This window comes from Anser cygnoides, chromosome 1, assembly GCF_040182565.1.
Source record: "Anser cygnoides isolate HZ-2024a breed goose chromosome 1, Taihu_goose_T2T_genome, whole genome shotgun sequence".
Taxonomy (NCBI): domain Eukaryota; kingdom Metazoa; phylum Chordata; class Aves; order Anseriformes; family Anatidae; genus Anser; species Anser cygnoides.
In genome coordinates this window covers 4,114,715-4,258,893 of record NC_089873.1, presented here as the reverse complement: position 1 = coordinate 4,258,893, position 144,179 = coordinate 4,114,715, and the positions used below count along the sequence as shown (strand labels likewise).

The 144,179-nt window shown below is 43.0% G+C and overlaps 1 protein-coding gene across 5 annotated transcripts; it reads left to right on the top strand.

Moving 5' to 3' along the window:
• The first annotated feature begins 53,536 nt into the window (after nt 1-53,536).
• PRKCQ (protein kinase C theta) lies at nt 53,537-114,411 on the top strand. Of its 5 annotated transcripts, none has more exons than XM_013185484.3 (21): nt 53,537-53,675; nt 55,859-56,069; nt 71,992-72,146; nt 72,240-72,393; nt 73,534-73,659; nt 78,915-79,114; nt 80,832-80,892; nt 82,642-82,804; nt 83,300-83,331; nt 83,471-83,556; nt 84,611-84,740; nt 85,407-85,516; nt 87,440-87,563; nt 89,416-89,594; nt 92,068-92,241; nt 101,436-101,527; nt 103,846-103,908; nt 107,462-107,600; nt 110,789-110,977; nt 111,445-111,573; nt 112,412-114,411. In XM_013185484.3, the coding sequence occupies exons 5-21, from the start codon at nt 73,542-73,544 to the stop codon at nt 112,565-112,567; spliced, it is 2,145 nt and encodes a 714-aa protein (XP_013040938.1). In that variant the 5' UTR covers nt 53,537-53,675; nt 55,859-56,069; nt 71,992-72,146; nt 72,240-72,393; nt 73,534-73,541; the 3' UTR covers nt 112,568-114,411. The 5 variants fall into 5 exon arrangements, with proteins under 5 accessions (XP_013040938.1, XP_013040940.1, XP_013040937.1 ...); XM_013185483.3 differs by having other exon boundaries at nt 53,567-53,717; XM_013185486.3 differs by lacking the exon at nt 55,859-56,069 and having other exon boundaries at nt 53,547-53,675.
• The last annotated feature ends 29,768 nt before the right edge of the window (nt 114,412-144,179 follow it).

Sequence of the window (144,179 nt, the reverse complement as noted above, 5' to 3'; positions counted from 1 at the left end):
GAATAAACAACTTTTATACTGCTTTGGATGACTCTAGCACAGATTAGCCCAGGTGGGATGTCACCCTCTGCACATCACAATCAGAGAAGGACAGAAACCCCATACACCTGGAGACTAATGCAGGTTTCAGTGCTCTGTCTTTCAGTTTGAAGGTCAGGCTTTATCACCTTGTTTTTAATCTGATTTTTCACCTATTCGTATAGAAGGGCCCTTGTTTGGAGTTCCAAAAAGAGTGTTCTGCTTTAATGCGGTGGTTGTAGGGAGAGAAGTGATGGAACACTAATGCCTTCTAGTGCAACATTGAAGGTCGCAATTTGAGCATCTATGAAATGTTTTGGCCTTGTCAGCAGTTTTTGCTCATGCACCTTTATGGGTGACTTTAAAACCGTGTCTCCAACCATAAAGTTCTTCCAGTCTTTAATCATATCGACTGTTTTCTTGAATGTTATAGCCAAGATCACTTGACTAATTCAGCTTACAAAGTACTACTGGGAAAGACTATTTATGATAGTCCCAGCAAGGACAACCAAATTAGCTGTAGCAAGCAGCCAGCCTGAAGAAGAAATAAAACAAGGGAGTGAGATAATTTGGAGCAAAATGTAAAAGAAGCACAAATCATTTAATAAAGGTTTTCCCTGGAGGAAACTTTCCAAGCAGCTGAACATCAGGACATCTGAAGGGATTGAGGTCAATTGTGTTTAGACGCAATATGCATGTTTTTTTTTTTTTTTTTTTTATGATAATCATTTGTCAAACTTTATGGTCCAGATTCTCTCTCCAGTTTAACTGATATTAGAATTTAACTCATTAAAATAAAATTTTGTCTTTAATAGACAGGAAGGTGGAGAGAGCGATTTATTTCAAGGAAACTCTGAAACATTTTCCAAAGTGGAATGATAGTGTCTAGGGGCTGGGAAATGAAATGGAGTATAACTACGAAGCAGAATAGACTAGATTTGCTTTACCATGAAGTATGGCAAACAAACAACAAATACCCGAAATTCTATAGCTGGGTTAGATAGCTCTGTTGCACAGAGGTTCAGCATTACATACTTAGTATACTTCTAAATGCATTCATAAATCTATGTACAGAAACACAACATACTTGCAATATGGGAATCCAGATGACACAAAGCAAGGGGAGCAAATACTGTCCTCATTCTCAGAAAAAAACAGCCCTTTCCTCCCCTGCTTCATACTTCAGATTAAAACTTTATGGTCACATCTAAGTACAAAAAGAGATGTCCTCCAATTTCCATCAGACTTTTGCTCCCCATCTGCCATGGAAAGGGAATAAGGTCTTTTCCAACCTTAATGATTCTATGATTCTATCTGTTTGCAGGTCCACTGCTAGCCCAATGCCATGAGGAATGAAGCTTGACAGAGAGTAGGTAGATCCTAGGTCTGCGCTGCTGCTGGTGAGGTTGTCTCAACCCCTTAGCCAATTACCTCTGTGTGCTGGGGTCATGTTCATGCACACATATATTTGGCCAGTAGAAACTTGAGAAGTTTATGAGGTAGATATAAGGATAGACTGTACCCCACAACTCCTGACAGAAGGGTCAGGACATGCAGAATGTAACCCACCCTTCCCAGCAGTGGCCCCTCCTTGCACGAGTAGAAACATTTCCGCAAGGAAGCCCTCATGTCCAAGGAAAATTTTCAGCAGAGAGAAGGGCTATGAAATGCTCAATGCACATGCCAAGGTTTAGCAGTAACTCATCTGATGCAAATTTATTTATTTATTTATCTTTTTCCTGGGCTACCAGGAAGCAGCTAGTGAGCGTCAATGATTGCGATTAGTTCAAGAAAGCTTAGCTGGCCATAAGTCACATGGCTGTTCATGGGAAGTAGCGAAATCCCTAAGCAACATTGGCTTCTCCTCTCTCCTCCTGGAGTTGCATAGCTAAAGTGGCATTGGAGGTGAGTTTCTGATGGTGATAAGAAAGACAAACTCCTCACTGGAAATCCTGGGTTTGCTGAGAAGAGGGCAAAGCAAGCAGTATCAATACAAAGGCAGATCCTCCTGTTATCCTCTTGCCTGCTGCCTTGTTGAACATATTCTGTTTGTGTTTTCTCTTTGAGGCCAATTTTTATTTCATGTCACAAAGACATGTTTCTTGGAGAGAGCAGGAATCCTTTGAACATTTAATTAGTGATGAGGGGGGTACTCTCTCCTTTTCCCTCTGCCCACAGACGCTCAATTCACATCTGGGTGTGCCAGCTTCCCCTGCACTTTTGGGGAATAAAGATGCCCTTGAGATTGTGAAATGAAAGCAAAGCAATCTATGCAGCCTCAGATCTGAACCCACACCAAGTTGCTGAGAAACTGCAGTTTAGCTATGCTGATATTTTCTTTTTAATTGACAAAGCCCTCCATCCTTTGATCTTTGAAGGGCATGTTTATCCAACATTGTTCTTTGCAGCTATACTGCTTCTGGTTACAAATTGTGAGAGTCATGTTCTGTTTCAATGAAACAATAGGATTTAATTATTAGCAGTCTTCAAAGACAAGCGCAGGGCTCACAGTCTTCTCTGATTACAAGGTCAGAGCAGCAGATCAGTAGCTGAGAAGCAAGAGAGTTGAACAATCTTGTTTACATTATTCTGGGGGAAAAAAGTGTGTACTTCTTAATTTTAAATTCATTTTTTCTTCAAATTTTCTGTATTTGTATATAAAAAAGCAATCAGCATATAAATCAGGAGCTTGATTGGATTTCACTTGGATTTCAACCTTATTCAAGGTTGGTTGTCCTTATGAAATGCATGTATTATGTTTGAACGTTACATTGCCTGGAGAAGAGGAGGCTCAGGGGTGACCTTATCGCTCTCTATAGGTACCTTAAAGGAGGCTGTAGCGAGGTAGGGGTTGGTCTATTCTCCCACGTGCCTGGTGACAGGACGAGGGGGAATGGGCAAAAGTTGTGCCAGGGGAGGTTTAGGTTGGATGTTAGGAAGAACTTCTTTACTGAAAGGGTTGTTAGGCATTGGAATGGGCTGCCCAGGGAAGTGGTTGAGTCACCATCCCTGGAGGTCTTTAAGAGACATTTAGATGTTGCACTTAGTGATATGGTTTAGTGTAGGACTTGTTAGTGTTAGGTCAGAGGTTGGACTAGGTGATCTTGGAGGTCTCTTCCAACGTAGACAATTCTGTGATTCTGTGATTCAGGAATAGGTGGATGTAATTCTATGGGTGGCTATTGTTAGGAGATCAAACAAAGTGATCAAAATTGCTCGTTCTGGGCTTAAAAGATGGAAAATCATTATCTACATCTGTTAAAAACATAACAAATTCTGCTAAAACCAGAAAGTACTAAGATAATCTACTCAGAAGAGTAACAGTACAAGATGATGATAGGCATAGCATTGTCACTCACTTGGGGGATGGATTCTCCATTACTGGGGTTTTTAAGAATAGTTAGACAAATAACTTTCAAGGGTAGTTTTGGAAGAGACCTTGTTTCTGCTGTGAATATGTGGGTACAGATTTCTACAGCAAAATGTGACTCAAGATTGCCTAGCATAAAATGGTGTTACATGTCATCATAACCCAAGGAATATCAACTTCCACTACTAATAACTGTAGTTCCTAGTCAGTCATTTAGGCATATGTGTCACTTCAAGCTCAGCATATGTCCCAGTGAGACCATTCAGTTAATGAAAAATCGTCTTACATACCAGTTCTCTGGAGAGGTCTGTATTTTTTCTCTCCGTCTCTGTCTCTGTCTCTGTCTCTGTCTCTGTCTCTGTCTCTGTCTCTGTCTCTGTCTCTGTCTCTGTCTTTGTCTCTGTCTCTATGTCTACGTCTACATTTACGTCTACGTCTACGTCTACGTCTAGGTCTAGGTCTAGGTCCGTGTCTACTACCATGTATATTATACAGGTAGTCTAGTCTAAAGGCCTAACTCTTACACAAATAAAGTGAGAAGAATCTGACACAACCTACAAATTGGTGAGCTTTTTCAACTCATTCTTAACCCTAACTTTTCACAGATAATCTGCTGATTCTCTTTCATTTCTTTTCCTTTTTCTCTTATCTCTTAGAGAAACGAGAGTTGGAGAAAACAAAAAATGAAGAGCATAGAATACAAGATAACACCCAAACAAAAGAACGAGAACAGCAAAAGACCTTTATCTGAAAAATGGGGCTATTTTAGATCAATATTTCATTTGAATTGGGGCCATCTCTATGTAGTTACAGCTTTGATATTGAGCGACAAGTGGAAATTCCTTTGGCCATCCTGCTGCAGTAATAACACAGAGTGAGGAGACCTTAGATGATGATGGTTTTATCATCCTCACCAGGATTTTGGCAAGGATTTTGGCCCCTGGTTCTGAGACCTCATTCTAACCTGATTTTTACCACTGTGTAGTGCACAATGCTTCTCCTCAAAAGAAAAATGAAGAACAAGGCCAGATAAACATGCATAAACATGTTTTTTTCCCTGGATAAACACAGTGCAGAGCATAATCCAACTGAAGCCCATAAAATAAAATAAAATAAAACAAAACAAAACAAAATAAAAACAAGCAGAGCTATGCAAATCATTTCAAAGGAGTTGCACCAAGAGCAAGCATCACTCTCTGGGACTGGTGCCACCTGCCAAGGTGTAAAGATCAGCAAGCGTCAGATAGCAGAAAGAGCTAAAGCTTTGGAGCATAAGCAGTCAATCCAAGTGCTGGCCTTACCAAGCTTGACTTCCCATGCATCTACTGATGTACATCAGTAGGCACATGCCTTTCCTCTGCTCAGTGATGGAGAGATCTTGATCTACAACATTTTTGGCTTCCAGCTGAGAGAAATAGGAAATTGTAATACTTGCTATACATCACAGAGAGGTGTTTAGGGCAAGGGTGGTGAGTTGTGCTGATGCTGAAGGCCTCTGAAGTCAGGTAAGATGCTTCCTTCGCTTCACTGGGGCAGTATTTTGCTGGTGCAAGAACTGATGCATTGCCAGGCTTTCAGGCTGATAAGTGATTAGCAAAGGATTATTTCTAGATCATTATACTAGGCATAGGCATCTAATTTCCACTGAAATTTTCACCTTTTTCCACTTCCTTTTACACCTTTAGAAATCCTTGGACATGTTTAAAGATCTCACATAGCGTACTGTCTTTTTCTGAAATTAGTCTCAGTGACCTAGTGGGTTAGAGGAAATGTTAAAGGAAATCAGGTAATTAAGACCCCAATCCGCTGAGGATTATTTACTCATTAGCTGTCCAAAGCCTAATGTAGCATTTAACATCATATTCCCAATGTCAGTTTGAGTAAACCATGCCAGATATTTTAAAATACTAACACTGTTCGTGTATTCTGGCACCCCCGGACTCCATATTTTTGTTACAGGAGGTGAACTCCCCAAATCAGAATTCATAGCTTTGGGCTGAAATTGTGTGACAAAAGGCAGGATAAAACTTCCAGATAAGCAAAATCCCCAATCATATTTGTTGCTGTGAAATCACAGCTGGACAATGTTTGGGTTTTGCTTGGTCAGGCTTTCTCTTTTTGTATGTTTTGTCTTAGTAGATTCCTGTGATATAAGACAGCCTCATTCCACACGGTATCTCTCATAATCCCAGTCCCTAAAGACATTATCGTATTAAAGATTACAGCAATAGGCAGAGTGAATATTTCATACAATTTCAGTCATTTTCCCACAATGGATTCTGACACATTTTGTTTTTGATGGGATTGCTCTGTGTTTGTAAGGATGTTAAATCTCATAGAGTGAATGATTACTCTTAGTGGATTTAACCAGGATGCAGAATTATCATCACGAGTTTATTGATATGACCTTGGGCAGTTTGTTTGACTCTGTTTTTCTTTTAAGCACAGAAATTCCCAAATACCATTCATTTCAGTGTCCCAAAGCCACAAAAAAAAAAATCGGACTTTTGGGGGTTGGATTACTCTAATTTTAATTTTAAGTGCTTACTTGAAGGTGTGGTTTCCTGAGATTCCTCTCTATTTCTGAAGAACACGGCTATTTTCAGCGGGCAGTGCAAACTACTCAAGAGCTCAGTCTCCTTGCCCTGTGGAGGTGCTTTGTACCCCAGACTTTGACCTTCAGTCTGGTGTACAAAATTAAAAGGAAATAAAATGGGTCTTTGTGCCTGTATTCATCTAGTGTAATTTTAGATGTCTGCAATTAGGATGTATGAGAGTGGCTAGTCGCCCTTGGCTCCCCTTATAGGCAGTGAGGAGACTCTGGAAGGTAGCTCATCTGACCTTAGACACCTATGCTGGACTCCTTTTGGACATCTGAAGGGAATTCAACTACATGGCAATTAACATTATAATTAGAATCAGACAAAGCAAATTTGTAGGCAAAATATATTGATATACCCGGAAGTCTTCAGCCTGAGTGGGTATCAATATAAACATACAAAATTGCTTGCGCCAGACAATGGGCAAATTTACCAAGAAGCCAAAGTCAAAGCAATGAATGTAGTGGGGCAGAGAGCAGGAACGAGGCAGTGGATGTATTTGCAGGCTAAAGAAAATTGCTTTAATTGTACCCACTTAAAAAATAATGAGAAGTGTGTCTGAGAAACACTCTCTTGCAGGCCTTTATTTTCAAAACCCAAATAATGATTTTCATATTCATTTACAAGCTTCATTTGCTGGAACTACAGCATATTTTTAACACATTCCCATCTTCCCCCACCCCCAATATACTCTCCATCAGGAAACAAGGAAAGCAAACACATGTGAATAGCCTGTGTCAGCACTTTGATGGGAAGAATACAAGTGTAATTTCCCTGGAGAATGAACAACACTGCAAAATTTACACAAACAATAGCAAACACCCTATAAAACTGAAGCAGGGAGAAGAAAGGACTATCCAGAGACAATCTGTTGGAGTGTGAACTTAGCCCAACAACAGGAGAAAAGCTAAGACAATCTAAATGTGTCTAATTACGATCAGTTGTATTATTGTTATTGTTGGTGGTGGTTGTTGTTTGTTGTTGTTGTTGTTGTTGTTGTTATTATTATTATTATGTTATTTAGTGAGCATCCACTCGTGATGCTGGACAGTTTACGTTATCCTAACACCATCTATTTATGGCAAGGGTTAGAGAGAGAAAGAGATGCGGTGCCAACGCTGAGTAAATGTTTGCTGCCCTCCTGTGTACAACTGCAAAAAGACACGTGCAACGATGCAAGAGCCCTGGATTTGCTGCTCAAGACTTTCGGCTCCTGGGGCTGTGGCTGGCGTGGAGCGCCTGCTATGTATTTACCCTGGATTTGCGTTGGTGAATCATTCGCGAGTTGATCCAGATTTCTGCTAATGGCTCTGGGCCCTTGTTCTCCCACCATCTGCTTGTTGTATCCATCGCTTGTCATATATTTAGATACCATTTGTTGCTCCATGTGTGCAGTGGGGAAAAGGGCTGCGGGTGGGAGGCTCTTCTTTGATTGCGCTCTGTGAGAGCAGCCACAAGGCTACGGGTTTGGGGCCAGCACCGGCAGCCTTCACGTTGGCCAGACAGTTGGCTGCGTTGTGGCTCACTCCCTGTGTGTAACACTGACGGAGTAGTTAGTAATTTCAAACAGGAGAGTGATACACCAAAGAAACCACCTGCCCAAGGGAGTCGTGGTCTCTCCGTCACTGGAGGTGCTTTCTAAAAATAACTTAAGTACCTATTTTCAGGAACAGCTTAAGTGGAGTTCCTCCTCCCTAGGGGCAGAAGATTCACTGACTCACAACCTTATTCCTTGAGGTTCTTCTGTGATTTTGTTTGCAACATATTTGAATGAAAACCAAACATTTCCCATGTTCTTTTCTGACTGTGAATTATTACACAAAGTTACATGCTTGCCTAAGTACAAATCAAAGGGTAGGGATGGCATTTTTACGGTAATCATTCGGCATATTTGTCTTAGCACTGCTTGGCAGTGAGAAGATAACATGTCATCCAGAAACACTATGCCAGGTAAAATGCCAAACCTAACCTTATGCACACCTTTTAGACTTTATGTAATTTACAATCCCTGTTCACTTTCTGTATTTCTTCATCACATTAGTTATTACATTTAAATGTCATTCTGAGCGGCTATGCAAGTTTCTTTTATGAAACATATCTGTTCTTCATGTGCTAAGGTAATATTAAAAACAAATTTCTTGATACACACACACAAAATCAAGCCAAATCAAAAAAAATAAAATAAACTAAAATAAAACAAAATAAAACAAACAACAACAAAAAATAATCAAAGCAGAAGATATTGGAGCACACTAGCAAAAAGTCATTAAAAACTTTCTAGTTAATAAATGAACTTTTCTTTATTGGTGAACTTGTAACTCAGTGCAAGCAAATTTCCTAAGTCTAAATTCCCGTGCTTACATTCTGCCAAAATGGGAACAGGAGAGTAAACACAAAAAATATGTTCCAGTACGGCATGCAAAGAAAATCTCTTCAGCCCATGCTTTGTAGAGAATGAATCCTCCCCCTTTTGTTTACTGAACATGTGGAGAATTTATTTTATTCAAGCCAGCTCCTTTCTGCATGGTTTCAACTTTGGAAAGTGAGCAAATTTTGAAGTGCTAGTTCACAAAGTCCTATCTGGGGAACATAAGCCCAAATCCTGTTCTCAACTGTGCCATCCTCCTTGGCTCCAGATTTCTGATTTCAGTAGGAAATCCAGTCATACAGGTGTAATAAGGGTAAAAGAATAGCCCAGTCCAAAGATTCAAAAGTCCCCAAATTACCTTAACAAGAATGATTGTTAAAAAATCACTGTATCTGGGGGCTGGGTTTTCCTGCTTGTTTCTGCATGGTTAAGCTCAATGTGAGTGCTTTACCACAAATTTACCTAAAATAAAATAAAAATAAAAATAGAGCCAAACCTGTATGTGCGTTTGTTTTTCCACTGGTTTCCAAAGCCCTGGGGCTGAGGGCTTTCTTTTTCAAAACAATCACTCGTATGGCAGAGCTCTGCAAAGCAGCAAAATCTGGCAGTCTGACCTGGGAATTTCCTTAGCCAAAAAACCACTCTGTGGAATTATCTCAGGACAGAGCAACATGATGTTTCACAACTGTTGTGCAGAGTTAAATAAACAATCAGGGATCTGAACGACATTTCTCAGATAGGAGTAAGCTATAACGGCCCTGGCTGTTTTCACATCGGGGTTTTTATGAGTTGCTGGGTGGAGAACCCAGCTGACAAGGAGATGTTTCCAGCTCCATCACATTTCCTATTCAGCTGCTTTGGCTGGGAAAGTTTGCGGGGCTCTGCTGGGGCAGAGTTATGCAGTTGACACTTTCTTGGCTGTGTGTCCCTGCAGAGGGAAATAAAAAGAGAGTAGGATTCTTATGCCAAGCCTGTCACATCGTACTGGCACCTCTGCAGAAGAGACACTGAGGGTGGCAGGGTGAACAGAGGGACCAAGGGAAGGCATGGTGCTAAACTCTTCCTCTAAGACCTCCATGTCCGTGCTGGGAGGTGAGGATGTGCTGTGAAGAAGCCTGTTGTGAAACCTTCCCTGCCAGCTTCTCAGCTTCTCATCCCTCAATCCCTAGCATATGCCCAAAAGGCACAGTGCCACCTTGGTGGGTTCAGGGTTTGCCTCCATGTGAGGAGCCCTCTGCCCCATGGAATGGGCTTTAAGGAGCCCGGGGGGCTGGCCAACAAGGGAACAAACAGCCAAATCCCTACAGCTAATTTAAAGCTCCTTGGGAAATGTGTTCAATGTGTAATTAAGGGACTGAAGGCTTCAGGAAAACTGAAGCCACAGTAAAATTGTCACCATCCTGAGATGGTTCTAGCTCTGCAAGACCAAGCCTGGAGTCCTAGAAGGCTTCTTCAAGGGATTACCATGTCACCTGCACTCCCCTGAGCCCCAGTGCCCTTCTGATATCAGCTTCTCCCCTTACCTTGTCACCCCCCTCCCCCAGACACCGTGCGTGGTAGACCAGGGAGCTGGAATCTGCAAGGGTTGAAGAAGGGGGACCAGTTTCTGCCTTCAGCCACAGCTCCATCTCCTTCTGTGCAGCCCAAAAACTCTGCTCTGACCTGCCAGCACTTCGTTGGTGCATCTCTGGACACGAGGTTGGTCTCACATACTCATGGATGAGGTAAATGGAGGAACCTTTGGCTGCACGCCTTTCAGCTCTCAAGATGATGCTTGTCACAGTCCTCCGTGGCACAGGTCTTAGTTTCAAGGTTAATAAGGTCTTAAATTAGATCTTATTTGCATGTTGGGCAGCTGTCTTCACGTAAAAATCCCCTTCCTTCACTTTTCTGGAGAAGACTGAGCAAAACTGCCCTGATGTGCAGTAGTTCACTGCTGGCTGCCAACCAGCCCTGTGAGCAGCATCTCTTGGAAAAAAAAATCAGCACCAACTGCCAGCCTGTGGACTGCCTTTGCTACAAGATGAACCCAGCTGGTAGTGTTGTTCTAGTCGAGCTTTTGTTTGTAGCATGGACAGAAGATGATCACAGCACAGGCACACAAACAATGTAAACGAGCCCTTTGCTGTAGCAGCCAGCAGAACAATACCCATCGAGAGGCTGTGTGTCCTCAGAGGGCTCGTTTCATTTCGGACTTGGAGTTGCCTGCAGGTTGAAAGGACCTTTTTGGAGACAGTCAGCAGACAGGGAGGGGAAAGGGATGTGTCTGTGCTGCTGTCTTCTCTTAATGGTCGCAGTCCTTCAGAAACTCCTATTTCACAACCCTTTATCTGAATTCCCAATTCTTTGTTCTCTTATATGTCAGGGTCACAGCTCTGTTCCCACTGTTGCTGCCCATGTAGGGAATAACTTGGGATCTCCACCCCTCATTTGGGAATCTTCATGGTGATATGTGCTTTGACAGGTGATGTCATTTGGCATAAATGTGGGTTGCTGCTGAAAAGGGCCAAGCCACCCCTTGCTGCCCCTAATTCCATCACTGCACAAAGGCATGGAAAATGGGAAAAGTGGGGCTAAAAGAGGTGAGATTCCAGTGGTTATCTGCCTGTAGCCACAATCCACGTACAGAGAGATGGATGTGAGCTTGACCCCACCATTCCCTTTCTAGGTGATCTTGGGCAAGCTACATCACTTTGTCAGGCTTTTCCCATCTCTTCTGTTGTCTCTTCATTGAACAGCCACAGAGATAGAGAGAAGCTTTCCCATGGCTATGAAATGCTGGGAGAAGAACAACTTCAGCACCCACCCCTCTTAAAGAAATCTGTGTCAGTCTGAGCAGGAAACATAAAAGAACATTCGGAGTGGTGGGAATAGTAAAAATTGAACTCGATCCCAACCATAGGGAGAACTCAAATTACAGCCATGAGAGGTGCAAGCCATCCAGATGGATTTTCCGCTTGTGTCTACAAAAAAGAAATGCATCGGCAAAATTTTATTGGATGTTTCTCTCCGCTTTTGCTAAGCTGTTTACATAAAACTGCTCACCACGTTTTCTCCCTGCTTTGTGGAGTGCTTTCCCCATGGCTTTTTCTCCAAGGCACCAGTGTTTCCATTCCTCTCTTCATAGGCGCTCAGCATCTTTGCAAACAGTTGTAAATATCTTTCCAGCAGAAACCTGCTTGTATTGAACAATGCAACAGAGTGAGGCAGGCTTGAAATTTCCAATTTGTTTTTATGTGCAGCAGTGCTCAGATTGCAATTCTGCTTCGAGGGAACCTGTCCTTCTATAGGACAAATGCTCCGTACCGGGCGTGCAGACTTGTACAAGGGAGGAATTAAAGCACTGCTTTTCTTTATCTCAAGTAGGGCAAAAAATCCATGGGAAGCCTTCTTCCCTGGGAAATATCAGCAAATGAACTCCAGGGAATAAAACACTGTCTTCAGCGTGCCAGAGCATGCAATGGAAACCAGGGGGTTCATCAAGACGTTAGTACTGGTGATAGTACTTAAGTCCTGTTCTCCATTTGTCATCAAATTTGGGATAACTGTGAATGAGAATGAGGGGAGTCGCATCAGGAATTTGTTAAATGACACGAAATTGTACACAGCTACGGAAATAAGGAAGTTAGTTGGACATCAGAGGTATTAAATTTTTTCTCTTTCTCTTCTGCCTACCCAGGAAGGAAACATTCCAGTTCTGTCACCCTCCCTTGCTTGTTCTGATGGTCCACACTTTGCTTCTCTCTCTATATTGTTTTTGGTTTTGGTTCGTTGGTTGGTTTTGGTTTTGTTTGGTTCATTTTGTGGGGTGTAATTTAGCACCCACTGCGTAAGGGACCTCAATCTTTTTCTTTAAAATTGATTTTCAACCACGGCAAAGACACTCCTTAACCGTTGGAAACTGTGGTGTTTCCCAGCACAGCAGGTAGAGGTTTACCACCTGGAGAGTGATGGAGCAAGGGGTGAGCAACTCATGGAAGGAGGAAGAGAGAAAAGCAGTGATAAAAAGCTGGGACAAGCTTTGAAGAAATGGGTGATGGGCACAACATTTTGAAGAAATGGGTGATGGTGCTGCTGGGGGTAGCCACACTTTGGCAATGGACACGAGCCCAAAGATCCTGGCCCTGCATTCATCACTGGCTGCTTTCCTTCTTTCTTTGCCCTATAAAAAATAAAAAAAATAAAATTAAAAAAAAGTCCTCTTAACATTTGTTATTTCTGGCTCCCTTTAATTTTGATAGAGCTGGAAGAAGGTGTATGGGACTCTCTGATATCCACTGTTTGGATGCTTTGTGTGTAGGCTGTAGCTGGAGGTAATTCAGATAAGGCCAGGGTCTGTAGATGGCCCAGTCACTTGGAAACAATTCTACACATATATTTTCTTAGGCTATCTCCTGCCTTTTTTATCTGTACTCTGGGCTGAATGAGAGAAAAAAAACAACAACAACTAAAAAACATCTGAACAAGAGCCATAGGGGGGTGATATACCCCACAACTGATGGAAAGCAATTCTAGCATCTTCCCAACAAATGCTTTTTCCTACACACACAGCTCTTTCTTCCAACAACCAGTTGCAAATAGGCTTTATTGCCCAATGGCCAGATCAAGTAGACATTTAACAGGCTTTAATTCTTCATCAAGCTTCAGATTTTCCACCCAGGAAATCTTCCGCCTTTTCACCCTCCCTCTTTTCTTTTCCTTTGTTAAAGGCAGGACATGACAGCCTGCAGGGTGATGTCTATTGTTATAAGTTGAAAGATCTAGCACACTCCGGAGTCTGAGAGCAGGAATGAATTATTAACATCCTTCCCCACTGTTCCTGGTAATGTATGCAACACTTGAAAAGGCTTTTCTTTTAGCTTAAAGAAGCATAGATATTAGTGGCTATTCAAAACAGCTTGACAGACACTGTATTAATATTGCTTAGCCAGGGCTTGACGGGGCTGAACTTTGGATCTTCCTGGTTGAACGGGAGTAAGGATGTAGTCCGGGAACAGGGACAGCAGCTTTACAGCAGCAACTAACCAGCTTGTCCCAACAGCCACGGTAATTTGGTTCGGAGGAGGAACGCTACTCAGTTTTCAACCAGAAAGGTGTGCCTTCTGCTATCTAGCTTTTTTTTCATATAACCAAGGAAGGTAACTTGTAAACAGTCACCTGCAGATCACTCTGTGGCCAAAAGGGGTTAGAAACAGATCCCCAAAAGTGCTTTAAATGATTTTTCTGTAGTGCTTGCCTCATCCTCTGAGTGTACGGAGCATCACTGTCCCAGTCTGTCTCCTCCTTTGCGGCATTTTCCTGCATCACATCCCCAGATACCTGAGGATGCTGTGCCCCAGCTGTGGAGTTGTCCCTTGTGGTACTCCTCTGCCAAACAGCCCTGCCTGTGGTGATGCTGATTCTGGAGCCTGAGCTGGAAATCCTTTCTGTTAGTAGTGTTGTGAAGGCTATCAAGCTCATTCATATGGGCACTTTTGCAAGGCTGCCACGTCTTGCTTGCTGGGGACAGAGCTAAGAGGATCGAGCCTTTCTGACCTCAGGCAGGTTTTACCTCTGCCCCGTCTTCTCTCTGGCCTTGTGGCCAGGCACAGCCAGTGCTACACATAGCAGGAGGGATTGTCAAACATTGGGACCCACAGTCACAGACCCCCAGTCCCAATCTTCAGACCAACAGAAGAAGCTCTTAAAGCCAGTGGGACCACTTAGCACTATGGATGAGCTTTATCCAACACACCGAGAGCATCTTCTGACTCATATTTTGATATTTTGAGTTCACCACATGACAACTTTCTCATATATTTAAAAAAAAAAAAAAAAGTGGAGGTTGAGAAGGGATGGGCAATATTTCTAATCTGTTCCTAGCTAAAGAAAGTGTCATGAGAGAAAAAATCTCATGGGTTCTTATTTGTTCCTGAGTTACTATGCAAACATGAAAAACAACAGAGTGGCAATCAGGATCCATTCAGTGCTAATTATTCTGGTCAATGAAGTCTGATGCCTTATGATTTTGTGTCATCAGCCTCCCACATACACCCCATCTTTCTGCCCAACCCTCTGTAAGCCTCACATCACAGAAGTATTTTGCCCACCCTACTTTCAGTTTCCTCTTAAGTCACGACATCCTTGCCTTGAAATATCTCAGCTACCTTCTCTGCATCCAGCTGTGAATGTCTGTGGGTAAACTTCTGATGCTGCAATCCCAGCGTTAAGCTTCAGCTCACCTTGCTGGTGGGCTCAGATGTTAGCAGGGGAGGATGGACAGCAGATCAGTACTCAGACCAGCAGGATGTGCTCTCAACCGTATTTCCATCAGAAATCAGACAAATAACTAAAGGGAGTGGAATTCCTCTGATTTGTGCCTTTGCAAAAGACAGCGATAGCTGAGCTGCTGGGCCATAAAGTTTCATTCTTCAGATCTTCAGCATTTCAGCTGGCTACCTGGTGGGAAAAGCTTCTGCTCCCCAAGCTTTCCTTGTACATGGGAAACATTTCAACAGTTTGTCAAAAGAAGTGGCTGTGAGGAGGAAAGGAAGCAATAACAACCTAGAAACATTTACATTTTTTTTCCTGGGCAATTTTTCATGCTGAAAACAAAAGTGACTCAGCAAGGCTGGGCTCCTGCTCTCATTTCTGTACTTTCAAAAGCAGACAGCTTCCACAGCACAGGCAGGAAAACCCTTTGCTAAAGCAGCTGAGTGTCAGCGTGCAGGTGTTTTTACCTCAATTTCACCTTAAGCATTGAATTTTTCAAGGCCCCATGAGGGCAATGCATCAGATTTCAGCTATTGTGGCAGCAGAAGGAGCATGATGCTGGACAACAGCCGAGTGGGGAATTTCTAGAAGGTTTCTTATGTCCACAGCTTCATATACCACAGTTTTGAAGTGCAATGCATGGACATATCTCCAATGGCATGAGTAATTTTTTATTAGTGATTTCTTTTGCCAGATGCATCCAGTGCACTTGGCTGGAGACACATGGGTCAGGACGAGCCTTGGTGCCAGGCACAGGAGATCACAAAGGAGAGCAGTGAGGTTTCCCTAAGAGCCAGGCATCTGCCTGTGAGTCATGCCCCATGCCTACAAAATGCTTCCCATGCCTGCAGCTCGTTAGAGATTCCCTCAGCAGAAAAAAAAAAAAAAAAAAAAAAAAAACAACGAGCTCTCCTGGGCTCAGTCATGGCCAAGCAGGGGATCCCAATCCAGCTATGCTTAAGCAGAGACAAAGTGACTCCTGTCCTCTTCAACATCCCTGAAACCCATCTCCTTTGTGCTGAAGCAGAACAACACTAGGTGGCACTGACTTCATTACGTGGAAGAGGCCAAAGCCACAAAGCTGGACAGAGCTGAAAGGGGGAACCTCATAAACCCCACTTTGGAGGGTCTTCAGCCATGTGGGGACTTCTGCACCTTGTGGACATTTGGATTCCCATCCTCATGGTATAGTTACAGCAGTGCCAAGAGAAGCTCAGTAGACAGTAGACAGCACTGCCACAAGAAGTTATGAGCTTCCTCCTCTTCCTAAAGAGGACAGAAAAAAATTAAGAGAAATTAGAGCTTTTGTTTTTCAGACATGCTCATTCTTAAATGCTTGGCACAGTCCCACAAATGCCCCTCCTACGTGCCCTGTGTCATTAAAGCTAATAACATACAAGTACATTGTGAATCAATGCCTTGCCCTGGCTACAAAAGGAGACAGGTTTCCTGAAGTCACAGAATCCCAGAATCCCAGACTGGTTTGGGTTGGAAGGGACCTCAAAGCCCATCTCATTCCAGTCCCTGCCATGGCAGGGACACCTCCCAGCAGCCCAGGCTGCCCCCAGCCCCATCCAGCCTGGCCTTGGGCACTGCCAAGGATGGGGCAGCCACAGCTCCTCTGGGCAGCCTGGGACAGGGCCTCACCGCCCTCAAAATGAAGAATTTCCTCCTAATATCTTATCTAAATCTACTTTTTTTTTTTTTTTAGTTTAAAACCATCACCCCTTGTCTTATCCCTACATCCCCAGCAAAGGGTCCCTCCCCAGCTCTCCTGCAGCCCCTTCAGGCCCTGACAGACTGCTGTAAGGCCTCCCTGGAGCCTTCTCTTCTCCAGGCTGAACAACCCCAGCTCCCTCAGCCTGTCTTCATAGGAGAGATGCTCCAGCCTCTTGATAATCTTCATGGCCCTCCTCTGGACTTGTTCTAGTCCTTTGGGGTTTTGCATCAGGAACTTTGATATTGTCTCCTAGATGCAACCTTCTTCCATAGCATCAGATGAAATGGTTGTGAAAGGGCATAGCCAGTGCTGCTGCAGGTCAGGGTAAACCACTTGGTGGACACCACTGCGTCAAGAGGACTCCTTCAGAGTGCATAAGCATCATCTGCACTCAGGTGCTGTGGGTATAGACTATATGTCATGAAGTAGCATGAAGCTGAATGAGGTCAAAGTAGAAGTCTGTTTAATCAAGCTTTGTCACCAGAAATGAGTGGGATTCCACTCCAGATAATCAAATCTAAGTGCCTGAATCTGGAGCTGAATATGTCCCAGACTGTAGAGATGTCCTCACATACATTTGGTAGTTAAGCTTATTTTGTAGATAAGAGTGATGAAGTGATCTTAATGCAGAGGCAACAAATTCTTTAGGTTATCTTATTGCTGGGGTCACCGTGTTTAGGTAACTCGGTTGAGACAATATACTCAGTGGTGACCAGCTGACCATGCATTGGGATACAAGTTAATTGCCTAAATGAAGGCATCTTGGGCATCTGAGATACCCTGAGTTATCCAAGATGTCAGCACAGGGCTGATAGATATAGTATAGGACTTAGAGGAGACCAGTAACCATCCAGACCGATAGCTGGAGACCAAATGGGATGTGTCTAAAATGGTATTGGCCTTGTGTGACCTTTGTCATCTGCTTCAGGATGATGTTGAGTTGTTCTTTAGGCTCTGCTTGCTACCTGCACTAAATCTCAATGGACTGTAGTGGATGCTGAGCATCCATCAAACTGATAGGTCGGTACTTGTGCTCTAGATCACTTAAGTTGAACGTACACTAGGGTACCAAAAAGATAGATAGGTATTATCTCTTTTTTTTCTCGGTATTACATTTGTTTGTTTTTCCAGCCCAGGTGGTTTGATCTTATTTCAAGACTTCTACGGGAAAAAAAAGAAAAAAAAAAACAGCCTTCCCTGAAGCAAGAGAACCTCCCTCCAAGACACAGACACGTCTCAGTGCTGATGTGTTTTATGTCAAGCAGTAAAATTCTCATGTGTCACTGTTTACACATTAATGTGAAGTACAGGATTAGGCTATAAAATGAACGTGCTGATTTCAGTTCATTTGTCAACAGGGATAAATTACACCATATGTCAAGTAGTGGTAGAGACTCAGTGTAGAGCATTAATGGAACTATCTTTTAATAGCTAGGTACCACAGCCAAAAGAGAATAAACATTTGTTTCCTGATCGTAGTGCATGCTTCTCAAAAAGCAACAGCTGGAAATTAGCAGAATTAATAGCACTCAGAGTAAGAAATGTTAAAGGAAACCAAAGAGGCAAGATTCAGACTGAGATTTTAATGGTAATCTCAGCTAATTTTTTATTTTTATTTATATTTTTACTGTAGGAAATGCAATCGAGAACCAATCCAAGCTGGACTTGACATCAATCCTTCTCTAAGCTGGCCTTGAGCCACTGTCTCTTATCCACAGTCATATATACACACTCTAGACTAGTTCTCACACAGTTCTGGTTAGGAGTGGATAAGTCCCTTTGAATACAAGAGCTTTTCAACAACACTGAGCTACAATGGGAAAAATAGACATACTATTCTGAGAAGTGGGGTAAATTTACTAGGGTAAAATACTACCACAAATTTACTATGGATGGCCATAGGATAAAAACATGTGCACTTACTGTGAATCAGTTTACAAGAGCTAACTTATTATTCACAGCCTCCAGCTCCAAATGGACAGAACCATGAGGCCAAATTCTCCCTTCACTGTGCACCATTGTGAATGTGACAATACCTACACAACTGAAAGTTTAATGAAGCTGACTTGGCTAGATTGTGGTCTTACCTTCATCAATACGCAGGTCCAACATGTGGGTTTGGTTCCAGCATCATGGACTTTCTATTACAAAATTGTCCTTTTCCATCCTAACGAAACTTTAAGTCCACGTCTCAGACTTATTTCCACTATTTTTTGGCTGCCTAACAGCTATTTCATTTCTTCCTGGAAATCTGAGAATAATGCTGGGATAATGTTAGGGGGGTTCATTCACCCAAGTGAAGATGAAGGTAATAGACCAAAGGATATAAAGGTGTATAAAAAATGAAATTAAGTGTTCCTATTTGCTACTAGGAAAATCAGTCTTTAAGGGAAAGCAAATCACACATACTATTAGTATTCAATTAGAGAAAAAGTAAAGCTAGCATATATTTAAGAAAATAAGGCAGCATTTAGGAAGAAAGTACTCTTTTTTTCCAGTCTGAAGAGGTAACTTCAGATTTTGATGGTAGAATTTTTCGACTTATGAAGCACAGTGTATCAGACTTGTCATACAACTTTCTCAACAAAGCTCTCATTTCATGTGATGATCTCTAATATTCCATAATGTTGTTCATATTATAATTAAATACATATCAATGCTAGGGGCACAACAACTTTAAAGTTATCACAGGCCTAACCTGAAGCCTACGGACCTCTAGTTCGTACTTTTGCTTCTACTTATATAAGAAAACATGACAGTACACAAAGAAATTTAGCTATGATGTCTTGCCATGGCATCTGTATTGTTGTTGTTATTGTTGTTGTTGTTGTTGTTATTATTATTATTATTATTATTTTCTGCAACAGTGGGTTTATGCAACAGAATTGAACAGATGGAGAAAAATCAAGGAGGTCAGCTTAAGTTAAGAAACAACTGTTATGGGAAACAAACTCTTCTTGCTAACACTTAAATTAGTTCCAGACTCAATTTTGCACTCTGAACCTCTTTTATTTCAGGGAGCATCACTCAGCAACATTGCAAATACCACCATAGACAGAACAAAGATAATCTATGTGAGGACAAAAGATGCCTTTCACTGAATGATGTTATAAAAAAAATGGAATCTTCTACCTTGAAGATCACAGGTGGTGACTGAGGCCATCAGCACCCCAACTGCAGACCCGGATCCTCCACAAGTCCCTTTGGTCTGAGGCTGGAGCTGCTATTCCTGTGCACACACTGCACCAGGTGATCCACATTCAACTCGAATAACAGCTGAAGCCAGGCAGCCCCTGGGGCCAAAAGTACTTCAGGTAAATCAAGTCCTGATGTTGCTTTCCTTTGCTCTTCTCTTTCTGTTCTCTCTGTAGCATCTTTAAGAATTCAAATGCTTCTATTTGACATGATCCTTTCATCTTTTAGCGGGTAAGGCCCTGCTATTACAATCCTCTGCATGTTGTATAATTATTGTAACAGCTCCCTTAGGGCTCAAGTCATTATAACTGTCATTTGATTAGCTTTTTGTCACTGGTTCTTTTAAAGAATAACTGCACCCTTCACACATAACATATGTTAATTTATTTCCGTAAACATCCAAGTGTCTCTGCTCAGCTTCACAGTGACTTGATAAGAGTTTGTTTCTTTTGCACATACTCCCTTCTAACTGACTGATGGTGACCAGATGGAAACCATGATCCCATGTCTGATCACATTTTTATTTATAATTCGGGCTTATCAGCAATCTAACACACACACATTTAACCTACACATCTTAATCAGCATTGGTTCTTCAGGCATCTGTATATCATAAGGTTATCATTTAACAATTAACAGTTTTCCTATAAATTTTTGCTTTGGAGGACAAAGAAACTCCTCTTGCTCATTCTAAGCCACTTCAATGGCCTTTTGCAGGTTGCTTGTTAAACTTTCCATCAACTTCAGGAAGGGTCAGCTGTGTCTGCCAGCTCTGGTGGAGCCAGACCGAGAACATCTGTAAGCAAAGCATGCTCCACAAGGCTTCCTCGTGGTGATATTGCAGTGGTCTGTGGTTCCATCTGGGCTTGGTGACATACTGACATGTCCAATGTGCTTGCACTTAACAGTCCCATATGCTTCAGATGGGTCTGAGCCCAGGCTTGCAGGCTCAGAATGCACACACAAGGACAAGAAGAAGGAGTTTATCACTATAAGTTATAATATAAATTATTATCTAAGTTATCATTAGCCAACGGTGGAGATTCAGCCCTAGGAAAGGACCCAGAACCCATATAACCAATAGTTTAGGGTAGTGGTTCACCAAGCCATCTAGAATAGGATGCATTTTTATTAGAGTGAGATGCTTCTTCCACCACCCTGAAAAGAAATACCGACAGCTCCCATCTTGCAACAAAGCATCTGTGCAGAATTGTTTTTCACCAGATTCTTTTCTTCATGGATGGCACCTGCCATGAAAAAGAGACAGTGTCTTGTGATATTAAAAGAAGTCAGCATTTTTAGTTCACCAGACGTGGCCAACTGTAGAAATACCTGCTGGGTACAAGCCCAGAAACTATTCCTACATCTATTATGGATGGTTTTGAAGAGATTCATATGTTTGAGAAATGCAGATTTCTCTTATTTTGTATTGGTAATGGTTAATCTACTCCACTCTGAAAGCAATATTAGTCACTTAAAGGATGTGTAATATTCCTTTATCCCTGTCTGATCCTACTTGTTAAGCTAGGACCAGCCAGCCCATCGCAGATTTGGTTGCTCTAGGCTGTTGTCAAAAGATCTTTCAAGGCAGTTCATATTCATATTTGCTCTTCATATATTATTGTCTGATAAAGGTCAGAAGAACATCTCAGATGGACCCAGAATTAGCATCCCAAACTTCCCAAGAGACCACAGAAACGGTTCAACTCTCAGCCCCGGGGTGCTGGATTGGAATCTCTTTGCACCCCACATCAGCAGTGCCATGCTGAGCCGTGCTGTGTGATACACACATCCAGGCTGGGCTGAGCCTGGAAATCCCTGCATGGTGACCCACTTCCTTCCCTACAAACAGAAGTGATTGACCTGTGGGAAACAATTGCCAGGTCTGGCCTGAGCAATTGCAGTCACTCAATTTTATATAACATTTTCTATTTGAGCAGCTGTTACCAAAGAACAATCTAGATTAGTTCTCTGATAGAGAATAATAATAACAATAAAAGAAACAGCACTAACGTTCTCCAGTTGTCACTGCTCAGCTTTGCAGCCTATGTCCCACACCATAAGGTTGTGACAATCGCAGTTTGGTAGAAAGATGATGTGAAACTAGCCAGATGTTTTGGAAGTCTCACCAAATGTGAATAAGACTCCTTAGAGCTCTCAAGTGACTCAGTGATTTGGGGAGTCATAGAATCATTCAGGTTGGAAATGACCTACAAGACCATCTGGTCCAACCATCCCCCTACCACCAATGTCACCCACAAACCATGTCCCCAAGCACCACGTCCAACCTTTCCTTGAACACCCCTAGGGACGGTGACTCCACCACCTCCCTGGGCAACCTGTTCCAATGCCTGACCACTCTTTCTGAGAAGAAATGTCTCATAATTTCCAACCTAAACCTCCCCTGGTGCAACTTCAGGCCATTCCCTCTTGTCCCATCGCTAGTTATCTGCGGGAAGAGGCTGACCCCCAGCTCCCCACACCTTCCTTTCAGGTAGTTGTAAAGAGCAATAAGGTCTCCCCTGAGCCTTCTCTTCTCAGTAACTGTCCAGCCACTAAAACGTTGGTGTTTCCCTCACAAACGACTAGAATACATATGCTGCTTTTCTATGTCCCATGATGCCAATGCCAAAACCCCCAACATCCAAAAATACTCGCTTCTCAGGTGCATTTGATATTGGCTCCACTGTGTGCAAGCACACTGCATCAGAAAGGGGGAGATGCAACAGAGACTTACAAAATGGTCCACGATGAATTTTCTAGCCCCCAAAAAGCTGAAGAAAATGGTTCCTTTAGCTTTGCTCACTGACGCGGATGAGTGAGGCGGCAGTGGGGAGGGCTTTTGTGATCTGTTCAGCTACAGAACAAAAATTGTGGCTGTTTCCTGTAAAGGAACCATCTGCTGAGGCAAAATGTGATGATTCGTGCCCACTTCAAACATTGTGCGCTCTGTCCTCCAGTTTTTGTTTCAGTGGCAACGGTAAGTCTGGGTGGAAATAATTTTTTTCTGAAAGTGTCAATTTTATTCTCATCAACACATTTAGGAGCAAACCTTGTCTGTGCATTAGACATCTCAACCAGTAACCACCCTGTGCTGTCTAAAGCAAACTTTGGGGCTAAAAACATTATTTCCCTGTGTGTCCTGGATCACGTAGAGCCCCAGTAATGGAAACAAGTACAAGGAATGACCTAAAAGAGGCCCTAGAAAGACAAGAAGACATGCAAAGCTATGCCGGTAGGAGTCAGTTAAATGGGTCAGGACATTTCCTCTGTCCCCATGCCCTTTGCCATAGCCCGCCTATGTCTGAGGCAAGAAATACACACACAGACATACCAACACAATTCTTGTGTGCTAGGTCAGCATGGAAAAGGTGCTTTTGGGACAGTGCATAGGTCTATGCAGAGGTGGAGGTTAGGGACTCTTGTCGGAAGGATGCTTTTCTAGTCCAAGTGTAGAAATAAATGTGAAGAGTACCTGTGGAAAACGGTCATAGAATGAAACATACTTATTTATCAGCACAGAGCAAATGAACTTTACATACATTCATCAAAGAGTTGAATTTCACCCATGAACAAAGAGAAAAAAAAAAAAAGAAAAAAAAAGGAAAAAAAAAGACTGAACATTCATTTTTCTTAGAAAGAAAGAAAGAAAGAAAGAAAGAAAGAAAGAAAGAAAGAAAGAAAGAAAGAAAGAAAGAAGGAAGGAAGGAAAGAGAAAAAAAAGAAAAAAGAAGAAAAAAAGAAAAAAAAAGTCTAATTTTCAGGCAGTTGCTTTGGTCCTCTTGTCTATCTTTCTCCTCTGGAGCCACAGGCCACGCTGTAAGAAAGGCTGATGCTCAGCCTCTGCTCTGCTCTGACCGAGGAGAGACCCCTGAAACCCTTGAGACAGAAAAACTTGTAAGTCTCTCTGTCTGCACGGAACAAAGAGCTGCATTTGGGTGTCACATTTTTCCACCTCAAACCAGTCTTTGGTGGGCCCAGCAGATAAAGCACTGCCGCAAGCTGTGATACAGCTCGTATGACAATTTGTTTCTTCCGAGGACTTGAACACAAGCGTTTGACACGTGTCTGGTTTTCTAACCACAGAGACAATATCTTCTTCCTCTGGGCTCCATGGGGAGGCAGAGGCTGGAGGGTTTCTCACTCTTCCTTCACCTCCCCTGACTCATTCACCATCAGAGATTCGTGGGCAACAGGAAGATACATCAGAGTAGAAACCTCACGAGCAGTTAGCCTGTGGTCTCCCAGCCTGTCCCATCTATTTCTTGGGGCTCTTGTCCATGGGGGTCTGCAATTTTCCCAGGCACAGCTGCTCCAAGTCCTGCTGAATCCACAGCTGGCCTCTAGCCACCACTTCCCATTTTCCCTTCCCTGCCTTCACCCCAGAGAAAAAAAAAAAAAACACAGATCAGGGGAAGCTATTGGGGTCTGACAGGTGCTACTGAATCATCAAAACCAGGGTAAAAGAAAAACAATAAAAATATGTACCCGTACATCTTTTTTTTTTTTTTCTGACTTGCCACAGGAAATAGGCATCAAAAGGCTGTTCTGAGGCACCCAGAGTGAAAGGTGAAACAGAACTGCTCTCATAACCAACGTACTGCATGATTCATGATCTTTTGCTTTTCCTAGAAGGAAAATTGAAGATTATGGTACTTGTTTATGAGGAGGATAAAGAGGAACTACCCTAGTGGAAGCCTGATCGGAGGATTTCAAATTGGTGGAAAACTTTGTGATTCAGAGCCTCCTCGAGACCTGGGGAGATCTAAATCCATTGCTTCAGAGATACAGGAGAGGGACTGGCCTGTCAGGCTAAATCAACATAGGGGAAGAGGGTCAGGATGCTTTCCTGACCCCACAGCACAGTAGCAGCACAGCATCTCATCTCTAACTCTTCAATGGAGAGCAGCAGTAGCTTAAACCCCCTCTGGCTAGCAAAGCAGCCCAGAGCATTTATAGCCTGCGAGGTCTCACCAACCATTAAGCTGTTATGCCCAAATCAGCTATCACATAACCAGCTCCTGCAGACTCCTTGCAAAAAGATGTCAGATATTTAATTTGACCAAAGGGAGATATTTTCATTGCTCCCAGATATTTTAATTGCTCCCAAGGGGGTGTGCAGAGTAAAAATGAGAAGTCATCATCATGGTAGGGATGCTGTCTCCGAACCTCAGACCGAGGTCTTTCCAGATCTTTGCAGCCACCATCCCAGGTGGTGCTGGTTCAGTTAAATGTGGGGTTAGGATGAGAAATGGTGAGCGAGAGTGGTGGGGTGGGTAGACAGAAGACAGAGGTACTCTGTCTGATAATTGGAAGTTTGCAAGGCAGAGAATGACAGGAAAATTGAGATGGACAGAAGTACTCAGCAACTTGGGCAGAATTCAACAAAGAAACTCACTGAAAATAGAGAGAAAAAAGTTAGGACGCTATATTTCTGATTCCAAAATGACCCAGCAGTACTTCAAGCAGCCTGTTTCTTCTGAAAAGTGGAGCTAGCTGTGAGACTAACAAACAGGGGGTTAAACACAGGGGAAATAAAAGAAACCACTGAACCTGAGTTGGAAGAAAACAATTCAGTCTGACTTAAAGTGACCTCCTTCCGGTTACTTTGTTAATTTCCAGAGAATACCCCTCAACATCTTCCTCCTCCAAAATCTTCTCTCATTCGCACATTTTTTTTTTCTTCTTTTCAGCCACCAAGCCTAGAAACTAACGACTGCCCCAGCTCTGTCCACGCATTTTCTCAGCTTGAGCTCCTGCTCCTCGCTGATGGGGAGGCAGGAGAGCAGCCGAGAGGTTGCACCTGCAACCAAGCCTCAGTTCTCAGAGAGCACAGGGGGGGAACAGCCCCCCAGCACTTGTTTGGGTGGAGGGATGGGTGGTGGTGGTTCATGGTTTCATTCGGTGGGGCGTAGGGCACAGCATCCTGCTCCTCAGTGCTGCACCACATCGCCACGAGCTGTGCGATGTGGAGATGCTTTGGAGGGTGTCAGTTAGCCCAGGATACTTCGGCAAAAGTAATAACTTTGGAAATCGATTGCTGAAACCAAAAGGAACCAGGGGCATGACATCTCTGAGAGGTCCCTTTGTTCAGTAGTGACTCAGAGCTAAGTAATCCAGCAAAGGTCTACATACTTCAAGTCCTGGTTTCATCTACAGTCCTGGGTCCACCAGGCTTGTAAAAAAAAAACCTCTTACAAATACAGTTCTGCACGTATTCTTTTGGCAGACCCCCATGTCTGTAATAACCACAGTAGAGTGATAACAGTAACAACAGTCAACATTAACAGAAAGCCAAGCTCAAACAATGAGAAGCAAGCACTAACTATCAAGGTTTGGTTAAACAGTTCAGTGAGATTCCTGAGTCAGTGGCTTTTCAGATCTCCCATGCGATAATCACATTGTCGGTGGTGATGCTAGAAAGTAGATTAATTGCATTAGGCCAAAGCAGTCATTCTCATTGTGGGATGCAGTGAATATGGAAAGGTCACTGGTATTCAAATAAGCAACCAAATAAATTGGTGAAAGAATAACCCATGAAAGAGTATTAAATATAAAGCTACAACTACAGGAAGTCTCCGAACACCATCTGTTGCTCTGACCTAGTACTGGTTTGAGTTGAATTCTTATTCTCATGCATCTTCTTGGAAGTGTTTATGGGCGTCTTAGCCCATACTTCTTGACAGGTAATACTGGACCTCTGTGATGAGCCTTTCCATTTTCTGAAAAGTTTTGCAAAGGCTTGCGTCCCATCTTGGTTAGACGCTGCTACAGAGTGACACTCCAGTTGGTTGTTCCAGTTGTCAGATCGTGTTCATGGAGACATTCTGGATGTGGCCTCAAGAATGAGGTGATGGACAGCTGTTCCACAGGATTTATGTAGGCATGTGTTATACTCTTGAGATCGAATAGCTTTCTGCATAAACCTGGCGGTGCCCATGCACAGGCTGCTTCTACGTCGTACCTGCCTGTGCAGACAGCCTGAAACTGCAGGCAGGGACGGAAACATGGGTTACCACCAGTGCTGATGGTGCTAGAAACCCCTCACTACATCCTCAGCTGCACATGGGGTTTAATGATGTCAAGTAGTTCAGGTGCAAATTCAGCCCTAGCTGTTCTCTGAGAGAACCTTCTCCCACTTTTTGCTTACTGAATCCTAACTGTGGTCAAGGGTAAATTCTTAATCTGCCAATACTTTCTGACTTTTTAGTTTCTGATTACCATCACACTCTGATCTCCTATCAAGGTATCTAGGTTCCCACAAAGCAAGAATTTCTCTTCAATCTCAGATTGGTCATAAAGTCTTCTGTGTTTCCAGCTTCTTTTGATAATAGTTGTTTTAAAACATCGCTCTCATACGCCTCGTCTTGATGTGGAGTTCTGTACTCCTTCCATTCCTGCTGCACACTTTCATAGTTAACTTCCTCTGCCTGAGTTAGCTGAAAAACCTTAAAAGCATAAAGCATTTTACAGCCAGCTGCTGTCAGAAACAGCAACTTTCTGACTGTCTTCCTTTTAGTGCCATGCTTAACGTGGTGATACAAAATGAGGCAGTGGCTCTCCTCTCTCCCTGATGTTCTCTTAGGGTTTATAACCAGGTTTGTCTTCCAGGCAGTATATCGCTACTTTTTATTAGTTCAGTTTACTCCTCATACCATGAAATGTTCATTAATCACTCCCAAGGGATGTGGCAGGGTCCTGTTTTCTTCAGGGTTTGAGTCTCAATTATTTTGCGTTGTATAATCAAGGTGCTTGCACACATGAAACATACTGTTTAGTAGAATAGTGTTATCATAACACTAGCTGTTCCTGAGCTTCTGTGTTTCTTTTTTTTTTTACTTCATGGCAGCTTGCCATGAATGCAAAGCTCTTTGTTCCCTGTACTTAGGGGTAAGCTAACTGAAGCTACCCGACATGTCATGCTCTTGGCTGGTGGTTTTCAGTAAATGTCATGTTGTTATATCTCTGTGTTCATCCTAGGATACAAAGAATATTTTTCTCCAAAATAATGGCTTCCATTGTTTCTGAAAAAATATATTCAGATCACTTGACATATTGATTGGCTCTTTACTATTTTGTGAAATGAGATACATGACCTGATTTTTGCTCCTATCTACAATACACATGTATGTAAGATTGCCACAAGAATAATGTTTAAGCTGCCTGCCAGCCTTGTCAGTCAATAAATCAAAGCCTGAAAGTTTCTAAGGAGGAGAGAGTTTCATTCCTTAAAACATTTTCCAGTTACTCAATCCCTGCAAAATTAATGTTCACAAGGATTCACCTCCATCACATTGCCTCAGTGATTTGGGAAGCTTCCCTTTAGGGTACTCAGCACAGGAATTTTAATAAAACATCACTTTCAGGGGATGACATTCAGTCTTTTTTTAAATATTTCACTATAAGGAACTTTTCACAAGGGCATAACAGTCCATCGGCAGCTCCAAAGGGTTTCTGGAAGCCTCGTCCAAAGAGGACTGCTTGAATTTCCTTCTTCTTGGCTTGAATTTCTAGGGTTTGAACTCTGGTTCTCCAGACATGTTCAGCATGAATTATTTTGACTTCAAGTAAACATATCTCTGACATTTCATGGCTTATCTATTTCAAAGTCAATTTAAATATGACCTCAGTGTTGGCGATCATGTCTATTAAATGTTGCTATTTCCTCTTTAGTGCCCACTTTTCTGAAACAGAAAAACACCCACAACATTAAGATCAAAAAGGAGAAACTCTTTCCTATCATCAGGAAGGAAACCTTATAAAGTTCAACATGTAAATCAGTAGTCCGCATGCTTAAAGGGATTTTTCATGCAGTGCCCCATTACACTGTTGTAAATGCACATTTTAACTAGTCTTAGGAATTTAAACTCAGGAATGACTGCTTACAAGCTAACAGCAAAGTTTTGCTAAGCTAGCCATAATTAAAACCTTTTTTCTACAACATCCAAATGTACAGACAGTCCTCTAATACCTTTTGTTTTCTATGGCGTTGTTTGGTCTGTGACTCAGATGCGTAATTTCCATTAAATACAATGTGGGCTGAAACCCTGCGTAGTCCATTGAAATGCACTGTGCTTCTCATCTACGGTAATTGCTCTTATTTGTGCCGTACAAAAATATTTACAGAAAAAAAAAAAATAGGCTAGATTTATAGGTGATGTAGGTCCAGGTTCGGAGAAATCATAAAGTCACAGTAAAATACGATCTCAAGAGGGTATCTCCTCCACCATCTGTCCCAGGGTACGATCAGCTCTACGTGTTTCAGTTCTCTGTATTAGTTTGCTTAATTCCTCATTAAAAATGTCCACAACTTTTTGTACACATGTAAATTTGCCCAAGGTTCTTAAAACCTCCCATGATGGAGCCTCTGCAACACACCTGCAGAAAGTTGTTCAGGGCTTCTCATCACAGCTGATGAAACATTATCCCCAATATCTGTTCTAATTTCCCCTACTTGTGATCTAATCCCATTATTGCCAGTCCTATTCCTACCAACAGAGCCACTGAACACACAACACAGCAAACACTCTTTGGAGTTTTAGGGTTATAATTGCCTAGAGTGTAAATCCTTTTTTACAAAGGAAGTATATATAAAATAATAAGGCACCACTTTTTCCCCATAAGTGCTTATTATCAAATAGGAAATGGAAGGAGAAAGACACATAAGAAGTGCTAGAACATTAAAAGAGAACAAGGTAGTTTACTATAGCATAGCCCATACTACTTCTTATTTTATTAATAGCTCCATCCTTCAAACACTTGAAAAAATTTATTCCAGTAAGCTTGTGGACATATAAATATTGGCAACGTTCATTCATAGAAACATCTTTCTTCCCATTTAAAGATTATCAGATGTTCAAGGGCTTTGGCCATGATTTATAAGCCCAAACATCTGCAGCCTGAATTGATCCTCACACTTCAGTAGAAATTCATGGTAAAACAGCCTTTCCTTGAATTATTGCATAAAAATAGAAGAATATCTGCATTCATTCAAAAACCTACATGAGTAATAGGTTACCAGAATGTGTCGTTGTCTAGTGAATTTTAGAAATTGCATCATCAGTTTTGTTTCAGCATATCATGTTGTCAAGCAATCTTTAGAAATTTCACATGTGAGATTTGCTTCGAACACCATTTCTCTTCAAGCAGTGCATTTCAGGATCCCGTCCAAAAAAACAGCATCCAATATGTTCAGGTGAAATTCAAAAGAACGTACACATAACTATACATGTATACACTCACATACACACACACACATAATTTTTACTGTTTGAAAGCCAGGTTAAACCATTAAAACTCTATTTATTATTTTTTTTTCTGTAATGGAAATTATGCGTCAATCATTAACCCAGTGCTTGGGCCTGAGCCTCCCCTCCCCAACCCTGGCACAATACTGGAATAACCCCAGTGAATTATTTGGAATTACACCAGCATGAAACATGCAACTGGGGGAAGAATAAGTCTCCTCTGTGCATGAAACTGAAGAGGCTTATTTTAGTTTTATTTATTCCCAGGCTTTTCAGCTGGGAACATTATTTTTTTAACTTCATATGGTGCAACATGAGGCTGCTATAAAAACTCCCTTATTCTTTTGAAAGTCAGGCTTCCTTCTGCTTTGTAGCACCCGTAACCCTTGACTGTCTCACAGAAAATGCATTCCTCAAAGACTTCTTGCAAGGGTGATTGATTTGAGGTTGGTTTTTAACTTCATCGTATAATACGTAATGGGGAATATAAACATTGACCTAAACTTTTCACCTGAGGCACAAAACATCACATAAATTAAAGTGAATGATTTGCATTTGCTGCAAGCATCCACGATTGATTTTGAGGACTCATTGGGCCCATATCCTGCAGAATCTGGGAGTTATATCTATACGGTGTCTGCATAAACCCAGCTCTGATTTATCCAACCTGTTTGGATTCAATGCAGCCAGACTGTGGCAGCTCAGTCTACCAGCAGATATTCAGACCTCAACTCAACCTGAGCACTGTGCATTAGCAATCCCAAAAATGGTCATTTTCACCTTCCTCCAATTTCATCCCTACATCATTCAATGCTTTTCTAGCGGGGTTGAGGAATACCTACTGTGTGGACCATATCTAGCACCACATAGGGGTGATTCAGGGAGGACAGGTATCATACAAATATTTGCTGTGCACCTTTAGCACTCATATCATGTAGGATTTATTGGTGTCATGATGACTTTATCATATTTAACTCTACTGTCTATTCCCCATCACAGTCCATTAATGATCCCCATCGATCTCATCATCTCAACATACATGGACCAGCTGATAACGGTTGCAAAATCAAAGAAGAAAAAAAAAAAAAAAGCTGGGAGGTGACCTAAGCACATCCAGAACTGTAAGTCATTTTAACTGGTGGACAAAATTCAAGCCTTGTGATTCATACATGTGGCAGTTGTGAAGCCAGAGGTTGGTTGTCCTTGGGAGCTCACTCCCAGGACAAGTGTCTGGCCTGAGCCAAGGAGATAGAGATGCTGGGACTGGCCAGCTGCAGCCCTTCCACCTCATTTCAGTTCAGACACATATAGCAGACACAGGAAATTGCTACTCATGAACACAAACCAAAATAAGCACTGATCTTTAGTTTCATTTTAGCCAAAAGGCACATGATTCTCATTAAAAGTGTGATATCTGAAAGGCTGAAAAGATGAAGGCACAATTGCAGGAGACTGAGCTGGCAGGAGCCCTATAAATCATCTTCTCTAACCATCTTTCACAAGGCAAGATCAGCCCTACTCAACACCTTCTCAGTAAAAGTTTTGTGTAAATTATTTTGAAAATAAAAAGAAATAAAGGAGTTTCCATTTATTTTCCATTAAACCAATTCCAACACATCACCAGTCCTACCATTAAAAAGCTTTTTCAACATTTAAACCAACAATTCAAGATGAAAAGCTCAATATGATTTCTCAGTCACAAATGCTACAGATGTTTCTCTGTAAACATGCTCACCAAAATATCATTTTTACTATCATTATTATTATCACATTGTTAGGATTATTTCACTTGCAGTGCAATCTACATATCTCAGGACAAAACTGAACAAAGACATCAGGTCGAACCATTGGTCAAAGTTATCAGTCTACCACAGGCAAATCTGGGCTTCCTGGAATACCTTACACAACTAAAAGCAAGAGGAGACAGGGAGGCTACTGGCACCATTTGCAAGCTGGGGACTTCTTTTCTAAAGATCAGTGATTCAGAGGGGTATTAGAAAGTACATCCAAACGTCGAACCCATACAGTCCTGCAATTTCAGGCCAAGATGTTCTCAGCAGACTTGGAGAAAAGATACACCTTTTCTTTGTCACTATTATTGGCATATTTGAAAGCTGTTGGTGTATCCTGCTTTGCTGCTTGTTTTTCTGGATCTCGACATCCCCATTTGCTTCCATCCTTTGCCATAGCCATGTTATCTACACCCTTATCCTTGTTACCATCTTCTGGTCTCCTTCTCAAGAAACCTCAGAGCTCATCAGGCACACACTGCTGCTAAAGAGATGACATCTAGGTGGTCAGGCCTTTCAATACAAGTTTCCCAGGCTGCACTCAAACAGCAAACTCTCAATTTTCATGGACCTTGTGTGTTCAATGGGACTTATCCATTACATCCAGTCTGGCTGTATTTTTACTGTTTAAACAACAAAGGAAATTTCAGTTGAAAGTATGAAAGTATTTCCTTGGTTTCTTCTTCAGTTCCTGTTCCCCTGGTTTTGTTCCTTTGCTTTGGTTGTTTTGGTTTGGTTTGGTTTGGTTTGGTTTTATTTTGTTTTTAATGTAACATCTCAGGATAATTCAGAAACTCACAGGAACCCAAGGGGACTGCAGCCACCAGGATTTATTTCCTTCAGCACCCCTGTAATAAGGACAAAGGATCAAGCTATGTGCAGTGCTGTGTTTCAGATGTTGTTATCTCTTCCTGCCCCTTTCCACCAGATATTCCCAGCCCTGGAGCAGAGGTGGCAAAACAAATGGCCAGTCCTGTTCCTCTTCCTGTAAAATCTCTCTTCTGTACTGCTTTCAACTATTCTAGGAAACTCTGTAGTGAAAGCCACTGGTCAGCTGTGGGAGGGGGTGGTAAAACCACGAGTATTAACTTGTAAATTATTTACAGTTCAGACACACAGGCCTAAACTTTGTCAACATGAGGAAACCACTATTATATTGTTGAAGGTGTGAAGTGAAATTCAAGCAGCAAAGTAAATATAAATCTTCAAATGGACACTTATTTTGATGCAGGTAATTAATCTTCTCTTGTAGAGTAAGTTCAGGGAAACAGATTAAAGGCAAACCAAAACATATCAGTCTGTCAATGAAAGAAATGCATCTTCCCAGCAACTTGTATTGACAGAACTGTATTGGAATAATTAGCTTGGTAGTCAACAGCAATGCACATCTTTTAACCTTTCCATTGAGCTTCTCAGATATGTTTCTTTCTCTCTTAAAAAATAGAAAAAGCAAAGTTGAGAAAAGATGTTAAATCTTGTATGACTCCAGATAGCAGCTGGAAAATAGATAAGTTCATACTTATGAAAAACCACCTTTCTCTAAAACAAACAAACCTTTTAAACTTGGCTTTTATGCCCATAACTTGGTCTGTTTTTTTAATTTTTTTTTCTTCCCTAAATTTAACCATTGCTTAAATATAAACATTACCTCTTTCTATAAACCTTGTGTTACTTATATCCTCAGGACATCAGGGCTACAGCAACTCTCTATTAAAAAGTCAGATGAATAATACATTACAAAGAATTTCTCTGTAAACATGTCTTTCATGTCTTGTGTTTACTTGTAAAAATAACATGAAAGAGAAAGCTTTGCTTTACAGCTCAAAAGAAAAGTGTAGAGAAGGATGACAGGGATGATCAAAAAGTGTGGAACAGCAACCCGAGGAGTAACAATTAAATAACCTCGGACTCATTTCCAGGCTGAAGAGGTGGCTGAGAGAGCACGAGAAAGGTTTATCACATTCTTGTCTCTCTTCAGAACGGTTTTCAGTTGTTTGACATCAAACTGGCAGACTGCAAGGAGCATTCCCATAGTGGTTCTCCCATCTCTGCATATGTTGTAAAATGAAAGAAGGACCAGGAATAAGCTCAAAGGGTGGGCTGCTGCCTTCAGGCTTCGTGACGCATCTTAAGGTATAAAATATTAGCCTTCAGGTTCCTGCTATGGAACATCACTCTAGCAGCCTCCTCTGCAGCATTATTTTTGTGACCTTGACCTGAAAACAAAATAATAAAGTATGCAGATAATAAAGATAATGCAGATAACAAATCTGTCTCAGGACCATGGGAAGACAAGACATGGCATGCAGAAGACCTAGGGCCAAGTGCAATGAAATGTGGACATAGCCTGGAACCATCCCCAAGTCACTTCTATTTTTCAGATGTTATTCTCCTGTGTTTCTAGACACATTTGACTATGTGAAAACACTGTCTGTGCAAACATTTCGGTGCTTCAAGGAAGGTCAGTGTGTTAGGATATGTGGAGTGTGATCCTGTTTATTCTTTGAAGGAAAATTGTCTGACTAAGGGATTCACAGACACAAAATAAAAATTAAAAATAAAATAAAATAAAATAAAATAAAATAAAATATCAGAAAACAAAGTAGGAGGGGGGAAAACCAAACATTTACAGGCAGAGAACCTGATCCATTGGTGGAAACAAAGGCAATGACCAGGTATAGTTGTACTATTTAATAAGAGACAAAATGCATTATTGTTTATTCCAGCAAGGTTGCCTGAACACGGACTTCTAAATCACGATAAGAAGAGAAAACAAAGGAGGACCAACAAGCAAAACGCTGAGACACAGACCTAACAAAGCAAAACGGGAGACAATGACAAGAAACAAACCTCCCAGCCACACCAACTGATGAGCTATCAAAGTACTGGTGCCACTTGTAGGAAGATCAACCTGGACTGTGCAACTGGTAAGACTGTGAACCAGCAGCAGGAATGAAGGAGAGGGGTGCCTGGACTGGGAAGGGTGCAGGAAACTGCAGAGCTCAGCAAACCCATGGAGGGTAGATGTGCAGGGGGATGTGGGAGCTGCAGGAGGAATGAAGAGGAGCTAAGTAAAAAGGGAGTATAAAAAGGGACAATCACGTGTTAAATAGCACTGGTCAGTACCCTTGTCTGGCTAAGCCCTGTGCCCGATCCTCACAGTCTGTCCTATCTCATGTTTTTTCATTAAATCTTTTCCTAACTCTCTGTGTATTAACAATTTCTCTCCCTTGTGTATGTGTCTTGCAAGGACTACATGCCAGCTACTGGCAAGAGCTGTGTGTGGGAGAGTGAAACTGGTGCCAGCTACTGTAGTAAGGCCAGGGGAGCGGGCAGCCCTGGCCTGTGGTGCCAGCTACTGGAGCGAGCGCTGCATGGCTTCTCTGCCAGTCACTGCTGAGACCTGTGTGTGTGTGTGAGTGCAACTGGTGCCAGCTGGGAGTCAATCACAGAATTCCCTCGGGTCCTGTCGCTGTCCCCAGAGAGCAGAGCTCAGCGCCTGCCCCTCCGCTCCCCTCGTGAGGGAGCTGCAGGCCGCCATGAGGCCTCCCCTCCTCCTGCTCTGCTCTGGGCTGAACACACCGAGGGCCCTCAGCTGCTCCTCATACATCTTGCCCTCCAGACCCTTCATCATCTTTATAGCCCTCCTTTGGGCACTCTATAATAGTTTTATGTCCTTCTTATATTGTGGCACCCAAAACCACGCACAGTACTCAAAGTGAGGCAGCACCGGCGCAGAGCAACACAGTCACTCCCTCACCCAGCTGGCCATGCTATGCCTGAGGCACCCCAGGATGCAGCTAGCCCTCCTGGCACCCAGGGCACTCTGTTGACTCATATTCAACTTGGTGTCAACCATAGCCCCCCCGATCCCTTCCTGTGGGGCTGCTCTCCAGTCTCTCATCCCCCAGTCTGTACCCATAGCCAGCAAGAGCAGTCCTAGGCCAGAACAGCTGGAGGAGGCAGCCATGTTCCTCACCACAATGGACCTGCCTAGCTGATTTTTCTTTCAGGACCAAGCACACTGTGCCCAGTGCCAAAAAGGGACCTATAACCCTGCAGCAATGGGAACAATTTATTCTACTAATTAGATCAGTGTTTCTTTTCTCAGTGTGGTCTTATTCTGCCAGCCTCTTGGCCTAGAGGCCACCTCTGGGATTTACTGCAGTGCTGCACATTACTGAAGGCAGTATCTTTGCTTTCTTCCAGTTATACAAGGCAATACTTTCTCTGGAGGACATGCTGAGTGCCGTGTCTCAACCTCGGTTCACATAGCAATACTGCTTATGGAGCCAGAACCTATGTCTGCCCCTTGTCCCATACCTTTTGGACAGCTTCAGGGGGGGCAGACTGAGGGCTCTGAGCATTTCACATTTCACTGAAGGAGACGGGAGGGAGAAAAAGGAGACCTGTCACCTGCCTGCAAAGCCAGCAGTGAAAACATAACCTTTGTTAGACCTTGAAGAATCTACCCAGGAGAAACCCCTTTGTTGCTGCTCAAGTCCTGCAAGTGGGTGAAAGAAGCCAGTCCTCTGCAGCAAATCCACAGGAAATTCATCGAATTATTTCTTTCTTCTTTAAACTATGAGCCTGGAAATGGCCCACCACAGCACTGCATTCTCCTGTGGGAAAGAGGGAAACTAAAACAGGGAATTTTCTCTGTGCTGTTGAAGGGAAGAAGACCCCCAGTTTTCCTGAGCTAGGTGCTTTATCACCCACGCTATGCTACCATGCAACAATTTAAAGCCACACAAGTGCCAGCTCTGGTTTCATGGGACAAGTAGATGCAGGGGACAGTTAAGAGAAGGAGACCCAAAATCCACCTCAGAAGCTCTTGTATATTCTGCTAGCATTTGGACAGCCTACGGTTTCCCCAGTCTAAAATGATTCCCCCACCAACACCAAATAATTTCATTTCCTTGATGAGGAGGAGGCCAGTCAATGTGAGGAGAGGAAGAAACCAGTGTACTTGACTGGAACGTGGGAGGTGGATAATCATGAAAAACCATGATAGAAATCATCGTATTTAAGAACATTTTTCGGATGGCAGAGAATGGGTCGGTGAAATTTTTGCCTTCCAGGAAAATTGTGCTGCAGGATTTCAGTTTCTGTCTGAGAAAGCAATTTTATTTCTACCTACAAGTTTAAGATTTGAAAGTGGGAGAGACATATGAACCGAAGCCATATCCTGTATTTTCAGTGAGCACCAGACAGCCTTCAGTGGGGGAATTCCCTTACCATAGCATGTTAACTCTGAAAACTAGTGGTGAAACAGGTACCATAGGCTAGAGGCCAAAAGTGTAAAGAAACACCTGGAGATGAGCATTTCAGTGAAGAGCACAGTACATGTTTTTATTGCCTTATTTATTTCTGTATTTCAATGGAATGCTCCAACATAAGCAATTAATCAATCGAATTTCCGTGGAAAAAAAACTGGGGCTTGTTTCACTTACCCATGCATAGATACAAGGTGCCATCTGAGATACCCAGTGTACCTGAGACATTCAGATAAAGCTGGCTTTATCTGGACCCATTCCTTTCCAGACCTGTGTCTAGAGGGCGAGTGTGATAACATGATACCCAGGCACATCTAAAATGCCACTGGATACCTACAACAGAGCAACTGTATGGCACCTCCAGGTCCAGGCACTCTGCTACGAAATCAGTTCAATTTTCTGCAGCAAATGTGACATTTAAGTGCAATCCAGCAAGTGAGAAGCCAGCAAATGCTGAGAAAAGTTAAAGAGCAGTCTGGCACTTCACAGCCAACCGGCTAGTCCCATGCTACCATATTTTACTAACTTTCATTTTAAGCTTTTCTTTAACAAATGTGGCATGTCTGAATACAAATTATCACAAAGATCAAGATGTTCAGATCTGAAAATACCTCACGACAACTGTCTGCTTTAACCTTTGCATATTTTACATATTTTTTTCCTTATAATCACATTCCACCCACTACAGGATTTCAGAAGCACTGGAAGGCAAAGCTTCTATAGGGGGTATTTGTTAGATTATAATATCTGCCATAAAACGTAGCTGGGAATTATTAGAAAGCATCCTGAAATAAATGTTCTTCATTAGACCTATGCTAATTTAGAGGATCGTATCATTTTGAAGCAAGAAAGTATATGCAAATAACATCTGTCTCATAAGTAGGAAATGGCCCCAAGCCTAAAGGTTTGAGTCTGGCTCTGGATCTTACATCTTGCAAAGTGTCAGGAGCTCCAGGCTTGTGAACTTGCTGAATAAAACATCAGAAACAAATTAGAAATAAGACTAACAGCAGCACAGGGAGGTCTCAGCACCCAGGGTCACTCACAATCCCAACAGGCAAGGCAGGTGTGAAGACACAGGCACCAGCTAAATTCAGGCATCAGGAGATAGAGATCATACAGTAAGTCTCTAGTAGATTCAAGAAATAAATGTGGGTGTCCTATAACCATGCACTGGGCCTTTAACAACGTATAACAGGCATTTCTCTCCCAGCTGCTCAGAATACCAGCCACATTTACCAGGGACATGGCAGTACATAGTGAGAACGACTACAGGTGGATAGCCACATCTTCAAAGGAATGGATTTATCCAGAAAGTTCAAAGGACTTTAAATCCTTCCCTTTCTTTACCCTATGAGCATGCTGGCAGAACAGATGTTCTTATATCACATAGATTTGCATACCATAGATTTACACCAGCACACATCTGTTTGTAAGAGATATTTATACTCAAAGGAAACAGCATTTTGGGGAGTAGAAATGACAGCAGTGATTGGGGGAAAAAAACAAAAAAAAAGGAAAAAAAAGAGAGAGAAATAAAAATGAGTTAAATATTTTGTATTTGGTGTCAGCTTGGTACCTGTGGAGGATGTGGTTCACTCTGGAGCCTACTATTCAGGAAAAGTGTGGAACAGAAAAGGGTGGCAAGAAAGACCCCAGAGACTGAGAAAACATCATCTACAGGGAAACAATGGACTAAACTGGAGTAATTTAGTACTAAGACAAGACAAACAATGCAGACAAGCAGGTGCCCAGTTTCTGAGATTTGCTAACAACAAATGACTAATGAAAAGCATAATAGGCCAAACATACAGCAATACTTCCTGCAATATTCCCATCCTTCACCAATTTGTGTTTCCAGGGTTTCATAAGCCAGAAAGGGTCTATTGGAATGTAATAATCTTCAAGGGATTTTTATCCATATATTTGTCTAGGTGCTTTTTGAACACACCTAAGCTTTCAGTGGCTGCAACATCCTCCAGTAAGATGTTCCTTAGTTTAATTACAGATCTTGCACATTGCATGAAGAACTACATCCACATGTTTACTTGAACCTACTTTTTTCTTTTGATTTGATGCTGGATTGTTCTTGAAAAAGACTGGGCAGTTCTCTCTTACATGTTGTCTCCGTGTCATTCATGATTTTATCGGACTCTGTCATATCACGGGATAAGAAATCAAGGGCTTCAGCTGCATTGTGAGGGATTTGAGTTGGATATAAAGGAAAAAAAAAATCTTTCTACTGGTAAACCCAATGAGATGTGAGATGTTGAAATAGCTTACATGTTAAGAAAAACGAGCTTGATTAAGATGTGTAAGGAAGGCAAGCAATCGATGCTGTTCATGGTGCAGTTCATCCTACTCTGAAGTAGGTGTCCACATTCAGTTAACTAAATTGCATTTTGAACTTACTGACTATTGACTAAATCTCCAATGACAACCATGGAGCCTCAGCAGCCTCCTTACGGGAGAGTAACTGAAGTTAGAGAAGAATTCCACTCATCTGAGTCAAACAAGGCAAAGCAGAGCTTCCATCCTTAGCAAAACTAGCAATCGTTAGCAATCAATCTATTGGTATGCTGCGACAATGGTTTGAGCTTTTGCCTTCAAATACTTGCTTTTCCAATGCGTTCTTTGATGCCAAGCACACATAACACCAGTTCAATTTCCATATATTCTTCTGACTATGCAAACAGTGTAACAAAGCTGCAGTCAGTGCCTGTGCTGTGCAAAACCATGGAGTAGAAATGAAGACAAGACATTGCACTGTGGTAGGAAAGGAACTCAGGAGCATCACCCGAGTTCCCCTGTGCTCAGTAGAGCCCTGTAACAGATGCTTTTCCCATCAATATCTAACGCTGCTGCTCTGCTCACCAGGATGCTCCCTCCTGTCCCAAGCTTATAAGAACTCGAAGGATCCACAGCAGGCTTCCTCCTTGCCCTTCAGCACCCTTTCTGTCTGAGTATTGTCCTTCAGACCTCGTTTAGGCCCTGACCCTAAGCAAGCCCTTGTTGTCCGTGAAGGGACATCTACTGACTTGGGGGGGCCTGGCTCACCTGAAATAACTTCCATGGTGGCGATGACTAAAAAATGGACCTTGATTTTGACAGACCTCACCAACTCAGTTAAGACACAACCATCCTCAGCACCAAGCATCTACCCAGATTCCACAGCCCACATCCACAGAAGTATTCAGGCTCCTAAATCCTACGTCAGTATCCATTAAAAGCAGTAGGAAGATGAAACCTCAACAGGAGTTCAGTGTCCAAGATCCCTTGCGGAGCTGACTCTTCAGTTGGTGCAACCACTATGGCTAATTCCATGTCAGATGGCTAATTCACCACTTCTCCATTCCTTCCAGGTAACTTTCATTATTCCTACCTCTAATGAGCTAGGAAGGCTAAAATAAAATTCATTGTGAATAATAGTTCCTCTTAAATGTATGTACCATAATAATAATGGCAATTAATGTGAACAGGCCATTTAAAAGCTATTGTATTGAGCTCAGCACAAGCCCAATTGACATGCAAAAGCCTTTTATAACTTGGTACTCTTTGTACTATAATCAATTATCTCCTAATTAAACAACAAAGTTCCCTTGCAATGCCCCAGTTAGACATCATTACTAAACATTTTGCCATCACTTACCGGATTAATGTGACTAATTAAAGAACTTGTTGCATGGAGTCAGGACCATGTCATGACACTTGAAATGAGGTGTGCAAATCTCCCTATAAATTGTTGAAGTCAAAACATGCTTGGATTTTATTGACAGAAGGGATTACTTTAAATGTCAATAACTTTCTTCTATTATGTTTTTTTTTGTTTGTTTGTTTTATTTGTTTGTTTTCTGTCCTGAGGGAATAAAAACCAAAAACTGCCCACAGATTTCAGTGACAAGTTGCACTGGAAATGTTGGCTTTTCCATGCTCAAAGAAGAGACTGCTCATTTGCTCAAAGTTTGCAGGGGGTTGGTAGGTGAGGGTTTCAAAACAAGGGTGTGATCAGAAATCCCCCAATAGGTTTTTCATCAGTGATTAAACACGAATCCTTCAGCTTCACCTATGCATCCACTGGGATGACCTTTCTCCATATTGGAGCTCTATTTCAGCTATAACTGGGAACTCCTGCTGGAAATGTTCGTATCCCACTAAATCCAGTAGAAGGAGTTTAGCTGGGGTTAGGTGTGTGACATTCATATGGAAAAAAATCAGAAAGAGAAGTTTCTTACAGATCACAGCACCAGGAACACAGGGTTTCTAATCCACGATGAGGAGCACATCGGTAATGAAATTCTAATAATCTTTAAAGAAAGAGCCTCACCCAGCATGGTAAAGTATTGCTATATTCTATCTACAACAGCTTAGAGTGTGGCCTCTAGGTTTGTTCTTAAGTGTAAAAGCTCTTTTAGGATGTTTAGGATTCCTCACTGGAGTTGCACCAGGAGCAGTTTTTGTGTCCCGTGACCATGATGGCTATGTAAATGCTCAAATCCATGACAGCAAACAGTAAACTCAAATCGCTGTGTTTCAACCCTAGGAAGTAGTAAGCCAACAACCTTTCAGTGAAAAAAATATCTTAGAAAAACATGATTTGGTGGTACAGCAGTAAACAGCTCGCTAGATATTTTCATGTCCTAAGTGATGTCTAACAGTGTGTGCAGTGTTCAGATTTGTATCCAGATAAGGCAATCACAGTGAAACTGAAACTCTCTGCATGATATCTAGTTTTTACAAATGTCAAGGATGTTGCCTGAATTATTTTAAAATCTGAGGAACCTAGCAGAAGCAAACATGCCCAATAACATGTTGTCCAGTGGCACTCCAAAAATACCCATGAAAGAGTTGGCTTATGCACTGTCCACCAGGAGGCAGTCATTAAATCAGTTTTCATTTGCAAGTGAAGCCCTTGGTTTTTCATTTCATCTGCCGGGCTGTGCTGAGCAGTAGTTGCTTTACTCTTCTCTTTCTGTCAAATTGAACACGGAAGGATTCAAAGCGAAAACCACACACACACCCCTATGAAAATGAACCCTTTAGCTTTTCTGTCTTCTACAGTTTGATCGCTGAGCTGCCTAGAAAGACGGATTGACACTTGTCTGGGTCTCTGGCAGGTCAGATGGGGCTGTTTGCCCATTTCTATTCTGCTTTGGCATTCAGTGTGCTCACCACACTAGGATGTCACTGCCTGACCCCAGACTAACACAGTCAGATGTCACATGAATTAGAATAAAACCTACTCATGTAAGAATGAGCACTTCCTGCCTTCTTTTCAGCCTCACATGTGTCATCACCCTCTGCTTATTATAGTGCCCAGTGCCCAGCCACAAGTGATCGCTTCCCCTTTCTCCCTTGGTCTTGCTGAACATTGCACAAATGCAGAAAACCAACCCCTGCCCAAACCGATCACATCTGAACAAAGTGGTTGCAGAGGTTATTTGACCAGGGGATGCAAACGGTTGTTAATGGGCTCAGCAGAGCAGCCTGAGGAAGAACAGGCAAATAGATGTGCAATTATAAAAGTGACACCTCAAAACTTAGGCAGCAGGAGGAAGGTCAGATCCAGATCATGGTTAGTGAGTGGACTGGCAGCGTAAGTTAGTACAACTCCTACAGCAGATTGGTGGCAGCCCTCTTCTTGGTCACCCGGGGAGCTAGTGTCATCTCTGCTGGAACCTGGAGAACAAGATGTGATGTTTGGGGACACCTGGCCATGTTAGGCAGGAACAGCTCTCTTGTCCACAGCCTCACAGTCCTCATCAGGAAAACAATAAAATAAAATTGCATCAGATTTTTATATGACAAGCACATGGTTGTGCAACATCAGCCTGGGCCAGTGCTGTAGGTCCCAAGCGTCTCCCACTCCTGCTCCATTTATTCCAGACTGACGCCCCAAATACAGATGTGCATCCTCTGAAAGCTCACCTACACTGACTCTACCTGTGAGTGTCTGTGACCATCTTTGCAATTTTTCTCAGTTTCCCTTGTGTCCATACATCTCTGCTGAGAGACTGGTGGCAACTCAGACACTGCACTGAGGCACTGAAGCATGGATTAAAGGTTCAAGCATGGAAGAGTCAGTCTGTCTACGTCCATACATTAGAGAGAGAAAATGGTATAATGGCCTGACACGGCTTCCCTGGCTCAGTCACATTATTGTTATTGCAAATATGTCCCCTCTATTCTCCACAAATGCTCTTATTTCTCACACCTTCCAACATCTGGACATGTGCAGTAAGAATATTTGCAAAAATGATGGCGAGACTGGTGGAGAATGCAAATATACTCAAGTATAAATAGTCACATTGGCAGATGGGACACAAGACTGTTCTACTACTGCAGCATTTTTTTGTCGTCTGGGCATCTCTTTTTATATCTCTAAGCTGCTGCCACCTCCTGCTTGCCCTGCTGCTACAGACAGCAAGATCCTCTTCTTGGATGCAGATGCAGACACCTATGGATGTATCCTGGGGTGTCTACGGTTGTTCTTTATATATACAGGCTCTTTTGGTATCCTACGTAGGCAATGCCCTTGCTGCAACCCTACATTTAGACGTTTCTGCAGGTTACACGTGGATATGTATGCATGGGGGTTTGAAAGCATGAACAGAATTGCTTTTGTTGTTTATATGCCTTCAGATTATTGCACTGCTCTTTCACTTTTCACAGGTTACTGGCTGTTAAAAAGCATGTTTTTCCTCTTAAACTAATCTCTCAGCCCGCATCTCGCATTAGACTCCTGGCAAACCCCAACACAAACCAGTTCTTCATTTAACTTCTGGTTCCCACCACTCTTTCTCCTAAAATCACACTCCTCTCCCTAGAGGCTCAGAAGTGACAAGTCATTTCACTGACACTGAACTAAAATCATGGGAGCGTTTCTATTGATCCAACTGCTTAAAATGACTGGAGGTGTGCTTACCATGGAGCTGTCACTTTGACTTTACCATCTTGACAAGTTGTCTGTGAATTGGACTGGCAGTTTTTCATTAAAGTCAAAGTCGACACGAATTTCAGAAGCCAAGGGTATAAGGTTAAAAGGAATATATACTGCCTTATGATCACAGTTATTATTTAGCATTCATCTTTCACTAGCATCTTGACACGTGCCAAGGTGAAAAGATATCATGCTAGAACTTGTCCAGACCTGTAGAAGTAACGATTGCTGTCCTAAAGATCTTAAGGACTGAAATCACAAGGAACTGGGGAAAGGGAGGACACCACTAGAATGAAGTTACAAAACTACCTGCATAGTCTTCAGTGCTAAGTGTATTGACATTACAAAGAGTCGGGTCCCTGTATGTAGTGTGATCTTCCAATTGCAAGACGGAGCTGATTCCCCATTACTGAACATGCAATGGCTTAAGAAATAGCATGAGTTGAGAGTTTGTGCAGTGACATTTTTAAACGTGCACTGACTTTTAGGGAAAGCCCACAACGAATGTTAAACAAGCGCCTGCACTTCCTAGGGTTGGTGTGTAGGACCTGAATTTCCTTTCTCGGTTACGTGTGGTGACCTTTTAAGATCATTTTTGGTATTGCATGATTCCTGTGGTTCTTTAGCAATGTTTATTCTGGGACTTCAAGAGAATTAAATCACTTCTGTTGCTAATAAATGGAGATCTGGATTCCCTCATCTGGAAGAGGACTTTTGACTAATGCTACTGTGCATGGGAGAGTGCTCAGCAATTATTAGAGAGTATTTGAGTACAAACTAGAGGCAAAAATGAAAAAAAAATCTGTTGTTTTCAATCGTTACTTTTGAGATGTTTAGTGGTATTGCACCTTGATGCCTTTCAAAGCACTCAGATTAAGTCCAAATCTGCAAGGCTGTACTGAAAGATAAAACAGAAAGCCTATTTATTACCTTATAACCCACTTAAACTTTCAGAATAGACTTCAAGTACAACTAGAGTGCTGCATTTGCCCCCTGCATGGGGGACTTTCTATGATATAGTCATTTAATTTCAGGGTCTGATTGAGGTTTTTCTTCTGTATCCTAAAGGAAATCACAGTCCTGGATAAATACTTTGGATCGGACAGCAGAAAAACAGCTGTAGTTTTGTTCTTCCTTTCCATCTTTTATTTTTACTTTCATTAGCAGGCACTAGCAAGCAGGCTTCAGCCATCCAGGCTTTGTAAGAATCAAATGAAGCTGTAGGTAAAAAGATTCATATACAGTCATGTTTATCATTGGAAAGCAAAGTGCTTCAAACCAACTCCACCAGAGACAAAATAGCCCCAGCTGCTACCATGATGACCTACTTTTAATAACAAGCTCCAGAACTGGGTGGGTGGAATAAATGTGTAAGGCCCCTGAAGCATGCCTAGAAGAAACCCTAAGGGAAAGGATGCTGGTGGATCTTTTCACCCTCCTGTTCCTCACCCCCTCAAAACAGAGGTGTGACTACGTCATGAAGTTCTACCACTGGTTTCATCTGTCACCGGCACACAAGAGCAGCAAAGACGCAGCGGCACAAGCTTTATTGCATGCCAACGGTCCAGAGGATTTGCGGCCAGCTATTAGGTTATTATTAGGCATTTTCACTGCCATAGCGTTAAGGGCAATTTACGAAGAAGACCGTGTTCTAATGCGCAGATCCTGAATTCTCAGTACGATCAATCAACCCTTCCTCCCCCACATCTGTACTGTCGCAGAGCAACTCCTTGAAATAGCTTCAAGAGCGTGTTCCAAACAAGCTCATGTATTTCTGCACTGTACTGCAAGGCAGGCAGTGGCCCCGGCATCCCCAAAACCAACACAAGTGAGGCAACATCCTTTGTGTTCTTACCTATCCAAAGCCAGCGTCCTCAAAGCGTGCTACCCTGAGTCACCATCACAGTGAGTGTGTGCTCTTCTTGTCCCCTCCATCACAACCCTCTTGGCTTCCCATGTTTAGACAGTGCCCCAAAGGCCACCTACAGCACTAATTTGTCCTTAATTTCTTTCTGTTCTCCTCTGGTCTCCTACCTTGACTGTGGAGGGTTTGGTGCTTCTCTCTACCCTGCCAGACCCCTTGACCACAGCATACATGAGGATCGCACAAAGCAGAGGCATGTTTCTGAAGGGCTAGTGGGGTGATCCTCAGCCATTCCTAGGAAAGCCGTAAAGAACAGAGAGCACATATCCAAGCCACAGCCATGAAATGCTTGGGGATCTCCCTTTTGCTTCTTCCCTCACTGAAACCACATTTCTGCTCCTGCTAGCAATGCTGCAGACACTTGGCTACCCAAGTTGGTTAAAAACCACTGGATGTTGACAGTGACAGAAATACAGGATCATTTCTTACTCTACTAGGGCTGTCCATGTCCCTTCCTAATGTTGCAATTGCTTAGGACACTGTTCCAAGTTTCCCCTCCTGATCCTAACTGAGATCTTGGTAGCATCTACCTCTGAGGACCAGTTTTCCTGGCTGCCAGGGTTGACACTGGGGTTTCAGAGGGAGGCTGATGTGTTCCTGCATCTGGTCTTGCTCTCTTCCATGCTGCAGAAAATAGAGTCCGTCATGCCTCTTGCTGACTGTCCCAAAGCCGATGTCACTGATGAAAAAAAGCATCCAGAACACATAGCCTCCTCTTGTGAACAGAGGCTACCATGAAAAGCCATCATTTTGAGATTTCTGTGGCCCTAATAGAAAGGATGTGACAGTGGTTCCCTTAATCAGAGCCTGACATGTTTCCATCAACCGGCACTGATGGTAAATGCGCTCACACCAGACATTTTCGTAGCACTAAGAAGAAAAAGTTTTGACCTTTCACCTTAACCACTAAAAGAAACAAAGGCAGCAAACCCATTCCTCACCCAAAATATTCACCACAAGGAGGTCAGGTCAGAAATGTTACTGTCAGCAGCCTCTGCTCACCCCAGCTTACGTTAACTCTGCAGTGGAGAAGACAGATTTCTGGGAAATTTAGAAGGAGCACGCACACCACAGAACTCAACTGAATAAATAACTCATAACTAGCAAAATTTCAACACCGCCTGCTGGCCTCCTTGTTTATTTTGAATAGGTCAATTCAAAAGAACTGGCAGGTCCATTCACAAGACAGACATGGAGAATTCAGAGAGATTAAACAAAAACTTCACAGATCATCTTTGGTTCATACCAAAGTGACTGTTTTTTTGTTTGTTCATTTGTTTGTGTTTTGTTTGTTTTATTGTTTGTCTGTTTTTGTTGTTGTTGTTGTTGTTGTTGTTTTCTTTTCCTGGCTGCTCCCAGGTAGGAGCTGATGCTGGTGCAAACCAAACACAGAGGGTAGACCAGAGCTCATTTTGCATGACCAAGAGGGTGGCAGTGTGGTCTCAACACACATCTGAGAGAAGAAGAACGACAGCAGAGCAAGGGGCTGCTCAGCATCCTCATTTTGCGTTTGGAGGGAGGCAGAGTGAGCTGAGTAAGCAGGATTTGGCCACCATGCCTTTGGAGCTGTCTCAGCTTCACAGCACAATCTGCACAACCACTGATGGCTTTTCTCAAAACCTTTCTTGGAAAAAGCACCACTGAGATTGTGAAGACCACTAATGACTATCTGCTCATGCTTTTGGTGATGGAGTCCCCTTGGTGCTTATGTTCCCAGCAGTGGCTGTGTGCACATCTACTGGATATCACAGCTCCTGAAGTCGTGCACCAGAAATCCAACACCAAATCAGTTCTTTCCTTGGCTAAGCCTTCACCACCTTGAGCTGCCTCTGACATTAATTCATACCACGCCTTGGAAAGGGCTCTCCAGTGGGACAGGTCTCTTGTCTTCTCCCCTACCAGGCCTGACCCATCAGTTCTCACCCTGTGCCTTCCAGATGGATCCAGGCACAAAACACTCCTTGAAACAAGACATTTGGGACTTTATAGCGTAGGGATGTGTCTGTATATTCTCAAGCCATTCGGCTGAAAAAATGGCTTTTAGACTTACAATCAGAAATAGGGCTTTGCAGCCGTATCCTTGCATGAAACAAGTTCCCTAAGGACCAGGTCTCTCTTAGCCCCGAGATCAGTGCCAGTGTAACTAGTTAGAGGGCAATAGCTGAAAAGGGCTTCCCACCAACAGGATAACAATCTGGTCATTCTCCAGCAGTGCGGGAGATCTTCACCCATGTCCTTCTCCAAATGGGAACGAGTGTATGTTGAAAAAGGATTTCACATTATCTAGGGAAAGCCTGTAACTGCAGGGCTGTATGTGGGGAGAAGACGACTGACTCTGAGATCTGAATTTCTGCACTGGGATAAGAAGCCCCAGCAGGGAGTGACAGGGTTATTTAACTTTTCTTGCTTGTTCTCTCCCTGGGAGCACCCTACTTCTCTCCCATGAAATTGCAAACTTCACTGGGTGACTGCTAATCCAAGAGCCAGACATGGCCCTTCTCTGTCTCTAGGCTTCAGCCCCGTGTATATAAAAAGGGAAAAGCTGCTCCTTTTTAGGGCACACATTAAAATCCATGAGGTGCTAATAAACGGGATATGAGAGACTTTGATCCTGCCTAGACAACCTATTGTTCTGGGCTTTCCTCCTCTATACTTCCCTGCGTAAAGGAGGCGATTTGCTGTTAGGAGATGGTCCCTTTTTGGGTTCTGTACAGCACCTAGAAGAAGAGGTTTCTGTGCTGGGCACACAGAACTTCTGAAATGCTAGTGATAAACTGCTTTGAGTTATTATAGTGTGTAAGCCAGAAACAAAGTTATCAGGCAAAAAGCCTCTCAGCTCCTCATCATTATGAAACAGCATTTAAGACCCAAATTTGTATTAAACTTACAATGTCCTATTGCTCTTTCTGACAAACCATTTTATTTGAAAAAAAAAAAAAAGGAATCTGCGACTGTCTACTGAAAGTGTGTGAGCAATGCAAAAAAATATATAATAAAAAAAATCTGGAAGGCTCAAGCCTGTAATGAGTGCAAGATCAGTAGATATGAAATGCAAGAATCTACCAGCTGGGCTGCTGGAGCCCATTCATTTGAAGGAGGTGATTATGCCTCCAAGGAGAACATCTGCCCCCCCTTGGCAGGCATCATGCGCATCATCTAGGTATGATGCTCATTTCCCATTTCATTTATGCTGCAGCTTAAATCTTGATACAGACATCAGGCGTGGGAGGACACCATGGAGCGAGCTGTCGGCAGCAAGGCTCAAAACCCAGGCATCCAGATCTAAAACTGGAAAAGCTTCCATGTTGAAAACAAAAAGCACAGCTTTTTTGTTGTTGTTAGCACAGCGACAGCAGAAGATGGATCAACTTCCCAGTGTTCTTGTCTTTAGAATACCCTCTAAGGAGGTGCAAATTTCTATGGTAAAAACTAATATGATTTACAGACAAATGTGGGTACACTTGAAATCCTGCTCAGCTCTTAACCTCTGTAACCCTTCCTGGGCAGTGAGTTCTGCTAATCCTGCTGAATTTAAACTGAAGTTCATTTAATTGGGAAAACAATACATACAGAAGATATCTAAACAGATTACAAAGCATGCCCGTTGTAATTTGGTTGCCCAGACAGGTTGTGGAGTCGCCTACCTCAGAGATCTTCAAAAGCCACCCAGACATGGTCCTGGGCAACCTGCTGTGGGTGGCCCTGGGGTTGGACAAGATGATCCCCAGACGTCCTTTCCAAGCTCAACCATTCTGTGATTCTGTGATTTCAGAGATGGCTACTTTAGACTCTGCTTCTGATATCCCAAGAGTTTCCAGGAGTGGTGAACAGCTAATGGCCGGAGAGGGGCATAGGGACATGTCAAGCTTCACGTTGGCCTTGAGTGATGTCCATTTCAAGGAGACTTACTAGCTGCGGTGCAGAATTGAGTGAAGGGTTATTTTTGCAGTGGGACGCTGCTCTCTGGGAAAAAAAAAAAAAAAGAGCAGCTTTTGCTCACGAATGACTTTGTGCCTTTTCTGGCAGTTTCAAAGCACCACACCTCTGCTGCAGCGTAAACTGGAGCATGCCGTCCCACACCACAAACCTTTTGGCTATCAAGCTGTCTGGGGAAGTTTTCACCCACTCCCACGCCCAGCTCACCTCCACCCCACCACACTGTGCCCTTCATGTGGCCATGCCCTGTGAAAACAATCCCCGTTGCCGTTTTGCTGCTCTGGCTCAGAGCACGGCGATGGGTTGAGTCAGCAAAGCGAGGGGTGGCAGGGCGCAGGCATCTGGGGAGGCAGAGTGGCAACCAGCAGGCAAGGGCTAGAAGTGGCTTTCCCCTTTTCCCGTGTCCTTATCATGTTTCTTACGTAGCTGCTTAAATTCATTATTTCAAATGCCAGCAGCTCTCGGTGTCTAAGAACCCATAGCATCCATCCCAAGATGAAACTTTACAAAATTACAGCTGAGCAAACTTTATGGACAGGGACGACAATTTGTTCAGGTTGCCCTTGGTCCTAACAATTTTGGGGAACCCACACTGTGGACGATTTATTTCCCTTTACAGCTTGAAGGGGATAATGCATGCCCAAGGAAGCAAAATCAGACCGTACCCTGTAGAAAGGTTCTCCCAGAATTACCCAATCTTTTCTGGTGAAGCGCCTGCGAGATGTGCACCATCACACAGTATTTTGCAAGTGGTTTGATTTGCTCACTGCATTTCCTGTCCTCTTCTGTGGAGGCCAGGGAGCTCCCGGGCTGGAAGTGTGTAATGATGGCAGGGCAGGGGCGGACAGACCTCACGGGAACCTCCCTGGTTTGGGGAGCGCTGGACCCACCGTATAGCAGAGGGGACAAAGTGACCTCCCTGGTTCTTTCCAAACCTGTTTTTGTATGACTGAGATAATGAGACTGAAATATAAACGTCATATTAACATGCAGCGCATGCTGAGCAAAAATGGAAAGCTTAAGGGAGAAAGGAAAAGGGGAAAAAAAAGTGGAAAAAAAAGCGCTCAGTTTTAGTATTATTTTAACATTGAAAATGACCTAGCCTGCTATATTTTCTTCCTCTTTTTATTTTCATGTGCATTAGCTCATTAACAGAGCTTCAATAAATCCAAAGGCAAAGAGGAATATTTTGCCTTCTTTCAGAGAAGTTATTACATGCGTCCCCTAATTATTTTTTTTTCCCACACTTCTTTTAAATTAACAAAGAACTGTAAATAACCGTCCTTAAAAACAAACAACAGAGAACAAATATTTTGAGAATGAAACTCTTCAGAAAGGCCCACTGCCTGGGCAAAACGCTCAATCAGTTTAATTTTTTTTTTAATTTTTTTTTTTTTCTTACTGAAAATGTGGGTGGTTTTCAAATACAGGAAAGAAAACACGATGGCTTGTGGTGATATTTTCCACCAGAAAGATGCAGCTTTAAGGGCTTTTGGTTTCCAAATACCTACACCCACAGGAGTGGCCTCGTCTGTTGTAAAAGGCAATGCCTGATTAGTTGTACAAGTCAAATTAAATGACAATAATAACATACAGCAGTTGATGTGTGTTTCAGTGGAAGCTCTGTGTCATCTGGGTAATTAATATGGTAGCTACCTCCCAGACTACTGCGCTGCCATTTTTAAATATGCAAAACGCTTTTGTGAAAAAGGGAAAAATCTGTTCTCCCCATCCCTGGTGGACAAGACAAGAAGTGGGCTTAAATCTCAGCACGGATGGTTTAGTTTACACGTGAAGGAAATGTTCTTTGACATTGAAGGAGAGCTCCTGCCAGGGGCAGGTGTGGAGATCCGGAGGGACGAGGTGGGTGAATGCCCCATAGAAAGGGCTTATGTGGATTTTTTCTTGGGGCAGGGGATAGAAGATGTCCTACTGAGGACTTTTTCCTGCTCTGAGACCTTGTCATTGCAGAGCCAAATGTTTTGCTAGGACATGATGCTAGTCTTTTTGGGGGGCTTGATGTCCCAATGCACTGTGCTGTGTGTGATATCCAAAAGCTAACCCTGAGCCTCCGTGGTTGCAGACCTGCAGAATCTCCCAGAAGAAGAGCAATCCTTGTATAAGTTACTGCTGGGTCCCCTGGCAGGATCTGGTACATGTGTGTTGGCAATGTCAAAGGGGTCAGGGAATGGGAGAGAGACCACGGGGCTTCATCACAATTGGGGATATGCCACCACAAAGCTTGCACTCATCCAGTCTACATGCAGGCAGATATGACGGTCCTTCACTCATCATGCTACTGTCCAAACTGTAGCAACAGCATCAGCAACCAGTGGATCTGCAAAATTAAACTTGGGGTGGGATTACATGGGATTTTAATTATCTGCAGCTTGCCTTCACTTAGGTGAAAGAACTTCTGCGTGCTAGCAGTATCAAACCCCCCAGTATAATGCTTTCCTATGCAGACAGGAAGGATGGGTATGTAAGTTAATGGCATGTGAGCAATTAAAATGCAAGATCATCTGCCTTACAAAATGCCTTTTCCTCTCCCGCTGGTAACAGGAATATGTATTATACTCAGCTCAGATTGCTCCAGCGAATAGAAGAGAAATGATCTTTGAAAGCAACTCATTTACCTCAATTTCCAAAAAGCAACCTTTCTGTTTGCCTTGCTCTACCTTCCCTTTCTTTAGTTTAATGGGTAGCTTGCATTTTAGGAATTACCATCAAGGGCAAAACAATCACATCTTCCCTTTCCACAGCAGTATTCAAAGAACCATCCCAGCATTTCAAAGTGAGCACTTATGGCTCCTAAATTTTCTAAGCACTTCATTTGTACGATCTCAAAGAAAACATCTCTTTTGCAGCTCTGGCAAGTAGCATGTTCTGCATGTTTGATGGTGCACTGACATTTAGGAACCAGCATTTGAGATACTTCACCAAGGTGTTGGGACTCAGAGAAGGTACCTATGTATTAGAGCTCTATTTAGCTCCATAGGTCTGTATGCTAGACCTTCCTGTCTTCTATGCGTACTTCTTGCGCATGGTCAGGGGAGTGAAGGACATCCATCAGTCTGTGACACATCTGTAATAATATTTGTTTGACCATTAACGACAGAGACATCCACTAGTCTCACGGCTGGCGTGTTCCTGCAGGATGGAGGGGATTCTCGATGATCTTCTCCAAAACCCTTTCATGCCCGCATTTCTGGGGTTTCCTTTCCTTCTTTTTGCTCCTCTCCCAGGATCCCAGGCCAGTGTCCCTCCTCCAGAACCACCTGCCAGCAATCCCCAACACCACACCTTCCAGCACAGGAGGAGGCCATAGGAATGGAGCTGAGAAGGTCCCTAAAGGGATGTCCTGGTCAAAAAAACCCATCGCTGATACCCTCAAGCCCCAAAAAGGCTGCACCAAATGGGGACCACCCATCCTTTTTTTCAGCTAAAAACCTGGTCCAAGGTTGGGCCTGCCTGGAAGAGCTGCATCTCAAAGACCAATGACCAAGAATGCAAGACGGTGGGACAAATTGACGAGGAGCATGAGCACCTCTTTTGCTGCCATGGTTCATGTGCGTATTCATCTGGATAGGATGCTCACCTCAATACTCACCTCGATGCTCATCTCGCAGCCTGCTCCAAGCCCCCGGGGATGGGGTCCTTTGGGGGCAAGCCCGGAGGGAGGCAGGGGGAGCCGGGTGGCGCCGAGGAGGAGGAGGAGGAGGAGGAGGAGGAGGAGGAAGAGGCAGCGAGGGCAGCCCCGGGGGGACGGGGGCAGCCAGGGCTGCTCTCAGCCGAGCCGAGCCGAGCCAGATCGGGCTCAGCCACGCCGAGTCCAGCCGGGCGGAGTCCAGCCAAACCGTGCCAAGCCGAGCCGGGGCGAGCTGCGCTCAAGCCGTGCCAAGCCGAGCCAAAGCAGGCTGCGCCGAGCCGTGCCAATCCGAGCCAAACCAGGCTGCGCCGAGCCGTGCCAAGCAAAACCAGGCTGCGCCGAGCCAAGCGGAGCTTCCCCGAGCCGAGCCGAGCCGTGCCGTGCGGGCAGCAGGTACCCCCGGGCCGGGCATCCATCCATCCCCGGGCGCAGGCGGTGAGCGGTGCTTGCGCGGTGTTTGCGCGGTCTTTGCGCGCTGGATGCAGGAAGGAGGGAGGAAAAAAAAAAGCTGGCGAGCAGCGGGCCCGGATGAGGCTGCCCAGGCACCGGCAAAAAGAAAGTTTGGGGCGCTGTTGGTGCTGTTGGTACCCGGGATGCTGCTCAGGACGCTCCGCTTCAGCAATCAGTTTTGGTTCTGGTGAAGGATTTAGAGCCTGACAACTTGAAATCTAGCCAGAGGTCTTTTTTTTTTTTTTTTTTCCTTTCTTTCTCTTTCTTTCTTTCTTTCTTTCTTTCTTTCTTTCTTTCTTTCTTTCTTTCTTTCTTTCTTTCTTTCTTTCATTTCTTAAATAACAGTTTATATTACTTTCAGGTCCTACACCTGATGTCTGTTGCAAGTGTTTGTGGTTTCATAATCACATTTTCCTCCCTTTAAAAAGTGTTGTTTTCTCCCTTGTGACTTCATGCAATACAAAGAAGAGGGGAAAATGAGAAAAACAATGAAAATGGATTATAACCAGAGTGTTATTCAACACACACACAGAGTAAACAAACTGGAAAAAAAAAAAAAAAAGAGAGAGAGGGAAAATAATTTCCTCTGCTAGCGTCTTTGATGCATTTTAGGTGCTTCTTGGCTGCAGCAGTATGTAGTAAGACAGCTACGTAGAAATTGAGTTTTACTGTGGATGATGTATCTCACTTGCTGGGTAAATCTTTTTTGGATCAAATTTGCAATATTCAACAAACTAGCAGTGCGGTAAGTTTGAAAGCAGATTTGAGCGGTAAAGAGAAAGGAGCGGTGTCCGTCCCTCCTCCACTGCGTAGTGTTGTGAGCTGCATTTCCTTCTGAAGGAGGGGACTCGAAAACCCAGCCCGGCTGCTTGGTCTCGAGACTCGGGTTATGTTCCCTCCACGCACGTTGAATGCCAATGAAGTTAAACTCTTGGGTGTAATCGGATCCTTTTTATGAGCCCTTATCGCTGTATTGCAACTAACTTCTCGGCTGTACTTTTCTCCAGTCTCCAGTACTGTGATACTTTGCCAGGGCAGAAAGCTTTTTACGGGCCCTTTTTTGAAATGGCAGTGGCAAAGAAAAGGACATGAGCAGCTGAAAGCCACTCACTTGAGTCATGCTAAGAGCAGATTATTTAGTAAGGTTACTAGGGCAGGAAGAGATAAAGTTTCACTGAACTCGCTATTAAAAAAAAAAAAATGGTGGGGGGAGGGAGAAGCAGAACTGTTTGCAGCAAATAGGTCGATGTTCTGACTCTCGTATTTTTGAACAGACAAATCCTTGAGATCTTGGACCTGTCCTTTGATATTTCTTCTTTGTTTGTTTGTTTCTGATTGGGGAAAAAAAAAAAAAAAAAAAAAAGGACAAGGACCCCACATCCCAGCTGAGGCCACACAGCATTTGGGGGTATCTGGGGAACACATGCGAGGAGCCCAGTGGAGGGACCAGCAAGGAGCAGCTGCTCCAAGGAGGTTCCTGTCCCGCCTGGTTGTGGTGGAGCAGGGCTGCACGGAGCTGGAGGCATCAGAGGGGCTCCTAGGACAGTCGCTTGCCTGGAGCTCAGCGACCCACCGAGCTGTGCACCTGACATCGGTTGAATCTGGAACCCAGTGGGGGCTCTGGGTACCTGCTTCTGTTTCTTTGTCGGTGTTTAGGCTGATCATGAGACTTTGACATCCACCAGCCCTCGCTTTCCCCAAGCTCCCTGAGCCATGCTGCACTCCTTAGTTTCCTTCCATGACTTTCTGGCCAGCCCCCAGGACACAGGATGAAAGAAGCATATCATGCTTCAGAGCTTTCAGAGTTTGAAGACTGCCCACTTTAAGCTGGTGGCACAGCTGCACTGGCATAGGTGATGCAAAGCTCAGCTGGGCTTTCTCCCTGCTTCTACATATCCTTTGGGATTTTTTCCAAAGCCCCGTCAAGGCTTCAGATCCCTGTCCTGAACCTCCACCCTGCATCTCAGCACTCCCCCTCTGCTCAGGCTGTTTTTGTAATCACCCCGCTGCACTGGGCAAAACTTTTCACTTTTTTTTTTTTTTTCACAGCAAGGAGAGCTATGAACAGAGGGTTGTTCCACAGCCTGGGTGGAGCTAACACTTTTTTTTTTTTTTTCTGCCTCAAGGGTGCTTCCTTTCAAAGAAAGTCACTCAGTCGGCTCTCAGAGCTTCTCACGGATGCACTGTGCGCCTCAGCATCACGTCAGAGGTGGAGGGCCTCAAAAGAAAAGCTTAGAGGGAGAGACAAGGAAGAAGGGATGGAGGAAAGGAGAGCCCCAGCAGCTTAGTTTCCCAGCATGACAAGTTCTTGCTTTTCCTCCTTTGAAACTTTTCCAGGTTAGTCCCTCTGTTATCCTCCCACTTTGCTTGTTCCGAAGGAAGTGATACGGTGAATATAACTTTTGGTGGCAACTTTTTGGTTCCTTCTCTTACTGCCTGGGTTTAATTGCAAAGAATAGGCAGCTCTGTAGCAGCCTAGGAAGGAGGAGAAACATTAACTGTCTTCCAGGGCTTTGTCAGAAGGGCTGCTCTAAAAGCTGCTCTTGGCTTTTGGCATACCTGTTTACGGATCTAAGTTTAAAAACCTGGCTGCAAATTCTGCTGTTGCTTCCCATTGCTGAGACCAGGATTTGAGTAAGTGGAGTGTTGTTGTTTGCCTAAGCTTTGAAAAAGGGGTTCTTGAAATAGAAAAGGAAGAGAAAGTCAATACAGCGGTACGAACACCCAAAACCTGTATGCATGAAAGTGTTTATAGGACTAGCCAGGACCTTGATCCTGTTATCACGGGTATGTGCATCTTACAAATGCATGAACAGTTCCTTTGCAGGGTTACTCACGTGCCACCTGCCAACCCTCACACAGAAATGTTCATGGGATCATATTCTTGCTGCACAGCAGAAGGCAGTCTGTGAGATCCTACAAGCTCATCTGGAGTTTCTGTTCTGTTGCATTGTTTTCTGTCTGTACTTGCATCCTAACCAGAGCATCTGACTCCTGCTTGTAGGCCTGGCTAGAAGGAGAGCACTGACAACTGCAGAATGCTTCCCGTATCATTGCTTGTTTGTGTTCATTTTGTGATTTGTTAGGCCTGCTGGAAGTTTTTTATTTGTCATCACCTACCAGATCACATCCAGCAGAAGAGACAGCATTTATTAACTACGATGTGCAAAGAACAAACATGGATTGATTTTTAAATTATGCACAGGTGTCTTAGGAACAGATAATTCCTCTGGTTTGTATGGTACCTTACAGCATCACCACTACTTTGAGGCAGCTTGCTGGGGCAGAGTTGTGCCATCTCATTTGGGGATATTTTTAGTTCCACCTATGTGTAAAAATACTTTCATGTGTTTGGTCTTTTGGGGTAGAAATGCTGAATGGAAGAAGCATGTGGTGGTATAGGATGTATTCAGGATGAGATGAAAGGAAAATGGTGCAGCTTTCACAGAGCTGTACCTTGTCTCTCTCACCCCATCAGCGTGGTGCCGTGTGGTACGGATGTAGGGTTCAGTTATCTCTAAAATGAATTTCTTGATATTCATCTGAGCCATAAAGAGCCCTGAGATTTACAGATGATAAACTCTATGTAACTTTTTCATGGGTTTTGTGAATGGTCATTGCCGTACTGACCTATTTTGGGGTGCTTTTCAGTAGTTAGCTGCCTCAATTGTTATATCTTTTAATTTGTTTGCCTTTCACTCAAAAGATGCTTATCCCCTTTTCGCTATCATTGTCAAGTACAAATGCCCTGCTTATCTCCAACAGATGCAACAATATAGTCAGAGCATATGCATAGGAAATAACAAACTTAAAAGACAAATATTTCCAATCTATAACTGACGGAGAACAAGGATGCCATTAATCTTGTGGCCATCTGAACATAGTACTCAGTCTGATTCTGTTCCTCCTGTGACTCCTGTTTTGCCTGCATCAGGGAAGTGCAGGGGGTCCTAATGCTGCACCCAGTTTAGGGCATCCTCACCCTGCCAGTTCTACAGGGATAGAAGGGCTGCTGCATACAGCTCATCATGTCAGCGCTTCATGCAGCATCCTCTGCAATGCATTTCCTGCATGACCAAGTGTTTTAACCTACAAGCGTTTGACTCACACCGTCGCTAAGCTGTTGAGGACCTGAGCTGTGTGTCAGTCTGGACCTGGATATAAAACAGCAATAAAACTTTCATGTTTTGCACAAAGATTACAGAGAAAGTAGCTCTGAACTGCCTGGGAGGTTAGTTATGTAAGCAAAGAGGAGCCTCAGCCACCAGAACAGTGTGAAAAACCTCAGCATATCTACAAAACCAGGCCATGAACTTCACTGAGCAGTGTTCCTGGGGCTGTGTGTAGACCTCAGATGAAACAGGCCAGAAAAGTTCATTCTGACCCATTCTGCTCAAGGCCAGGGAACTTTTGCCCTTCCATCAGGAGATGACTCCACTTCTCCAGGAGCTCTTCTGCTATCTATTTCTGGAGAAACCGTATCTTTCACTGCATAATTTTTGATTTGTATCTCATCAGGAATGCCTGATGAATACCCGAGATTAGAAAAAGAAAAAAGCCCTGCATGTTATCCACATTGGCTATGAACTAGAAAACAGAAAGCACAACTGTCAGATTTTTCACGAGAAATACGTATTTTAGCAAATTGTTGCTACGTTGAAATAATCTCCTAGCATAAACAAGGCAGCTACAATGATGAAAAAAATTCAGACAATTTTCATTCAGGGTTGCCAGACAATAAACAGTTAAAGGAAAAAATGTGATGTGACATCAAAGAAAGGTGCCTATAGGAGATGGTTGAAACGGCTTCCACAGTGTGTAAAGGCATTCAAAGACAGCAATAACAACACTTCTGTACTTAGCACATCATAACTGTCAGCAAACATGACAGTAGGTCTCCGTATCAGGAGACGAGGATGAAATAATACAGGAGGAAAGCATTAGGAAAGATCATCCTAATAAGTTTAAAACATACGTAGGAGCAAAGGTACGTTATAGCAGCAGTAGCAAAGCCATTACACATATGGAAGTAGAAATCATGAGTGAAGTTGGTGGAAGGAAAAAGGAAGCTTCAGGGTTACAGCCTTGGTTGGTTTTAATGGACAAGAGAAACAAATAGTAATAATAAAAATGTTTTCCTTTCCAATGTACAGATTTTTTTTGTTGTTTTTTTAGTGGAAATATTTTGGTCCAGAAAAAAAAACGTTTTGATTCTGAGTGCTGCTATTGTGTGACACAGGAATTTAGTTAGGGATGGTGTGCACTCCTCTGTTCAGCTGGTCTCCTGGATGCACTGTGACCTCTGTTATGTGGTGCAGAAAGATGCTGGCCCTGTCCCAGCACCCCTGGAAACAGTGCTCATGGGAGATGTGATCCTCTGGATGAACCTGCCTGGCAGAAAGAAGGAGGATATGAGGGAACCATATCTATAGTTTCAGCCATGAGGCTGGCTGAATCAAAACATTTGACTTTGCACATCGGTTTCCTAGAGCAAAAGCTAAATTTTCTTCAGAAAATACTTCCTTTTTTTTTAGTTGAAAAAGTGGTTCTGTATCAAAAAATTTGACAGAATTTTCTATGACAACAAAAACCACTGCCTCACCACCAGCTGTCCATGGAGAGTTTTATTATTTAAAAGGAAAAGGGTTGAAAAGGTCATTCGAGGTGCTGGGGGTAGCATGGGAAAAGATGTGAGCCTGCCTGCAGAAGTAGATCACTGAGTGGAGGAGATAGGGTAAACCTCAGACCCAACACATCAGCGATCTGGGACAGGAAAATCCCTGTACAGACAGACTAAGAAGAAGGAGATGGTTATGAGATGGGTGGAGGATAGATAGGTATATGGTGAGTGGTGACTATGGGGCTGGAGGTGGCTAATAGGTTTCTCCCTGCTGCCAAAAGGTGAAGGTTTAAGCCGGAGAATCATGTATTTAGGTCTAGCATGCAGTAGGGAAGTACTGTTCAGTTTCCTCTGCTCCTTCCTTGGCTTCATTAGCATTGTTCCCTGGCATGAGGATTGATACCTACACACCTTACCAGAATGGCTAAGACTAAAGCACTCTTGTTCCTTGCTCCTTGCAAAAAAAGAAAGATATTTCAGTCCGTCCTAGGCACATTTTCTGGAGGTAACTGCATCCTCTTAGGTGATATACAAGACAAAAGACATTTTTGCCTGTTACTTCTTCACAGAAAGGAGGTCTTGTAGCCCCACTACTACAGCAAAGCCATTCAGACTCTGCAGCAACGCAAACATTCCTCTTCCTCAAACTCCCGATTTGTAGACAACATGTAGCCATCGTTTATTTTCAGGGTGGTCCCTAGAGTTAAACCTGAATTTAGTAAACTCATATGTTCATCTTACATTGTCCAAAGCAAATCCCAGTCCCAAAATAAAGCACCGATCTCTTAACATGTCTGCAGCAATACTGCTCCTTGCTGGCATATCTTTGGTGTTAAGCAAAGGATTGGGACCTGCTACCCACCCTTTCCTGCTGAGCCACTAGATTAGGGCAAATGTGTCCAGTTCTTTATGACATGTCTGGGTTTACTGACAATGCTAATAAAATAGGAGGCTTGAGCACTGTGCCCCAGTCAGTGAGAACATGTATGTGTTTAGCACAGTCCCTGGTTGTGGTCTGAGCAGCACTCTGGCAGGTCTGCTTTAAGTCACAGCGTACAATAGGAACTATTCCCTATAGGCAGGATGGACGAGGATCTTCCAAGGAAGGAAAATATACCCAAGGAATGGATGTGCTTTTACTCTCAGGACCAGAGGAAGCATCTTGGTCCACTCAGTGTAGAACATATGTGCCCACGCACTGCTAATCCCAATGATATTAGCTTTACTTCACGTGCTCAAACTGCCCAGTTTGGGTTCAGTGGGACCTTAATGACCTCGAATGACCAGGTTTATGGTACATGTGCTAGTCAGGACAGAAAAGAGATATGCCCTTGCTCTCAGGAAGGGCTGTGGCCAGAAAGGGATAATGAAACTGATGAACTGCCCTTGCGTGGCAAGTTTTGGACCTCAGCAAGGAAGGTAAAGAAAAATGTCTCTTTCTGGTCACCAGATGTTGTAGTCTAAAGCATGGCCCTAAAAAGTCATCTGTGAGGATAGGGCTGTGGATGGAATACTCTGTTTGCTTGTGTGAGGCATCTGAAAGATCCAATAACACAGTAGAGCAGAAAACTTTTAATCCAAACTGTAGTTCTAAGTCAAACACAAACATTTTTCTGTCGTCACATCTAGATATCTCATTCCAGAGCAGACACCCACCCAGGCCAGGAAGTGCAATTCCTCCCCTGCGTGTCACTGTACCAGATGTTTTCTGGAAACAAACAAAGACAAAATAAGCACAGCCCATCCCAGTGAGCATAAGTGCTGTTGCACCACTACAAATGCACACGTTAGCTGAGAGCATGGATTTAAGGCAGTTCATCTCAGGGGTGCATGGATCAAGAGCGATACATTTTCAAAGCAGACTGGCTGTAGGGCTTTTGTTAGCTAGCTGTTTTGTGGAGTTATTCTGGTGTTTTGTGGGAGAAGAACCCCTCTTAAAAATGTACCTGTAGCTTTGGACTGACAGTAAGGTTTTTCTTTGGTTTGGTAGATGTATACTTTGTCCGTGTTGTCAATTAATGCAGCAGCTCAATACTTCAGGACAAATTCTGTCCTCAGCACCAAACAGACAGCAGCAGTAGCCTCACTGTGTGCTGAATGTGTGCGTCTGAGAGGACAAATTTAGCCTGTAATCTAAATAAACTGCCCATGTATGTGGCTTTAATACTATTTTTAAGAGAGAGAGAGAGAGAGAGAGAGGCTAGTGGCAGTAGGATTATTTGCAAATACACAAGTGTAAGTAACTTTCTGAAGCCTGCAGACTTGTTGCAGCTTTGCTTTAGCACAAGTGAAGCAGTAATACAGCTTAGTCTTTTAGTGACCCCATGACTTTGTGAAGTAGCAGACAATCTTCAGGGATACCCAAGGACACCACAGCCAGAGACAGGATGGCTGTCACAACAATGAGGAGGCCAAGCTTTAAAGTCATCTAGTGCCAAGGTTCCCTGGGAACCTCACTCCAGACTTCTGTGAGCATTTTGGGAGCAGAAACCTAACTTCTATATTTTTTCAAAAGTAAAATTAATGTTTAATTTTTCACTTACATTCAAGCCTTTTCTTTTCAGGAGTTTTTTGATGTGGTCATTTGAATTTGCTCTGAAGTTTCTGTATGTTGGTGAGCATATAACACAAGTCAGGAATAGTTGCAGTGGGAAAAGATTCCATCTGAGTGAAAGCGGAGGCATTTTGGACTTGATATATTGAGAACAGAAAGAACAGCTGAGGCTTACAGACATTTGTTCTGTCTTGTGAATGGGATTTAGGCAAGGTTGTACACTACTTATCCATGGAAACCAGAGAGACAAGTGCTGATGTGGGAGTCACCATTATTTCTCTTGAAGCACTATACACCTACTAAGAGCTGAATTTAGCCAGGTTTTCCCCTCCCACTGTTTCTTTCTGCAACAGAGCAGTGACAGTTGCTATTTATGTTCTGATTTATAACATGGGTAAAACAGTGAAGAACATGCATCCCCCAGCTTCCGTTTTCAGCTCTTCTGTCCCCTCCTTCCCTTCCTACAAGGGGAGGGTGTTTGTCAAGGCAACCGTAGCCAATGTTACTAAAACTTTTGAGTAAATTATTTCCAATATACAAGGTATCTGAAAAACAACCCTCTTTCTCCCTGTCCCCCCTGCAAAGCAAGGTGATTCTCTGTAATGTATTTTCTAGCAAGACTTGAAAGGATGGTGCATGTACCAAATCTCATCATTAGAAAACTGAGTTATAGAGTTTAGCTCAGTTTTTCCAGTTTCTAGTTTCTAGCAGTGTCCTTTTCATTATTTATAGACAAGATTCAAAACCCATAGAAAGTTAAACAAAGATTTCAGTGAGTTTTGTTTCAGAGTCTACTGCACTTAGGTGAAGCTGTAGACCAGCATCATGTCCTCGGTTTGTTCATCTCTATTTGGAAAATGTGTGTTAATTCATTTGGGTCTGCATGCAGACAAACTAAGATGATCTAAGATGATCTCTGATTTTGTTTAATCGCTGACTGGTGAGACACACAGCTGGGAGACACGTGCTCATGTCTCCAAAGCCACAGACAAACACCTCCACCTGAACTAGCTGCCTGGTCTCTGCTGTGGAGAGAAGGGCATTCAAGGTGGGCAGGCATTTTGCCCATATTAGACAGCCACATTGGGAAGAGAGGAATTGTAAACCCAGGAGTCCTCTTTCTTTCTGTGTGGCGTAATGACCACACGGACACCAGGGTTCTTTTAGGATCAGTAACTGCTGCTACTTTATTGATGACATAACTTCAGCTGTCTCTTACTGAGGGCCTAACTTCATCTCTCATATTGAGGACATACTTTCATTATCCTTGTTGCATCCCCATATTGAGGACAGGCCCCCTTAGCAGTACTTTTCCACTAATTATTCATTGGTCAACAACTTTGCCCGGGCAACAGTAAACACCCAGCAACTTCCATGCCTTAACGGCTGGAGAACAAGCAACCCCAAATGGCAAGGTGTCTCCTGAGTCACCCTTCTTTGTTCCCTCTAAACTCTTTACATTCCTGATGGTCTCAGCGTTAAGAGTCCGATGTTATCACCAACCACTGGGGCTTGTCGACCCCCATGGCCACACTCCCACATTTCTGCTGTTCCTGAAGGGAACCTGGGATGACTAGTCCGTAAGCAGATTCATACTGAGTAGACAGTAGTGTGACGTTAAGTGTCAGGAATCCCAGACATATAGAATCAACCCTGAGTTGGAAGGAACTCACAAGGATCATTGAGTCCAATTGGCTCCACACAGGACCACCCCAAAACCAAACCCTATGTCTGAGAGCGTTGTCCAAATGCTTCTTGAATGCCGGCAGGCTCGGTGCTGTGACCACTGCCATGGGGAGCCTGTCCCAGTGCCCGACCACCTCTGGGTGCAGAACCTGTCCCTAACCCCCACCCTGACCCTCCCCTGTCCCAGCTCCATGCCGTTCCCTCGGGTCCTGTCGCTGTCCCCAGAGAGCAGAGCTCAGCGCCTGCCCCTCCGCTCCCCTCGTGAGGGAGCTGCAGGCCGCCATGAGGCCTCCCCTCGGCCTGCTCTGCTCGGGGCTGAACACACCAAGGTTCCTCAGCCGCTTGTCATACGTCTTGCCCTCTAGACCCTTTCTCCCCTTTGTAGACTTCCTTTGGACACATTCTAATACTTTTATGTCCTTCTTACATTGTGGCAACCAAATGTATGTGGCAACCACATACAGTGCTTAAGGTGAGGCAGCAGCAGTGCAGAGCAGAGCAGGACAGTCACTCCCCTCACCCAGCGACACGACAGACAGCGATAAACAGTCCAGTGACACGATAGAGGAACAGGATACAGAGTTGGCTCAATATGCTTTAGACCATGGTACTGATCTGAGCCTCAACGATTACTCCTTTTAGGTGTAATGCCTGAGGTTCTTGCTAAAATTTCAGTGATACTGGTCAGCCCCCTCATGGTGTAGCTCCCAGTTGCACAACACCTCTGAAAACTCTGGTTCTGCAGCTATATATTAGACATCAGCTTTGCTTTCACCTCAGAAACAGGGAGTATTTTACCTTTGGGACTGTGATGAGGAAAGGTCATAACTGATTACAGCCTTTGTATTCTCTTTTTGTCAACCGTGGAGCAAAACACCTCCATGATTTCTTTGGTCAGACCTTTCTTTTCTGATCATAGTAAAAGGTGCCTCATTTGACTGCAAGAAAAAATTGCTTTTTGGATCTTTGCAGTCACTGCCGTGGCTGTAACTCATACCATTGTACAGAGGTGACATGGCTTTGTTCTGGATTTTGTGAATGTATCAAGGGTACCTCTGTACTGCCCTTGAATATCCATTGCCAAGATGCAATATATGAAAAAAAAAAAAAAAGATTCTCAGCACTTTGGTCTAAAATAAATTTTGATCGACATTTGTATTCCTTTCTTCCATGCACTGTGCCTCCCATATCCCCCCGAGCTGGGGAGATAACTGAGGGCAGAAGTACAGAAATAAACTGGTGGAGAAATGATCTCTCAGAGCTGGTGTGAGCTAAATGTTAAGTGGAGTGAAAAGGTATATATAGAGAGAGAGAGATGGAAGGTCTCTCAAGAACCCTCATGAGTCTCTGATGCTGAGGAAAGGACACCAAACTCTAAGTGGGAAGAGGGCTTTCAGCCCAGCTGGAGTCAGAGCTACTTTGTTTAAATAGAAATGTGGTTTTAAACTGAGCTCTGGTATGACTGCGGAAGAGGGAATAACGTGTCTTATGAGTTTCATCATGAAGGTGTCTGGAGTCCAGAGCCATTTGGAGTAGGAAAGGCATACAGGTTGGTCCTGCTGTTGTGTTGATAAGAGAGGGCATAAGTGTGGCATCTACAGAAAGAGCCCTGAGACTGATGGAAATTAAAAACTCATAGGGGGTGATTTTGGTGAAACCTTTGTGGCAAAGATTGACAGAGCAAAGAATGAAGGCAGAAAGTGCAGGTCTGCCAGGTTCTGTCATGCAAAAGGTATTCTGCTTTTAAGGCATTTAGCAGAGTAAACTTGAAATATGTGGAAAAATCTGAATTATTTGAAATATCCATGGTGGTGTTCATTTTAAAGTGTGAGCTGGGCCAGGCGTTCACAGGAATAAAGCCCAAGTTGTTGGTGTGCCTGAAATGTAGAGATTTGGCAACCAGCCAGCTTCTTGCAATTCCTGTCCACTGAACCTGAGAGGACATGTCCAGTGCTGGAGAGGAGCAGGAAGAAAACACTAATTTGCTTTAAAATAATAGAGCAATCTGTAGAGAAAAAAGGGACAATCCTAGACCAAAATTACTTTTCTAAAATGTTTCTGAAGTCCTTTGTGTCACACACAAGTAAGGTGTGGTTGTTTAACATGGATTCCAGTTACAATTTGAGGCTCTTCTGTGACAAATTTGGCCACGTTTTTGAGGAATATGTGATAACACTAAGCACATAAGCTTCGTTCCTGACAGATGGCTAGACAGATACATCAAGGATGATGTAGACATAGTCTGCCAGGAGGCAGAGGGATGAGCAAAATGCTCTTTTCCAGCCCAATATTTCCATGATTCTAGGTCCAAATACCTTTAGCAGATTTCCAGATTAAATAAATACATGAAATACCTCTACCGCTGAACAAGGTTGAACACAGGCATGAAATTCTGCCTGCAAAAGGAAGGATGTTAATATGTTCCATTATGGTCTCGCCCTTTCCTCTGGACTTATTTTACTTTCTTTTATTTTAAGGGAAAAAAGTGAAAAAAAAAGAAGTGCAGACTGGCAGGAAGGTCAGAACATTACTACCAGTTCTGGTACATGATGGTGAAGTATTTCAGGAAAATGCCACTTTTGTCATTTAAAAACACACACACAAATAATACACAGCAAGAGGTCTGTTAACCAGTATCAAAATCTTACAAGAAATACAGGAACTGCTGGGCTAACGAACAAGAGAGCAAAGGAAAGGCGATAGTGACATAGGAAAGGAGATAGCTACATCTCGATTCAATATATTTTTATTTCCCTCATTACAGTGGAAAGCTCTTTGAAAGTGTTTTGTGTGCAGTGTTTTTGAAAAGCTAGGCACTATCATTTTAAGTTTGGCCTGTGTTTGTTAGAAGACAGATAAAGCCTGAAAGCAAATTCAGTATTAAAAATTATAAATAAATAAAATGGGGATAGTTATTTTTTAAACGTTTCTTTGGTGTTTGTGTGGCTTAAATGTTGCAGAAATGAAGCGATGCAGGAAATTAAACTAGCCAGAGCTCTCTAGGAAAGTAAGAAAGTAAAACCAGTAAGTTGCTTTTAATAATCTGGGCCCAAAAGCAAAAAAAAAAAAAAAAAACAAAAAGAAAAACCACACACACAAAAGAAAAGGTATACAAAGGAGAGTCAACTGAACAATTGTGCTTCTTTCAGATAGGACAGGTAAGGGTGCAAGTTTGCTTTGATTCAGGAGCATATATGACAAACATCTACTAAAGGTGGAGTTAAAAGGGTTCAGACCTAGCTTCAGTGATGGAAAGCTATTGCCAATAGAGGTTTGGCTTTCTCTTTTGGGTGGGTCTGCTCTGCTCCTCTTTCTAGTTTACAGAAATAACAAGGGCTTTAGCTTTTAAAATCTTGCCTCTCCAGAGAGAGAGAAATTCACTGTCTCCTGGAAAACAAAAGGTGTATCTGAAAGAGACTGTCCTTTTGATGGGAGAATTTGGCTCTTTTACATGAGAAAATTAAGAAGTGCTGAGGAGCGTTGCTCCGGACCCTCTTTCCATTTTTAGCTTGCCTCTCAGAGCGGATGGTTTTGGCCCCAGCCAAGCAGAAAGAGTGGGGTCCCCACCCAGCTGTATTTCACTGTTCTTTCAGGCTATTACAACTGTTAGGCATGAATGCACCTGCTCCCAGATCAAGTCCTAAGGTCTGTGCCCTCTACACTAGACATCAGAAGTAGGACTTGTCTGATGTTGGGCTTCTTTGGAGTAGATGTAATCGTACTGGCTAGCAGGGAAATAGTGATTACAGGATGGGATTGGCCTAACTTATTTTAGATGTCTTCTTCAGGACGGCATGAAGCATGCCCTACAAGCACTTATATCTCTTTAATGGGTAATCATAGAATGAGATGGGAGCTGGGGTGATGAGCTCTTCAGTTGTCTGCATATATTCATGTGGATCCACTCTTCACCAGCAGAGAGGCCACAGTTTCCCAGTCTCTTTATCCCTACCAACACACAGTTGCTGCATGCCTTCCCACACCGTCATTGCTGCTTCGTGCAGTCCCCGATGTCTGCACAGCTGCAGGATCAGTCAGATCAAGGAACAGCTCCAGCTGCAAACTCACTTGTCAAGTAAGGAAAAGAAGGGCTTTTAGAGAAACCTGTTCCCTGGTCCCATACCCTACACCGACAGCTGACACAGTGCTGGAGGAGGTTTGGGAACCTGCCCTCTGAGATGGGGTGGAAGGCTTAACAGTATCTTGGGACACAGCATGCATTTAGGTGTGCTTAAAGCAATTGTCAAGTGGTAACGTAAGGATAACAAAGCACAAACTTCCTGTTTTCAAGACCCACCCATACAAGTATCTGCCTCAAGTGTTGTAGATCCCATTCTAGAGTCCATGCAGTGACCACTGGCACTACCAGCATCCTGTTTTCTGTGGGATGAAATACCAACCCTCACACAACTGTAAATCTGTTCACCTGCTTAAACTCTGCCTTAGCTAAATTACTCGTAAGAAAATACATCTAAGGCTCCTGTCCTGTCTTGTGCACAATGAATGCAACAGGAAGAAACCATGTGAATTCAGTGGAGTCCAAACAGCTTTGTTTTAAGGCTATATATAGGAGACCGTGGCCAGTTAGCAATACACTCAGCTTGCCCTAAACATAGCATCACAAGATGGTTCGCAGACATTTAAAGGGAAATCCCCCATTCACATGCCTGCTGTGGGGGCCCCAGAAAAGTCTGGAAGCCTGATTTTCACGTGCCAGAAGAAATGCTTTGCCTGGCTCTGCCAGCCATGGGGAAGCGTTCGCATGGTGAGCATCACCTGTGTGTTGAAATCAAGTCATTCCAAGAAGTTTTGGGAGGCTCCTTAGTTGGACGGAGGCTGGTACTGTACCAATCCCATCAGGGATGGCAGTTGGTCCTGCCTTTTCTTGTCCACTCCCTCCACTGCCTTTGCGAGCCTGGTTGCAAATGGGGTAGCTGACTTTGGAGAGCAGGGAAATTTTACAGCTACTTACATTTCCCTCCCTTTCTTGTTCCTCCCCGGATCCAAAACCATTGTAAAAGGAAAGTGTGAGAAACACTAAGTGTAACCCGGAGGGTGTCTGAACTTCCTCCTTTACAAACAGGCTGTTTTGATTTCCACTGAAATAACAGATGGTACGGTCACACAAAATGAAAGTCACTCAGGGGAGTTATATGCCTGTTCCCACTGCATGGGGTATAGAAGCACAGAATAACAGAATATCCTGAGTTGGAAGGGACCCACAACTGAATCCAACTCCTGGCTCCACACAGGACCACCCAAAACCAAACCCTACGTCTGAGAGCATTGTCCACATGCTTCTTGAACTCTGTCAGGCTCGGTGCTGTGCCCACTGCCCTGGGGTGCCTGTCCCAGTGCCTGACCACCTCTGGGTGCAGAACCTTTCCCTAACCCCCAGCCTGACCCTCCCCTGTCCCAGTTCCATGCCGTTCCCTCGGGTCTGTATGTACAGCCAGTGTTGCCCCATGCCAGGTGTAGAATCTGGCACTTGCTTTTGTTAAAATTCATGTGGCTGGCGACTGCCAAGCCTTCCAATTTGTCAGGATCTCTCTGCAAGGCCTCCCTGTCCTCAAGGGTGTCAACAGCTCCTCCCAATTTAGTGTCATTTGCAAACTTACTTAGTATACATTCTAGTCCTACACCCAAGTCATAGGATCTTTAAGGTTGTAAGAGACCTCCAAGATCATCTGGTCCAACCATCACCCTACTTACCAATGTCACCCACTAAACCATGTCCCTAAGCCCCAGGTCATTTATGAAAGTTTTGAAGAGAACAATGGTTATGGGATATCCAGAGTCAGGGGCATAGGCAGGGACCATATCCATCAATGATGGCATCCAGTATCACTGATGCGGAGCTTCCTTGAAACCTGAAAGAAGACCTTGATGTGTGTTGAGTTATGCGGATGTGCAGGTCTCCACCATCCATGCAAACTGATCTTTGCAGGGTCAGGACCTTCTTTTTTGGTTGGCAAATGTCTGTCAGGAGGTGGAGACAAGTTCATAGCCTTCAGCTGTAACTCCTGGCTCCTTTGTCTCTTGGTGATGCTGATTCTCGGATAATGAATTCATTTAGCATGCACAGCTTAGCCTCAAAAAAAAAAAAAAGGAAAGAGCTGAAATTATTCCCTCTGACTTCTAGAAAATGAGAGTTTGATGACATTAGCAAAACAGCATCTCAAACCCAAAAATATTTCCACTCCCCTCTCAGTTGGCTCTCATTCAGTAAATTGCCATCTTTCCCGCATCATGCGTGCATCCATTTTCATTCAGCGAAGCGCAGAAACATCAATCCCACTAAAGGCAGCTGTCTTCAGTGCAGTTCTGCTGACTTGGAGCAGCAGCTCAGTTCTTCCTCTCTCCTTAACCACAATTGATTAAGGATATTAAGGAGTTTATTACTTCTTAATATCATCTGAGAAGGGTTTCCATATGTTGCATTACTCTCCAGAGTGGGCAAAAGTCCCTTGTGCCGATGATGCAAGGTGCAGCATTGATGAACCCCAAGTAAGCTTCATTGGGTAGTTTATTGGAGGAGAGGTTGCAGGTGGCCCTTTATAAAAAGATGTATTTCATTCTTAATTTTCAGATACCTTATAGTATCTTTTCCACTGGGAAATTAAGCAGACACTCTCTATATCCATCGCAGCTGCTTCTAGTGTTAAATTAAACCGCTGCTATTACAGTGAGCCGTTGCTGGAGCTGAGTGTGTTGTTCCTTAATTGTTTATGGCTGTGGATTTGAGCCAAGTAGCAGTTCTGCAGTGGCAAACGCTGGAGAGATGACCTGGAAAACAGATGTTTGGGCCAAAGCCAAGGTGGTTTCAGGAAAGACAGTGAGAGAGAAGCAGGAAGCCAGTTATCTGTCTGATTTATTGGACAGGGTGAAGAAATTCACTACAGGGCAGAGTGCTCACACAAAGCTGGTACAACACAAAACTCTGATTCTGGCCAGTTTTTGCAAGGTTTATATGGGCAGCTATTGGTTTTCTAGTGCTAGCACTAGGTGAGCCAAACCTATGTGCTTTCATGGTGGCTGCAGAACATTTCATGTGATAGAATGGTGTATATGAGGTCCCAGCACAAGTCTTTCAGATCTGATACAATGCAATGGATTTTTTGAAAGCTGTACTGGCTTTGGGAACCTGATAATAGTTGCAGCAGTGACATTAAGTAGTAGCAGTGACATTAGGCTGGACATCAGGAAGAGGTTCTTCATCGAGGGGGTGGTTGCACACTGGAACAGGCTCCCCAGGGACGTAGTCACTGCACCAAGCCTGTCTGAATTTAAAAAGGGATTGGTCCGTGCACTTAGTCACATGCTCTAAACTTTGGGCAGATCTGTGTGGTGCCAAGAGTTGGACTAGATGATCCTTATGGGTCCCTTTCAAGTCAGGATACACTATGATTCTATGATTCTATGATGAGTATTTCACAGGACAAGGTGTTTTCACAATTTTATCTGTGTTGCAACTACATTGACTTCATGGAAATATGATGAATGCCAGGCTCAAACGCTGCTTCCAGAGACATTTTGATTTGCTTTTCCTTTTGTCTTTAGACTAAGTAGGCTTCTTATATTTTGAAAAAAAGGAAATGTCTAAATAATTGCAGAAGGGGAATAAAATTATATATATAATATATGTAATATATATTATATATAGTGTTACATATTATTATATGCCTAAATAGTAGTATACTTTTAATTCCTGTTAAAGAGATTTTTCCCTACCTAATTTGATCAGATTTCTCTGCTTCTGTCAGTACAGACAAAAATTTGAGCCTTTGTGCCATGGACCACTCATAATCCATTCACTGTACTACTATGCAATGCCACAAATGCCCTGTCTCACAAAGCTACCCGTACTTGAATATCTAAATACAAGTGGTTTTCCAGAGCAAGTTCTTCAGAAACTTGGCTAACGTCTGTCTGCAATCCCCTTCAAAGAGATGCTGCCCTCACCCTGAGAAGAATGTGACTGTACAAATCTCCGACATCCAGCCTCAGATGGAGCTTTGCTTTACCCAATAGTTTCTTTCTCTTTTCAAGTACATTACCAAAGAGGGTATATGAGTCCCTGCTATTTTCCTGCAAACTCAGTCCAGTTTTTAGTTAATTTAACTCAGGAGCTCAAATGGGAAGTAGAGTCTTCCTGTGTTGCTCATTGCATGGATTGGCCTTACGTAAGGCAACAAATTTAGGGAATCTCCTGCAAAACATTCCCTGCTGAAATCTCCGTCAGAATATAGTTGCAGTTTGCTGCACGGGCCACCAGTTTGCAAAAGTCTCAGAAAGCGTGGCAGTGTGATTGCTCAGCACTTGTGAACATTTGGGCCAGAATAGCTGGCGGTTCAGTCCCAGTGCTAACTGTATTCATTTCTCTTCATTTTGTAAAACAGGAAGAAGAAGAAGGTCTCACAATATCCAAGAGACAAGTGGAACAACCACCTGCTGAGACCTGGCCATGCGCTAACAGAAAGTTTTTCTGACTTTTACTCTCACACTAGACTTTTGCACAGGGGGCTGATGGAAACTCATCACTCCACACTGCTGGGTAAGAGGGGAGAAGCTTAAGTGAGGGATTATGTCTTGGTTTCTCCACTTTTCCTCTCTCTTTGATGGTCCTGTCTCCTGTTTCTTTGAACAGAGAGTCCAAGTTTTAAAATCAGACCGGCCAGAGGAGCTCGTACCCTCATTCTTTCAGCTGAGAAAATCTTTTCCATGTTGCCTGCAACTGTGATGACCAGAGAAGCCCCTCTAGCCAAAGACTGAACTTCTATATCAGGAAATACCATTTACAGGTAAGAAAATGTCATTCCCAGTAATGAACATGGATCATCTGACATGTAAAGTTGTCTTTAGGATAGAACATTTCATGTGTAAAAGGGAGAAAAGGATTGTGCTGCATCCCACCCCACACATCATTCAACTTTTTGCTTTTGTAGTTGAAGAATTTATTTGATTGTTAACAGCTGGTGGTAGGACTCATGTCATTTAACTATGGTGGTGCAAGACACGGACATCTAAAGATGACTTCAAAGTGCCTTTTGCTCCCTGTTGACTAGAAGGGGAGCCAAGAATAACAAGCTCAGGAATTTACACAAAAGTTGTTTGGTAAATGCCAGTCCTTGGGTCCAGATGGCACAAAAATGGGCACCAACTACAGCGGTTAATAGTTGTTGGCTTCACTAAATCTTCTCACTAGGAGCTCTGAAAGAGCCTGCAGAGAAGACCAACCCAAAGGTTTTGTTGTGTTTCCTGGCATCTTGCTTTTATGTGTTTCTGTTTTCAGCTGCTTAAAATTATCCTGAGATCCATTTTTTTATTAATTTTTTTTTTGCTCCACCCCCTGCACAGTGTGGTTCATACAAGCTGAATTTTCTCTTTATAGCTTCACTGATGAATATGGGTCAGCACCCAGTCGGTTGGATGCCTGAGATCATTTCATTGCTGTATATAAATAGTGTGCAGTTATTTCACGGTTTCGTGTTCAGCTTGCAGGCTTCCAACAGCCTTGTATTCCCGAAACCCTTTCTATTCTCATAGCATTCAGCTTCGTGAATGCGTGACTCAACATCAATTACAGCAGAGGTTGTCCCAGCCAAGAAAGTCCTGATTTGGCTTCTATGTATTGTTGTTCTCATTTCTGACAGCTGGTGTCGAGTCACTAGTCCTCAGAGCTGCTACTGCAGGTCTTTCCAGCCTTGCAATGAGTTCAGCTACGTGGTTAAGCTGACAGCTACGTTACATTACCTTGTGCACATTAAGCAGTGCTTGGTCAGTCCATCATCTCGCTAGACAGTGGAGGAAGTCAGAGAGTCTCCAGTTGGATGGATAACTAACGGCTGGCATACCCCTGTCCGGTGGAGATAAGAGGCTGGTTAAAACCAAGGGAATTTTTAGACTCTTCCCAAATATCGCCTGTCTTTTGTTTGACACAGGACTTGTCATGTCTCCCTTTCTGCGTATTGGTTTATCCAACTATGACAGTGGCCCTTACCTGCCATCCCAGGGGGAGGTGATTAATCCTTACTGTGCTGTGATGGTTAAAGAAGCCGTGGAGTCAGGTAAGTGGGGAGGTGTTAAGCGTGCATGTGAACTTTTATAGAAACGTGTGTGCTTTACTTTGCCATTGCTGGTGCGTAGGAAACACGTGGTAAATCTTTATAAGAGTTTGTGAAGTGCTTTTTGAGTCTAAACACAATGCAAGTTTAGGTTCAGAACTGCCTGCAAAAAGTCTGATTTGAAGATGAAGCTAACAAAGTCTCTGTCTTCAGTGTGAGGTTATTATCAACTGAATTACAGGTCCGAGCATATGACACAGCTGACGAGCTGGGATATATTCAGTTTCACTTTTATATGAGCAGTTGCTGTTTTGTCAGCTGGGGCTCTAGACAGATAAAGTCTGGGTGTCCTAGAAATATCCTGGGAGGGCAGTCCTTGTTTATCACATTTTTTGAGGAACAGACGGGTCCAGTAACTTCCAGCCTAAACAAACAAACCAACAAACAAAAAGTAAAAATAGATAGATAAATAAGAGCTCTCAAACATCCCCAGGCTTTGCAGAAGGAGTTAATTTCCCCACATAATTGCTGTACTGTGTGATATTTTTGGAGGTGAAACTTTCTGCTAAGCCGTTTTTTTGTTGTTGTTGTTGTTTGTTTGTTTCTGTCTGGATATATGGATTGTTGCACACTTTTCCTAGTTGAACAGGAATGATGAATCCTCATTGGGAAAACATTTCTTATATGTCTTATGCATGAAAACAGTCTCAGCGAGAGGATGAAAATTTCTTCAATTTGCTTTTCAACAGTCATTGAAATCAAGACCTTCAATGTTAGGGAATTTCTCATATTGGCTGTTATTTATCTGAAATCTTGGATAAATTCCTAACACGACTGTTGTGATACTTTTAAAGATTAAATTGACTCAGAAATCCCTTTTTATGTCTTGACGTCCCCCCCCCCCCCCCCCCATCACTGTGACTCAAACCTCCAGGGGATGTCAAAGTAATTTAAAAAAAGAAATTTTAGAATTTTAAAATAATTTGGTATTTCATTGTTTTTGGCGGTGCTAGTAGTGTTTCTGTTGTTGTTTTATTTTGTTTTTAAAGAGTCAACGTTTATCAGATTGAACTTTGGCTTTGTTTAAATTACACTTTCAATGATTCTGAAAGATGTGGTGATTGGTAAATTCAGAAGGAAAGAAAATGTTGCATGACAAGATATCACTAACATTTCACTTTTCACTGAAAATGTGACTGATTTCAGCTCTTTGCTGTGCTTGGTTGTTTGCTTTAATGAGACCTTTGAAAGAGCCATAACTCAAACTGAAGCCTCTGTCAGTTCAAAAGTGAATAAAATCAATTTGGGCAGAACAAACCTATATTTATTCATCTTACACAAAGCTGAAAGTGTTTTCTGGCACCTAACAAACAAAAATGTACTAACTAGTGGCTATAATTTCTGTGGTTTGGAGAACCTTTAATAATAATAATAATAATAAATAATAATAATAATAATACTCTACCACTGAGAAATGAAAAATGTGTTTGGAAAAACTTTTTTTTCTTTTTCCGTTAGTGAGGATCAAATACAGAAAACAAAATGACATGCCTCTGTTAGATGGGGTGTAATTGCAGTTTTCTGACAGTTGCTCAGAGCATATTGAAACAGCCAGAGGGACTCTTCTCTTGAGAATTTGGTCTCTGGTCCTCGTCATGTCCGTGATAGCAGCAGAATCCTCACAAGACTGATTCATCTTAGAGTCTTGGGGAATCGCCCTTGGAAGCTGTTGCTCTTAGACACCCTCTGTCACTACTAAATTGTGTCAATGTCTAACCTCACCTAAAGGTGATTAAGCCAAGATGGTGGGATCCATCTCCCCTATTTCCAGTCTTCTGCAAGGATATTAATATCTGGGCAAGTTGACCACCCTTGCATTACAGCCCAGGGGAGCAACCAGACATAGTGGATTCATCTCATCTTAAGGAAGATACCTAGAATGGATCTGGTGAATCACACCCTAGAAAAGCCCTGTGCTCTCCGCTGACTCTGCAGGTAGTTTAGACAGTCTGCTCATGCCTGATATTCAGTGAAATGAGCCTAGTGTTAAATGCCAGAAATGGTCTCAACATGACCATCCACAAGGGTTGTGCTCAAACAGGCTCAGAGAAGGCAAAAGGCAATGAGGATCACAGGACGAACGTTAGTTGAGAAGATCTGAAATAGCTGCATTTTGGTTTGTGATTTTTTTGTTCTCTATTTACTCTCCAGTTCCCAGATTTCACAGAGCACTTGTGGCCCAGTAGTGATGAAATTCAAAACATTTTTATTGTGATGCCTCGTTATGCAAATTTTGGCTGAATTGACATGTCCAGGAAGCAGAAATGTGTCTGCTGCAAAGGGTTTAAGAGATACAAACAACCCTGACTGCCAGACTTGTGCTCTGTCTAATAAATGCCAAGTATTTCTTCGGATCAGAAGATTGCTATACAACAGTAAGAGCTGAATCCATGATAGATCCAATCCCAATTTCCTGCATTTTTTTTTTCTGGAACTATTTTGGTAGATGTGTCTACTCTGGCTTTTGCAAAGTCCTTCTATGGACTGGATATACTGTGCGTGGCGCTAGGAAAGTAAAGGTATTGGTATTTGTTTGTTTGCAAAGGGACAAGTGATAGATGATGAGTATGTTAGGTTCCCAAAAAAAAGGAGTTTGATTCATTTTGTGTTTATGCCAAAAGTTGCCTCATGTGCACCAGCCGTTATATTAAGTCACGGGGGCAGAGGACACAAGGTCTGGGAGTAATGCCCATCATCTGTGGACACAAGGATGTCACAAAAAAAGGGCACCCTAAAGAATTTCAGGAGCCCAAGAAGGATCTTAGACTGCCTGTTTTATATTTTTGCCACCTACTTATGTCATAAATAAGATCTTGGTAATTTGTGATATACTCTTAAAAAAAAAAAAAAAGAAAGAAAGAAAGAAAAAAGAAAGAAAGAAACAACTCCACATAGCTAGAAGTGTTATAGCAATTTATTACTGATGACAAACCATTCCAGAGATCATAGGCACCTCTGAGGTGTAAAAATATCTGTCCTTTAAAAATGGCTTCTGCCTTCCCAAGCCACCTGGCCTGGTGCCATTTTGACACCTGTCTTGGTGACATTTACTTCATGAAAGATCCTGCTCTGTGCTTGAACTCAGCAGGCCTGCAGGAGAAGTGCTTCCAGCTACAGTGGGAGCTGCTCCCCAGGAAAGACAGATGCTATTTCATTATTCAGGAGCCAAGGGTTAGACTAATCCTTGGCAGGACTCCACAGACGTCAGTGGGGATGCAGTGGGGATGCGTGTCTGATCCCATGCACTGGCCAGTTCATTCGCATTCTAGGGTTTGTTTGTTTGAGCTGTACATTTTGGAGTGCAATGCTAGCCAAAGCACTTGTTTTGTAGGTGGTGTGTTTCACATCCTTGGAGTAGTTTGCTGAGGTGGCAAGGGAATAATGGTCCTTACTGAGATTTCTGTCCTCTGTTGCACATTTTCTGCCTTATTTTGGTTGCTTTCGTTGAAACAGTGGCTTAAATATGTATTTGCAAGTTTGATGGGAAAGAGTTATGCCTCTAAACAATGGTATTTGACTGCTTAAATCTTCATACTTGAAAAGTCAGCCCCACTTAACTGATGAAGATTGATTCACCTTAGACTGAGGTGCTCTAAAATTCGAGGACACTGAGTTTGAACATAAGATTTAGCTGCACAGCTATTTGTCATACCAGAAAGTAATTTTCTGTTGTGGGAGTAACCTCTGCTTAGCTTTGCGTTACAAGCCAATGGTGATGGTCGGAGCGTCCTGCAACTCAAATCAAGTTTATGTGGTTAAAACAAGCATAAAACTGATCCATGAGAGTCAAGTGCCGGGCTGTGGAGGGAAATTTCAGCAAGTTGGTATTGATTGTAGGATCATCCATAACTTCTTGGCAAGTTGCTTTCTCAAATTATAACTATCTAGTGGTGGTGAGACATTTTTGTTATGGTCTCACAGCCCTGATATTTGTTTTAACCCCAATAAATGTTCTCTCATTTCCTGAGAAGAATGTTGCACAACTTTAATCCATCCTGTAGGTGCACTGCAAGCCTCAAAAATCCCTGAGTTCCTGCCTGGGGAAATCAATGCTGATTAGAGGAAAGAAACCTGAATTAGTTCTCCCATGAAGGGAAAAGCAGATAAAGATTTCCTCCAGCACATGTCATGTTCCAGGCTATCGGCTACATGTGCTTCTCCAGCTGGTGGGTTAAGGGAAAGGGCTGGGATTGTTGGAAATAGGAGCAGGGCTTGAGGAGACAGGAGTCACAGCTCTACTGCTCACACAACTGTTTTTTATTCTCTTGTTCCATCAGCTTTGACATTTGATAGACTGAAAGTTTGCAGAGGGTAACTGTGAAGTAGAATTTTCCTTAATTTCCAAGCCTTTTACAGGGTATAAAGCTGGCCATGTGAAATGAAGCAAGCTGGCTGAGAAGCTTTTAATTTGACATATCAAAGTAAAGAGATGACTCTTTGCCAGCTAATGCTAGGGCTCTGAGACACCTTACATCATTTTAAGATGTGTCTGTTGTGAAAGAAGAGGAATGAGTGCATGAAGAGGTGTAAGAAAGGTCTGCTAGGTCAACAGCTCTACCTTGCTGTGGATGTGATTGCAGGTTTGCAAGAGAGTTATTTATTATTAACAGACCTGAGGTAGCAGAGAAGTAACATCTGACTGGTTGTGTACTGCAGCTGAACCTAATCACAAAGCTTTTGGGGGCATTGAAATAAACCCATTCATTTTGCATTGCAGTGGGACAGTTGACACATGTAACTTGTTATCTGTGATGAGATTCATGTAATTAGATGTGGGTATCTTATGGTGTCAGATTCTACATTTGAGATCTACTCAATAAAGGTAATGTAGTCAGGGTTGGAAATTGTGTTTCTCTAAGTTAGATGCCTATATTTGGTCAAATAAATGCACCCTAACTCCATTGATGTATATGTACTAAATTCCTTTCACTGTCTCTGAAGGCAGCCGATACTCAAATAGATCAGATATTGACTTACACATTGTAGACACCTAAAGTTAAGTGAGATGAATCCTTTCCCAGCTTTCACTTCACACAGTAACTTCTTCAGACACTCTAACATCATCCATTACACACCTTTCCCGGAGAGAGACCTTAAAGTGTGTAAATAACACAAATCTGTCTCAGGGATTGTAGAATGGTGGCCTTAATGGAGACGAGAAAAAAATCCAGTTAATCCAAACCACTTCTTGTTGACAGAAAATGGCCAAGTGTACGTGCAGAAGAAGCCCACCATGTACCCACCGTGGAACAGCACTTTCGATGCCCACATCAACAACGGCAGGGTCATGCACATCGTCGTCAAGGACAAAAGTGCCGAAATGGTCTCAGAGACCACAGTGGAACTCAAGGTGCTGGCAGAGAGGTGTAAAAAGAGCAATGGGAAGACAGAAATATGGGTGAGCATCATTATCTCTTCTTGCAGCATGTGATGGGAAGCTGAGGAATAATGTTTTGACTCTGCTTGGGTTTATCTTGAGGGAAAGACCTCCATGCATATCACAAAAGAAGGAGCACAGCGCATTTGTATTGCCCGCTGCTGTTATGTTGAAACATATGCTCTCTATTAGCAAAGATTCTGGTTCATGTGAGCTGTGCCCATGTATTAATTTTTGCTTAAGGAACCCACTGGGGACAAATGGTAATTTAAGTGGCTAAATGTGAATTATTTTATGTGCTCTGGGGAAACAGCTTTAAAAATTTAATCTAATATCAAGTAACTGATTCACAGCTACCTGATATCAGAATTGTGCCAGAGAAACTCCTTTAAAATCACTGGAGTTACAGTGGAGTAAATTTGAAATATCAGTCTTCATAAGGATGCTAAGTGTAAGGTTGTATCCCCTGACAGTCCAAGCAAGAAAGCTGCTGATAACAGTCTTTAACATGTAGTATTCAGGAGCCATGTCATGAATAACTAAGAAGTGGAAAGACATTTGGAGAGAAAGTGATTTCCTGGAATTGTTTTGTTTTTCCTGCCAGTTATCAAGTTAAGCTGCTTGAGTGAAGCAGTGAGTAGGAACGTCAAAAAGGCCTTGGCTTCTTAAAAGACTTAAGGGCATGATTTGGTAGAGAACTGCACTTTTAACACAACACTTGGAAGGAATGAAGATACTTAGGGTTGAAACTGAAAACTGGAAGGCCTTGCTCAGCATCACTCCAACTCCAACCCAAGGCTTCAAAGGTTTGTGAAGCAGGAGTGTGGTGAAGAGGAGAGGGGGCACACAGGCGGAGTACTGCTTGCTCGTAGCAAGAGTAACTAATCTGAGACCAAATAAAGTTGTGAGACTACAGTCCTGTTTTTTTCTAGCCTGGGAGCATCTCCTGAGGTCTTCACTCAATCCCAGATACAAGTTATGGCCTAAGGAGGTTGGTCCCAGATATCCCATCCATCAAAGATCAGGATGGGAATGAAAAACGTTTTTCTCACCTTTCTGTACAATGTCACTGCTTCACCTGGAGCACAGAGAAGTAGCCCAGCTCAGACTGTGCTGGAGGTGGGTGGGAAAGACACTGCTGTAGTTTTCAGCCTGACGAAATCCTTGAATTACTGCTTCCTAGACAAGTGGACCCAGATTTTAAAAAGGCACATATGGATGAAGGTTTGGATACGTGGGTCCAGTAGGAAGACCTAAAAAATACCTGAGAAAGTTTGTAGTATCACTCACATTGACCAATGAAAGTTAGAATTGCAGATGCAAGTTTCTAAAGATTTCAGAGATTTCAGTGTTCTTTTAGCACCTGTCTGAAGCTGGCTGGATTTTTAGAGGACTTCCTATTCGTATAATCCACTGGGAATGACAAGTTTTCTCTATACATGTGCTGGTCCTGACCTGCTGTCACTTTTATCTGTTCAGTCATGCAGCTCTGAGAGTTTGATAAGAGGTTTGATAAGAGAATCTACAGTTGTTCCCCACTCACCATATACCCCCACATCAGTATGAACAACTCAACTATTAGAATTCATTGACATTCATCAGTTCCCACTGGGAAATGGAGGTAGCTTGAGCCATCTGAAGTGATAGTTGTTTCTTTGAATGTCTGTTTAATGATCACACTTGTCTTTTTTTTTTTCTTTTTTTCTTTTTTTCTTTTTTTTTCACTTATCACAACCAGCTAGAACTGAAACCTCAAGGGCGAATGCTGATGAATGCAAGATACTTCCTGGAAATCAGTGGCAAGTGATTTTATTTGCTAATTGATAGATGTGATTTCTGGTTACGTGGGGCAGATGTGGTGTCTTCACTGAAAGCAGAGCATACTTTGTTACTGATTTATTCATAGGAACTATCATAATGTTTTGAAATGAACACCACAGAAAAGCAATTACTATCGCATGGTAGGGATGAAGACTGACTGTTCACCTGTGATTTGCAAGGCAAATTTTTGGTAGTTTTGTCACTGAAACAGTATGTTTTTCTTATTATACAAAGTAAGATGGAATAGATACATAAGGAGCCTGCTCCCTCTGAAATCATTGTACATGTATGTATACATACAACATGTACCATGGTGTGCATGATAGTGCAGTCATAAAGGATGGGTTACGCTTTACAGCTGACAACACGTAAATACATGTGAGTTGGGTGCCTAAGAACAAGAGCAATCTAGGCAAAACAGGAAAAGAACCTAGAGAATGATTCAGCGGATCAGATGCAGGTGCCTGCTGCATGGTGAGCTGAGTCATTTGCTAGGCTCCATTGCCTGCACCAGCTGGACCTCCAGGGACGTAGCAGGGCCTTAGTCACCCTGCACAGGACACACTTTTGTTTAGGTGTCTTCACTGAGAACTGGATCTCATCTGCTGAGCTCAATGTCCATGGGAAATGTATTTGCTTTGCTGAAAGAAATGGGTTGCAATCAAAATGGTCAGTCATGGTCTCCTGTCTTTGATGCTAAAGTTCTTACAGTCTTTCATGGATGTGGGATGAAGCTGTAGGTTGTAGATATCTACAAGGATCTTTTATTTCCAGAATCACGGAAGTAGTGAAAGCAGCTGATAGAATGTGTATACCAATATTCTCCTCATCCATTCCCAACTTTAATATAGAATAGATTCTTGTTGCCTCCTTGTGTGTTATAAAGCACTAGAGAGTCCAAAGCATAGAAAATGCAAGTTGTGTTTGTATTACAAATAGCAGGATCATCATCAGATCAGTCAGGAGGGCAGTTTCCACAGAATATCTAAGTAATTTGCTGTGTAATGCATGACTAAATCAAGACAGAAATTGAGAGTTAGATGTTGTGTGCATATCAAGATTTGTAGACATGAGCATGTACTTAAGTGCACATGCATATATGCATGAGTAGCCAGTTGGTGTGTTTTCTGTTCTTAAAAGTTTAAATGTGAACTGTGAATAATGACATGCACACAGGAAACAGCAAAGCAACTGTTGGCATGGAAGAATAACAGCAACAAAAAGAATATCATAAGAGCATACATAAATGTTTACGCACAACCATATACACGCACACATTAAAGATTCAGTTAAATACCCATGTTTCAGTTCAGTATCCACGTATCTATCCATCTATCTATGCATGTGTGTGTGCATTTATAAATAGATATTCTTACGTTATTTATCTTTTTTATTGTTCTTCAGTGCTATATAAAGTTCAAATGTAATATTTAGCTGCAAATTACCTCTCCTTGGGAAATTTCTGGTCTATATTTCAAAATAGCATTACGAATATTCAAGGGAGCTTAAAATCCTCAGTTTGAAGTCATTTTAGTGTCCCTGTAGGAATGGTAGATAAAAACATCCAAACAAGTGTTGTGTAGATTTCAGAAAGCAGTATTTCCTTAAAATATTCATTCCCATGAGTGAATCATCAGCTTCAGTCAGTTAGTATTTTTGGCAAATGCATTTTCTCAAGGTGCCTGACCAGGACAGTGTACCATAACAAATTTTCTGCTTCCTTTCAGATGCAAAGGACCTAGCTGACTGTGAGACTGAAGGCTTTTTCTCCTTGCATCAGCGCAGGGGAGCCATCAAACAGGCCAAAATCCATAATGTCAAGTGTCACGAGTTCACAGCCACCTTCTTTCCACAACCTACCTTCTGCTCCGTCTGTCATGAGTTTGTCTGGTAAATGAAAATGGATCTGTGCACATTTTCCCCTTTCAACTTGAAGGAGCAGCTCTGCTTCTTTAGTGAATATCTGTGTTCCTGCTGTCAGCAGGACTGGAGGCTTGACATCCTGCATGTAGGAGTTATTGCATCACTTCAAGGATGTGGTTCACAGTTGTAATTCCAGCTGTGAAAATTCCTTTCATTTTTAGTGTATTATTGTTACAAATACTTTTTTCTTTGGCCAAATGCATGGACGTTTCTAATCAGCCTAGTTTGCCATTTAGATATGGCAAAATTCAATATGTAACTATGGACTGGAAGGGCTGTGAAAACCAGTTTCCAGCAGTTAGAGTGGATGAAGACAGTTAGGTTAGAGAAACTCTGTAAAGATGGATAAAATCAAGACTGTTTTATTCTGTATCTTTCGTAAGTGTTGCTTTTCTTTCAAATGTAGAGGCAATTCGGAAATTTCAGAAAATTCAGAATTAACCATTTCTCTGTTTATTTCAGGGGTCTGAATAAACAAGGCTATCAATGCAGACGTAAGTTTTTGTGCTTGTTTTTTGTTGTTGTTGTTTTGTGGGTTTTTTCCTTGTTTTGTTTTTTTGTTACTATCATTATTTACCTGGTCTTTTCTTAAGGGTTTTTTTCATGAATGCCATGACACACTTGTTCTTTCAGAATGTAATGCTGCCATTCATAAGAAGTGCATTGATAAAGTAATAGCCAAGTGTACAGGATCAGCAGTCAATAGCAGAGAAACAATGGTATGTGTTATTATTTGGTTGCTTTTAAAACACTTGAGTGTCATTCATATCTCTCCTGCATTGCTGTAAAAGAACTTCATACGAAGCAAAGCATGCTACTGAACTAAAATCTGTGTGATCTGATCTACATCCTTTGTTTTTTGTATGCCCAGTGGTTTCATTACCTCCTACTTGTGATTTACTTGAATCTGCCACTGAATAAGCAGTCACTGAATCAGGACTGACGTTTTCCTAATTTATGAAGTATAGCTCAGGGAAAAGCCATGGACATGAGGTGGAGAATTACTAGAGGAAATTCTTCACTATCCAGTGTTAAGCAGGATGTCATACTGAATTTTCAGAGCAGTACTTTAACATCCCAGTCTGCGTCATCTGAGATTTCCAAACCATTAACGGAAGATCTAAAATCTCCAATATTATTTATTTTATTTTTCTTTTATCAGTTTATAATAAAACTTCTTTTTGGTGGGCAGAAGTAGAGTTTATACTCTTGATATTACCTTTTTCTTAATTGCGTTCTACAGCTTATGTTTTTCTCCAGTCCCTGGTACCTGTTATCATTTTTAAGTCTTTAGAGATGAGAATCATCTCACCTGTCTTCTGACACCTCCAGTGTAAATGTATCTGGCTTTGTCATCACATTTAAGTCCCTATATACCAAAAGAAGAAAAATAGACTTTTCTAAGGAGTGATTCATGGCAACAAATGTAGACATCCGTTTTCAGGATGAGATGAATATTTTTTTGAATTCCCTCTGTTTTTTCATTGAGCATTAGGGAGTCTGGGTGAATAGCTGAGATGCAGACAGCTACCTGATCAGATAAATCAAGCCCAAGGATTAAATTACCCAACTTCCAATGAATTGCACAGATATTACGTATCAAAATTTGGCTTTGTATATCTGAATGTTAGAGTTTCTTCTTGATGATTATACCCAAGAATAAAGCAGCAGTACATACCCCACCTTCTTTGGCACAAGGTTGGGGGCTGTTGATTTTTCATGCTGAGCTGAGGCAGAGAGAAGTGAATTGCCAACATGGCTTTTCTGTTACAGTTCCACAAGGAGAGGTTCAAGATTGACGTGCCTCACCGCTTCAAAGTCTACAACTACAAGAGCCCAACGTTCTGTGAGCACTGTGGCACGCTGCTCTGGGGCCTTGCACGGCAAGGGCTGAAGTGTGATGGTGAGTCCCTGGTGTATGTGGCATGGGCTGAGCATGGGAACAGGCTGTTGTCTTAAGAGAGCTGCAATCTGAAGAGTGAAATCTCATTTCTCATATTTCTCTCTGAAACCTGGATGAGATGGTGTCAGGGATGGCGAAGGTGTGGTCAAGAGGACCATACTTCAAGGAGGATCTATAGAAGGATATGTGATCCACGAGGCTGAAGAGTGACTTCCTAGAGAGACAACGGAGTATATCAGTGCCCACCTCTGGTCTTCCAAACTCACTCCTAGAATCAACTTCTAATATGCCTTTTTCACTATCAGACGGACCCAAGACACTTCCCCTTCATGATCCTATGCCAACAGGGAGATCCTGTTCTGTGACCACAGATATCTCTCAGCAGAAATGCATTGTAGAGTTCTGGTAGTCTGTAGTTGCCAAGGCTGATGTATGTGGAAATGCCCAGAAATAATTATAAAAGTCCCCTCATCTCTGGATACTAACCAAAAAGCAACATGAGTGCAGTCTAATGAGACATAAGTGATGCTGTGGAGCCCAGGCTTTGAGGTGTTTATGTGGTTAGTCTTTGCCATTGGCCAAAGCACATTCCTTCCCAACCTGAACTTAAATTCTTTATAGCCCAGAAACCTTCTGTTGTCCTGACACCTCTGTTGTTTCTTTCAGCATGTGACATGAACGTCCATCACAAGTGCCAGACAAAAGTAGCAAACCTTTGCGGAGTTAACCAGAAACTAATGGCTGAAGCTCTGGCAATGATAGAGAGCACCCAACAGGTATGTACTTCAATCCATGAGTGACCTGCAGAATGGAGGATCAGTTGTTCAATATTTGTCTCAGTACAAGAAATAAAGGCATTGAGTGGAGCACTGTGGGTAGCTAGTTCAAAACAGAGAGTGGAAAATGGGTCCCCATGGGCAGGGACACCTCCCACTAGCCCAGGCTGCCCCCAGCCCCGTCCAGCCTGGCCTTGGGCACTGCCAGGGATGGGGCAGCCACAGCTCCTCAGGGCAGCCTGGGACAGAGCCTCACCATGCTCTGAGTGAAGAATTTCCTCCTAATACCTTGTCTAAATCTACCCTCTTTTAGTTTAAAGCCATTCTCCCCTGTCCTATCCCTACACCCCTGACACAGAGTTCCTCTCCAGCTCTTCTGCAGCCCCTTCAGGCCCTGGTAGCCCGCTGGGAGCTCTCCCCGGAGCCTTCTCTTCTCCAGGCTGAACAAAACCAACTCTCTCAGCTTCTCTTCATAGAAGACAAGCTAATTAATTATGTTAATGGAAAAGCATTGTCTTTGAATCAGGAATTCTGTGAGACACATATCTCTGGAGATAGGGAGAATCATTTGAGGAGCTGGCCTGGCATGCTTACACTCTCCTTACATCTTTACAGGGTGTCTGCTTGATGCCTGTCTCAGAGAGGACATGACCTGGATGGACTCTCTGATTCAGTACAGCTGTAGTTACATCATGTTTCTAGCTTAAGTTGTGTAACAGGGTCCGAGAAACAGGGAGAGGAACTTGGTTTGGATCCTTTGGTGTCATGACCTTGCTCCACGGTTGTCACTCAGCAGTTTCTCCTGTGTCTCTCTGACCTGTTTGTTGTGAAACTCACCAGAGCAGGAACTCTTCTGAAGAGACCTGGACCTTGAAGAGAGAATTTAGATAATACTATCATGTAAATAACACTGAGCGAACACAGCAAATTGACTTAAAAGAAGGAAAAATAGACTGTCACAAGCCCCAAACTTCTAGAGAAGATTCTAGTTCCAAATCAGGATTGTTAGGATGCCTCTCAGCTCTTGAATAGCCTCAGAGGAGGACAAAATCTGTAGATTCACAGTCCTGCATATTTAGGTTCTTCCAGTATACCAAGGCAAAATCTTCATACACACAGCAGGTGTTTTTCCATCTGTAACTTCCTGAGTCTGCCTACAAGGTTTAACTCTGCATACAGCTCACCTTTATTCAATAGGTGGTGTTGCCAAACCTTCAAAGAGGAATTTTTTCTGCTTTTACTTCTCCATTTCCTATCTGCTGGCTGTCTGCAGCTCCTTGAACTACGTACAGTTATCTTTGAGTCACCATTGAAAGGTGAAGAGGGCAAACGCTAGATACTTCCCCCCAAGTATTCTTCTTATCTCCAAAAATTTAGGCCATGGGAACTTCCTGAGCTGTAGATGGGGTCTTAGGGTTTTAATAGCCCTCATTTGATTTCTCTTTCATGCTTTTGTCTCATTACACTTGAATCCAGATGAACTCTTACCCTCTGCAACATGAAGAACAGGAGTTCCTTAAAATGACATCCAGGCAGTGTGCAGAGATAAGACTGCAGTACGATCCTGCCTACAGTGTTTTTCCAGGTTCCCCTTCAAAGAGAACTATTAGGAAGGAAGATGTTAATGAAAATGTCCTTTGTGAGGATAGCCAGGGACACAGACCCCTGTGCAGAATAGGGTATCTCTATTGGCAGTACAAACACCTGGTAACACACACAGACACATAAGAAGCCTTGCTGAAGGTTGTGGGTCCTCTAGGTCATCAAACCCCGAAACATTGGGTACAGTTATGCTCCTTTCATAAACAAAGACCTCTTCCTTATTTTGGCTTGTGTGACAGTCACAGTCAAGAAGCAACAGTGTCCATAAGCTCAGAACATAACATTTGGCTTAAAAGTCATTTTCTGTTTTCTGTAATCCAGGCTCGATCTCAGCGTGACACGGAACAGATCTCCAGAGATGGACCTCTCGAAATCGGCCTCCCAGTTCTTGTAAAGGATATAACACCTCTTCAGGCAATTCCAACATCTACAACAGGAAAAAAAGGTAGTTTCCCCTAGTGGTATGGTACAGCAGGCTTTTTTTTTTCTTCCTACTGTACACAGTTTGGTGGGGGTTGCAAGGGTAGAGAATGTATTAGCCAATGAATCTTTCATGCATCTTTCCTACCTAGAGCAAGACGTATCCTTCCTCATCCCTGGATATCTTCAGCTCTTTCCAAGTCACTTAGGCTAGGCAGAGACCCTAGATCTCAGCCTGGTTCCTTTCTTCTCTGTAAACTTGCACTTTCCCTGTGCCTTCACAGCCTCTAGCAATATAAGACACCAACCACTAATCATCCGGCTAGTCCCTAAACTCTCTGATCCAGTACTTCAGCATAACTCTTACCTCCACTGGCAATAATGTTTTTATTCTTCTCCTGGGACTCATAGACCATAATATATGAGAAATTTAAAGAAAATTCCAGCTTGAAACAGGAGGTTGGGAGACATTCTGATCACCATGGCTAATTCTCTTTCTGATTTCTGATTTGTGGTTAGAGGTTGATGTCCAGTCCCTTTGAAAAACATTGACAGATCCCCACTTCATTCACCCAAGAAAAATTACCTTCCTGGGAAGATCTCTTGTTTGTCTGCTTTATGCTCAGGTCAGAGAACTCTGGATTTTAGGATCAGGAACGTCACGATTCTTTCATAAGACCTATGTGTCCCACATAGAACGTCTTTTCAGGACCAGATTCATGGTTTATGGTGCCCCTCCAAGCACCATACTGAAAGTGCATCAGACCTATGATGGTACTGACACAATGTTTTTGCAGACTCCCACAAGCTTTAAAATACCAGAAAGGGGAGGAAAAAAAAGAAAAGTACAGGTGAATCAATACTTAGAACAAAGAAGGACTAAGACAGTAGGTCTTTAGCTCTATCCCTAAACAAAGCTCAAGCTCACCATCATCGTCTTTCTCAATGCAAGTGCTGCCCTATGTGGAGTTAACATCCTGAAACCACTCAGAAACAGAAACTAGAGAAAAAGCCAGATGGCACAGGCTAAAGCATGTCAGAGCTACATTACACAAGCGCTCTGGGTTTGATCCAGGCTATCGAGACTCAGAGGCTGGTTTTCGTACCATATATGCTGTTAGACCCCTGAGAGAAAATTAATGATGTCCCCATCTATTCTTATTTTCTGTGAGTTGTAAGTAGAACTGATTATGTTGATGTGAATAGTAAAGCCCAAATGGATTCACATCTGGTTTACATATAAGTCTGTTTGTCTGATGAGAAGTGTTCTTGCTGGTCAGTGATTTAGGACAGTACAAGCGTGCATTTGAGTGTGTGGGATAAATCCAGTAAGGGACAGGCCCTTTTAGAAGTTCACGTACATCCAAGTGAATGGAGTATTGAAGAAACTCAGTAATTCCACTCCAGAACAGCTGGAGCATTTGATCAGAACATCACAACCAGAGCAGGGACCCAATACGAAGATGCTGTCCCTCCCATCTGTTTCACATGCTAATTTTGCCAAGGGCCTTGAAGAGGTCTTAGAAGAAATCATAACCCCATCATACCAGCAACCAGCAAGAAGGAATGAAGAACACAGGCTGCTAGAAATGAAGGATTTGGTCATATTTTGCTGGTATGAAGCAGACAGACAGATGAAGAAGTTTGTAAAGTGTCAGTAATGCCACTGAAGAAGGTGCAGTTACACTGGAGTAAAATTTCCTCTGGAGAGAAGGCAATGTGAGAGCAGAGACAATCTACTCACCTGACATGGCCACCACATTTCCATGTGTTTGAAAAGACCTTTTTAAAATACTATTCAAAATACCTTGTAAGTATTCTGGGGATTTTCTCCTTACTTCCAGGGGTTTATTTGAATGCTTTGATGTGTGTTGCAGAGCCACAGGGCATCTCCTGGGAGACTCCAGTGGAGGGCACAGGGAAGGGAGAGACTCTAACAGAATCAGACCTGGGAGGAGAGCAGCGCCAGGTACAGCAAGAGGACCAAGTGCAGCTAAAACTAACCATTGAAGATTTTGTCCTGCACAAGATGCTGGGGAAGGGCAGTTTTGGCAAGGTAAGCATTAGGAGACTGCAAAGCCACTGCGCAGGTGTGCATATTGCTTGTTATGACACTAAATTACATGAGGTTTCAAGGCCACTTAGGGAAAAACAAACATCTCTATGCCCTCAAAGAACCCTTGTTCCAGCATGGCTGAGTCTTGAACCCAGTCTTCTCCTCACCTGCTCCTCTGCCCTATTAGTTGCTCTCTCATGAGCACCCATGATAGAAGAGGAGAGAAATGACTCCTTCCATGCAGGTTGTTAGGCCCTGGGCATCCACAGAGAGATGGTGAGAAAAGTCTTTTTGCTGTCCTCCCTCATGCAGCTAATCCCACCAGTTTAGCCAAGTAACCTTGGTGGGAGGCAGAAGCATGAGCCAGAAAGGTGAGTGGGGATCACCTCCCTTCCCCAGAGCAGCAGGTCCCAGCTGGGAACACTGATTTCCCTTTCCCAGCTCTGATATGTGCTGGAGCATAATGCAAATTTCACAACAGCCAAGAATGTGTGCTTTTGAAACAAGAGCCACCTGTTTTCAGTAGTTTCATTAATCTTGATGAATGGTGGATTGTTCCTCCTTCTTGCAGATGTCCCCTGGAAGGGGACTCATGTTATTCAGTGCCAGCGCAGAGCTGCGTGAAATAATTTCAGAGGAACTCTCCATTGTGTTTTCACATACAATAAGGAGAAAAAAAATTGTTATGTATCACATTGCTCAAATCCCAAACCTTTCCAAGGTGAAAGTTGCCTTAAAGAAGGCCTGCTTTTTGCCTGCTGAGTTGGAGCAACTGCTGCAGCCAGTTCTTAAACTGGGGAGATATTTGCTCTGTTGGCTTTCCATACTTGAAAACACTTGGCATGTCTACATTTTGCATGTGAAGCAGAGCTGAGACATCTGAATTAGAGCTAAGTCACAATACCCCAAATTCCACAGCCCGAACTAACCTGGACTCAAGAACATAGATGTGATAGAAGCATTTACATTGGAAGGAAAAGACCTCTGTAGGTCATCTAGTCCAGCCCCCTGCCCAAAACAGGTCTCCTCAGATGAGCTTACTCAGAAGCTTGATTAGTTGAGTCCTGAATAGAAGTCCACAGAAGCAGATTCTGCACCTTGCTTCAGGCCCCTGTGCTAACATGGACTTGCCAGCCTTGTAAGCATCTGCGTTTCTCTGGTATGCGCCATGTGGGTGTGGAGAGGATGGGCTAGTTCATGCCTTTTTGCAACAAACCTCACCCACAAGTTTCCTGTGTAGGTATCGCTCCCGGTGCTCTGATCTATTTGGAGTGAGATTCACTTCCTCATAGAGGAGACGGGGTGTGCAGATCTCCATGCCTGAGGGATCTCTCCAGTTCTGCATGGACCTGGGGAGGTTGAGGGGCATACCCATGAGAAATCACCCTCTGCATCAAGTCTAACATTGCCTACCTGTGCCTTGGAAGTCACAGCACGAGTCACACATGTATTGTGCTCCCCAGTTTGCTTGGGAGAGCAGAGCCCTGCACAGCAAGAAAGTTTAAAAGGGTCCCTGCAGCACCTGCACTGTTAGCATTTCTGGTCATTCACTGCAGAGATAGAGGGAGGCTCTAGGCTCTGCCTACTGCAGCAAAATGAAATATAACAGTAGCCAAAAAGGTAAATAAAATCTTTGTCAGGGTTAAAAAACATCTGAGCCTGTTCAGTAAATAGTGTCTGGTAGAGAATTTCAAAGGTCTCTCTGATGAATCTTAGATATTTATTCAGTCTATGGGAAACACTGTTGACAGGCTGTTAGCATCAAGGTCAGGACTGGTACTGCCTTCCAGCAGAGTCTGTCTTGATTTGTGGCCTCTAGAAATGCCTTTCCTGCTGCTTCACCTCTCAGTTTCCCTGCCCACAGAAAACAGGCAGAGTGATGTCTCCTCTGTGGTGTGTTTTGCTCTTCTCAGAGAAGTCCTGCAGAAGCACAGGGGCCCGTTTTTTCTGTTCAGACTTCCTGCTAACAGGGAGGAACTATTACTGGTGGACACCGGTTTACACCTACTGAGGATCTGGTGCAGGGTATTTGCATTTCACATGTTGACAAAGCAATATTTTATGATTTGTTATTTAAAGTCAGAAAACAGGAAATGTGTCTCATGAGCATTTGCATAAAGTTGGTTTCTGTTGTCAGAAGTGCTCAGCTTTCTGACAAGTCCTGTCCACATGAGCATGTAGCCCATGCTCTTGTAATTACCCAGACCTACTCGTTCTTCTCCAGAGTCCAACTTCATAAAACTGTTCTGGATATGGAGAACAAGGTCAAAGACCACACAGTCTTAATAGCAGAATCCAGACTTAAGTATCAACCTTTTTAAGGTCTTCCCTCATAAATCCCTCAGAGATGTTTACCCATGCAAAATTTTCTTCTCAATGCTGCATTTCAACCCATCTCACTCAGCTCCCATGGCTGTGTTGCCAGCTAACAGAGAAGAATGTTGGTCTTTCTGAGCAGCTGTTTCCATCCTAGGTGTTTCTTGCTGAGCTGAAGAGCACAGACCAGTATTTTGCCGTGAAAGCCCTGAAGAAGGATGTGGTGCTGATGGATGATGATGTTGAATGCACAATGGTGGAGAAGAGAGTCCTCTCCTTAGCTTGGGAGCACCCGTTCCTGACTCATGTCTTCTGTACGTTCCAGACCAAGGTAAGACAAGGATTTGTCACCTTCCTCCATGATGCCTGGCTAAGATAGGGAAATTTGGTGAAGTGCTTAATCTGCTAGATGTTAGGAAATAGCTTGGACATGAAGCGGTGCTAAGGGAAGGGATCTTCAGAAGGAAGAAGAAGTGGCTCCAGGAGGAAGGAGCTCAGGAAGTGGCCCCAGAAATTTTGTCTACCTTCCCTATATTAACCTGGAGGGGAGGACTTTTGAGAATTATGGCATCCAAGACTCATTGAAGCTGCTATGCAGAGACAAACTATTAACATCTGCATTCTGGTACCCTGGCCAAGGATGTGCAAAGGCCACATGTACAGCCAGGGTACAGATGTGCCCACACTGGTGTTATCTGAACCTCTTGGACCATGAGGCAGAACCATTATGCTGCAGTGATTCGTGTGGATCAGAACTAGCTCAAGAAGCTCTGGTTATAGAGAATAAACATGCTACCACTCACTATGGGACTCTTCTTTGACCTCAGTTACTGTTAAATTGCATCAGACGCTTCCTGCTTCATCCAGGACCACTGGTGATGAAGGCTGCAGTTCAGAGAGGCAGCACACAGCATCTTCACCTGAAATCCCTCTTAATACTCCAAACCAAAATTGAAGTAGCATTTGAATAATGTATAAATCTGGCCCTAAATTACAACGAACCACAAACTGATTATCTTTCCAGAGCCTTTTCTACAGACACAGCCAATCATCTTAGTGCTGAAGCACACACATTGGAATAGGAAAAAATAATAATGGAAGGAAATCTGAGAGACTGTTTGCCTGTCTAAGCTACCAGAACAACTCCTGATAGACATTTGCTATCCCAGAGCTCAAATTCAGAGCAACATCACTCTCACAAGGCTGCTTTTTCAGGATTTTGCTAGGGTGCTCCCAGCTCTCGCTCAGCACCAGGATTTAGTGACACAAATTACTGCTGGGTGTGAGGTTAGGACCTGCTCAGCAAGCAGCTTGCTGCTTCTGCAGGGTCAGGAGAAATATAACCTCTGCCATATACCCCAGTTGCCCAAGAGATGAGGCACCTGTTTAAAGACAGATTAAATTTATAACAGGGAATGTCTGGGAAATGCCGTAAGGGGTGTGACACCGAGGCCAGGCATTTGTGTTTAACCCTGCCGGGGCTGTTGGTGAAGAGGACAGCAGGTCCTGGGAATTGATCCTTGCCTGGAGAGGAAAGGAATTAATTCTTTTTTTTTTTTTTTCCCTAGCTTTTAGTGGAAAAATTAAATTACCCAACAAAGCAAAGAAAATCAAGACTTAATTAAAAATACAAAATACTCACCACTATCACAGCTTTATGAGGGAATTATACTTCAGGGAGAACTGCTTGGGCTGGTGGGCACTCCAGGTGCCCAAGGGGTGGCTGGCTGATACCAGTGGCTGATGAACAACCCTTACATGCAGCAACTGAGCCCTATTGTCTGCCATCCAGCTTGGTGCAACCCTGTTCCGGAGGACAGGTTAGGGCTGGATGTAGAATGGGCAGCCTGCAGCTCTGTTTTTTGTTAAGCACACATGCAAAAGTCCATTTGCCTCGTGAGACCACAGCAAGAAAATGACAGACCGAATGGGGTTAAGCCAGGAGCCAGGTGGGATTTTCTGACTGTTTGGGGAGGGCTGAGATGGGGCTGAGTCAAGGAAAATCTTCAGGATGGAAAAGCAATGAGTGCCTGAAAAATTCGTGGGTTCCAAGTGCTCTTTTCCCAAGTGATCTTTTCCTGCTCTCTCTCCTGGGCAGTGTCACAGCATTGCCCTCTTGACATATAGAAAGAATCTACATCCATCTCACCCCAAGTCAACGCTGCCACATTAAAAATATTGGATCTCGCCATTTTGCCCTCAAGTTCACAAACACAGAAGGTGGAAGGTGTCTGTCCAGGCCAAAGCTGCTCTGGGCTATGATTGATTTCTGGCTTACGTTTTTCTCCTCTGACCTTTGCAAGCCAAGCGGTCCTCGCTCAACACGTGAGAGTCATTCAGAGCAGGAGAGCTGTGACAAGCCGTGGACTGTCTTTCACGGCTCAATGGAGAGCATGGTTCATTTGTAATATCTTTTAGAGCAATCATTTTAGAAGCCGGGGCAATGCTGTTTAAGGCCCTTCTCTGGACTTTAATATCAAAAGCTTCTTTTCTTTGGAAGGCTCCACAGGACAGATAAGTAGTTTCAAACAGAAATGCATGTGTCAGTGACTTTCTGAATCCCCAGTGCTTTGGTTTGCAACATTTCTGAGCTGCTTCGGGTACTGAAGCTGTCCTTTACAGTGAAAACAGGAAAATTCCTACCCTGAAACAAGAGCCTCAGCAGTCCCCGTGTCTCCAGAGGGGGAAAAAAAAAAAAAGTCATATAATCTGTTGACAGTTCTCTGAGCTCTAGGTTGAATTTCTTCCTGGCCTCAACCCAGGTAATCAGTGAATGCTCAAATATATAAAGCTTGACAGCCTTTCAGACAGGTTTTTGTAGGCACAAGGCACCTAACGCCCCTTTGTATTTCTATGGAGGCTCAATGATCAGTGCTTTCAGAACTCAGAATACTTGTCGTGTTTTGCTACATTAGAATAGATTCAAACACATGTTGTTGTTTTGTTGTTTTTTTTTTCCAATCTGTTTTTGAACTTGACTCTTTTACTTTGCTTCAGTCATCTTTACATCCCGATATTCAGCTGACATAATTATATGGTGTGAATTTTAACAGCAAGCTCAGAGAGTTGTTCTGTTTTATTACATTTAAAGAGACACTGTTATGTTAAAGAGAAGGAAAAGCATGTTTATAATTCTGCAATATCCCAAAATGTTAATGTCTAAACACAGTGAATAGCACTCCAGTGCCTGCAACTTATTCTTCTTTTTACATTTCACTAACACTCTGTGATAAGAATAGTCTTTCCCTTTTTGAAAGTCACTTTCATTTCTAGCTGTTTCTTTACTTCATTGACCAGGCTTTTATTCACACTCTTCACCTAAATGCAAATTAAACCCATAGGTTTTTTGGCTGGTAGTACAAAATAGCAACATAAAAGACTATCTCAACCCAGAACATAAGTAATCTTTATTGTAATTTAGAAGCAAATGTTACAGAAACATTTCTATTCTGCTGTAGTGGTATATTATAACTTTCCAAAATCCTAGTGGTGAGACATTTTCACATGCTCTGTTGTTTTAATATACTTCATACTGACTTTAAAATCTCTTACATTGTCAGGAGGGAGAAAAGGATTGTAAATAAAGAGCATAGTCTTAATTTACAAATTCTTAGACTTTGAAGTGTTTTACATGAGTATTTCCAGGGGGATCTCATCAAAATATCTTGTCAGACAAAATTATAATTCCTGCAAAATTTTCCAAGGGCAATTTTGGTTCTCTCTTCTCTTTGTCTTGCCATTAAAGAAACAGGGCTGAATTATCTGACATGAATCAAAGCATGTGGGTTTGGCCCTTGTGTGTATAAAACCCACTGGATGTTCATTCCCATTGCCTGGCTGTGCCACAGACCCTCTGAAAAGTCCTCATCACAAGATGAGATGTCCTGTGAGGTCAGACCAGATATCTTTCTAGCCAGCATCTTTATTTTGGCACTGACCAACAAGGAAGGCTAGAGAAGAGAGTACAGGGTCAGGCAGTGATTTTTACCATGCACAAACCATCCCCAGCTTTGGTGTTCAGCCATTTAGGAGAAAAGATCAAGGTTTCTAAGTGTCCACCTTCCTGGTCCTATGTTGGGCATAAGTCATCTTGGAAATTTCTGATTCAGGTCTCGTCAGCCAAATTTTAGCCAGTTGATGGAAAAGTTGGGGAAAAACTGGGAAGTTTAGGGAGGCTTTGGGGATCTTACGTCTTGCAACCTGCAAAGCAGGCAGGAAAACTGGCAAGGTCTTGTTCGATCCTGGCCAGAATTTCAACACGGTACAGTAGAAATAGCAGCATCTCAGCAGAGCTTTGGGATTTCAACAAGATTCTGCCAAAGTACATGCGAGCAGCTGTAATTATAATGTCAAAAATCTGAAGTCTTTAAAAGACACTTCTAGGTGGTGTCAGCCTATATGGAGGGAACAGGTGGATTGTCTTGGGAAGGAAAAGAGGGGGCCAGCTCACATACAGGCTTTTGGGTGATAGAAGATTGATCTATTAAATATACATATTCTAATTGCCTTTCTGTTACCCAGATCTGAGGTTTTCCTGGTCCCAAAAGCATTCAGCTTTGACTGGGATTTCTAAAAGCCTGCAGTATAGCTGCTCAGTTCTTTGTCCCCAAAAGAATCAACTTCTTAAAATAAAAATATTATTTTTTCTCCCTATTTTTCAGCTGACAAAATATTCAGGGTTTCATGAAGTTTGCTACTTTTTGCTTAGTATTTGGTCTGGAAAATTTTTTATCCCCCTAATTTTCACAGAAATTTGTATCCAGACTGAGAAAATCAGTGTCTTTCCAAGCTCCCACCCTATACTGATAGGAGAAGCTACTTTCTCTTGCAAGACAGGGCTGACAGTGACTCAATTTGCCGCTGCAAGTGATGTACTCTGTTTGCTCTGAGCCATGAAGGGTGCTGGCATACCAGAACTTGAGTGAAAGGAGCTATTGCCAGCCATGTCTGTACCCTTATGTATACCTATATATCTTTATATCTGTATATAAAAATATTCATATGCTTTATAGTAAGAAGATGACCACATATAACTAAGCATCCCAAACAGCAGTTTAGTGTGCAGTCAAAAATGCTGGCAGTGCAGAGATTAGAACAAAAAAGAAATCATGAGACAAGGGACTGGAATGAATTACCTGACAGCTGAAAGAAATGCTGCCATCTCCAGAAGGTAGACTGATACTACACAGGGAGAAAAAGAAATGGTCTTTAGAGCAGAGAAAAAAATTAAACCTGGGGTTGCTTTAATTTGTAACAATTTGGCATTGCTAATCCAGACGATGAAAATAGCAAGGTCAATACCTCTCTTGGTCACCTGCTAGCAAGGAGCAACCCTGAATTAGCTGTTCCTCATGGGAGCAGATGCGACAGCGACTTTGTGCATTGCTTGCTTTCCTATGGGATGGGATGCTGTGAATGAGACAGCAACAGTCACTGGGTGAAATGATGGAGAAGGGCTGAGAGTTTGTCATTTATCCCATGAAATAAAATAGATCCAAAGCATGGATGAGCACCCAGAGGACTGAATTGTTAGGGTGCTCCTCAGCGTGGTTGTAGCCAGCGATAACTAGCAATCCAATGTGCAGGCACGGTTCATGAACAGCATGGACTGGGGACTCAATAGGCATTTTGGATATGACTATTATGTTGCCAATTTAAATAAATCCTAGAGACTAAGCAGGACCTGCTTTTCTGCAGCACAGCATCACAACCTCTTCTGGTGTCCCCATCTCCCTGCAGCTTGCTGGGGTGGGAGCCCAGGTCACAGCACCCCTTGGAGTCAGACATGGGGGGGTCCCAGGGCAGGGGAGAGACCACTCAGCAGGGCTGGGCTGAGCTGATAGAAAATATGAGACAAGAAGCAGCTGCAGGAGCTGCATCATAACAAACCTTTCTCTTGCAAGGGCCAACCTAATTCAATAGGCATGCAGTGGAGTTAGGGCACTTAGTCTGCACTAAGGAGCCTTATCCACAGGGTAAGGGTAATGCTACACTGTCCTGCAACATTAATTATTCCAATATTCATCCTCCTGGGAGCCCTGGGAAGAAGAATTTTGCTCTGCAGTAAACGGTGTTAAATAGTATATTTGTATGTGTGCAAGTGCTTTCAAATGCAAAGAAAACAGAATCTGAGAGTCCCCACAGAAAAGTGCTCTGGAGGGCTTCCAGCTGCTTTGAGGATTTTAAGAGCCTGTTCTAGGCTGTACCTTCAAAAGATCGATTTAAATGCTGCCTGCTTTGTACTCATTGTTTATAAAGTTGAAAGCGTTTCTGATGGTGACTATTCATTCTCACAGTTGCGTGCAGAACAGAAGCAGGTTGGTTTAACTCCTTCCCTGCCACGTCCTGGGGAGATCAGGAGGCTCTGCAGAAAGATCAGCTCAGCGCAGGCACTGAGAGACTTACAGGTCAAGAAATTAAATTCCTGCAGTAATCAAGTCTTTCAGCACCTGGTGGGATGGAGTTTACCAGGGCACCGTGTTATTTTGTGTTCAGGATGCGTGCTTGTATATGTCTGTGTTGGACGGCACCGTGTTGTACAGTTCTGTCTGCTGTAGGAGCAGAACTTCATCCTCCCACAGAGGGGTTTGTCATGTTCCCTCTGCAGCAATGGAGAAGGTCTCTAGAAGATGACTTGCTTGTAGGGAAGAATTGACACACTGGTGTCCTCAAGGCAGTGCCAACTATCCTGGGGCAGCACCCATTGCAGAGTGTAGGAAATTCCCTTCCAGTCTACCTTGAACTCTGTGGTTATAAAGGATGGCCCAAAACTGCTGTAAGAGCAGACTTGTTCTGTTCTATCATGAGTTTGGAACAGTGACCAGAAGTTTAGCTTGAGTGTTGCTACCCAAGGATGCTCTCAAAGGGGGTCAGCAAGCTGTCCATGGTCTGTCTGCAAGGCAGCCAGCAAGGGTGAAGGAGGGACTCCCCCAAGGCTCCTTCAGAGCTTTGTAGGTCTTATCGCTGAGGGACAGCATTCATGTTTTCTTGCTTAGCACCTCTGACCTGGGGCCATCACAGGGGATACGGGCATCTTATCTTCTTGTCAGTCTTGCCATCCCAGCTGCAATTTCAGACGTACCTTCTCAACCCTCTCCCACCTGCTCTAGGCACTAGCAGACTTCAGAGCCCTCCTTGAGAAGGAGCCATCAGAAAACTTTCTCAGGACAAGAGGAAATGTAGGTTGCAGCCTGTCTACATACATGTCCTCCGTGCCATTCTAATCCTTTTTGCCCTCTAGCACACTGTTAAATTTTCAGTGGTTTCAAGCATGGTTTTTTCTACTTCCCATTTTTAAGCTGTTCTATGGCTCCACAGATCTCAGGCTTAGCAAGCTGTCTCTAATAGTGCATTGCAGTTTGCACTGCTTAATTACATCTTGCTCCTCATAACTGTGTACTTAAGGTTGATCTCAAGCAGTTTTTCTCCATAGGCCATGCCAGACAATGGACCTTTGTAAGAAGAAAGGGGAACTCCCCATTTCAGATTAAAAAACTCAGAATTATGCCATCTTTCTTTTCATCAGCATTTAAGTAACATCCCTAGCACCCTATAGACCATGAACTACAGTAGTAATCATGCCCAAATCAGGTTTGTAGTCTTCAGCTTCGTATCTTTAGACAGTTCAGAGGCTGAGCTCATATAATGATTTTTGAATGCCAATTAATCTGAGATGTTGTCCACTTTTTCTTTCCCATCATGGCAGAAGGATGTAATAAGAGTCCCCAGTTCAATTAAATTAAATGCGTGAATTAGATGGTTGCTCAAATCCATGAGCAAGCAGAGCATGACTCCTCGCTCTGCTAGGTGTGGACTTCAATTTATGCTTAAAGAGGAGCGATAAGATGTGGCCAAACTCAGTGAACCTCCCAGGAAAACCCAGGGTTTTGTCCTTCCCAGTCCACTGAAGCTGAATCTGGCCATATGAAGACCCATGACGTTCCTCCTGTCTCAGTGTGATCCATGCAGCTTCTGGTTTGTTGTTAGCTAAACCTCATCATCTCCCTGTGTATCTTCACAGTGAACATCAGTTAAGTGTTTTAACTGGCTCCTGAACTCATGTTTCCAAGATTTGTGCATTTCTGTACTAAATTGCCCAGCTCCATTTGGTCTTCTTACTTCCTTAAGCTGACTTATTGTGAACAGACCTCTACAGATGCCAGACCTTCAAAATGAAAAACATGCACCCAGTTGTTTATTGGAAAAAAATGTCTATTCTTACCCTGGGAGACCAGCTCTGGCCCTGTGCTTTTTGGATGACAGGTGGGGTTTCCAGCCAGACTTCCATTTAAATAAGAGTACTGTAATTAAAAGGAGCTGGCTAAAGAAATTGCACAAATTAGAGCAGACAGCTGTTATTTGAAAAGAACAAATGCTGTGTGTTTTGTTGTTGTTGTTTTGTTTGGTTTTAAATGACCAGCTCTTGGCTTGCTGCCAGAGATGCTTACATTGGATTTTATGGACAAAAATCTTCCTTCAGCTGTTAAAAATATACATGAAAAGATCTCTCCCCCCTGCTCCAAATTGTGATGGGTGCTAGGCAACAAAAGGAGCATATTCATAAACTTTAGCGTAGCCTGGAGATAACTAACTTCAGATGTTTAATAAACAGAGAAAATAAGGCATCCATTTATTTTATTCATGGATTTATGCACAGAAGCTGAGATTACTGAAATAGAAGTTTAGACTGAGAGCATAGCTCATTGCACAGGGGATCAGTATGGCATGCACCAAGGGCTGGAAGGGAGACCTAGGTGACATTTTCCGCTCTTTTTTTCAGTTCAGAGATCCCCCCCATCCCTCTTATGTACCAGGAAGCGAGTTTTCCACTGCCCTGGTAGAATAGCTGATGGTTGCAAGTGATTGGGAAGGAGGGCTGGATATTTTCTCAGTCTTCTCTGGCATGCAAGCACCCAATGAGCTTCCAGAAATATGAGTAATTCATGAGTATTCCCACTAGCACGTTAAATCCTGCCTTATTTAACAGAGCAGCTCCCAGGCTTAAAATCAAACTTGCTTCATTTGGCCAGTGTCTCTGGTAACTTGTAAAGGGCAAACCCATGTTCACCTATAAAAGATGTGTGGGAATGCAGGTAACACCAGCCTGAGATCACTCCACTGGATGGATGATGCCCAGGGCTGGGATCAGAGGAGACCTGGGTTTTGCTTCTGCCTAGTCCCCCAGTGAACTTGTCCCTCTGTCCTTGCATTAAACAAGCACTCTAGAGTCACTCATCCCCTTTTAGTGACCCTTGAGCTCTGATGGTAAAAAACAATGGCACTGACTGGTTATTAAGTGGATTCACAATGTTTGCTAATGCTGTTTATACAAATTAAAGCACAGAGGGTGAGTACAGGCTTGGAGAACAAAGAACAGAAATGAGGAATTTGTAGAAGAAACTGCTTTCTCTCCAAAACCTTGGCTGTAATCTTTTCCTTCCTCTTTTTGAGTGATTTCTGGGTGTGCTTTTTCAACTTTATTTCCCCCTTCCCCACCCCTAATGTTCATCTTGTTTTATTCTCTAGGAAAATCTCTTCTTTGTGATGGAGTATCTCAACGGAGGAGACCTCATGTTCCATATCCAGAATTGTCATAAGTTCGACCTTCCCAGAGCCACGTAAGATGTTATGATTACCTTTTGGCTTGCAGCTCTCACACATGGTAGAAGCAAAGGCAGCAGCTGGAGACACCAGGGCTCTTAGTTTTATTCCCAGCTCTGCCACTGCCCTGTGAGGGTAACCTTGGGCACATCCCTTGACCTCTCTGTCTCTTATCCCTGTCTTCAAAATGCTCTCAGCTGGATTTTAGTCTGGAAACAGAACCACTTCCAATCCCAGTTCTCTCCAAAACGAACAAAACAGACGCACAGGTCACCACCCCAACTCACTGGCTGACTTGGAGCAAGTCACTTCCTCTCCCTGTCATCTTTCCCCTCCTACAGAAGGCTTTTTAGAGCACTTCCACGCAGTTCATTGCAGTCGCATGTGAACTCGTTTTGCATTCTTGGTCAACCAGGGAAGCTATTTCTGTCTGGAAGCATTACAGATGCTGCTACACCCTCGTCAGCATTACATCTGTTGGCAGTCTCATCCTTTAGCTTACAAATAAGGGGCCTCCTTCCAGCATGTGAACTGGCTCCCATAGCTTGTGCTAACCTCAGAATATTCCCCCAAACACTTGCTCACAGCCAAGAGCTGGGCTGGATGGAAGCTGTGCCTTAGGCTGCTTTGCTTGCTGGATCAGTCCCTTTCACTGGGGGGCTCTTCACCTGAAATCTTACCTCTGAAAGTGCCTTGAGTGTCTACAAACAGCCTTGAGCATGCCTGAGATCTTATTTAGATGGCTCATGGATGAGGTTCATACTAAAGCGACCTACAGGTGCCTGCTTTGAATTACAGCAACCCTGGGGTCGCTCTACAATTGCGCTCATTTAATTCTTGCTCAGCCCAGCACCGGAGGCCCCAGAAATGACATCGTGCACCCAACCTCCACCCTGGCTTTGCCATCATCAAAGAAATCCCACAGATGCATTTTCAGCCATCTCAACCTCTTGTTCTTTATAACACCACTTCAAATGAAGTTCACAGTCCAGTGATCAGAGGCAAAACGCTTGTTTGTTAGAAGTAATAGAATATGCTCGGTTTTCCTTTTAAGGTTTGAGTCAAAAAAAAAAAAAAAAAAAAAGCTCATCAAAACTGCAAAAGGTAAATTCAAATCAAAAATTAATACACCAAAGGAGAATTAAAAATGTATTTAGCTCTGTTTAAAGTAAACAGAAGAATTCAAATACATGAAAGGTGTTTTTAATCCTTCTGCGAACAAAAGGTATTTGAAAAGTCAACACTGAAACCACTATAAGAATTAATTTTTATTTAATAATTTAAAAAAAAATAATCATTTAAATCAGTGTTTAATTTGCTGGGTGTTTTCTTTTCCAAAAGCATGTGAATGTTCAGAATTAAGCCCTCAGGCCAATGCACTGAAGACTGGTGAAGCAAAGGATACAAATACCTGGAGGATATGACCTGCGGTTAGGTTCCCTTCTGGGCAGAGCACTTTCATCGTGCAGTGATGCTTCAGCTTTATGCTGCCTCTTTGCAGCAGGACGTGTTTTTGTCCTTTAGGCAGAAACGTGTTAAGAACAAAGTTCTAAAACTCTAAAAGACTCCACAGGAAGGCCACTGAGTTGCTAGCTTGTCCACATCTTGGGTAAAATTTCAAAAGCAAGTCATTGATGTGGGCAGTGAGGAGATCTGTGTGACAAGCTGAGGAGCTTGTTGTCCCCAAGCCCAGATGTCCTCCTGCCTGTCCCCATGCTGGCACCACTCAGCTCTTTGTGCAGCAGCCACTGAACACAGCTATTTCCAGCTGCCTGTTTGAGTTCTGAAGCATTAGCTGTAAGTCTGATGCAGTCTGGTGCATTGCTGTAAGTAAGTGATTTACATGAAATATGTAAATAAGGGAGAGGCAGACACCACCCACTCTTCCTTCCTTGCTACAGGAACCATCTCTTGAGGCAAGGCAGGGTACGCAATTGGAGCTGGGTAATGGTTTTTTTGTTTGTTTCATTTATGACCTTGAGACATCCTTAGGTACTTAAGGGCATGTACTCAGAAACAGTTACGCATCAAAAAATGTCAGCTAGCCATGTTTTGTTGTCTCCTAGACTAGTGGGCTTCAAATCCCTGCCATTTCCCAGAGTGGTTTCAGTGCTGGATGGAGGGCTAGCTACATGGAGTGCTTTTAGGAATTCCGCATTGTCCATCGGTTACCTGTAAAATCCAGTTACTCCAATCCTTCTGGAGACACTCCAAGCTTTCTGCGGACTTAATGAAATTTTGGTTCCTGTGAAGGCAAAGTTTCCATCTTTTGGGGGTCTAGCTGAAAGCAGCTGCTGGAAAGCAACCATTCTAACTTGTTCTTTCTGTCACTCAGGTTCTATGCTGCTGAAATCATATGTGGGCTGCAGTTCCTTCATTCAAAGGGCATAATATACAGGTAATTTTACTCCTCAGTGTCCGATACGTTAAACCTTTCTTCTTTCCCTGCAAGCACTAATTGTGACTGAGAGACTGTCCCTTGGATGCACTTATTGTCATCAAACATCTATGCAGATTCACTTTTGACAATGGCCTGCTGTTTTCTTTTGAAGAGAGAGCTCAGAAAATGGCAGTTTTGAGCCCTTCTTAGGAATTCAGTCCTATTTCAGTTAACATTAAAGCAAACTCTTTGATGCATTTACACCAAGTCTTTCATTTAGCACTCAGCATAAGCACACAGTTTAAGCTTTCCATGGATGAAGATACATAGGGTCAAGCTAGCCATGAGAAACGTGGTATATCTGCTGTGCTGCTTACGCTGGAACAGTGGTGAAAAGGTCAGCTCAAGTAACAGCAATGGGGAGACAGCAATGTACCTTAATTTGGGAGTTATTAACAGGTTTGTTCTACACAGCCCCATGGGATCCATCTTATCATCATGACTCTGAGCTAGCCACCCAAGCCTTTCTTGGAGTAAGTGGAGTAAACAGAGAAAAATCCATTTTTTCAGGTGTCAGTTCATCAAACCTGTGTTAGACTGTCCATGAGAAGTGAGCTTTCTATCAGTGGGCTCTGTAGAGAGCAGATGGATGCTAGGTCAGGCACTAAAGGCAGCTGCACTCAGACAGAAGAATCTTCTCCCAGACTTCCAAAACTGGGAGGAACTTAGTCCATGATTCATCAGCCTGCCAAATCCTGCAGAGAAAAAATCTTCTACTGTAAAATTGCCCATTCCAGTTTCTTCTTTACTTCCCTAAGAGCTTGGAAGTTATGCATGAATGTTTTGGTCTAATAGACAAAGGTTGTGCTTGAGACCTATATGAAAGGGCAAGGGACAAGATGGAAGCAAGAGGGGCTGCAGAAATCAGGAAATGGTCTGTTTTCCGATGGCTGAAAGGAGAAACTGAATTTCTGGGGAACACTCGTCTAACTCATCTTCTTGGCAACCATTAGTTACTACACTGCAGCATTTTGTGAAAGAGGGAATTAAATAGCTTGTCACAAACACATGAGAACACAAGTTCACTAAAGCAATGTTTGCTGAAACCAAAATGAGCTTATTTCAATGTTTGTCACATAGTGTGAACACTAGAAAAATGCTGAAAGTGAATGGCTTGTTTACAATTCACTCTCCCGTTAAACTCAAGCTTTGATTCATATAAACTCTCATTATTCATTATTAGTACTCATGTGAGAGCTGTTTATTGACCAGTGAGGGTGACTGCATAAACATGAGATCAATATCAATAACATTAAGCCAGGATGATCTCTGGGGTCTCAGCATTTTGTGAAGTGCCCAAACCACTTAGCCGTGTCTGTTGTTCTTACTTAGACTTCTTAGAAAAGTTGATTAAAAATATCTGCAGGATGTTTTGAATTCGTGACAGGACTGTTAAAGATGACTTTTTTCTTATAACTCACATTTTTATTTGAAACTGGTATACCGATACTGTGCCAGGTTTTGGGGCCCGTTTTCCCAAGAAACAAAAGATCATGAGAGACTGTGCTGGGAAGTGGGGGCAAAATGGGACAGCTAGACATGGCGGTACAAAGAAATAGCTTATTCCCAGGAGTCAGTGTGGCTTTGCTTTGGATATCAGGCTTTGATAGGAAATATTTGACCAGTCCTACTCCTTTTTCCTTTTTTTTTTTTTTTTTCCTGAAGGCAATGACCACAAGGTCACTTGAGAACTCACAACCATCAGTATCTCAGTCAGAGCTAACTAAGCATTTAGAAAAGTGAATAGAAATCATTTTTGAAACTACATCACTTGTGATGTAGTAAGAATAACGAATCCAGCTGTTCTGTCTCGTGCACCCACGTCTGGAAATGTTGGCTTAAATTTTAATGAATGAGCCGAGACAGTTTTGGCAGAAAATCCAATCCCTTGAGCCAATGAGTTTGAGACTCATCAAAATAATGAAAGCGAACTGTAGGTGATGGGTTTTTTGTTTCACTTCAAACTACCAGATGAATAAAAGCAGTGCTGGCAGCCAGAGATTGATCTCAATGGTGTAACTAGAATAAGTCATTCCAGCTGGAAATTGTGACAACATGAGTGTCTGCCACTTGGAAAGCAAATGTCTTGGTTGTCTCTATATTTCTTTTTGATTGATGACTCCTACTTTTTCTTTGGCTGTATTCTAGCAGCAACGAACTATTGCCCGATGACAACAGTTTTGTAGACACTACAAAGGAACTTTGCAGAGGGAGGAAGAAGAGACATATCTTCCCCACAACTGTAGGTGACTGAGGAAAATTGTGCATTAGAAGTGACCTTCTTGAAAAAGTCAAATGGACAAGGTCATTTCTGAGAAAAAAAAAATATGTATTTGTAAAACTGTTGTCACCAGGAGCGCGGCTATATAGCAGCCCCGTGGTAAGGACTCTTGCCTGAGATGTGGAAAATGTGTATAGGCTGTGAATCAGCAGATGTTGGAAAAGACCAGTTGTCACCTCAGCAGTGCACAAATCCGGTTGTTTTATCTGTGTGCACTGGGAGTCTTGAGAGGGAGCAGTGATTGAGAGCATGGTTCAGGCAGTACAGGAGCATGGGTGCTCCAAGAGCAGGTATGCAAATTCTACCTACATCCCAGGTGAGGTGGAGCGTCACTGATCCAAACATCTCCCTGAATCATTGTTACAATGAAAATCAAAATGTTTAGGTAAGATGCAAAAATCTAACACAGAAGCTATGCCAGCCTTCTGTTCTTTATGCCTTTTTCTTTATTTCTTTACGTTATTTTCTATCCTTTCAGAAGTTATTCCCACATGGGGGGACCTCTTTGTTCTCTGTCAATGACCATGATTCATCAGCTCACTCGCTTTTATTTCTTCTTTTTTTTTTTTTTTAATATTCGATTATTATTTTTTTCTCTCTTTCTGGGATCTTTGCTTCCCACAGCAGCTCTCAGAGCCTGAAACCTCTGATAGCACCTTGGCAGCTACGTGTGAAGGGCTTGTAAATCTCTGGGGCTCAGATAGTACAGCGCGTGAGTGAAAAGTTGGTAGATGTTCTGCTGATGTCCAGCATTGTTCTTACCCTCTGCAAGCCATGGAAGGCTCGCAGGTCCTTACCTCATCCAGCATTTCTAAAGCCTACACTGGAAGGGAAATATGGGAGTAGCTTCAGAGACAGTACTGAAGCTCCCAGGAAAGGGGGGAGTGAGAATTAGCCAGTCCCTTCTTGCTCCCCTTCTCCCGGCAGTGTTAGAGCAGAAGTATTAACCTGGACAAAGGATTTTTAGCTTCACTATTCTGCATCCTCCAAGGAGAGATGCAAATATCTTGGATAAAGTTAGATAAAGCAAACGAGTCAGTGCTCATACAGGAGGAATGAGGAAGATGAATTTTGAACTTCTAGAGAGAGCAGCTCATCCTCTAGCCCTCAGCCTTCTTTTGTAATTGGAACATGTAGGCAATTAGTGAATTAATGAGTCTATTTTGCTAAAATCACTTGCATGGCTCTGTAACACTTTAAAAGAAGGGATTCCTTTCTCTTCCTCCACAGAGACTTGAAGCTAGACAACGTCCTCTTGGACAATGAGGGGCACATCAAAATTGCTGACTTCGGGATGTGTAAGGAGAACATGTTTGGAGATGCGAAGACAAGTACTTTCTGTGGGACTCCTGACTATATCGCTCCGGAGGTAGGTGCCAGATCTGGGGACGTCAGCAAGCTGCCGTGGGACAGAGAACTCATCTTCAGACATGGCTGTTGGTCAGTGGTGGTGGTGCATGCGAAAAGCAATAACCTGCTTGTGAATGGTTTCAGGCTAGGAACCAGATTTCAGCTTGACTCCACAAGCTGCCTCCAGGTGAGGGAGACCCTAAAACTATAGGTGATGTGGCTGTGTCAGGTCCAGGCCATGCTAGAGTTAATGAGGGCAAGGCAGAGCTCACACCTTGAGTTAAGGGCCTGCTCTGCCCTCTTTACTCAAGATATTTGTGCTACATGTGAGGTACTGCCCGCTGAGGCTGGGGCTTGCTTGGAGACAGTCTACAAGGTCCGTGCATTGTAGACATATCAACAGGTGCTCTTCTTCTTCCCCAGCTGATACACTTGGTGGAGAAAAGCTGAAGCTGGCCTTCATGTGTCCCTGCAGTAAAGCTGGATGGTCACAGACACCACACTTCAGTTTTCCCACAGCAAGATCCCCTGCCCTTCCCCTTATTTTTTCATGTTTCCCACACAGAAGCTTGTTCTCATTTTCTTTTTCTAGCAAATGTAGATTTTTCGGTCTAGGTCCATCCAGAAAAGAACAAACTCCCTTAACCTGTTGAGTTCAAACAATGACAGCTCTCACTGTGGAGAGACTTTGACTAATTAGATGGCAAACTGAGGCCAAAGAAGACATTCTTCATCCTGGAGGAAAACTAAGAGTCATCCATGCATCATGTTCGACATCACTCTGAAATCCATTTATTTGCCTTTCAAGCTCCCATTTCATGATTTCATGATGGATATCAGTACTTTCCAAATGGCTTTTAAAGCTCGTGTTTTTTTCCCCTTCTCTATAATTCATTGATCATTTAGCATGCACCAAAGGCCTCGATTCTGGTCTAAGTTACACCACTGCTGACACAGGGGCAGGTCTCTTCAGTAATTGGATTTGTATTGCCTGAGAACAGGTGTAAGTGTGCTCTTCCATCAAGCTGCAATTGTCTTTTATTCCATTTCAAAATGCTTTTATTAAATTAAAAAAAAAAAAGAAAGAAAAAAAAACCTTTATTTTTTCTGATCCTAAAAGAGAGCTGAGTGATAATCCATTATCTGTGATTTTACTCATAGGAGAGAGTCGAAAATAGCTCAGAGGTTTTATTTCTGTGCTATCATTTATTTTAGAGTTTCAACAAGTGCATATAAAATGTTTTACCTCCAAATTGAAAGAACTGCTAGAGTTTATGGATCACCTCTCCTGCCAGAGGCTGAAGCCATGGACTTCTTGTCAGTATTTCAATGTGGCTGCTAGCACTGTAATTTGTTGCAGGCACAGCACCTTGGCTACAGCTGTGCAAATACGGGGATTTGGGGTCAGCAGGCAAGCAATTTTTTATCTCAAAAAATATTTGACCAAAAAAAAAGAGTTAAATTAAATTTCTAGAGTTCATTTTGTTTAGAGAACACAAAGCTAATAACTTTTTTCCTTGACTAACATAAATCATTTAATTTAGTTTTCCAGATACTTTAAACTTTGAAAAGTAAGGCCTTATAAAAGAAATGTGTCTTTTCAGGAGGAAAGGTTTGGATGATTTTGTTTATTAGCAGCCCAGAAGAAATGTATTAGGGAGACTTGCTGCTTCCCTTTTTTCACTCTGGATGAAACATATTGTTTATATTGCCTCAAGTTCAAATAGTTTTTTTTTTGTTCTGCTTTATTTTGTCATCATTTTTTCTCTTTTGGAATTTTGGAGACAGATGTGTTAACCATGAACACTTTACATCAGGCTGGGTTTAGACTTCTGATATTAAGGTCCTGCTTTTCTAGATGCCGCAGGTACATCAAAGGGGGATACTTCTCACATTAGGTGAGAAAATTCATCTAAAAAAGAAGCATCAGATGGCACCTTATAGCATTGTAGGAGGGCTAGCTTTGCCAGAAGCCGAGTCATCCCTTCCTACCTTAGATATGTAAGTCAGATAAATCACCATTTTTCCTCCATTGACTGTAGAAAGACTCTGGATAACTAGCTTAATAATAAGACAAATAACTTTTAGGAAATAAGATGAATCCAGACCCAAGTGGCAAACTCTGTCCTAAAGCATTTACAAGCAGTGAAGACAAGGTATGAAATCACTTTAAAATGACTCAGACAAGTCTACAATACCTCAGAGCCAGGAGTAAAGATTCTCTAAATCACAATTTTTCAGCTATCAGCAATTTAATATACACTAGTCTAGATAATTGTTTTCACTGGTGTTATGCCATGTTCGTGTTTTGCTATTGATACCTACACTGTAATTGTAGTATAGTGGATGGCAATGCAGCCGGGCTGTGGGTGCAAAAGCAAAGATCATGGCTTAAAAATACCTATTACCCTTTAGTTCTTTTAATTTATACTTTAATTTTAGTACCTTTAATTCCAGCTCTAAAACTGCAGTGAGGATCCTAGACATCATAGTCTTCATATGTATCATAGACATCTGCAATGTAATTATCTATATATGAGCAAGTTGTCAAGGTTCCTTAGTAACTGAAGGAGATGAACGGGGGTAGATATTTAGCTGGATGTCTAAAATTTGCATAGTTTTCTGATTTCCAAACCGTATATCTAAAAAGAATTTTGCTCAACCAGAGGGAAGTTTGAAAGTTTGGTGGTATCTGGCCAATTTTGCAGGGGAAGAAAATTCCAGATCTGGTCTTTAGGGAGGTCATTACCCCAACCAACCTGTCCTGGTCACTGCACACTGGATGTAACCTTCATTTTATAGCTGTCACAGAAAAGCACAACCCAATGGACTGACTGAAGGCAAACTCTCATTGCTCTACCTGTAACTCAGTTCTGACATTTAATTTCTGTCTTCTTTTCCCATCCCACTGGCCTAAATAAAATGTACCTAAAGTTCCATCTCCCTGCTTAGCACATAGTTTATTCTTCATCAAACTGACAATAGCATGGTATGCTGTTCGAAATTCCTTTTGCTGAAATTGAAACCTCTTGGAAAACCTCTACTGGCAGATGCTCTGGCTCAGGGTTCAGGTAGGGGAGAACGTCTCTGCTATCACATTCAGTGCAAAGCAGCTTTTGAAGGATCAGGGCCTGGCCACCTTTCTGAAGTTGAAATACTGATGACAGACATTTTGTGTCTGTCTTTTTCACTCCTCTCTTTGGGCAGATATTGCTGGGGCAGAAGTACAACACTTCTGTTGACTGGTGGTCCTTTGGTGTCCTTCTGTATGAGATGCTTATTGGCCAATCTCCTTTCCACGGCCAAGATGAAGAGGAGCTTTTCCAGTCTATCCGTATGGATAACCCATTCTACCCTCGCTGGCTTGACAAGGATGCGAAGGACATTTTGGTGAAGGTAAGAATTACCATACATCAAATAAAAGTCTTTTTGACAGAAATGTCATCTTTGGCTCGTGTATCTCCACCTGTTGTTCAGAGAAGCAGCTTTAGTATGATATGGGCAGTGAGAGTCACTTTCTCTTTCATGTTTGGGCACTTCAAAGCTCATCCAGACAAAAGCTTTCAAGTGCAATACAGAGATTTCAGCTATGTAGTTGCATGCTTGCACACTCAGACACTTATGTTGTTATCACTGCATCAAATCTGTACTCTCTCTCTTGAGAAGATGAAATATGGCCAGATCTTGGCCATTGTTTTTGGCATGTTAGTCTAAGAATCCCAATCAGGAATTTAGTAAGGTAGAAGAGTCTTCACACTCTCACCAACGTTGCTTGAGTTTGAGATCCTATCTGGTAGAACTGTCCCAATGAATACACTGTTATTGATAAAGAGTAAAGTATTTATTTTTCTTCAAAATTTTAGCTTTTTGTGAGAGAACCTGAGAGGAGACTGGGAGCAAAAGGGAACATCCGCCAGCATGCCTTTTTCCGGGAAATAAACTGGGAGGCTTTAGAAGAAAGAAGGATTGAACCTCCTTTCAAACCAAGAGTGGTAAGGATGTATCTTTTTTCATTTCCACCCATCTCATGCCATTCTTTCCTGAATCATTCCCTTCCCAAATATTTATACCCTCCAGCACATGCATGCAATAAACCAAACCCAGAACCCACAGTAATACTTTAAACCACTTTATTTAAGGATCCAAACTCTTCAGACATGGGTCTTTAATGTCACATACCTCAAATTCCTAGCATCTTAAAGGTGGATATGTGTTGACTTTATACTTAAACTAGGAGTTTAAGGCACCAAGATAAGGCTTTCAAAATGCCCTCAAACTTTCAGGGCCATCTTCTAGAGTTGTTCTGCACATCCAGCAGATGCAGGTGGTCAGCTAAGTCAGGATGGAATCAGTCCTATTAATAACAATAATAAAATTTAACTTGACAAGTGCAATTCCATTTTGCAGTCCTTCACAAGCATTCTTTACCTGATGTGACCAATCTGCCGTTTTACAATGTTGTAACATCCCTTCAAGGCAGAATTAACGGGTCACAGCCTCAGTGCCTCCTGCATAAGATGTATTCCCATCACTACTTCAACAGGACAGTAATAAGCAAGTGATTAGCATTGGTTGATGAATATTGAGAGTTCAGACAGACAGCAGTTCACTACAGCTTAACAAGTTACTGTGCATCGTTGGGGCTGCAGTAGCCAACTATTGTGGAAAAAGACTGAGAGCAAACACTCTGTGGTTTCCGTGGCTGAGCCAAGCTTGCTTCCAGCTAGTTGAGCTGAGCCCATAGGAAACAGCATGATATGGCTCATACTATTATAATGAAGACCTGAATATTAGTGGTTTGACACTCTTTTCTTTTTCCTTTTCTTGAAGAAATCGCCAAGTGACTGTAGCAACTTCGACAAGGAATTTCTAAATGAAAAGCCTAGACTATCCTGTGCTGACAGAGCACTGATTAACAGCATGGACCAAAATATGTTCCGCAACTTTTCTTTCGTGAACCCTAAAATGGAAAAAATATTTTCCTGAGATCTGTCTTACTGAAGAAATTCTTTGTAATGGTTTGAGTAACACTTTGTCAGCTGAAGACTGGGCATGGTTATTTTAACCAAGAACCCACCAGAAAAACACGTCAGTGAAAATTCATACCATGCCTGGAGGCTTTCAGCTCATTCCAGTCTGTAGCAGATGCCAGCCACGCTTCACTAATAATGAAGTCTCTTCATGGTATCTTTTGGTCTCTATTCTCTCTTTTCCGAATGTTCTTGAAGTTGAGAACATCTGAAAATGAAGTGCCAAAATCTGTTCGTCTTTACTTGTACCTACAGCCAATGGGTTTCTCTATAAGAAAAAACAAGCATATTTGTTCTTCTAGTGTTGTCAGTGCCCATTTCTGCAATTCTCACTTAGGCCCACCTCCTTCTGAAGGATGAGTGGTGAACTCGGGGCCTGAGGGCATCTGGGAAGACTTCAGGTTGAGTGTCTTTGCAACCTCCATTTGTACATGTGCAGAATTGTGTCTGTGTTGAGTTTTGAAGAAGCAAATTAACTCCCCTCACACTTTAAAAATAACCCTCGCAGGTATTGGGATTTAATGCTGTGCCATAAGGTCTACTGAGACAAATAAACTTTGTAGGTGCACATTCCAGCACTCATATGTCTCAACCAAAGGCCATGAAACTAAGGGCTCAACCATGAAGGAAGATCACAACAATAGCAAGTGTCAAGATCCATACAGAAACCCAGAGGTTTTATCTTAGTACTTGAGCAGAAAAGATGGGAAGCTGCAGTACAGAAGAAAGCATTGAAAACCCCTTTTCTAAAGCTTTAACTGTCCTCAAACTCACCAGATTCAGAGCAAAATCTGCACTGTTTTTTCTGGAGTTTTACTCTAAATGTGCATCAGAAATACGGAAAAGTTTTCCTCAAACCATTCTTTAAGTATCATAAAATTGGCCTTTCAATCACAGCATTGTCATATCTTCCTGGAATGCTAATAACCAGTCCTTGTAAAGGTTGATATGCTTCCTATAGCTCTAAATGGTGTCCCGACTCCTTGAAGACATGATGGGCATTGCAGACATGATGGGCACACTGCAGGAGAGCACACCAGGAGAGGGTGGCCCTCTCCCTCACCCCATGATATTTTGCTGCATATTCTACCTCTTTGCAGTCTGTGGATACGTTGGTGGGTTAAAAACAATCTCATCTGTGATCCGTTCATGACAGAATCCTTTTAAATAAAAATGCACTGTTTTCAGAGGTTGGAGAAATACAGAACCTCCCAATTACTGCTTGCCACGGAGACATTAGAAAAATACTGGGTCAAAATTAAATCAAAGCCCCAAATGAGGATTCTGTAATATATATGTAATAACTGCTTAAGGAATTAAGCAGTCATCCCAGCTGGTGTTAGGCTGCAACTGAGGCATGTAAATTTGGAGCTTCGTTGCAAGAACTCCTCCAGCCCATTAAGAAGAGACGTTCTAGAAGGTGAGTCATCCCAAATTCGGATTATTTTTGGGCACCTCCACTGGATCCACTGGAATGGGCACTTAACATGGACCTCCCAACAGGACAAATGCAGCCTTGCAGGCTGTGCAGCCACTGTGGGATATCGTTGGCAGCAATTGCAGGCACTGAATCCTGCAGGACCAACAGCAGAAGTGCCTAAAGTCAACGAGAAAAGCAAATTGCCTTGAGAAAGGATTCATCCTGGTGACTTTTGTAAAATCCTTGCTCGTGCTGTATGGAGTAATGGAGTTGTGTACACACAGTTTGTGCAGCTGGTCATCATGTTTAATTTGAATGGTAAACATGGATTTCTAAAATGCCAGTGCAGTTTGTACAGTTTAATAAAATGTTGTGTACAATTGGAAAATGTAGAAGTGATTAAATGGGGACAAAAAATGAGGATGCTTGGAAAAGTTGTTAAAAAGGCTCTGTGCTTTCTGGGAGATGTTCCCCAGGGGAATTTCAACCCATAAATACACGGGATCATCAAGCATTTGGAGAACTGTAACTACTCTGTGGCTACAGGAGCAATTAAAAAGCCAGATGCTACCTGCATTTTCCACTGATGCCACAAAATACACTGTAGGATCAAACTGTCCCTGGATATGACCGTGTTTATTTCTACAAGTGCGTGGAGCTTGTAGTTCACATCAACAACAGGTCAGTATCTAAAGCAAGGATCTGGTGCTGTGAAAGGTGCCCAAGAAGAGAGTAAAATGACCCTTTTCACTGTCAGCAGGGGATACAGCTGGTAACTGGGGCTGCAGAACCGGATGTGAGGAGATGGGCAGTGTTAGAGAGCAATTAGGCCACCTTCCTTCAACACGCAAATGACGATGGATCAGCCAGCTCCTGGGAGAGCTTGAATGTCTACGTGCTATGGAGCCTGGATGGCAAAACCAGAGGTTGCATGTCAATGCATTTGAAGATAGTTGAGCAGCATCCCTCTTTAAACGCCTTTTGGGGATATTTTCTTGCAACGGCGTGGTGGTTCATGTTTGACACCAGCGCAGGGACAGCCTAGGAACACAGCTGAGGGAGCGAAGGTGCTGAATCACCTCTCATGCTTGCATAAGTGAAGTTCAGCAGGTTTTAACACCTCTCTGACCACAGGCAGGGCTCTCTGCACTCCAGCTGTGGTCCTGTCCATCAAAAGCAGACAAACAGGAGTGATTTGCAAGCAAGTCCATGTTTGGTTAACTGCTAGGGCAGATACATTGTTAGGCTTACTGCAGGGCTTTCGACACAAACCACAAGAAGTGGCTGCTTCTCTCTGCAGAGCATCTTTGGTTTAAAAAAACAAAGGAGACCCAGAGAGGATGGGGGGAGGGAGGCAGGAGGGCTGGGTACAAGCCACCGCGTGTGCCGTACGTCTCACCGGGGCCACAGCCTGAGAACCCTCCCAGCTGTGCCTGTGGTGTGCGCGGGGTGACGTGGCGAGCAGCGAGCGTTTTCCTGTGGTGAGAGCGATGGAGAGATAGGAGTTGACAAGGGCTGAAAGCCAAACACTCGCACGGAAATGAGCAGGAGCCCAGGCACTCACAGAACCGTTCCTTTCCCTTGGCTAAACCTGGCACATCCACAGCTGTCTTCTCTATTTTTTTTTTCCTTTCTCTTCCTCCAAATAACGATCTTGGCATAGTAGATGGGGCTTGCTAGGTTCGGTTATTCATCTGCTAAAACCCCAGCCCTGTTCTGGAGCCCTGTGGGACCACAGCACGGCTGTAGGAGCACGGTGCCTGCAAACATCAGGGTCCTTCCTCCTGCACCACCTGCTTCAGCTCAGGCTCTGGGAGCCAGTCTCACTGCTTTGCTTAACAGATGCACAAATCCCTGCAGTTGGCATTCACCAAACTAAACCTCAGGCTAATAGATAAGTCAAGCTAAAAGGAAGTCACCAGCGAGCGACAGCTGGGGTTTCAGCCCTCCTGCAAGGACCAAGCTGGCTGCAGAGAAGGGTGGTTGACTCTCAGCTCCTCGGCACGAAGCCTGGAGGTAGGGCTGCCACCCCACAGGGAGCACCGAGCTCCATCCTGCACCCTGCCATGCCTTTTGCTGCTCGTGCTGAGAGGAGAGGCAACTTTACCCCATGGTTACCAGACACATCTTGAACTTGTATCCGTACAGCTCCAAACAGCATGCGCTTCAGGTAGGTATGCTCTTCCCTTTACTCTTGTATTTGCACCTCAGACACTTAAAACCCAAGAAGAGAGATCGCAGCCGTGATCTAAACCGATCTCTCACTCCACGAGGTGCCAGCTCAGCTAGAGTATCGTGTAAAGCAGCTGAGATCGCAATCAGCATGTGCCCAAAGTGTGCCTTGCGGTGCCGTGAAGCCAGTAGAGGTCTCAGTGCAGACCACAGGAAGCTTTACCGCTTTTTTTGCTTACAAAGAAGTTTTATCTTTGCTGTATCACAGCAGTCAAGACAATGCATGTGCAGCTTGTGAAATAAGGAATTAACGTGGCTCTGGCTGTTCTGTAACTGGCGCTGGTTGTAAGCCAATGGTCCTGTTCAGCTCAGCAGTTGTACCTGAGCGTGCTGAGGTCTGGTCTACTGTTGGGGACAGGCACAATGGAGTCCTTTATCATCTGTGTTAACTTAATACTTATATTCGCAAGGATATAAAATAATAGGAAAATAAAAAGAAAGGGGAAATAAAGAAAAAAAAAACATTAAGTTATGGAAGATGAAACAGTCACAGGAAAGGAAAGTAGGGGAAAAGGGAGGGATACAGGTTGGTATACTTTTGTGCAACACTTAAATTCATTCAATGATTTTAACTACAATTTTGCTGTTTTTCTTCAAAGCCACCAGTATCTTCCCAGAGATGCATTTGTAGTAACTCCAAAGCACAAGATTTCCTGAGATTTCAGAGGGTAGGAGAGTGTGAGATTAGAACAGCTGAACAGCTCTAATCTGTCCTCCTGGGTGACACAGGACAGGCACTTCTACCCTGACATCTCCTTCAGTTTCTGTCCTGAATCTGAGTTCAGATCCCAATTCAAATAAGTGAATTGAATAAGTCTACAGCATAGGAATGCATTTTACCTTAAGTCAGGAATCTTCACTGAGACGTTCTGGGATATCATGGAGGACATCCCAGTGCCCCTTCCATGAACCTGGGTCTCTCCTACAAGCTTTTGTTTGTTCCTCATCCTTGTTACACCAAAACACCCCAAACTGCAGCTGGACACCTCTGTAAGCAGCTGAATCAAGCTCAGTGCAGGCAGTGGAGTCCAGACAGTGACTGAGTGCACCCTACAGCAACCTGGAGGTGTTCAAGGTTGGATACGGTTAGGGACATGGTTTAGTGGGTGATATTGGTGGTGGGGGGACGGTTGGACCAGATGATCTTGGAGGTCTTTTCCAACCTTAATAATTCTATGATTCCATGGATTGATAAAAGGCCACCTTCTTGAAAGTAAGTGAAAAGGGCAGCATGGGATGCTTCATGTCTTGAAAAGCACCAGAAACAAATTGCCTTCACCGTGGTGCTCACCAGCCCTCCAGCCAGAGGAAACCAGTCACTGCCAACAGTGACTGGCGTGAGACCCATGGAAGGTGGGCTGGATCTGCATCCATGCAAGGGCTGTTTGGGAGACATTTACCAGCACTGTACTGTGAACCAGGCTGACCTATAGACTGGAAATGCCATCGTGCTTTGTCGCTGTCAAGGAAGAGCCTTGCAAGAAGTGACATCAAAAATGAGTCATGAGCATGTCGCCTGTGGTTACTGAAGAGACTTCAGGAAGGAAATTATCAGTCACCATAGTACATCTTCATTAAGGGGGACCTGAGGACACTATATCCCCATTCCCTTTGGGAAGCCTCTTCCCTTCTCCCACACTCAAGCGCTGATAACCAGACAGGCACAAAGCTCGGGATTTATGGTCTTTTGAGGACTGCCTTTGGTTTCAATCTCCACGAGGACATTCAGTTTCATTTTGAATCTGAAGTTCTGCTGAGTCAAAAATTCAAAGCAAAACACTGCCATAAATCTTTGTCCTCATCTCCATGAAAAACTTTTAGAAGCTCATTGTAAACCCTTAACACTTCTTGAAATTTCCTCAAAAGGTCAAGTTGATCTCTCGGTGGGTTTAGGTTAGAGCAAGACTGTGAACTAACAATATTCAACACAACTTCGCAAAGAGACATGACTTCGGGGAAAGAAGATCTTGTGGTTAAGGTGCTATTGAGTCTCTGTAGAGCTAGGTTTATTACCCAGTTCTGCTATATGTATCTCTTGTGACATGGTGCAAACTGTCTTGCAAGGCTTTAACTTTTCCTCCTCTGAGTAGGCATAGTTCATGCCCTGTTGCTCCTAGTTGTTCAACTGTCCTGGAACAGCTGAACTAAGCAGAGTTGCCTAAAAGTCTCTCATCTTTAAAGTTCATTAGGACTTATATAGGTGCATCCAAGTTAATCATCCAAGCTTCCTCTATTGTCTGCGTAAATAATCTAAGACTGTGATTCATCCCATCTTAAGACAGACACCCAGAGTAGTCCACTGAACTTTCTCTACCTTCTCCTTCCAGAAAGAGGAGTGAGTCCTGTCCTGTGTGTATTTGCACATCACGTTGTGCATCACCTTGGGGTTCAGTGGAGCCTTACTCTTGGACAAATATAGTATTGCCACTATATAAATAAGAAATAAATAAAATTGCCTCAGCTGGCTGCAAATGACAGTTGGATGTCCTAAGACTGGTCCTGAATGAATGTGCTGTTTGATGGGACTGAGGTCTTTGCTGTGACACTCTTGTTTGGTAACCAGAGCTAGGAACAGCCAAAGAGCTGTTCCGTCTCACCATCCAATTGCCTAGGTTAGACTTCATCTGTTTGTCCATAAGGCTGTTATGGACACTGTTGAAAGCCTTAAAGTCAAGATAAACGGCATCAAGTGCTCTCCACTCATTCATTTCTTCATAGCAGATCTTTACGCAGGTTGGTCAAACATGATCACCACTTTATAAATCCACGCAGACTCCTCCTAATCAGCTTCTCATCCTCAGAAAGTTTGGAAATCACTTCCCAGAGGATTTTCTCCCCCACCTTACCAGGAATAGTGGTGTAGTCCCCCTCAGGCTCCTTCCTGACCTTCTTGAAGATGAGAGTGACATTTGTTTTCTTCTAGTCTCCACACCATATGAAGAGGAGGTTAATGAGATAGGGCTTAATCACTCCAAAAAAAAATAATAATAATAATAATAATAGCCCTGCATGTCTGTCTATATGCCAGGACATAGCCCAGTTGTAGCCTGCCTGCAGAAGGCAACTGGGATCTGTCTGGAACCCAACTGTTGCTCTCAAACCACGTTTCTCCACTGCCTAAACAAAATCCTGCTGGTGTACGGCAGTCGGAGAGGTGAACTATGATTTTAACAGTCACCTAGAGGAAAACCTGTTATTTGAGTGGAGAGAAAATAAAAATTAAGCATTGCAACTAATTTATGTTCTGGCCCTTTGTCTTAAAGGAACATAAACAGAAAATATGCAGATATCAAAGGGAGAATCTCAGCTTTCACTTCAATATTCTTTTTTATTATTGTTGTTAGCCTCCCAGTAGCAAAGGAAATGAGTTCTCTGGTAATCATTTCCATTTAATTTTCAACTCCTTTCTGTTGATAACATTGTGTATAACCTTTTTTTTCTAACAGTTACTTTAAATTGTGTACTTTGATATTCCATTCAGCTGGTGAGTAAAGAAAAATCTGTTCTAAAAAAGCCATTTTATCTCTGCTGTACATGAGCTCAGCAGGGTAATGTGATATCTCGGAGAGTATATTTATTTTAAATCACTGGTATTTTCCACCAGGGTGAAATTCTTCAAGATATAACCTCTCATTGCTTCCTTCCTTCGTCCCCAAAATGTCATGGGGCCAAAGTAGTGGAGAAATAGGGACAAAATAGCAACTCTTTTTCAAAAGAAACAATAATCCACCCAGCAAATCAAGTCAATTCTGGTCATACTAGGCATAATGAAAAGAGTAAAAAAATGATGGAATAGGGAAAACGGAGCACGCTGTTATCATAAGGATAATAAATCCCATACCACAGTGGCATTTGTGAGATAGTGAGGTAGGAGTCAGCAGTGACACAAAGTGACCTTTCTTGAAAAAGATGATGTTAAAACTTAATAATGCATTTTAGTTCTCCTGGAGGTCTGGTGACGCTGGAATTCAGATGGGAAGAGGAACATTAGCTGTTTCTTTGTGCTGGGCTGTCTCCACACCAAATCACACACTTGCTTGTCTTTGTTTAGGTGGACAAAAAAAGAAAGGAATAAATAGAAATTCCCCACAGCAGATTTGGCAGAACATCAGCCACATCTGGGCCAAAAGCAGGGTCAGAACCTGCTACCTGAGCTGTTGCCTTAAGATTTCAGTTAAAATTCTTGATGGAAAACAGCAACCATTTCATACCTTCACATGGGCTAGCTGCTCAAGGGATACAGACATATCAGCTCAAGCCATTACTTTTAGCAGCAGCAACCATCTTGAAGCAAATCTCATCTTCCAAATGGAAGGTCCTCTATGGACCTCTTGAGAGCTGTGAAGTGGTTCTTCATCATCATGGGAGCATACAGGAGAATAAGATCTCCATCACCTAAAGTATGCCAGAGTTTGGGTTTCGACATAGCACAGGAAGTGACTAGGAAAGCTCGCGATACAGGCTGGGACTGCAAAAGACCACTGCAAGAGAAAAGATGCATTTGTTCTTGGTATGGAGAATTAACAAAATCTGGCCTAACTCTGAAATACACATTTCTTCCTTGATATCAGAGCTCAGTAAAACACTGACCCTAACACGGAAGGCTTGTGGTAAAGCTATAATCAAGTTCTTTTCAGTTTAGGGAGAAATAACTTAGTATTCAGATGGAGCCAGCTTTCTACCATGCCTTACCGCAGGTATAATTCTTCGTGTCCGTAGAAAGATGCCTGAATTACACAGGGAATCAGACCCAAACAGCTGCCTATTCCTTTGATTGGAGATTTTTGATTAACATTGTGCTTCTTCAGCAGAGGCTGCTGCTAAAGTGACCTTGGCCAGATACTAAAACAGCAAGCTGAAACCACAGTCTAGAAAGTATTTCTATTTGAGTGTGGCTCTACAGGAAATGCAAACCTTGCTTAATACAGTGAAGATCTGTTTTCTTCAGGGTCTGTAGACCCTGGATTTTTTGGGTTAGTGTTAGGTTCTTGGATTCATCTTCTCTGATAGTACAAGCTATATTTCTCTCATCTGACTTTAGCTGTCTGGATGCTAGGGTTTAGTCTAGCACATCAGGTACATTGTCCCTGCAGCCAGTGGAGACTCATTTGGATGGTGATTCATCCCATCATAAGTGGGATGCCTAAAAGCAGTTGAATGAAAGACTCTCTAGTTTCCTATAAAATTAACATAGATTAAATGCCTTTCAAAGACCAAAAGCTAGTTAAGAGTGTGACTGTCACACTTGCAGTCTGGGTAACACAAGTGGAAGTGTCATAGAAATTGACCTGTGGTTTACATATATGCAAGAGTACACAGTGTAGGTGTTCGTACCTGAACAAATACAGCCTCAGCTCCCTCCACAGTCACTGAGGACTAATTATTACTGTCAAAGAACTTGCAGCCCAAGTGAATTATTCTTTAAGTAGGTACCCACATAATTCCTACCCTAAATTTCATCAGTGGTTTTGACTAGGTGTCCATGGACTATCAGAGGACCAGGAGAGCTGTCTCCCTGGTAGGCACCTAAAGTCACTTTCAGTTAGGAGACATGAATCCCTTTTCAGGTGACATCAAAACAAAGAAGACCATAATCTGCACTAATTGTAGTCCACATGGACCAACCATGCCCACCCCTAGTGCTAAGTATTTATTAACTAGATAGCGACCATTGAAAATGCTGTTTGGTCAGCCTTTGCCGTGATATCTGCACTACCTTTGGCTGTGTTCCTGGTGGTAACTCCAACAGGCTGAAGTTATCACCCCAGTCCTTCAATTCCTTTGCCTGCAATCTCTAAATGTGGACAAATCAACCACATCCTGAAGTGATCTTATCCCAAAATTTCACTGCTGTTGTTCCAAACTTACACCACTGTAAATTAAACCAGAATCCCTTGGCCCCCATCATTTCAAATATCTCCTGGGGCCTTAACAATGTCAGGGCAGCAGTGGGCTGGGACCTATTCCCTTCACCTGTGCTTCTGGATCCTTCTGCACATGCTGATGTTCATCCTCCTCCCACCTTTCACTATTTAGAAGGGTCATTTCATTAGCCAAAATGGTTTCAGAATTTACTTCATGCCAGTAATGTCTGATCAAGGACAAATTAAAACAACACCAACAAAAAAAAAAAACAAAGCCAAAAAAAAAGCTCATTTTTGAGAAGTCTCAGTAAATTAATTTTAAGGAAAACTCATTCAAGAAGCTTTAAAGGCCAGCAGAGTATTCTTCTTGTCCAGGACAGAAGTCACTTTAATTTACTACTATGCATAGCATCTTCCTTCAGTGCTCTTAGAGGTGTCCTCAACAAGTTTAGACCATGGAGTCACAATTCCTGAATTCCTGGCCATCTTTGGACTTGAAGATTTCATTCATATCAACCTCTCTCAGATTCTTTTTTTCCTCCTTCACTCATTGTGTTTAAATTATTCCTTCCTTTTTACCCAGTCAGCGGAGAATTGGAATTTGCTGATGTCAGGATCTCTGAACAGATGGGAGAGCAGTATTGATTATGCAGTCGAGAGTAGGACATAAATAGCTTGTTAGAAGTAAATAATAATGGTTTAAATGCTGTGTACAAACCTTTATAAAAGCCAGTGAAGCAAATAAAATAATCCTTACAGAAACCTATCTGAGTTTTTAACAAGGTGATGAAATTCAAGAGCCTTTTCCACTTACTTATGTTAGTGCTGATATAAGAGCTGATTGAATTAACAGACTGGAACTGCTGGAGGTGAGTCTACCTTCAACATCTCTGCCAAATGAGATGTTTGCAGCTGATGTGTGAAAGGGAAAAGGGAACTGATGAGGGAAAGAGATGCGGGAGGACAGGAGCTGCAGACTACAAGCAGGTTTTGTTCAGAGTAGAGAGGGAAATTTATTTTTTGTTATAAATTCAGAGTCTGGGCCTGAACTCACTTTGCTATGTGTGACACTAACACTGGTGTCTAAGGCAGGGCATGGTATAAAGCCATGTAAGAAATGTGTCCTTGTTGATTTTGGTTGAGGTTTGATATGCGTGAAGTCCTTTGGAGCTGAGAGCATTGTGAAGCCCATGCTCAAAGTCCATTCCTCCCTCCATCCACTAACCTCCCAGCACCTGACTGCTCCAAATGGTCCTGTTAGGTAGACAGATAGTTAAAATTTTAAGGTTAGGCAACAAACAGGAGATTTAAAGAAATGATTTTGAGCTTGGGCAGATCACTTACCACTGCTGTAAGTTCAGTGTTTTCCTGATTTACATCTATGCCAATCAATCAGAATCAGGACAAAATCTGCAGTAGAAACGAAGTCTCTCAATGGGAGTGTTCAAAATTGAAGAATCACAGAAAGGTTTAAATTGGAAGGGAACTCAAATCCCATCTAATTCCAGCCCCCTGCCATGGACAGGGACATCTCCCACCAGACCAGCTTGCCCAAAGCCCCATCCAGCCTGGCCATGCACGCTATGATAATGATCCCTCAAACCAGGGAGCAGGATATTTGAGAGAAAGCAGAGTTTTCTTTGGGACCAAGTCCCTGTTACTTTTACATCAAGCTCTTTTAGCTCCAGCTCAACCAATACCCAGGAGATGGCCCAGCAGCACCACCACGTTTGCAGACACTCAGACAGGTGCATGAGATCAAGCACCCACGCAGAGGCACCTGTGCACCCACACTTTTGGCAGGATTGGTCCTTTCCCCCAAAATGACAGGGGTCTGAAGATGTCTGCTCCAAAAGGACATTGCTTCCCTCAAGTGTTCATCACTGCTGCTGCAGAAAGAAACGTGCTGGCATCATACTGCCTTCATCACCCTAGGGAAAACTGCCTGAACAGAGTAGGGGTTCAAACCAGACAGGGGTCCCCTAATTGCTAAATAAAGTCCACCTTTTGTCCTGAGCCTTGATTTTCATCCGTGATGTGTGGTTGGGCACTGTGAAGTAGCTCCATGCTTTCTTCCCACCTTGATGCAAGGAGCTAGGAGGAAACTGTATTTTGCTCCTATGGCATTTCAGAAGCTTTCTATGGCTGGTTTCAGAGAAACAGAAATAACTGTAAACAGGCTTTATTTTCAGAACACATTTTTCAAGGTGCTTTGGAAAAGTCCCCACTTAAAGAAAAAGTTAGAGATCCCAAAGGCAGGCCTTTCAAGCAGGTTTGCCCTTTCAATGAAGGGGCAAATTCTTGACCGCAGGACTTTCAGCAGAAGCCACAGTCTAGAAATATGGAATATGGATAAGGGCAGTGTAAGCAAAAAAGGCCATGTTCTCATAAGAAAAAAAGAAAGGGGGGGGGGAGGAGGAGGGAGAGGGAAAGGGAAAAGAAAAGGGAACGGGAAAAGGGAAAGGAAAAGGGAAAAAAGTCTATTACAAAATTAAAATAACATCACTTTCAATGACTTACTAACCCGTGGAACTAGCTTCCAAAGGATAGCAAAGAATTTATAAGTACACGGTCATTTCTGATGAAATCCCTGTGTAACAGGAAAAAAAAGTCATAAGAAAACTCACAGCTGGGTCAGATCTATTGTCCTCCTGGTGCACAAAGATCTCCCCACCCACGATGGGTGCCTACACAGGGAAAAAGTCTGAGGACAGAGTGATCCTTCCTATTTTTTTCTCACTTTCAATTACAAAGCATAAAGTAAAAAAGGAACAGGATGATCATCAGAAAAAAAAAGAAAAAAAAAGTGATAATAGCAATACAGGAGAGACTGGAGTAAAATTTCATTTCCCAGATTTACCAGAGATTTCCAGGGTATCTTAACAAAGAGCAAATACTCCCTCTGCACTGCATTTCTCTTCCTATAAAACAGAGATAATAAATCTTCTTTAACAAGGAGGTGTGGTAAGGGAAGAGCCCTAACACTTTGGAAATGCCCAGCTAAATGGTGATGAAAACACATACATCTAGATGAAAATACCAATAAATGAAAAGTCGTTTGGGTCAAGGTATTTCTGATTCACATAAAAAAAAAAAAAAAGGAAGTTCACACAATGAAGAATTTTCCTTTTGAGCAGAAGGATGCTGTGTAACAACACCAAGGCATCACATCCACATTAAAAGGAATTGCTGCTATAAACAAGTTATTTGATAAACTGGGAATCTTTTGTTTGTTTGCCTTAATTATTCACAAACAGGTGGTAGTTTTACTAATTTGTTCTTCATTCAAAATAGTTGGTGTAAACATATTTTTGTCTCTCTGATGGCCAGGCAGTAGTGCTCTTGTTACTCCTTCCTGGCTATTTGTGCCACATGTTGAATATTAAATCACACAGCAGTGATGATGATTGTGCTACTATAGCATCGGCTGTCTCTAAAAGAAAGAGAGAAAAAAAATCAACTTTTTTTCTCTCTGTTGGCAAATTATCTGCAAAAAGCTCAGCATTGTTTGAATAATAAAAAGCTTTTACAGATGGCCACAAAAGCGTTTGCAACAAGAGTATTCTCATGAATATTTATTCTCACCAATTCTCCTGACAACTTAACTTTCTGCAGATATTCCTATGAGTAAACACTCAAACAGTCTCAAAAAAAAAAAAAGAAGGGGGGGGGGGTTGCACATAAACAGAAGAACACTTACAGATTATTTATTTTGCAGCACTATGTACAAATCTCACCCAGAATAAAAGCCCTCTTGTGTTCATATTTAGATTCACAGAGGGAAAAATCACCTCCTTCCTGAAGAGCTCAGTGTAAGTGCACAAAACAAATGAGAGGACATTGTCCTAATTTTAGGCAAGGAACGGATGTTTAGCCTCTGATCTGAAATCCCATGTTTGCACAATGTTCAGATCTGCATACTTTTTACCAGTGTGTCAGGGACTTCCCAGTGCATTGATTTTTGGCCTTATTCTCTTCCACAGCTTCAAGCAATGCACTACCCTCTATAAGTAGTGTTTAACTACCTTATGGTTGGTACAAGTACACCGCATACACTTGCTGAGGCAAGAGCTGAATAAGCATGGACTATTTTACCTCTTCCCTATTCCGCGTATACTACATGATTTTTGGAACAAAGGCAAAAAAAGTTCTATTTATGGATTGCCATAGTAAATACTAATTGAATGGCACAGCACATCAGTGCAAGGCACAGAGGCTGGAGGTACGGAGGCTGATGTATTCGGCCCGGACACTTGCACCCACATGGTTCTTTTACAGGAGTTGAATCATTGCAGATTATGTCTGGCTGAAAGGAAACAGCATATTCTGTGGTGTTTAAAGATGTCACACTCATTACAGAGCTTTTGGAAACCAGTGAGTCAGCAGGAGGAACACAATGCCAGTTCCAGCTATTAGGCAGTTATTTAAAACAAAACAAACAGAAACAAAAACCAAAAAAATAAAAAAAGCCTCTTGTGAATTCAACAGATGCAGTGAATTCCCTGCTTTGCAAAGGCTAACGTGTTTGCACTGAGGCAAGGGGCATTTTTATTAACACAAAGGTGACTCCAGTTCAATTATTTGTTCGAATGAATTATTCAGTATTTTCCTTTAATCTCATTAAATGTGGATGTGTGTAAACAATTTCTGAAGGTGCGGAGAAAATCAAAGACCAGCAAAAAGCACATGCAATGGTGGAAAAGCAGCGGGACAGACACCCTATGGATGTACAGAAGATCACAGCCAGAGTCTAACCCATCCAAGGAAATGTACACAAGGGTTCAAAATGTCATCTGACTTATTGTGGACCACATCCCTTCTCCAGGATACCTCATTTCTCTAGGATATTGGGCTGCTTAACTCCTTTTAAGTAGAAGCTGAAACCTGAAGATACCTAAGGTGATATGGCAAAATGTGATTACCCAAAGTTCTCTTGCACAGATCTAAGCTCCACAGGCCTGTACATCTAGCAGAAAAAATCAAGAAAGTCTTGGGTGGATTATGCTGACTTAAATGGAACTTAAGAAACAATGTTTTCATCTTTTCCCTATCTGGTATCTAATATATGACAAGGACAAAAACGTGAGAGCTGCATGTCCAACATCTGACCGCTGGAGCTCTGGAGCCAGCTAAAAAGAAAAAAAGAAAAAAGAAAAAAAAAAAGGAAAGAAAAAAAAAAGGGTGGGGGAACATATTTTCTCTTCATAAATTGTCTGTACTAAGACTTTTAATTGTCAACAGCTTATTTGACAGTCACAGTTATTTGAGGGGTGCTTTGTGCAGCCATTGCAGCCTATTGTTTTGGAACAGCTGTCTTCATTTTCACTTTAGGAGCCGTGTTGTGTGACGATCTCACTGTAAATCCTCCCTTCATCCACTGGTTCTGGGTGCATAACACACTTTTATAGGCAGCCTTATTTGGCTAAAAATTTGAAAATTCTTCTGGTTAAGAGGAACACTCCATTTGCAGGAATAACAGTGCACTGTATCTTCATATAATAAATCCCCATTGTTCAGTTACTAAAATCTCTTGATTTTACTTGCAGCCCTGCCTAAGGACAGGGGTAATCCTCAATTTCAGCCCTATGTCCACTGTAAGCCACCCCCTTAATGTGCTGCTGGATGGTCGTCTGGGCCTTGGTACAAGCATGCTTTTATCTACGGATTTTTTCTCTCCTGAAGTTGTTCTCCTCAGGCTGAGAACAAAATAAAATAAAATAAAATAAAATAAAATAAAATAAAATAAAATAAAATAAAATAAAATAAAACAAAACATAAAAAAGGTATTAAACAAGCTAGAGCTGCAGAGATTTGCTCAGTGTTAGTCTAAGCTTGAAACCAGGGGAAGGTTCAAGCAGATCTGAAGCCTGCTCTTGCAGCTAACTTTTTATGAACTTCCTAGTTTCTGAGTGCCAGAGAAATGTCCCCTTTTCTCAGAACTCCTCTTCCTTGCAGCTGCACCACTTACTCATATGGCAATGGCACCAGCCTTTTTTTTTTTTTTTTAGTTCAGAGATTCTTTTTCTCTGAAGCAGAAAACACAAAACACATTGCAAGTAGCTCACCCTTGTGTATAGCTGAGTCAAGTCCAAAAGGAAGAAAAGAACAGACCTGTTCAAAACCAAACAATGGCATGAAAAAAAGCTCTCCAAGTCACAGTTGGCTCATAAGCAGCCTCTTTCCAGTACAAATACAAAGAAAGCCTTTGGAGAGACTAATCTCAACCATATTCAGGGCTACTGCACTGGCTCCAAATAGCTCTCCCATTAACCCCCTTTTTACATAGACAAGGACAAATCCAGCAATACCCTCCGTTGTCTTATTCGCCTCCTCAAAACACTGTCATGTCATAGTACTATAGTATGTATCACAGTACGGTTTAGGTTGGAAGGGACTTTAATCATCATCTGATTCCAGCCCCCTGCCATGGCAGGGACACCTCCCTCAGCCCAGGCTGCCCCCAGCCCCATCCAGCCTGGCCTTGGGCACTGCCAGGGATGGGGCAGCCACAGCTCCTCTGGGCAGCCTGGGCCAGGGCCTCAATGCCCTCATAGTAAAGAATTTCTTCCTTGTACCTAATCTAAACCTACCCTCTTTTAATTTAAAGCCATTCCCCCTGTCCTATCCTTACACCCCCAACACAGAGTCCCTCCCCAGCTCTCCTGCAGCCCCTTCAGGCCCTGGCAGCCCGCTGGGAGCTCTCCCCGGAGCCTTCTCTTCTCCAGGCTGAGCACCCCCAGCTCCCTCAGCCTGGCCCCACAGCAGAGGGGCTCCAGCCCCCTCGGCTCCCTCGTGGCCTCCTCTGGCCTCGCTCTGCCACGTCCCTGTCCTGGTGCTGGGGCCCGGAGCTGAACGCAGGCCCCAGGTGGGGTCTCAGGAGAGCGGAGCAGAGGGCGGACAATCCCAATCTCAATCCATTCTCAGCCCAGCCTGGATTTGGTTTTGGGGTTGCCCCAATCCAGACGCAGCACCTTACACTTGGCCTTATTGAACCTCATGAAGTTTGCACAGGTCCCACCTCTCAGGCCTGCCCAGGCCCCTCTTGGATGACATCCCTTCCCTCATGACAAGGGAAAGAAGGGGCCGACAGACAGGGCCAGGAGAGAAGTGGTGGGTGATCTTTGTCAACAATGCCAAATTAGATTTATTCAAGTCTAACATCAGCATGATCCAGCTTTTCCAAAGTCACTGTGTTTGACAAATCCATCTATTTAAGGAAGAGCGAACTCTTTGGACAGCAGCCTGGTTACAGCTGACATAAGATTGGGATGTTCAAAGTCCTTTGATAAGAAAGTAATACATGTGCTTAGAATGATGTGAGGAGGCAGGCCAAGTCCAGCAGATCCTGGTGGGTGAGGGAATGCACCCCCAAAAAATAAACAAATAAATAAATAAATTTGCTGCCTCAGTTTCTCACCTTTAACTTCACACTCCTGTCACACCTCCCCAAGGAAACAAATTGCATCCTTTCCTTTGAGGCTGTCTCTCTCTTGCTCACAAGGGGATGCAATATTTATTTTTCTTCTGTTTTCAGTTTGTTTAAGAACAAATTTTCTTTATCAGAAGAAAGCTATGTGATGAAATTTTAACAATCTATTGTTTTCAGTATTGCCTACTAGCATAGCCTGTAGCAGCTCCCATGCAAGGCATTTTCCTCCTCCTTTTCTAGCTAAATAAGGCTTGCAGGTTCTGTGGTTGCCTCTCTCCTTATCTCTTTCTTCCTTCTCCATTGACCTTCTTGTCCTATTTCAACCAAAATAATTAATTTTGGCCCTTTCTATGGTCCTGAGGTCCCATGGGACAATCTGGCCTACTCCTCCACGCAAGATCAACTCTTTCACAGGACAAGACAAGGACCTTTCTCTCAAGACAGGTTCCATCAAAACTGACTTTTGAATTGCTTATTGACCCATATGAAATTTTGGACAATTGCAGTTTTCTGGAAGAATGTTAACCAGCAAAGGTTTATTTTATTTTATTTAAACATTCTAATAACTGAACAACTACAGTTCAATGCCTGGGAAGATCTTTAGCTGTTTAATTTCTTAGTGCAGACACAGCCACATGGTTGAACAGACACACTGTAAGAGCTCAGCTATCACAAGTTTCGCGTTGCAGCAGCCATCTGGCCAGTTAGCATGTATGGGCTGGCAGGTCAATAACCTATTTATACTCCCAGATTACTCCTTATCTCTGATTTTGGCCAGTGTGAGCCTCAAAGGTTCACAGAATACTGAAGAGGAAGGAGGAGAGGTTTTTTTTTTTGAAATAGGCTGTTTCTTACCAAATTGCTCTGACGTGGAGAACTGCACTAGCAACACAGAGAACATGTGACAAATAATCTCCTCAAATGGCTTTTTTTGTTGTTTTTTTGTTTGTTTGTTTGTTTTCCCTTCACGTGTGTGCGTTCTGAGCATCAGCAGATGGGGATTTTTCTTCAAACTCAGACCCAAGCTGATGGTCAGTTACTGCTTAATTCCCCTAAATCATTTGTATTTCTTCCACGAGCAACACTTTCTGACTGTTACAAATTCAGGCGGACTGTAGGTGTATGTCACATGAATTGTGATTTGATGCTGCTTGGTCAGAAACAGATCTAACTTCATGACCTTCCAGTGACGTTCCTTAGCAAAGTTTTTGGCTGAGAAAATGAGGAAGTTAAGGGGATATTTTCTTTCTCATTTGTGACTGCTGGCTGGCCATCCTTGTAAAACGGTGAGGCCAGATGACGTAGGTACCAACATTTTTTCTTGTCCCCACCTGAGTACTGTAAACACTTAGAACATACTTCCAGCATGCATCATTTTATGCTTGCAAATTTGCAATTTGTTTTTCTAATGAATTGCTGTAATTAACTCTTTGAGTGGAGTTTTCACACAGCAAACTCGATTGCTGAAATGCACATGGAAGATAAATGGGAAAGGATATCAGTTGTGAGTGTGCCTCAAAATCAGAGTGAATATTTGTGGTATCTATTTGACAGTAATTGCTATGATGTAGTAAATCCATGTTGTTTTTTTTTTTGGTTAGTTGTTTGGTGTTTTTTTTTTTTTTTTACTTGTTTTTAATGCCTGGAATCATGATTCCTGAGTACTGAATGTGTCTAAGGCTGGTATATATACCCACTTCACTTGTGTAGATGCTGAATCCACTTGAGGTTGAGCATGACAGAAAGTCATTTCCATCTGAAACCCAGTTGTTGTTTTAAATAAAATAAGCTGGCAATCATACCTAATTCCCTGCTGCTGAGAAGCCATACCAATAATTGCCAACCCTTACATCATTCCCTGCAGAGAAGCCTGAAGCTGGATGAGAAGGGGTGATTGCTCCTCATCCCCACATTGTGGGAATAACTCAGCCTCCCAGGTCATCACCTCTGAGCTCAGGGGCAGCGGGAGCTGCCATCCCTGTTGGGGACACATGGTACTCACACCCCTCTGAACTATTACATGTAATCTCTTTCCTGCAGACTTAAAATGAAGAAGCTGGCCAGTGATATGACTAATGATAAATGAGTGGCCCTGGTCAAGTTGGAAGCCAAACCTTCAGGTTGTGTTACACTGCCCTAAGAGGGTCCCAGGCATCCTCCCCCGTTCGGGTTCAGACCATACTCATAACAGATTCACAGATTCACAGATTTCTCTAGGTTGGAAGAGACCTCAAGATCATCGAGTCCAACCTCCGACCTAACACTAAGACCTAACCTTACCTTCAGTGTTGTTCTAAACCCCTTTATCTCTCCCCTTGAGGTCCCTGTGATATCAAACACCTTCATGGATGGAAACTATCTCCTCACCACAGATTGATAAATTGTCCCAATGGATATAGCAGTTCAGCCTAAGCTTCCACCCCTGAGTCCCTGAGTTCTCTCATTAAGATCAAACCACTCCAGTAAGAGATTTACTTGTCCAGGTTGTTAACACTCACTAGTGAGTTTGCTAGGAAAAAAAAAAAAAAAAGGCAGAGAGAGATTTGTATTTATTTTTTTTATTAAGATGTGTAATAGCAACCATCCACACTAAAAATCTAAATATCTAAATACACTAGATGATGTTCCTGTGTAGTGGGATCACCTTGCATGTCATGGCTTGGCTCTAACCTGCCAGCCTTCAAAGCAGGGCTGTGAATAAACTTCCAGCTGAGAATAATCCTTGAACTGGACTAATTGCCAAATGTGGGAATGGCTTAGGGGTAAATCTTAGTAGAAATGGGGCAGATTTGTGCCAAGGAATGTTCTAACACATGGACAGCAAACAACGTTCCCAAGTCACTTCAACAGTTTTTATCTATGTAGCTGTACCTGGAGTGTATATCTGTATTGGTACAGGTAACTCCAGTGGGACCTGGTGCATGTCTGAAATTCCTGGGTATGCCTCAGAACAGATCTCATAACCAACACAATAACAGTGCACTGCCAATCTTATCACCATTGCAGAATCTCAGACTCTAATCTCACAGTTTTCACAAACATCAGTTATGATGTATGTATTTTGTAACCAGCAGAAAATCTGTCATTAATTCAAATCTGGCCAAACATCACCTGTTTTTTGTTGTTTGTGGTGGTGTTTATTTATTTATTTATTTATTTATTTTCAGGTCAAAGTCAAAATCCTGGCACCTGAGAAACCGTGTAGTAGAAATGATGTAAAATGACATGTACAAACCTTGTTAGGAGAACTTTTCTTGTAGACGGGGGTTCGCTGGGCAAGATTTAATATGACAGTGCCTTAGTTTTCTGTCCAGGTGGTATCAGCTTTGGTTTCTCTTGAGGATACTTTTCCAACACAAAAGATACTGGTATGTGAGGCCAAGGGTTGGAGAAACAGAGCCCACCGCTAGGCTGAGCCTGGTAATGTGCAGCATGGACCATTAAAAGCTCAGCACCTTGTAGAGTGTCCTTTACAGTGGGTGCAGAGCTGTGTCCTGGTCCTATAAAATACTCAAAAGAGCTTTGCACATCCAGGCACTCAGAATATTGTTCACTGTTCCCCTGTGATGAAAGTGAATCCATCTGTCCTATCACCATTACCCCTAGTTCCTTTGGTCTATCAGCCTGGAGAAGAAAACACTTAGGTGGTATTGAGAACCTCTTTGGTCAAACTGGTCAAATCTTACACCCCAAGGAGGTATTCACTCTCCTTGCTCCCTCCTGGTGTTCTCCCATTTTCCTGCTTGCTTGTAGCTCAGGATGCAATTGTCTTCATTTGTTCCAAGAGCTGTTTCTGGAAGGGAATTGCTGTTTGGTTTAGTAGTGTGTGATAATCAGATCCAGGCATAGTCCACCAGACTAGATAATAGAAAGTTCCTGTGCACTGATATCTACATGGTGGGAAAAGTTCTTAGATGCCTGGCTTTAAAGGGTGGATCTACTGACTTGCTGAGCCCTATGTGGCAGGACTGACCATGACACTGAAGCACATCTGGGGATACCCCGTGGCACACAGCTTTAATCCATTCTCATGTGCAAATGAAAGGAAAACCCTGGGATGATGGAGGCTTGGAGACTGGCTGAGACTTTATGCCTCTGCCTTGTGTCGATCCAGTGTTTGCTAACAGTTCCTATTTTTCTCAGGAGAGCTGCCAGAGAGGCTGGGAATCTGTAGCCTGTTCAGGGACGAAAACAGTCTCGTTCTCCTCTCCAGAAGTGAACACAAGATGGTGCTGCCATCCACCGATAGACAGCCTTGTGTGTAACAGTTCCTATTTCTCAGTGTGTTTAAAACAAGCCCTGTTGGAATCCTTTGTTGATGAAGCTTGCCAAAAAGTCTCTGTGCTCCCCGAAAGGACAAGCTCTAACATCCCTCTGGCACCCTGGCTCAAGACAAGCTGGGATGAACACACATTACACGAGAGCTGCAGGCGAGATGCAGTGATGTATTTATCAAGGACTCATGTTATCTCTCATCCTGGGGAGAAAATCCCCCAGGGGACAATATCCACTGCAGTTATCTCCTGTGATGAGACCCCAGGGGTCCGTGTAGGAGGTGCTGCCTACTATCTCTTCTCAATATGGGTTGATGCCACAATGCCCAGCAAAAACCCCATCGGGCTAGGCAGAAAGTGCCAGGTGGCAGATGCAAACACGAGCTGACCAAAAGCTGGAGACAAAAAAATGCACTGTTCAGGATTACGCTGTAACCAAATTCAGATCTGCTGTGTCTGCAGTGTTCCCACCACGGTCAGCGTTTGGGAAAGACTTCTCAGTCCACTGTGGATGCAACACAAATCCTCGGGCCAGCTCTTTGCCCCTCTCTAAGGAAAAGCTAATGACTGATGCATACAAGACCTGAGCCACTGGACACAGCTAGTCCAGCATGGGGAAAAGAGACGTGACTTACTGGGGAGATGGAGCAGATGGCAATTCGCTGCTCCCAGAGTCGTGTGATTATGTGATCACTGCAAAAAAAAAGATGCTTTCTGTAAATGCAAAACTAACAAATTTGAATGTGAACAATTCCCCACAGGCTCAAAAACCTGTAAGTGACTGAGACATTTATGAACCATGCACCTGCCTGTCCATTGTTCCTGTATGGGGCTTCCTTGTGTCCTGTGACTTTGCCTTCTCCTCGTCAGGGGCTCGTACAATCCCTTAGAGACTCTCCTTTCCACCCAGCTTGCAAAATCCATGGGAATGTGAGTGGCTGGGAGACGTCCCCCTCTCTGCTGACTGCGATTAATACCAGCCAACTGGTTCAATGGTTCTTGGTGGGATGTGCAATGTTGCATAAGCCAATTTTCAAAGGAAATGAGGCCAAAGGCATTCTTTCCTCATTCTTTCCTCGCTGGGAAGACATGCTTGAAAAACATAATGCAGATGCCCTCTTCACGAGGAGGGAGAGTGCTGTGCTATGTTTTTTGAGCTCTGAGGCTTGCAGTGACTCGTGCTGCATTAGCCCTTTCCCACTCCTAATTTCTTGGTTTCCAAGGGCAAAGTACATCATTTACATACGTGTCTTTCCCACCCTCGTGGGGACTTTTCTTTGGCAGTACCGGGGGTTGTGGTTTGCAGAGATGCAGCTTGGACTTTTTCTTTGCATTTTGTTGTTGTTGTTTGATCATTTTGTTTTGTTTTATTTTGCTTTTCACACAGCCGTGGATCAGTGGAGGGGCCTCGTGTTGCCATCTTGGTAGCATCCGAATGCCAGTGACACAGGAGAGACAGGCAGGCTGCTATTGATATTTGCACGGCAGCTCTCAGGACTTTGAGGGTTAAGGCATGGTAGGAAAGGGAAAAGGAAAGGGCAAGGAGTCAGAAAGTTTGCGTACAAAACTTCATTTACTATTAGTATTTGTGAATTTATTTTTCTCAACAAGTGCTTAGCTTTTTATTTTCTCATTCGAAACCACCTGAAATTTTTTTGAATCTCTTTTAAATGCTCTCTACAAAGAGCTATTGCTCTTTTCCAGCCAGCTATGATTATTAGTTGCCCTATGACAGAAGCAGAGCAGCAAATCCAGACAGAAAACCAGTTCACATCATTCATTTTTCCCTTAAGCAAGAAATCAAAGTGTTTCTTAAATGCAAATATGGAATTGAACTGGAATAACTTCATCATAACTGAACCTGAACCAAACCAACCTTCTCCTCTCAGCCCCCACAAACTGTTTTGATGCCATTCCTGGAAGTCTCCACTCCAGGTTTCTTCCTACAAGCCATAGACAGGCATTACTAAAAGTCAGTCCTCCCCTGCAAGTGCCTATAATTTTAGGCTAAGCTTTGAGCCTCATTTGCAATTTGACAGCATATCAAGTTAATAACCGAGTGGTTGGAGCTGAATAAACCAAGCGGTGGAAAATTGCAGCGTGGCTCAGATGTGCACCGTTTCGGTGGGTGGACCTTGAATACGATGGTCTAATCCTCACCCTTCTTTAGCTCTCTACTTAGCTACCCCGTCCCTGCAATTGCCTTGACTTTCAGTAATAGCCAACCTTGTGCTGGTTTGTCTTCATGGCCCCTTGTCGGAGAGACCTGCCCCTCCTGAAGCGGCTGCATGCAATTACCTGATACTTTCCCACTGACACACAGCACCCTCCTTTCTGTCCCTCTTTCTATGGCATCTTATAATTTTAAAATAAATATAGCATGGGCGAGGGTGGGGTAAGAAAAGCCTTTCACAGGCAGACCCACACAGCTCACTAGTTTTAAGATCTGGAGTTTTTGAAAAATATTTATACAGGTGACCAGGTTTTAGAAGGAAAAAGTAGATCAAGGAGAGCTGCTGGGGTACAAAGCACACCAAATCTGAGAGCTTCTTGTGGTTGAGAGAACATCTGCTTTCCTGGGATACCTCCTGGCATCATTTCAGCTTGCCAGGGACAGATGGGGGATCATAATACGCTTTGGAAATCTCTCTTTTTGTGGCATTTGGGGTCAGGCCCAGGCATTACAGGAAAGCTGATGCTGAAGGGTAAGACCCTCATGCACTACAGTGCTGCTGATAAGTCACGGTGTGTTTGAATCCCAAGCTGTGATAAGCACACACCTCTTCCTACAAAGGCCCCAGCTCATTCACCATCTCATTCACGCATGAAACCAGCAAGGGCAGCTCCAAGATGGGATTGAAACCAATGGAAAAGAGATGATGAAGGTACACATTTGAGTTTTCAAATGCCAAAATCAATTAATTACCAGGGGAGCTGTGAATTCTCTCAATACCTCAATTGCGCTTCATGTCCTACCAGCTCTTCCTACTGATGAGGATGCATGGGTTGCAATCTTTGGCTTGTTGTGTTGAAACCCTGATTATTTCAGAAAAACCCTAGCAAAGCGTGAAGGATCTTGGACAGCCTGTGCTCACCTGGCATATCCCTGCCCCCAGCCCGCTCCCAGTTCACATTTGCTGTCTCCAGCCCAGCACCAACATGATACGTGGCAAGTATCTGCTCATTTAATCTGACTTTGGGTCAGATGCTGGGCAGGGATGTGTTGTCCTGGCCCCATTGATGGTGAGACGAAAGAGTCGAGGCTTCTTCCCTCAAAGGTCAAGCACCTCTGTGCTCACTGCCAACAGGTCTCACGCATCTGGGAATACTGCCAGCAGCAAAGTGATTGCTCTCACAAGCCCTCTTGATCCTTAAAGGAAGGCACAGGACTCTGGCTCTGTGACGACATGAACATTTTCTGTCTAGGGCTGTGCTGAGAACTGTCAAACTCATTCATCAGCTGCCCCTGTGCAGATGGCAATAGCATTCGCCCGCCAGCAGCTTGGCAGAGGTTTGGAGCAGTGACCTAGAAGTTAAAGGCGCTTTGTTTATTACTAATCCCTGGAGCTATGCGGTCCCAAAGCCCTTCCCTTTCTGTGCAACACAAGACCAGCTTTCATAGCTGTACCCCGAGCCCAGTGAAGTCAACAGAAAGACTGTCATTGTCTCTGGTGACCAATGCACTGTCCCTGGATTCTGCAAAATTAGACTGGATTTTGCTTTTGTTGCAATCAATGCAACTGTGACCACAGCTGAATGTAGCTGGGACCTTAGCATGTGTCTCTTAGGGGTCCCAGTGATGCTGAATTCTGTGGTTGCCTTTTTCTGTGTATTTCAGAGGGTTCCAGACATAGCCTTAGACTTCCAGCAGTCATTTAATACTTTCTAAGTGCCTTTTATTCTCTGAGGAAGGACTTCTTACAACACACCTGGATCATATCCATCACCTGCCTCTGCCTAACCCATTTCCAAAGTTTGTCTTTCATTTTCTGAGAGTTGCTCCTTGCATGGTGTGAAAGCACTGTTGGGGTATAGCAACACTTTTCCTGCTGAGAAAAGGAGCTGGGAAATGAGAAGCTAGGCAAACAAGCATCAGCCAGTTGATTTAAACCATCCAAGAACCTGTGTAAGCATTAAAAGCAAAAATCAATCCCCTGTTTAACATCCTTCAGAAAGATTTTTCTCCTGGACAGCTGGAAACTCCTCTGCTCTCCCTGGACTTGCATCAGTAATAACATCATGGATATTAATTGGTCCTTGATAAAGACTAGAACAATTCTCAGGTCTGGAAAATAAAAATAAAATAAAATAATAAAATAAAATAAAATAAAATAAAATAAAATAAAATAAAATAAAATAAAATAAAATAAAATAAAATAAAATAAAATAAAATAAAATAAAATAAAATAAAATAAAATAAAATAAAATAAAATAAAATAAATAATAATAATAATAACACCATAACAGTACGAGGTCAACGGATATGGCCCTGCAAGTCCTGCAACCAGTCCATCTCTCTCAGTCCTTTTCTGGAGAACCCCAGGTGATGGAGAGCTTGCATGGAGATGTAGAGTTGCATTATTATGGTACCAGGATCATGTCACAGGGCATTTGGGTCCCTTAGAGAGGCAGCTGGCTCTCCTGGCAAGAGGAATGCCATCATAACCCATGTCCAGCATGCTTGGCCCAATGGTGCTGGCCAATTGCTCGTGACATGCTGCCTATGGCTTATTCCCTTCCCCACACCCACGTAGGTCTTCTTTCCATCTCTGGATGCCTCCTGATCCTGCTTCCCCAAACTACGGCTCTCCAGGGAGAGGGACAGCCATGAAACCTTGAGCCAAGCGTCCCAGAGAAGGAGGAGGAATTGCATTCTGTAGTTGTCATCCTCTCCTTGTTGGCTACTGGGGGAACCAAGACAATTATTTTACATTAAGGCCTTAACTTTTTAATGGCAGAACCCAGATGAAAACTAACCCATTGAATATTAACCCATCCCACTGACCAAGACCAAATCACATATCTTAATTTTCTTCCGTAAGACTACGCCACAGTGTTTTAGGTCAGATTTTCCAAAGCTTTCTTCAGTTTTGGGAAACCATGGCAGGAAAAACACAGCTTTTCTAGGTGGAGCTGGAGAGCAGGGTACCATCTTCCTCCACAACCCTGTTAACACGATATACATTGGTATCAGTTTCTGCATTGCCTGTAGTGCAATGAAAATTACGTGTAGTGTGTTGTGCATAATTTACCCTCTATTTTAGGCTGCTTTGCTCTTTCCTTATCAGGTGCTATTTAAATGAGATGCTCGAGTGGACAAAATGGATGGAAAAAATATTTGCATGTTGTCATTTTCTACTTCCTAGGGATTTTGAATATCTGGAAATGATAATTTTCACCTTTTTTTTTTTTCTCCTTTAATGAAAAGCAAACAAACGAACAAGCAGACAAAAAGACGAGTGAGTCATTTCTGAGTTCGACTTGTACAATGCATGAGCAAAGGTCCCAGTACGGATCCTGGTGGAGGACTGACATTTCCCTTTGTGGCAGTAGATGGAGCTATATCCCCAGCAATGCTCCTTTCCACCCAGGAGAGCACAAAAAAGCGTCGTGATGGTTGTGTTGGGATGAATAAGCAGGGGTGAGCCACCAGTCTTATCCAGGAGTTGCTTTACTCTCTCCTGTTCACTGGGAGAGCTGAAACTCTTCATTAAATTCCAGGGATTCCTTGTATAATTGCAATTTAAATGACTTTACTAGCCTGTGGCTTCAGTGTCTCGATCTGGAAAACCCTCCTTTCTCCTAGTCCCTGAGCTGTTTTGCTGCTTCTCCTTTCCCAGCTGATGAAGTCTTGCAGATCTTTTTAGCTTACATGGGTTAAAACCTCCTCCAGAATGTGATCTTGTTTCATTTTCCGAAGATTTCCTTCCACATACTCTTCCAGACCTACTTCTGGCAACTTTTCATGCATTCTGTCTCCAAATCAAAACAGCCAGACTCCTTCGTCTCCACACTAGCATAAGCCATATTTTTTAATATTATTTTCTTGCAGTGGTCCAAAACCGAAGCATTGTGTAAGCACAACACATTATTATTCATGGGTGGGGAAATCACAGAAATCTATTGTAACATTACCATGTTTATCATCACAAATGCACCAGCAAAGTTTCCGCAAGATTGAGCAGCTGCAGCCCAAGGCCATTTGGTTATTGTGAAAGACATTTATGAAAATACAAGACCCTCTTAACCTCTAGCTGATCCTAAGCTGGGTGGGACAGAAAGAAAAGTTCATTTAATTTATTATTTCTAAACCAATTTTACTCTAAATAGGGCTAAATGAGGTGTTCCTGGATGACAGAACCCACCTGGATTTGTTGACTTGAAGCTCTTGGTTGGACTTGCAGCGTCTGTGAGCTCCAGAGGGGCTTTTCCTCTACTTTAGGTTTACATTTAGATTCTCTAGTGCCTCATAAGGACTGAGTTCACAGCACAGTCCTTCCCTCAATGAGACTATTATTACAGTGATCTGACTGCCTGTTTTCACTAAACTCCTCAGAATGAAAGTTAGATTTACTAAGGCATTAAGAGCAACTATTGTCTTAGCCTTCAATTTACCTCGCCTGTCTGACGTGCTACAAATACCTGGATGGAGAGATGCTGGCAGAACTGATTGCCCTTCTTGAATGTATTTCTCCTTCTTTCCTTATCCCCTGCCAAGAAAGCAGAGGCAAAGGGATTGTTCTCTGTTAATCATCCCCCATCTATGTATTAAAAAGGCAGCATTGGGCTTATATAGCTTTTAATATAACTAAAAACAAGTTGGGGCCAGGCAGAGAGAAACAAGCTGACAGACCAGGCATGTGTTTTACCCTGTTGACAGATATCTAGGGCCAGTACCCAAGTGTGGAGACGGTTTTCGGAGAAGCCACAAGTCTGCAAAATACTCAGACATTTCCAGCTTGGAGACTTCAATCCCCTCTAGGAAGGTTTAGCATCCTTGTGAAGAGAGGAGCCAGATAAGAAAGGAAAAGCACTTACGTTTTTTAATCATGCCATCATTTTTAATCACCACCAATGTTTTTTCCCCACCAAGAAAAAAATGTTCTGTGTTTGCTCTCCCAGTCAGATAAGATCAAGCAGTGCAGGGCAGAAGGGAGGCACTGGCTAGAGGTATTGTAACTCGCACTGAAGCTCTCAGGTAGGAGCTGTGTGAGAGCAGCACGTGGGAATTAAGGCAGGAGGGGCACCGGGGCTCACTCTTGTTTGTTGTTCCTGCCTGAGTCTGATCTGGATACTAAGGGGTAGCTGAACGGGACACAATGTACCCTGCTCCCTTCCTGTGTCTGCCCAAAGGCAATTTATTCTCAAGTTGAGCCGTGGCCCCAGAGCAAAATAAATTCCGGTGATGGGCCCCAAAGACTAGGTATGCTGCAATTAAGCAAAGCTTCAGTGCAAAAGGCTTCCAGTGCAAAAACATTGATGGGAAACGATTGACAAGGGCTTGTCCTGCATTAACCCTTATTAGCACTCCTGGCTGTAGCTGCGGTTTTCTCCTGGCCTTAGGTGCTCCTCACCAATATGTTCCTTCTAGAAAGGTTTTTTTGGAGGGCTCATGCTGTTGGCTGGCCTTCAGTTTCAGGACAGTTTGTAAATACAAGAGCTCAAAACGTGGCTGTCAGGCCAGCAAGGTGATCCCTTCCAAACCATCCTCCTCCTCTCTGTTTTGTTTCACCAGCTGGCTTGTGCCCACAAAGCTCCCTCCGACTGTGGATCATTTTCAAGGATCATGAGAAGGTCTGGAAAGGATCCCTGGCCACGCTGATGCTGTAGGCATGGGCTTTGTGTCCCAAAGTCCTGGTCTTCCAGCTGTCCAGGCTACAGCCTCGTGCTCTTGGTGTCACACTGCAGATACTGGACACGTGGGAGCCCACCAGGCAGCAAAGGCATGTTTGTGGTGGCTGGGGCTGCAGGATGAACCATGAAGGGTGCCGCACCTTTCATCCCTTGTGGCTACAGTGCCTTAACATCTTCCTCTGGACGTAAATACAGAGCACAGGTATTCATAAAACTGGCAGCACTGGTGGTGAAGGGTTCCCTGCTCAAATTCAGTTCATCTCTTGAAAATATTCCCCTGACCACCCCAGGGATGTTCAAAACACAGTTTTCTCTTGGATTCGGGGGGAAAGGGAACAAGTGAGAAAAATTGAGAAATTTATCCCTAATTACCCAAATAGCACATAAGAACGTTACGCTGGTAGGGAGTGACTGAGAATGAAGATGAACTTCGTGCTAGCGAAATCTGAAGAGTGGGACAAGCATCTGTCAGTCTGTCAGTCCGTCAGTCTGTCAGTCTGTCCTTCTGTATGTTTGTTAAAATAATTCAGTAGAGTTTTCTTGCTCTATAGAGTCTGAGCCCTTCTCACTGCCGTACCCTGTGATGGAGTTCATCAAACCAACCATGCATCGAGGTCTTGAGTGTAAATACACTGGGATTAGATTCCCCTCACAGGGAATGAAGCCAACACTTCTAGCACACAATTCATTCACTAGACATCTGCATTTAGAAAACTGAATAAAGCACCTAGACACCGTGGTCAGTAGTTTGGAGAGCCACATAACTCACTCTCCACCAGACACCTGCGTGTGATTCGCTGGATCCCTGCCTCTACTCTGTGAGCTATTTTAACTAAGTCTCCACTGGGCTCCCAGATCACATGGAGACACTTCCATCCAGGCACCTACACCGGGTGTCTGTATCAGTAAGCTGATCCTATGCTGGCTTCCCAAGACGCAAGGAATATCATGGTCCTGACCCCTGTGGTCTCCGGCACTCACAGGAGGGGAGTAGAAAAAGCTAAGTGGAAATTTCTCCCGCCTTGCAAATGGCCCTGGGATTTGCAGATCACTCAGTGCTTCATTTGTGGACTCAACAGGTGGGTGTTCATCACCGCTGCAAAAATAGAAGTTGCTTTTAAACCAGATTAGATTATCTTTACGGTAGGTTGCATTACAGGATTCCAGCGTGACGATGCAAGAAAGCAGCGTTCCTCCTTCCTTGAAATGGCGGCACCTAAGAAAATATCTCAATACTTTCCCGCTTGAAAATAAGGGCAGAAAGCATCTGGGGAAGTGAAATTGCTGCTTGCCGGGGGGGGGTCAGTTATCTGGAGATGGTGACTTGGTTTCCAGATAGGCAGTGAGGAGAAGGCAGATTCTCCAGGAATCCCAGAGCATGGAAAACAGCATCCCAGGGTGTTGGCAGATCGGCTTTAGAGGAAGAGGACAGCGCTCCACAAGACTTTGCTTTGAGAAAGAAATTCCCCCAGAATTATCATATTGGGCCCTATTCCCAAAACATGTCTAGACAGAGTTATTTAGGATAGGCTGTATTATCCTGTCCTGCTGTAAAAAGCTAACCACTGCTGAATTGCTTATTATTTGTTTATCGAGAGTATTGCAGTTACACCAAGGGGACTGGAGACCCCTTCTCCCCAAATGCTGTTCAGGAAAAAAAACTCAAAGTATGGACACCCACACCCCGAGGAGTGTACAGCCTGGAAAAGATGAGTGAATACAGAGAGGAAAGAAACAAGCACAAGGGAAAAGGAAAAAAAAATGCAAAATGATTTATTTATTAAAGACTTTGGAGCAAGTACAAATACATGCAAGGACAAAACTGTGATATTTTTACCTGCATTTTGTCTACCCAAAACTCAGGAATTCGCTTTCAGGGCAGGTCTTTGGTAAGAGGGAGTGGGGAAAAGTATGAGGATTGTTTAGGTTTTGTAAATCTTTTGAACTTTCAAACTTAGGAGAAAAAGAAAGCAGATATTTTGTGAAACTCAGGGTATCATGAAACGTTCCTCCCTGCAATTTAAGACGTTGTTTGTACAAGAGAGATGTCCTGATTGGTTTACTTGACTTTGTAGCTGAATGCGAGACTGTGTTATGCAAGCTATAATTATTCTTATTTGGAAACAATTTTCTCTTTTACTTCGAGAATTCTTTGGGGAATAGGAGGCAGCTGAAAACAGTGTGGTGTGCCAGAGCTAAATATAACAAAATCTTCCAAAAAGTTTAATTCTGTTCTATATCTGTATCATTGCAATTCTAACGAACTGTAAAATCGTCGGAAGGTCTCTCCTCCTAACCTCCTATTGGGTACCGCACTATATCCCCGTAGTATTGCTTCAAACTAAACCTCACTGGGGATTAGGCACAACCGAATGCTTCAGGATTCGACTCAGTTTCAAGAGAATGACACCAACTTCTCTGAGAGTGAAGAAACAAGCTTGCAAACTTCAGAGTTTATATGTTCGACGAGAAAATTAAAGGGGTGATAAATCTCA

Bases quoted from the DNA above. Each gene is read 5' to 3' on its own strand.
- PRKCQ (XM_013185484.3), top strand. From the start codon at position 73,542: ATGTCTCCCTTTCTGCGTATTGGTTTATCCAACTATGACAGTGGCCCT. The intron at 103,909-107,461 runs GTAATTTTACTC...CTTCCTCCACAG, and splicing joins TCAAAGGGCATAATATACAG to AGACTTGAAGCTAGACAACG. The intron at 110,978-111,444 runs GTAAGAATTACC...TCAAAATTTTAG, and splicing joins CGAAGGACATTTTGGTGAAG to CTTTTTGTGAGAGAACCTGA.